Source organism: Rhyacophila brunnea, unplaced genomic scaffold, assembly GCF_057557595.1.
Source record: "Rhyacophila brunnea isolate RB1 unplaced genomic scaffold, BYU_Rbru_1.0 scaffold_24, whole genome shotgun sequence".
Taxonomy (NCBI): Eukaryota; Metazoa; Arthropoda; class Insecta; order Trichoptera; family Rhyacophilidae; genus Rhyacophila; species Rhyacophila brunnea.
The window spans coordinates 333351-477529 of NW_028232904.1; the positions used below are offsets into that span (position 1 = coordinate 333351).

General features: G+C 32.5%; 1 protein-coding gene across 4 annotated transcripts; it reads right to left on the minus strand.

Moving 5' to 3' along the window:
• Positions 1-285: 285 nt before the first annotated feature.
• On the minus strand, positions 286-59846 carry LOC147068855 (glutamate receptor ionotropic, kainate 2-like). Of its 4 annotated transcripts, none has more exons than XM_085951381.1 (15): positions 59771-59846; positions 52719-52897; positions 34160-34309; positions 33393-33659; positions 31506-31714; positions 29311-29499; positions 26599-26763; positions 25336-25767; positions 24175-24398; positions 19769-19906; positions 16809-17007; positions 16168-16399; positions 4746-4861; positions 2020-2175; positions 286-1555 (listed from the first exon to the last, which is right to left on the minus strand). In XM_085951381.1, the coding sequence occupies exons 2-15, from the start codon at positions 52822-52824 to the stop codon at positions 1349-1351; spliced, it is 2790 nt and encodes a 929-aa protein (XP_085807507.1). In that variant the 5' UTR covers positions 52825-52897; positions 59771-59846; the 3' UTR covers positions 286-1348. The 4 variants fall into 4 exon arrangements, with proteins under 4 accessions (XP_085807507.1, XP_085807504.1, XP_085807505.1 ...); XM_085951378.1 differs by lacking the exon at positions 19769-19906 and adding an exon at positions 20764-20901 and having other exon boundaries at positions 59642-59846; XM_085951379.1 differs by lacking the exon at positions 19769-19906 and adding an exon at positions 20764-20901 and having other exon boundaries at positions 52719-52895; positions 59771-59791.
• Positions 59847-144179: the final 84333 nt, after the last annotated feature.

The window sequence follows — 144179 nt, forward strand, 5'->3', positions numbered from 1 at the left end:
GCAGTGCTCGAAATTGAAAATTTTAAAACTTGGAACGCTAGATATATTTTCTAAAATATCAAATAGTATTATATTTTTGTTATTTATCTACCTTGTGTTTCGTATTTAGATAGAACGCAATTTATATTATTCCACAAAGCCTCGAGAATTTTACGAACAGAAGTTGTGTTCCGGTTCTGGTCCATTTTGACCCCTGTAATAATGGGTTTTCCCGCAATATAATATCAAATAATATTAAATACTATATGTCTTTACGAATACATTTAGAAAAGTTTAATTATTTTTGTAAGAAGGGCATTACAATTAAATTATAAATGCGACTCGTTTCAAACTGCAACAGATTCTAAAATTTTTGTCGAATCTTCACGCATGTCCTAGATGTTTCATGTGAAATTAGAATAAATTAATATTATAAAGCAAGAAACCCACGGTGGCCGCGCGGCTTAAGCGTTGGACTATAAAGCCGTGGGTTCCAGGTTCGAATCCTGGGTCTGGCAAGTACACATATTGCTTTTCAATTTGTGTGTCAGGGTATGAAGCTAATAGATTGAGCAAGTGGCTGACATCCATTTTCTCGTAAAAACAAAATCTGTCAATACAAACCTCCACTCTGTGGAGGCTCATATGATCATATCAGGATCGGACATGGTCGAAAAAAAAAGCAAGTTGCTCGAGTTTTATGGATATTTATGATCACACGATTATCTATATTTTGACCCCCTCCCACTTTCCAATATCACACTTCGTCACATAACTCTTATACTCTCAAGAACGTCTCATTTTTGAACTCCCCCACCATTTTTTTAAAACCAAGCCGTTAAAAATTATTTATGCCAACATATTATATAATGTCCTCACGAAATAATTTGTTCTTTGAAAAAAATGTTTATTGGTTTTGTGACGGCACATTTTCTACAACTTCTCGTACTCATTCATCAAATCGTCACATTATATGAGCTCCCCTTAGACGTGAATGCACTAGAAGACAATAATTAATAATCATTCTGTTATTATAGATACTTTTCTTTTCAATAGATGGCCACAAGATGAATGACATATTATGATTTAAAAGAAGTAATAAACATCGACAGGTTTAATCTCAATGACACAAAAAGTATAATTATGTCTCATTTATTTTGATGTCTTTTAATCTCTTAGCGTTTAGACGTAGCACTAACTACCAACCTTATTTAGTACAAATTATCATACGTCTACAATACATATTTTTTCCCCATAAGTAACAATATATCCTGAAATGAAATCTGCATATTAAAATCACGGTAATTCTTTTTATAACATGGTGGAAATCACACAGATTGCAAACGTTTTTTTTTAATCTTGTATCGTATTAAAATATTTTATCGAGTCTCATGAAGGAAGTGGCTGCCTGTAGGACGTTCGATGGAGTGTGTCTCTCTCCAGATTTGGACTTGGATTTTGAGTGCGATGAGTGGGAAGAAGAAGATTCCGAGAGCTTATTGTGGACTGGTTTTGTGGTCAGCTTAAAGTTGAAGACGAACTTTAGCTCCGCCCAGAAGGCTTCGTTTACTGTGATCTGGGAAATAGGAAGAAAAACATTTCAATCAGGTATAATCTTTTTATGTCTAAAGATTTAAAAACATCTAATTTCAATGGTATTTTTTAATAACATGCTATGCATACTATTATGAAATATTTTTTTTTAAATGTTTCCACAATATAGTAACTAAGAAAATAGTTTTAAAAATACAAGATATATTCTGAAATTGGTAAAAAATATATTTTCATAGGCGCAACTACGACATATGTTGTAAATAGATATTTTTAAAGTCCTGAATGTGCCGAAAGGCAAAACCTGGGTCGCAAAAACCGACTCAAATAGAATACATACTTAGTACAAAACATAAATCAATTAAAATTCAAATTTATAGCTTGTTTAATTTCTGCAGTTTATTTTAGGGATATTTTGATATGTTTAATTTTAGGCTATAAAGCTATTGTTATAATATTTGATTGTAATAAATTATTGTTAAACTATACCTGTTCTTCAATAGCGACTTGTCGCACATTCCACACAAACTCCATAATGGCGATGAAAACGGCTATAGTAACGCCACTGCCCAATACCACGAAAACACCACCGACGTTTTCTATTCCCAACTCTTTGGCATCACTAGACGCTCCTCCTTCTTCATCCTAGAATTAAGAAAAAATCATCATAGGGGAACTCATGACGTGATTCACATAAACTAGCCGAGGCGATAGTAGATCGGTACTATCCCTCTCAGATACACCCCTCTGTACTGGGCAGCATGGAATGTTTGTGACAGTATAAGCCCATTGGAATGTTTATTTATTCGTTCAACCAGATTCTTTTTTACGTATTTTCTGGTTTCTTAAGATTTTATCCCTCTTGCAAATTATGTGGACCAATATCCGGAGAGTGTATCACATGCGAATCGATCAGAGCCTAATTCCTATGTCGCTGATGGATTACTCATTTGTTTTTGTGACTGTCTACAATCCTCTCAACATCCTTATATAGAACTACATTTCAAATCCGTATAATCTTTGTTTTCAACTGCCCTGCTCTGATGTCTGGCGATGGAGGTTGGCGTTCCTCGTGATACTGTGCGTAAGGCACTAGGGATTCACTTGGGGACTCCGGGTTCGATTCTTGAGCTCAATATATTTATGTAGTTTTTTTTTTCAATCCTGTATTTGTGTGATCATTTCGCTTCTACTAGTGTTTGTCTCCACTACTGTCATTGGGCCTCATGGTCTGTTGTAGTGTTCAAAAGAATCAATATATATTTAAAATAAAAAATAGCCAGAATATCACCGTCTTCAGCTCTCGGATGAAGTATAAATCTAGGTAAATAAATGGTTTTGGTACTTTTTTCATTATTTATTAGTGTCCTTTATTTTAATGTTTGACTCATCCAACAAAACCGAAGAATTCGAACGTTCCTCCGTTTCCGAAAATAGCCGAGGTGGAACAACAAAACTCTACATGCCTAGAGGATCGAGCAGGACTAATATACACTCACACAATTTTTCATCGATGTATACGAAATATTTATTACCTATAATATTATGTCAATGGTTTTTATATGATACAACAAAATAGTAATATTATGAAGGTACTGCTACCACAAGTTGATCCTGCTACTTAGAAAAGAGAAAGCGTAGTTATTTAAGATTTAAATTAAAGTATGTTTTAATATTTTAATATATGTACATACTAGTTACTTAAATTGTTTGTAAGTTAGTATACACATTAAAATGATTTTGTATAATATTAATGTTGAAATGCTTTGATTAAATTAATAGAAGTGTATATTTCGGAAAACCGATGAGTCCACAAATTATGATCAAACTCTAAAGTACGTAGGTACGTGTCTGATTTTTTGGTTCGCCATCTCCATTCGTTATGTATATCATCTGTATCCCTATACTGATTATCAAGATTTGAATTCGATTTGATCAACCCAATTAACCTGCTCTCCGTACGACGCTGCAAATTTATCAAATGCCTCAAAGTGGCGTCGGTTGATATCAAGTCTGCGTGGCAAATTGGGTCCGTGTGTCGGACCCTAGCAAACAGCTCTGCCTGCTCAGAATTCATCAACGGACAATCCCAAATTATGTGTTAAACATCTCGGTGTTCATACCCGCAGGTTGAATCCGGCCCATCATCTATGAAGTTTGGAGCCCGTGGAGTTTAGCGGAGAAATTGTCATGGCTGGTAAAGCGCGACCCAAATTGAGGTGCATGTTGCGGACTATTATGTGACGTCATAGTAAGCTGCCGCTACGAGAAAAAAATGTGTAATATCGATTTTCTTAGTGTTTAAAATGTTATCAGATTGATCTCCTCCATCCCAGACTCCCATCCTGTAGCACATTTGAACTTTTAAATTAACATTGTCAGTTGGCAAAATCTGCCGAAATCACTACAACAACAATGAGGTCACCTCACGTTGAACTGCACTGCATTGACACCTGCATGACGTTTTGAACGTTTTTATAATATTCCACATGCCCACACTTTTAGAATGTTTTGTCAAAATCACGTTCCTTTGATTTTAGCGGTTGGCACTATGTATTTTCGATTATAATGTTGTCTATTATCTATGGTCTGCATGTTGGGTTCTGTTCAAAATATTATCTATGGATACCATGCCGCAAGTATTTTAACGTATGTACACGTAGAAACTGTCAAATTAATTGAAATTAGCATGAATAATTAATAATAATTCAAATTACTAATATATTATAGTAGGCATCTTCATCAGTGTCATTCTTTAGTGAATTTACACAGATGGTGATGGTTCAAAATAATCTGCAAAATGATGAAACCATGGATTAAATTTGTCACCGCGACAGCGTGACAGTAGGCGACATTCACCTCAATTTGGTTCGCGCTTTAGAAGCTGGATAGTCCAGGGTGTGGGCCGAAGTAGCTTTAACTTAACACACACTAAAAACACATCATTTACCACAAATAAATATTGAATTTTGGACTTATCAGTATTTGTAAACAGACTTGTCAAATTAATATGGCTTTAATTTATTTTGTTTTTTTTTTAATATATTTGAAATAAAATATATACTTATTTCAAGTTCATGAAAGTAAATAGTTTGATATTATTAACAATGCACGTTGTTTTTTTCACAACCTTATACTTTATGGAGCACCATATGGTACGAATTGAAGTGAATATGGTGATTTACATTTGTTTTGACTTTAGGTTATTTGCTTACATCACAAGGAGGACCACCGTACATTTCTTCCCACCACTTTGTTTTGAGTAATTGCATTTTACCCTCCTCTTGCATTTTTAGAACCGCTCCACTGATTGCCGTTCGATATGGTGAATCTTAAAACATAAAATAAATTTAAAAAAAATACTGATTTTGAGATTTACATATAAAAATTTGTTGCCTGTTGTAGAAATTATGAGCTATGATGTATTATTGATTTAATTTAATAAAACGCATTTTTTTAGTACTTGTTCCACTTTTAGTAAATAAATCTTCTATGCTGAAAAGTATTTTAATCACAATATAATGAGATTGCCGGTGTGGACACGGCATTACGCTGCACTGGTATTGGCAACAGTGGAATATTATTATAATATGGCCGATTAGTGTATTGTTTTTATTTACAAAAATTAAGACAATCAAAAAATGGTTTTAAAAAATTGATTGAAGAAAAAATAGCGCATAATCATTAAAAAAAAAATATTATACCTAATAATTAAATAATTTTTTTCATTCAAAATTGTTTTCATATTTTTCATCTTTTCATATTTTCGTTTAAGAAGTACGTACAAACTACGAAGGTTTAACTTTATTGAAAATATTCGTTGACAATAATTCATTTAGATGTCGGAATGAGAGGTTATATTTTTTGATTTGGAATAATATAGACATGCTTTTGTTTGCTGATGTTTTTTCTAGTTGAATTTATAATACACGCCTTTATAAACATATATGAATACAATTCCAATGTATTTAAGCTAGGTACTTTTTGGCAAAAAAAGTGACATTTTATAGAGAACAATAATCTCACGTCTATTTGAAGCGGATCGACCCCTGATAATGATGAAGAAATCCAGCAAAAGATATGGGGTATTTAAAAAAAACTAACCTTTTCTTAGGTCGATAATTATTATAAAACAATCATAATTCGTAGGATATTTTATTACATTTGAATGGGCACATAGCTTATAATCAGTATCTTTAGAATTTTCTTATATAATTATCCTAGAGCGTCAATGGCATTGAGCTACTTTACACGCTGCTTGTAGGCGAATTTACAATCTGCTCGTAAACTCGCCCAGTGTCATCATCGAACAAGCTAACAAGCAGATTATAAACAATCTACCGAGAAAAGTTGACAGCCGGTCAATTTTACACGCTTACACGCTGGCGTGTGGGCCTACTGCGTCTGCGCAGTAGAGCGATGGTAGCGACCTCCCGGTAAAAAAACGAATTACTCATTTTTATATTTACCTTTTTGACGTTTTAAATTGGAAACATTATTCGGCAAGCATTTTACGTTCATTTACGTTCCACTTCATAGCGCTAGAGCCCGATAAAAGTAAAAAACAACACAATATTATGATTTCAACTCGCTAGCATGTGTATATTATCTATGCTTTTTGACGTATATCACCTATTGTCTATGATCTACAATTACGTTCTGTCAAAATAGTCGCTGGCTTGTGGCTTCTCAGCGAATGGAAAGTTTTGTGTGTCATCATCAAAATCGCAGTAGCTGAATCGGCCGCTTTTAAATTCGCCAACAAACAGCTTGTAAAGTAGCTCAATGTTATTGACGCTTAAGACATTTTGGAAAACGCACCAATTTCTTATTTAAATACCATTTTGTTGATTCTTAAACGATTTCACTTCAATTTTTAGAGTCCCAAACTTACTTCGATTTAAATCCAGCACAATATGATAAAACTCGACATAATCACAGAAAATATCACTTTTTACACAAAAACGCGTTTTCTATCCGTCACCATACTTTTTAGTATCTTGCCGTCCATCGAACACAAATTAATTATAATGTCGCTTAATACTTTCTATGTAATCGATATAATATATCGATTAAACCACAATTATTATTCTACGAAACTATAAATCTATTCTATATATCTTAACTCGCCGCTTCGATAAGAAAAGATTATCAAGAACACTTCTTTTTTATTTATCTGTCAAACTAAAATTAATAAGAGACTGTCAATTGTTTTCTTTCGCGAATTGATTATAACCAGAATATTTTCAAATTTAGAATTTGCGGAAATTCGAGAAAATATCGAACAATGATGTTACGTTCTATTAGCATAGATAATCTCCTATATATTATTATCCTAAGAGATTTTGGAAAATTCACTAACGGCTCATTTAAGCGACATTTTATTGTTATGTTTACATCATCACTTCGAAATGTGCGCTACCGATTCATCTACCGTTTGAATTGACCACATTTCAGAAATTTTCAATGATTTTACAGGTACGTGACGTTTATATTCGATATTTTCTTACATACCGTATACGATTCGCCATATTTCATTTAACGTACAGCAGAATGACGTCTTCGTCGCTTAAGACCTTCTCATCCTTTAATTGACAAACGGAATCGATTATTTTTATTCAAATATCGTAATGTAGGCATTGGCGCACTTTTTTCCGGTGAAAAAACCATAATATTGGTACAATTCACTGTCCGCAATTTCATAGATAACATGATATTCCAAATTTGATTTTTTTAAATACTTCTTTGTGGCTGTTATGCACTATTTTTTTTATTGAATAATTACCTAGGCCCATAGATCACAATATAGTCATATTAAACTAACAAAGTTGCCATTGCAAACAATGAAAGAAATTGATACGAATTGTTATAGTTATCAAAATGAGTCATATTATGTATAATATCTACCTATTTTTATCGTCCCTATCATCATCAATCTTGACCTATCCACTGCTGGATGAAGGCCTCCTTATCCTTATTCGATTCCTTACTTACACATGAATTGTTATATTTATCAAAATCAGTGATATTATATTATTATCTACCTATCTATATATAATGCCATTATTATCACGAGCCTCAATAAATCCACTGCTGGATGAAGGCCTCTCTACGTTGATTGTATTCTTGACAGTATTGAATTTCTAATGTTATTTATCTACATATTCATATCGTCATCATAATCATCATCATCATCAACCAGGATCAATCCACTGCTGGATGAAGATTCCGCAACCTGATTCTACTACTATTAGTTCAACGAATTTGTGATATTATACATATTTCTATCCATCTTATCATCATCGACTTGAACCAATCCACTGTTGGATAATGGCGTCCCTAGCCCGAATCTACTCCTTTCTGTCATATGAATTGCTGTATTTATCAAAATCGGTGATACTATATTTATCTACATATTCATAATGTCATCATCATCATCATCATCACATCGACCTGAACCAATACACTGCTTAATAAAGACCTCCCTAGCCTGATTCTACTCCTTTCTGTCATATTAATTTCTGTATATATCAAAATCGGTGATATTATATTTATCTACATATTCATATCGTCATTATCATTATCATCATCATCGACCTGAACCAATCCACTGCTTAATAAAGACCTCCCTAGCTTGATTCTACTCCTTTCTGTCATATGAATTGCTGTATTTATCAAAATCGGTGATATTATATTTATCTACATATTCATATCATAATCATCATCATCATCAACCAGGATCAATCCACTGCTGGATGAAGATTCCGCAACCTGATTTTACTACTATTAGTTCAACGAATTTGTGATATTATACATATTTCTATTCATCTTACCATCATCGACGTGAACCAATCCACTGCTTAATATAGACCTCGCTAGCCTGATTCTACTCCTTTCTGTCATATGAATTTCTGTATCTATCAAAATCGGTGATATTATATTTATTTTCATATTCATATCGTCATCATCATCATCATCATCGACCTGAACCAATCCACTACTTAAAGACCTTCTTAGCCTGATTCTACTCCTTTCTGTCATATGAATTGCTGTATTTATCAAAATCGGTGATATTATATTTATCTACATATTTATATCGTCATTGTCATTATCATCATCATCATCATCGATCTGAACCAATCCACTGCTTAATAAAGACCTCTCTAGCCTGATTCTACTCCTTTCTGTCATATAAATTGCTGTATTTATTTATGAAAATCGGTGATATTATATTTATCTACATATTCATATCGTCATTATCATTATCATCATCATCGACCTGAACCAATCCACTGCTTAATAAAGACCTCCGTAGCTTGATTCTACTCCTTTCTGTCATATAAATTGCTGTATTTATTTATGAAAATCGGTGATATTATATTTATCTACATATTCATATCGTCATCATCATCAACCAGGATCAATTTACTGCTGGATGAAGAGTTCCGCAACCTGATTCTACTACTATATTATACCTATTTCTATCGTCCTTATAATCACTGACCTGAACCCATCTACTGCTGGATAAAGGCATCCCATGCCTGATTCTACTCATTTCTGTCATTTGAATTGCTGTATTTATCAAAATCGGTGATATAAAATTATATCTATTTATATTTCCATTATCATTATGAGCCTGAATCAATCCACCGGTGGATGAAGGCCTCTCTAAGTTGTTTGAATTTCTGTCGGTCATATGAATTGCTATATTTATCAAAATTGCTGATATTATATTTACCCATTCATAATATCGTCATTATCATCATCAACCAAGATTAATCCACTGCTGGATGAAGGTTATCCCAACCTAATTCTACTCTTCTTGGTCATATAAACTGCAATATTTTTTTAAATTTGTGATTTTATATACCTACCCATTTATATCGTCATTATCGTCATCAACCTGTATCAATCCACTGCTGGATGAAGGCCTTTTTAAGCTGATTCCACATCTTTAGGTCTTATAAATTCCTATTCTTATCATATATAATATGTATTGCTTCATTATTTATCAACATTTGTCTCGATATGAATGTCCCGCGTCGGGAAACTATATTGTTTAAGGTTAATTTTTAAAACAAAATATGATTTTTAAAATATTATTCTATGGCTCCAAGCATATTTTATTTTTTATAGACAATGAAACAAAATAATGTTTAAATTTATTTTTTATGCTGCTTAGCTAAGCTGAATTTTTCTATTATGTAAATGGGACCCGAAAGAGATTAATATTCGCGTTATATTGGATCGCTATTCATGATAATCACGATTGAGATGTATAATTTTTTTAACATATTTAAATGCACATACCTACACATATATTGTATTAAAATTAAAATGTCAGTGGTAGCAATAGGCGATTGCCAGCTGTTCTTCTAGGCCTAGCAGCCTGAAATGGTGTCAGACGATATTAAGAAGACCAGACTTCAGAATAGACTACGCACATGACTCCAAATTTGTATTGGCAGTGACGACATGCAAATCGTAAAACTGACAAATCAGCTAAATTTTTAACTGTCTGACGTGAATGAAAATCCATCCCGAAGGGAAAACTATGGCGCCGTCTGTAGACACTTTACAATTATTATATTAAAATCTAACACCAAGTCATTATGACGAAAAGCTGTCTGTCTGCAAGACCTAGCGAGACAGACTGGCGAGAGCCAGCTGGCTCAGCTAGTCAATTAATTAATTCTTCTTGTTTTATATCGAAAGTAACTATTATTAATTAATACTCAATGTTTATATTTATTGATAACTAGCGAGGACCCGGCATGTGTTGCAATGCCACTCAAAGAAAGAAAGTGTATGTGTTTTAATTCTGTTTATTGAAGTGCTTTTGCATACACAATATTTTTTGTTTTTCCATGTGGTGCGTACACAAATAAATCAGTTTTTCCAACGCGTGAGCAGGCCACATACAGCTGTCCATGAGCATGAGAAGCATGGATTTTCCAAATTTGGTATAGGAACTCACCAAAGTTTCATTGCAATCGGATGAATGGTAAAGGAGAATGATGGTTATACTAATTCAGAAACCTTTGCGAGTGTGTGCACAACAACTTTACTGACGAAAGTTTCATTGCAATCGGATGAATGCTATATAAGCCATACGAATAAAAAAAGATAGAATGAAGAGGAAGAAGAAGAAGAAGAAGTCGGTTCTACTAATTCAGAACCCTTCGCGGGTGTGCGCACAACAACTGACGAAAGTTTAATCGCAATCAGATGAATGGTATAGGAACCATACGATTAAAAGAAGATAGAATGACAAAGAAGAAGATGGTTTTTCTAATTCAGAAACCTTCTCGGGTATGCACACAACTCACTAAAGTTTCATCGCAATCGGATGAACGGTATAGGATCGCATTCGCATACTAACATACAAACATATATGTATATAGATAATTAAATTTCAATAATGTTTCTTCTTATTAAATTTAATATTGTAAATAATGACATTACGCATGTTGATTGCTATTTTATCACCTGTAAGTGAAATATATACTAATAGTCAAATATAATACTAAGTCAATTATGACCACTGTATGCCATAATTTGGTACTATTTTTTTTTCGTGTGGTCATATACTATAGAATATTATTATAACACCGTAATAATCCATAGTACGTGCCGAAGTCAATTCAGTTTTACACTTATGATGAGAATGTTATTTTTCACATTTTTTATATGTAATAAAATTGTATTTCCTCAACCAGACAATTTGTTCAATAATAAATTAAGCCTGTTGGACTTTATTAGTATATAGACATTAGTATATTAAGTACTTACTAATTTAAAAATAAAATAAAATTTTTGCTCCTAAGCAAAGCATATGGACCCACCCCTTCAGGATGATAATAATTATCTTTACGAGATATTTAAGTTTTAGTATTTTTTTTACCTAATGGGATCTTCCTCCATTGAAAGCGTAATATTCGTATTGCTATTTATAATCTAAATGTACGAAAAATAAAACTATCATGTCAATTGCATCGTGTCAAATTAAGCATTGTAATGACAAATCTATGACTATCCAAATTACCTACTACGTAAAGTAATCAGCGTGCCAATTCAGTGGGTTTAATTATGATAAGACTATTTTTCATCATTTTATTAAAATCCAAGGCTTATTTCTATTAGATTAGGACGCCAAGCAACCTGCAAGATTACACGAAACACGCACGTTAACATCATTTTACTCACTACTTTAATTATAGTTTGTCAATTTATGGCTACGATCGTATGTTGTAGGATTGCTAAAAGAAATGGCATATTTAAAAAAAAAACACTACCTTATTATTAGGTCAATAATTATTATAAAGCAATCATTATTCGTAGGATGTTTATCACACTTGAATGGTCAAAAACATAGCTTATAATAAGTATCTTTAGAATTATCTTCAAATGTGTTAATCTTGCCCATTTTTTGAATAGTAAAATGCCTAATTCTTGTCAAATTTGGGATCACAGAGATTATCAATATATTTTTTTATTGTAAATACTTCACTATAATAGTGTCGACATAAATGATACTAATGGTTTTATAAATGCGTTTAAAAATTAATAAATGTAAAAAATCTTAACACCACTGCACATACATGTACTGAAATATGACTTTATTCTAAAACATTAGAACGAGAGGTTTAAAAGAATACTATTTTATGTAATAAAAATATTTTATGCAGTCATTAAATGTTTAAAATACATATAAAAGATAATAAGGCTTCAAAATTATATAAATAAATTATCTACAACGTTTAAGGAATGTCCAGGATCATGCTTTGAAAATGCATTTAAAGCTCCATTTTGACCTACGCTGAGCATGTCCGCCCTTAAGTTGTATTCTTTGCACACAGCTATAGTTTGTAAACATTCTAAACAGTGTGGCTTACCTTTGTTAAGAAAAGATAGATTATCAATCTCCCACCGTTCTTAAAATTCTCGATTTTCAACTCCAATCTTTCCTTTATTAGTAGTACTCGTACTTAGGGAATGTTTAAATAAACGAATAAATATGAAATTCAATGGTGTTATATCACACTTCACTGATGGAAAATAACCCACGATAAATTTTAACACAGCCGTGCAAACACAATTTTATATTTTCTTTCACCGGACATTAATTCACGTCAAATATTAATTTTGACAAAGTTTTTCTCCCCAATGTTTTAACTCGCGGGCCGCAAAATAAATTTGGCGGGCAGCATGTGGCCCGCGGGCTTCCAGTTGGACAGCGCTGCTCTAAACCATTAGATCGAGAGGTTCAAAGAATATTATCGAACTAATGTAATAAAAATACTTTATGCAGTCATCAAATGTTTAATATAAATATAAAGAAATAAAAAGGTTCCAAAATTATATATTATCTCCTATATATTATTATCTCCTATAAGTATATTATTATCCTAAGAGATTTTGGAAAATGCACTAAAAGCTCATTTAAGCGACATTTTATTGTTATTTTTACATCTTCACTTCGAAATGTGCGCTACCGATTCATCTACCGATTGAATTGAACACATTTCAGAAATTTTCCATGATTTTACATGTACGTGACGTTTATATCCGATATTTTCTTACACTCGCCATATTTACTGTTTACGCCTCACAGAATGACGTCTTCGTCGCTTAAGACCTTCTAATCCTTTATTCGACAAACGGATTCGATTATTTTTATTCAAATATCGCAATGTAGGCATTCGTGCACTTTTTTCCGGTGAAAAAACCATAATCTTGGTACAATTCACTACGTATAATATCTTTTGACAGCGGGGTACGCCACTGTCCGCCATTTCATAGATAACGTGATATTCCAAATTTGATTTTTTTTAAATACTTTGTGGCTGTTCACTCAATCTTTTTTTATTGAACAATTACCTAGGCTACTAAGGGTTCCGCAACGTGATCCTACTACTATCGGTTGAAAGAATTTGTGATATTATACCTATTTCTATCATCCTTATCATTATCGACCTGAACCAATCCGCTGCTGGACAAAGACTTCCCTAGCCTGATTCTATTCCTTTCTGCCATTTGAATTGCTGTGTTCATAAAAATCTGTGATATTATATTTATCTACATATGTATATAGTCATCATCACCAACCAGGACCAATCCACTGCTGGATGAAGGGTTTCACAACCTGATTCTACTACTAGCGGTTAAACAAATTTGTGATATTATACCTATTTCTATTATCCTCATCATCATCGACCTGAACAATTCCACTGCTGGATAAAGGCCTCCCTAGCTTGATTCTATTCCTTTCTGTCATTTGATTTGCTGTATTTATAAAAATCTGTGATATTATATTTAGTTACATATTCATATAGTCATCATCATCAACCAAGATCAATCTACTGCTGGATGAAGGGTTCCACAACCTGATTCTACTACTAGCGGTTAAACAAATTTGTGATATTATACCTATTTCTATTATCCTCATCATCATCGACCTGAACAATTCCACTGCTAGATAAAGGCCTCCCTAGCTTGATTCTATTCCTTTCTGTCATTTGATTTGCTGTATTTATAAAAATCTGTGATATTATATTTAGTTACATATTCATATAGTCATCATCATCAACCAAGATCAATCTACTACTGGATGAAGGGTTCCACAACCTGATTCTACTACTAGCGGTTAAACAAATTTGTGATATTATACCTATTTCTATTATCCTCATCATCATCGACCTGAACAATTCCACTGCTGGATAAAGGCCTCCCTAGCTTGATTCTATTCCTTTCTGTCATTTGAATTGCTGTATTTATCAAAATCTGTGATATTATAATTATCAACATATTTATATAGTCATCATCATCAACCATGATCAATCCACTGCTGGATGAAGGGTTCCACAACCTGATTCTACTACTAGCGGTTAAACAAATTTGTGATATTATACCTATTTCTATCATTCTCATCATCATTGAACTGAACCAATCCACTGCTGGATAAAGGCCTCCCTAGCTTGATTCTATTCCTTTCTGTCATTTGAATTGCTGTATTTATCAAAATCTGTGATATTATATTTATCTACATATTTATATAGTCATCATCATCAACCAGGATCAATCCGCTGCTGGATGAAGGGATTCACAACCTGATTCTACTACTAGCGGTTAAACAAATTTGTGATATTATACCTATTTCTATTATCCTCATCATCATCGACCTGAACAATTCCACTGCTGGATAAAGGCCTCCCTAGCTTGATTCTATTCCTTTCTGTCATTTGAATTGCTGTATTTATCAAAATCTGTGATATTATATTTATCTACATATTTATATAGTCATCATCGTCAACCAGGATCAATCCACTACTGGATGAAGGGTTCCACAACCTGATTCTACTACTAGCGGTTAAACAAATTTGTGATATTATACCTATTTCTATCATTCTCATCATCATCGACCTGAACCAATCCACTGCTGGATAAAGGCCTCCCTAGCCTGATTCTACTCTACTTGGTCATATAAATTGCTATATTTTTTTTATTTGTGATTTTATATACCTACCTATTTATAATATCCAAAATAAATTTTGTTTCAATATGAATGTCCCGCACCGGAAGACTATGTTATTTAAGGTTAAATTTTAATTCAAAATTTGATTTTTTAAATATTATTCAACGGCTGTAAGCATTTATTATTTATATAGTGCTAACCTTTTATTATCTAAATGGGTCCCGTGGCAGATTAATATTCATGTGATATTGGATCACCAATTATAATAATCACATACATTGCTTTATATTCGAATTTATGAGATGTATCATTATGTATCATTATTAAATGCACGTGTTTTAACGAAACATTTATATAACTACACATATTTTATTCTATTAAAATGTCAGTGGTCGCAATCGGCGATTGCAAGCTGTTCTATTTGGCCTATCAGCTTGAGGTGGTGTCGGACGATATTGTGAAGGCCAGACTCCAGAATAGATTACGCATATGACCCCAAATTTATATTGACAGTGACGACTTGAAAATCGTAAAACTGACAAATCAGCAAAATGTCAAACTGTATTAAGGTGAATGAAAATCAATTCCGAAGGGAAAACTCTATGCATACTTCACAATTATATTAAAATACAACACCGCCAAGCTGGCGAGAGCCAGCTGGCTCAGCTAGTATATATAGATTTTCTACAACGTTTAAGGAATATCCAGGCTTATGCTCTGAAAATATCATAATATCTATATTTTGACTGGAACAATTTGAAATAATTTCTTCATTGCAAGCCACGTAGTGCGTAAGGCGCTGGCATTTCATCATTGGCAAGTCATAATATATTTACATACTACATCAAAGCCTAGGTGTTTGATTGTTTCACTTATATACTATTTACATATCTATGTCTTTACTTGCTAGCTTGTTAAAAAAGAATATATATGTATATTCATATAATTAATTTTCCCCTAGGGATCTCGATATCACAAGAAATAGGTACTGACAATAAAAGCATATTTAAAGAGTGCTGTTATGGCATTCAAAGATCTAAAGAAGAAGCGGAATAATCACACGAACTCCCCGGGTGAGAGCCCAATGTTACCAAATACAGTCTATACTTAGAACAAGAATCTAATTTTTTAATATTGACAGTGAATATTATACAGATACTCACTGACTGGCATAGCTATACCATATCCCTTGGTGTCCAGCTGACCTCCCACCTGCATCAGATCACAGTTTCTCTCCACCATGTACTGGATGGAGGTGGATTCCATCAAGAAAGCATACAATCTCTTCCCCTTGAGTACTCTGTCCATTCCTTCTTCATTGTCTTTGACGAATACAGAGGGACGAGTCGATTCCATCGATGTCCACATGCGCTGGTATATGGAGAAGTTCGAATCCTAGGCAAGAATTAAATATAGTAAGTACTATTACGAGCCAATAGCGTATCTTATATTTTGTCAAAGTTCTCCAATAACTGCAGAATCATGTACAATCCGACGCAAATGTAGGAATGTAAGATTTTATGTTAATTTTGTGCTAGAATAATCATTTATCGTAATAATTTATTTTTTGAGCGCAAGTATTCAGTTTTTCAAACAAATAAACGAATAAATTTGGAGTATATATATGTGCTATCACTTTGGCGGATTTGCTCTGATTGCGTAATTACGCCATCATTTTTGCAATGGTAAGAATATTGCACTAATATTAAAATGGGCTGCCTAAATAAATTGTAAAATATTATATTAAAAAGTTTCAATGCAAAATATTATTATATTAAAAAATGCTAACGCGAAAAAGGGTTACCTTAAAGAAGTTACCAGTGGAGCCACCCAGGACGGCACCGTATTTAACCTTGGACTGCTTGGAGAGATCTTCCGCACTGGAGACGGAGTCATCCTTCCTGTCGTTTGTGAGGAAAGCAGCCAAGTTGGCAGTGTATGAGGATATCATGATGAGGGTGAAGAACCACCACATTCCGGCCACCATCCGCGTCGACACGGCCCTAATCAGTCGACAGTCGTTAGCGGTCGGGCCCATAATTAATTTATTCCTCCACTAAATGATATCAGACCCTCTTTACCCTTTACGAACAGGGGTAAATTAATGTTTCAGCCACTCAGAATAACTCTTCAACTATTTATAGATTCCGAAATATTGCTATCTTTAGCCGTAGGCTTACAGTATTGATTTAATACTATGTTGTAGTTATTATTATATTTTAAATTAACATTATGAGAAATACTCCTATTTTAAAATAAATCATAATTTATATTACGTCATTTAAAGATAAGATAATTTTAGATGTTTAAAAATTTGCTGATAATTCGATTTAAAAAATGTAAAATATATTTTAACGTTTTTAAAAAACGGCAATAATTCTTCTACTGCTAATATCATATTAAATTTATTAAAAAAAATACTATTGAACACAACTTAATAATGATTAGGACCATTTTAATCCACGGAAAACCTTAAGCACGCGACAGAATTTTAGAAATTGTGACAAAAATTGTGAAAAAAAAAGTGACCAAGTGGTTTGACAATGAGATTCTTGGATTTAGAGTTTGGCGTATCACCCATTATTACATTTTCTGCACTTTTTTACAACCATCATAAAAATTAATATAGGTATAATATGCCATTCCATATTTCGTAAATCGTCAGTTATATCCACGTATCTATTACAATTTGTATAATAATAATATGTTTTGGTTTTGAAACAAACTTATTCTTGATAATTTTACTTTAATTGTGTGATTTACGTTGACAGCTGTTTCGGTACATAAACCCATCTTCGGATCGGTCAACTATAATAACCGAAGTTAAAGATTCGGGTAACCTGTTATGATAGAGCGAGAGGGCATAATATTTCAATATCTTAAGGCTATACCTCAGTTGAGGCATGGTATAAAAATGGCTAGGCGATGCGCGGATTGCGGGTGCAAATGACGTATGCCGAATGAAATATAATTTGTCATATAAATTCAACATGCCTCCATTTAATGTTCTGTTTATTGTTCTATTAGTAACAATAATAATATATTCATTGACATGTTTTCTTTTTAAAGTAAATGGGTAACGTTTTTAGTAATCTGTACACGATTTAAGAATTAATACCCCGGTCCTCATCATTAAACAAATTGACGTATTCACACGTCGACGTTTGCTCTCCGAGTGCCAGCGAGTCCAAAATTTCGTCGCGCCTATAGTTGAAAATTATTTGCCGTTTCACTGAAGTATCGCCGTAATATCTCTTTTGTTTGTGACAAATGAATTTTTGGTAACTGTTGACAATGGCTTCTAACTAAACAAAATCGGTCCCTATCGTTAAAAATTATGTGGATTAATTTCTATAATGATATAAAATAAATATTATTGTTCCGGTTAGCCCTAACATGACGTATCTTTACAAACAAATTAAATTTAAAAATAATAACAATAATAATAGTATTATAAGTGTAAATAAACGTTTAATGTTCATTTTGATAGTAAAAAAACATTTAATTCTATTGTATAATAGCCATAATTTCAATAATGATTATATATTATGCAAAAATAATAAAAAAATGGAATCACTTACCACGATTATTTTACTAGATATTATAAAACATTATCAAACAAGATCATACAAATCTAAAAAGAAAGCAAACATAATTAATTATTATGCATTTTAAAAATCAGTCCACTGCCACCAGCGAATTTAAAGAAAAATAAAAAAACATTTTGAATTTTCATAATATAAGTATATGCCTAATAGATTCAATATAATATGCACATATATCTTCAAAATATTATAATGCATATGGTAGAAGGTAGGCATAATATGATTGGAATTCAATTTGAATGCATTTGTATACGTATTTGTATACGACTTTGGATGGATTGATTTTAATCATCATTCACATACAAACCACCCGATTTGGTTCATTTGTCTATATTCTTTTAGTAACATCGTAGGTGGAACTTTCTGATTTTTAAAACACTCTTTATACATGCATCCATATTATTTAAGTACGTACTTCCAAATAATAAGCAAAACATGACAAATAATGCAATATGTTCAGTAAAGTTGTTAGAAAATTATATTTTTTCACCGTGAAAACTAATTTATAGTTTTAATCGTTCAAAACCTACACTATAAGCTCACTAATTATGTCATCTAAAATGCCAGATAAGCCCATTCACAAATAAAAATAAATGCATCTATCGAAAAGCAACCAAAATACTGTAGATTATTGGTATCTATAATAATAATAAATAAATAAAAAGAATATAATAATACGTGTGATATTTGATTTTCTGAGCAGGAATATGTATTTATGTATTGACAGTAATTTTAAAATAGCTTTGCAGTCTATTAGCACTAATTAAGATTTAGAGTATTTTAAAGATTGCCATGTAACCAATTTATATATTAATTAATATAAAACACAATATCCAATACTTTTATATGAAAAAATATACTTAATTATAACTTGTATTATATATGTTAATTGATACAATGTCTTTCCACAATTGACACCATTAAACTATCATTTATTGTTTAAATAGATTTACAAGAAAGCTGTTGATTTTTTAGTGGTGATAAAAGACATTTTGATCCTAGCTGTGTTACTGTTTAAACTTCTATAACGATTATTGATCCACGTAACGTTCTGTTCGAGTCCGAAAATCAAATATTCCCGCCAATAAATTCTTTTTATTTCTAATGCAATTTAGAAAAGAGTAAATTACGAAATGGGTTGCAAAAGTATATGCCTTACTTAGGCATGATATCTGATCCTTGCTGAAGTAAACTTCCCATCACAATCCACATACAGTTGATGAGAGTGAGGGAATTCTCCAGTTCAATGCAGTCCTGGTCGCAAGGGTGCGGTTTGCACCACTCTTTGGGAGACAGTCTGAGAAAACGGGTATTTTTAATTACAATATGATGCGTTGTAATTGAAATGCAGGACTAATAACATCTTGAATTCTTGGAGCTGCTATATTACCTATTTGGAGATATTCAACGCGATGGATATTAAATAATAATACCAACAATCGACATCGAAAACTGATATGGAATTTATATTTTGGATACTATAGTCCATAATGCACAGCCTGAAATAGAAATACAAATTTGATTTGATTTTGTATGTTACAATATTTACAATATTAGACGTGTAATCACTGTTAATTAAATTCTAGTATGTAAGCATGCAACATAAATAATTCATATTATTTTAGATGTAAATATTTTTTTGTTTCTTACGATAGCGTATTATTACGAAACATTTAAAGCTTTGTCAGCAGTTTACATCAAGTTACTAGAAAATAAAATCACGTTTACGTATTAAACGAATGGAAAATGTATCCCAGGATTGAGCTATAAAACGCATTAAACATAAATATTTATTAGAGGTAATAGTACTGACATCACATTTTCTATTTTCCAAAATAATAATGATTAATACAATCAGTCAGTCAACACAATGAAGCGAATAGAAAATATGTGAATACAGTTTTGATGAAGAGCATTCATATTTATTATTGTAGGTATGACTGAAAAACAAATACATTAATTAATTATTTATGCAAATGTTTTCTTATACCGAGAAATCTTACAAGACGTCTTTGAAATATATATCTATTAATATGTTAAATAATACGTTGACATGAATTGTTATAAACGCTTCAGAAATGGACCAATTTTTTAATAATATTGGGTTATGATTTGAAGATATGATGATGAGGTCGTTCTTCACGGCAGCCTTACTTTGGCAGTAAGTCGCAACCCTGTGCCATCAAAGACCCAAGTACCAGCCAAATGCAGTTGAGAAAATTCCAGGTGTTCTCCAGTTCGTCAGGATCCTTGTTGCATGGATGAGGATTCAACCATTCCTCAGTGGCCATTCTTGTTCATGATAAAACAAAGTATAAAATTGAATACACCATATAATTAATTCTATTAATTAAAAAAACGTAGTTCCATCAGTAACATAACTATGTTTGTAGGTAATAGGTAGCTTATCATGATAACATTTGATGGTAATAAAAAATATATCCATAAATGTTTTATCAAATCGTTACAATTATTATTATAATATTCCATCATGATCCCCACATCCTGAAGCGGACCTATTTACCTATCGCTAAAGTTAAGGGCAGTGTGACGCTCTACGGCAGTATTTGTTCCGCGAGGTAAAATAAAATTAACGGTATTCTTATGTAATGTTTTGAATTTTAAATACATCCACTTGAATTATTGAGTTGTCGAGTATCAACATAATAATCATAAGCTGCATCGCACAGCCACATATTTAACATCTTAATATTCTTGAATTAAAATAACACCGCATGCGATTTTTTTTGCTTCGGATGTTGATACAATGTGTTTACTTGCAATATTACTGCCACAAGAGAATAGATTTAATTATCTCGAAAACTGGTGTAGGAACCGTACCACTGGGGCTCTGAAAAGGGCCCCAGGCTCGCTGAAAAGGGACTTAGGTGCGCAGGCGTCGTCATCAGCGCCAGTTGTACAGAGCCAAAGGCCTGTATATTCGCCCCACCTTGGCGTGCTGTCGCTCTCACATCTGTCGACTGAATTGGTCGCGTGTGCAGATATCATCTTACCCAGAGGAGGCAGCGTAATCGTTATTTCCACCTATTTCAGTTTTAAGACTACAAAGGAACACGTGGTATCGCTGCTTGACGGCATCCTCCACGCAGTTGCTGACAGGAATGTCATCATCTGTGAGGACGCCAACTCGCAGTCCCCCCTCTGGGCACCCGTGGATCTCCCCTTGTGCGACGCGGACGTCATCGAGGATCCGGTGCACCAGCACAACCTGGTCGTCCTCAACGACCCAAACAGCATGCCGACTTTCACGTTGCATGCAAACTCCGGAAGCACTCACATCGACATCACCCTGACCACTGAGTCCGTCGCGAGACGTATCAGTGACTGGAGAGTCCATGCGAGCGAGTCGGGTGATAGGCGAGTGATCACCTGTTGATCACTTTTGAGCTGGTCGTTGACTCCTTGCACGATGGCGTCTCTAACGTATCCCCTCTCCCACCCAGGTGTTTCAGAATGCCTGGCGGGAACTGGGAAAAACTCGAAAAGGCGCTCTCCAAAAAGCTTCATAAGAATTCGAGATCCCGTTTTCCGGACCTGCACTCGGGCACTTCATGACTGACTGCAGACATCACTGCAGCAGCCGCTGCAAGTCCACGTCACCCAGCCGTTACCGTAGTGGACGCAGCAAGTTTCGAACCTGCGCGACTTTTTCAGGAAAGCACGCAAGGTCCATCAACGTGCGCGCCGAATCAAGCAACCACCTGCCTTTATTGATCTTGCATCCATGGCTAAGTCCGCCCGATACGAATACAAGAAAGGAATTACTCAAGCCACGAATGACTACTGGAGGAACTTCGTCACCATCGAGGCGTGTTCGGACCCTTGGAGTCCTCCATACCGTGCATTAAAGCGGGATCTCAGACCGACGAGCCTCCTGTGCAGTATCGAGACACCGGGTGGTGGATACACCAGTACTGAGTCTGAAACGGCTGCGGTCCTTCTCGAGGCACTCATCCCCCAGGGACGATGCCACCACGAGTATGGCCCGCTTCAAGGCTTATCTTCCTATCGACACGGACCATTAATCGTTGCCTTCCGAACAGGAGATCAATCGCATCATTAGATCGTTGATTGTTGGCAAGGCTCCAGGCCCGGAATGCATTGAAAATATATACTTGTCAAACGTCAATGTGCCACCGCCGTGCCAGAAATTACAAAACTTTTCAGTGACTGCATCAAGAGCGGCACGTTCCCCGACTGCTGGAAGCGGGGCTTCCTGAAGGTAATCCCCAAAGCCGCTGGTCGAGAACCGTCAAGCCTCAAAGCTTACCACCCTCTAACACTCATGCCGGTTCTCGGTAAGATACTGGAGAAGCTTCTGTGCTACAGTATTGAAGCCTATCTGAAAGAGCATGCGCCACTTTCTGATAAGCAATTGGATTCAGAAGAGGCAAATCAACCACAAACGCCATTAGGAACATGATTTCCATCGCTGAAAATTCTCATGTATGTCTCAATATGCTTGCAATATGCAATACGCTTGACGCGGCGTGGAAGACCTGGCAGCGACGGTGGGATGAATCAACCAAGGGCCGGAAAACATATATGCTTTTTCAAATATGGCGATTGGAGGTAACCTAAATATCTGAATCCTGACCATCACATCAGTCAATTCGTTACTGGACACAGTCGGTTCGCTGGCAAGCTTTTTGAGGTTGTACTTGTAAGCCGTCCGACATGTCCATGTGGAATTCAGGATGCCAACCACATCCTCTGGGAATGTGTTCCGAACAAAAGGAGATGCTCAGGTCGGTCCAACCAGCTGTTGGGCCCATCAGGCCGTCCGACTTAGTTGCTACTAAGGCCAATTATTTTGAAAAAATTGCGGCGTCTTACTGCGGGCGTGAAGAGAGATCACATAATTTTTGCTGTCCATGATGATTAGCTTCATTATTCTTGTTATATATATACTAGAATCATTTTTATTTTTATAAGTTCCTTGCGCTCTTCTCTCTCCGGCACTGTGCATTAGAAAGTAACTTCTTTAAACTCAGTCAGAGCTTACTTTGAGCGTAGCAACCTTAGTCCTAGGTATCTTCTCCTAGGGCATTCCCGGCCTGAAACTGAGCTAGATGCTTCACATCGCCAATGTAGGGCCACGTGATACGCTCGATTAAGACCGAGTGTAGTGCATGGCGGGTTTTGGTTTGGAGGGATTATCTTCAATGTATCTCGAAAAGTAGATCGATGGTATATATTTTTACCATTCTCTCTGAGAGTCAACAATCCACGAAAAATCTGCCGGTGAAGATTTGCTAATCGTATTGATCAATACGACCCATTCGAATAGAATATTATTATTTCACAGAACCTTGCGTGGCGATAAAATGTACCGAAGGCATTTAATCCTGACGAGTTCCACTTATTAGTTAACATTATTACATTATGGACACTTTCCTATACACGTTATCAAACAATGGTCACGAGATAGTATTCGTTGCATGAGAAATGGGAGTAAGTGATCTCGTTCGTAAAACTGAATATGGGCTTTTCGCCGACCTTCATATAATATAAAGTTGCAAGACAGAATAAGTAGCATCTCACCTGGCAAGAACAAAAAGCAAAATGGATACACCTAGATAAGCGGTGCCCATGTAAATCCATACATCCAAGGATAGAGGTTTCAGGAAAGAAAAAAGATCCGCTGACTCTTTCTTAGGTTTGCTGTACAAGATGCTGACACCCAAATTCATAAAAGGCATCGTAAAGTCAACTGCAGTTTTGCGCTCGTAAGTGATCGTCAAGTCACAAATCGCAAGGTCAGCTTTCTGTTTAAAGTGAAACATTATTACATCATTAATGGAAGCATAGGGCAACAAATAGATGAAGATTAAATAATTTATGAAGAAAACAATATACCGGTTTTACATAAATATCAGAAAATCCATGCGCCGTAAAAGTAAAAGTTAATAATGCACATTATTACAGTGAAAACTTACTACTCGTATTTAAGAAGTATTAAAATACAAAGAAAATTAATGGTTTAAGAAACCAATAAAACTTTTTCGGTATTTTCTTAGTAGTGATTAAATCCCCTTTATTTAGCCTTTTATATGAATGTGAAGAAACTCAAGCAGTTCGGCATGTTTGAGACTTGCATCTTGTATGACTCTCTGCCATTTACTAAGATGATGAAAATGCGCTGGCATGGATAAAGGTTTTACTGGTGCCCCTATAGTTTCGTTGTCTTGACAGTGTTATTTTGTAATACAGTGGTTGTGCGTTTGTTAAAATATGTCTATGCTGTCACCCAAACCCTGCCGCCATACGAGTGAATTAATGAATACAAAAAATGTTTTGTGTTTTTTCAGGACTACGGAATTATATTATTTTCACATCGAATAAAGATTTACACACTCTATATAAGCTTTTTGTGTTCATTAATTGAAATTTGTCTTGATTTTTGTTACGTTCGTTTATTAGCAAGTCGAAGACTTCTTGGCATATCGTGCTGCTCCGATACTTGAAAATATTTTTTGACGAATTTTGGTCTCATACATATTCTTTTCATAAATTTCATAGTATATATTATATATATTTATTTTATAGTATTCAAATTAAAGTAAGTACTCGTATGTAGTCAAAGACTGGCGGAGATTAATAAATCAGTTTTGAGTTGTATCGATTGGCAAACTAAAATATTAAAATTAGCCAAACAAAAAAAAATTAGGGTTCAAAAAATATATTAAAATAATAACTTCTCACCAAATCAAGAAGCTGTTTTACTAGTCCGTCCCATTTCTTGGTGACTTTATTGTAGCTACCATACTTTTTATCAGGAACAAGCTCAAATCTGTACGAAATGTTCAAAATCTTTGCTATTCCATCAATCAAATCCATTGAATATCCCTCATATCTATCGTTTCCGACCAGCACCTGTCCAGGTTCTGGCGTTCTATCCATCAGATATGGCTTTCCTAATCTTGATGATACAATGAAAGTCTTATTCTGCCACTTCTCTGTTAATATTTTGTCCACGTCTCCCTGAGTCCTGGTGTAATTGATTCCATGGGCTAAGTCCCAGAATCCAATCTTTTTGAAACCTGATTTGGATAGTTCTACTATATCTACAAGAAATTGAGTGCGTCTACCGTTGCTATCAAATGATATCTCCCCAGTGAGACCTGTTGATGTTTTCTGGAAGAAAAAAAATAATACATTTATTTAAACTGGAGTTATAAATTATTATGCATTACAAACCAAATTATTTAATTCAAGAATTCAATGAAATAATTGATAAAGCAGAAGGTGATTCATACATAATTTTGAAAAACACTTTCTGAGACAATATATTATAACCAATAGAAAAAATATTTTTTTTGTTGAAAAAAGTAAGCCACCTCGGCGGGGAATCGAACCCTGCATCTCCCGGGTTTACGCCCTATCCGTGCATTACCACTATGCTACGCAGTGACATTTTAATACCTACTCATCAGTGCTCTTCCAAATCAAGCTACGAGTACTTTGGCAATCGATTTTTGTTTCTTAAATCAAAGTAGATACCTATTTCTTCGATTACTAACCGACATCGTGGATTTCTCCAATATTTTTTTATGATGTAACTTACTTGAACTTGCTAATAATTTATAATTAACTATTTTTTTTATTCAACGAATAATTCACAAGATTTACGAATGTATCATTCTAATTATTGAACATACATAATTTTGAAAAACACTTTCTTTTCTTTTTTTTTCTATTGGTTATAATATATTCTCTCAGAAAGTATGTATGTTCAATAATTAGAATGATACATTCTTAAATCTTGTGAATTATTCGTTGAATAAAAGAAATAGTTAATTAGAAGGTAATTCATTTTTGTGTTGGCCATTAATACGTTCCGATACGAAGATTTGCCGCCCCCAAAAAGGGATTCCTCAAAAAACTGTTTCTAAGTGAATACATAATCAATATCTGAGTAAGTTAGTTAATTGTTAGTTGATTGTTAATATTACACGTAGTACTTACAATTTTCATCTGCTGAATTAGTCTTAGACCATGTTCCCACATCATCACTCCATCTTCTTGGTCACAAGAAAGTGATCTGGTCTGCAAACCCTCTTCGGAGTTGATAAGGTCTTCAAGGGCTAATCCAAAATGATTAACGGCATCTTGAGTCAGTGCAGTGGATAACTAAAAACGACAAAATGCATATACATACTATATTGATAATATCTTTAATAAATATAGTTAATAATGTTATCGATAATGGTTTGGTTGCTATATTACACTATACAGTACACTATACTTGTCATTTTCACTATACTTGTCACAACACTATTATATTAACATTATTTCATTTGCATAATTTTTCTTGAGGCCCACGATGGCCGATCAGCTTATGAGTCTTCTCATAATCCCAGCTTTTTGAATCCTGAGTCTGGTAATTATTACACATATTGATTTTCAATTTGTGTTTGGAATCAGAGTATGTACTGATTGATACTCAATGGGCTGGAACTTGAAGTTCTGATAGTCGGGAGTCATTCATTTTTGGGGGTTTAGTGTAGGAGACGCACAGGTGAATTAACATTATGTTAAGTACCTATATTACAATATGAAATTAAAAAACACAGAGATTAGCGTGAAAAGCAGTCCGCGGAGACTAATTTTATACATATAAATATACAATTACATAGGAGAGGTAAACTTATAGTTCAATTTAGATTACGGGGATAAAAAGTTATTATAGTGTAGAAGGGACAACATTATAGCTCGGGAGACGTCCGATTGTCGAGAGACGCATGTCACAAGGAAGTTAATTAACTTTGAATATATTATTAGTTTGCACTGATTACTATTTTTATTGTTTCATTCTCGCGTCGTAAGGGTTGTACAATTATTAATTATATAGCAGGGTTGTCAACTAATTTTTACATAATATCTACTTTGGAGAAGAAAAATCCATAAATTTTAATATTAATACTATCGACCGATGATAATTGATGGAATTTGAATTTAAATTCTAATGGATTTAAGTTGTGTACTATTCTATTTGAGTCGTTTTTGGCGACCCGAGTTTCTTCAGGTACTGTGTATACTCACCAAAAGGCAAATGAGCACTGACCCCGAATACTATTAACTCTAACTTATATAACTAATATAACTAAGCAATACAATAAAAAGGGTAAAAACTCCATTACCTACGTATCAAGTCAAGGGCCACAATAAAAAATAACAAACAAATTATGAATAATTGAAGGTTTAGTAAAAAAACTCCTGTCTATTTAATAATACTACCTATACTCAATAAGCAAATTAAAATAAATCATCAAAACCATAATAGTCTCGCATGTAAACCATCTTTGCTATATCCTATATGATTGATATACATGCGAGACTATATTATGGTCAATGGTATTGATATACAACATTTAAGTATATATATATGTATGAAGATGTGTGGATGTGGATTTAGGTATTTATTTGATTTAGGCGTTTTGTTTGACAGTTTGTAGTGATATTATCTTCTTAGAAACCACTCCAACGAAATGAGTCACTGCCCTAAGTAATGATAATAATATTAAATATAAAAACATAATATGGCGGTAATGATATATTTTTGGTAGCATTACTGCCATCTGTTTTATGCTGTTAGAATTTTATAATTAAAAATTTTGGATAATAGAAATATGCATAATAAATAAAATACTTTCAAATTACATAAATAAAATATTTTTGGCGATCGACCAAAAATCTTTTTTTATTTATCGATTTTATTGACAACCCTGTTATATGGGGTAATTCTGAATTTTCGGGGAAAGTAAATGTTCTAGACGGCGTGAACCTGCATTTAGGGGGTGAATAAAAATATTTAGGTTTTAGATGACGAATTAGGGCATATTTGTATGAGCTATACATAGGGCAGGGTAGATTTGGTGTTAATACCTAATAGATTGAGAAAGTAACTGACACATATTTCTCGTAAAAAAATGTTAATACAAACTTCTACTCCGTAGAGGCCCATATGATCATATTAGGATCGGAAAATATTTTCCATAATAGCATAATATAACATAATTTATTATGTGTACGATTTCTTACATAATAATAAAATGTTATAAAAAGGCGGGACTGTAACGGTTTATACTTGACCATTTTACGATATGAGAGTGCAATATATTACGATATAGGATTATAATATCGTCACCTTACTATTAAAACTTCGTCTTCTAAGTCTGTTTGAGAGGAATGTTGAGGGGAAGGAAAAAACGTAATATAAACAATATTTTAAACACCTCTCTAATCGATGAATCTGCTAATACTGATTGTGAAATACGAGGTTTTAATTCCATGTTTGAAACCACGAGACTTACGAGTTTCTAAAATTTGTCGATTGAATGATTTAAAATGTTTTTTAGTTTAAATTTTGTCGAACATACTTAATTTTTCCATAATATCGAACATACGAGGTCTTAATAGTAATGTGACGATATATTATATTATAGTGTCGATAGATTATAAGAGTTTTATATTTAATTTGTCATTATTGCGTAGATTATATTATATGTACCTATGTCTTCAAATATTAAGCCAAGAATACCGCGACATATTGAGTAGACGCTTGAGTTTTACTATGCGCAACAATAATTCGCGACAAACTTCCTAATCCCTCTCGGCACACCAGTTGGGAAGTTCTGATGTTTGCTATCTGTTGTATGAATGTAATGCTTATCTTACTAAAACTGATTCTGGGCTAATGTCAGCCGCCCGATGGTTTCTCATTTCGCCTTGCTGCCAGTCGTTGACAGCACTCCGAAGCTCATAGCTGGTAGGATCCACCATTCTAAGCGATGTCACATTCGCTAAACTATGCTTTAACTCCACAAAGTCAATGGTATGATGGTCGAACCCAGTTAGAATATAGACCTGTAAACCAAAAAAAAATAAACAATACAACAACTATTTAATAAACTAATCTGAACATAATATTAAAATAATTACAAGATAAAAAGAACTTTTTATATATTTTATATTTTGCAATAAACAAACAAAAATAGAATACTGAAATGTCATTTTGATTTCCATAGTAACGCACGTATATATTAATAATTCAGATGCTAGGACCACCTCCTTAGCAACCAATAATAGTGGATTGGATTACGGATTTCTTCCAAAATAACTTTTCATACAAAACAGAATTAACTGAAAATGAATTCAATTTTACTTAAAGATGGCAAACGCATTAAAAGAATGCATTGGCATCGTGTTCATATTATAAAAGTTTCAAATGTCTAGCTAGTCGGGATGTTAGTTAAAAATCGATTGCAAGATTTGTATTAGACAAACAACAACCGAACAAACACGAATACGATCTAAGAAAAACGTGGTAATTACGATTGTGGTACCTTTTTTAAAACTTAAAAAAATCGGTTGGTATCCTACCACTAATACATCGCTGATCAAGTTAATACTACCAAATTTATACAACTTATAAGAGATCTATATTTGGCTGCGTCCTTTTTCTGACTTTCTCTTCTTGGTCGTACACTCATGGCTGATTATCATGCCCACTTTTTAATTTTTCCATCCTTTGAGCGACTACGACTTTCCATCTTTCTTAATCTTCCGCTTCTCTCAGGGCAGAATGAATGGTGCCCCAGTCTGCTACTTTACTTGGTCGCTCCACCGCGTAAACGCTTTTTCTCTGCTTCGCCTTCCCTGGAGGTCACCCAAAACCACCAGTCTCTCCAGGTTGTCCGATCCGCGCCGGACAATATGTCAAAAAACTGAAGAATTCGTCACAGACATATTGTCGAGAGCCATTCCTTTATCTGCAGTCTCTGGATGATTGACTGGTTCGTCCTGTACCCTGTCCAAGAAATATGAAACATTCGGCGCCAACACCACATCTCAAAGGCATCAATTGCCTTCCGCTCCTTTGCCTTCAGGGTCTGTGGTCAAGTCCGACTTATTTGGGGTGTTAATGCGAACTCAGCCATTTTTGGCAGTGTTGACCTAGGTGTTCCAGATAATTATCTTAGAAATCAGGAACATAAGTTATTTGTTATACCAATGTGCTGAACTAACTTGCTATCGATAATTACAATTGGGCGGACTTAAACAATGTTTAACCAAATCGATTTGGATATTAATATAGTCCACATATGTGAGGATAAGTTTAGGTGTGCGTTGTTTTATAATTATTTCTTGAAATTTGATCTACTTAGCTAATTCGGCATACTTGCGTGTACTTTAAAATATATTATTGTACAATTTTTGATTATTATTTAAGATTGCGTAAATTTATAATATGAAATGCGATGGCCAAGTGGTAAAGTGCTGGCTTACAATATCGTAAGCTCAAATTCTAGGTCTGGAAAATAGTTTTTCAATATGTGCTTGTGCCCAGAGGAAGGATCTAATAGGTTGAGCAAGTGGTGTACATTCATTTCTCGTAAAAAAACACAAATCTGTTAATACAACCTCCACTCCATGTTGGTCCACTTGATCGTCTTAGGATTAAATATGCTGATGTACTGTGTAATGTTAATTTATAATATTATGAAAAAAACATAGGTACATAATATCTTGTATACCTACTCATACGGTTTTTATCTGAAATTTTGTTTGTTAATATAATGTTATTGTAAGATTGCAGAAAGTGATAATATAAGATATAACTTACTGTTTATTCTTAATTTTTAAAGTTGAGTTATTCCATCCTACCAAGGAAAATATGAAATTTTGGAAAATCTTTGTACTTTGATATACATACTACATTTTATGTTAATAATTATGTGTAATATTCACCAAAAGACATATTTGCCAGAAACTTTCAAAGAATCTCTAAATAAAACAGCTTTCTTGCATAGTTACCAAAAGGTACACAAGTTTTGCCATCTGACCACTGAAATAATTTTTGATAGTCATACCTGATATTCCTCCATGAGTTTAATATCATTGGCCTGTTGCAGGTATTGGAAGACTCTTTCCTTCGCGCAGTCAATGATGATATGTGTCTCACCAGCTTGCTTCAACTCCTTAAAGAGTGGTCTATTATCATCGTTCGGCTTTAACTGTTTTACGGTTATTGGGTCACTGTGGCTTGGACGCTTCAGAACGTTTTGAAGACGGGCTAGTCCTAAACATACAATACATCATTATTACGAATTTAAGTAATTTGAGTTACGAATATAATAAATAATAATACATCATTTTAGTCTTCTTGTCCTATATTAGAGGAGTACAGACTTTGACACATAAACACGTAAAAAAACAAAAGCACAGACAGTGACGTTCTGTGGTGGTAGGCATGTCATGCTTCAGCACATTATAAACGGCGGCGAATCAAGGAACATAATTATTGTTGTATTGTAATACATATTGTTATGGCGTCTTATCGCTCAAGCAAAAATCTCCTAGAGGTGCCTCCAAACCTGTCGGTTTTAGTTTAGTTGTATGTTTAAGATAAATAACAAAATAGTTAAGTAGATACCTAACGATTTTGCGGACAATTTGAAACAAGCAATGAAGGGGGTGTTATTAATCTGCTTAAGGGTAGGACTATGCCTAAGAATATCACTGACCTTAGATAGCAATATACACGATATTTCTGGCTCTTCTTACATTATTATAACTCAAAATTCAATAAAAAAAATAATAAATATTAATATGATAAGTCGTATTCAGGCAGTTGACCGTGTTAACCGCGACCTATCAAATGTCGTTGGGTAGTATTGCACCATATTTTTTAAGACATCTTACTTGATTCCAAATGCATCCTATTAAAATCTCTAATTGGAAAAACTAATCGTGTGTAGAGTTGGGTTTCCGGAATTTCCCGACGGGAATTCTCGAGAAATTTTCGAGATTTTCCATCCCGAATCTCGAGAAATGAAATTTTTAACATTTCGGGAAATCCCGAATCTCGAGAATCTTTTTTCGGGATTCGGGATTTATTTATTATCAAATATTATTTGAAAAAAAAACGATTTTCTGTATGAAAAAAGTGGTCAGGAAACACAAAACGTTCAAAGACTCGTCGGGGCATTTAACACAATTAAGCCAACGTCAGCTCAAAATGAGCGCAATTTTTGCAACATCGGGGAATTTTGTGTCTCAAAAGCGTACGCGATTGACAGTCTGTGTTTTTTGAAATTCTATTTTAATAAGTATCGTTTTGAATTATTTTTGTTTTCCTACATTTATTTTGTTTGTCTTCTCACATAAATAAAAAAAAATATGTTTTTTGGAATTTGTCTGTTTTTACACTGATTTTAGGATTTTTTTAAATTCCCGAAATCTCGAGAATTCTCGAGAATTCAAAATTTCATCATTTCGGGAAATCCCGAATCTCGAGATTGAGATTGTCTCGGGAAGTACCCAACTCTAATCGTGTGTTACCAATTATTGTACATAGCCGCCAAGTACATTTACGGAATTGCCCCGAGTATTATCCGTGTTATTTTGGATCAAGAAAAATAACGGAAACCTGTTACCATGTTAGCTAGTTAGAATAGCCAAGTTGATGGGGTTTTTACATTGTCAATTATTATTGTAAATTTGTTGCTACAAAAAAAGGTTTTTTTTATTAATATTGTTTGCAATATTCTTGCCTAAGCCGGGAGATTTGAGTAGGTATATTCGGTTCCATTATTGTCACAAATTCAACCATTTTTTAAATTCCTCGCTACACCGGACACGGTTTTTGATTATTCATTAAGTAGTGTTCTTTGAAGTAATATAGGATGTATCAATTGTAGAAGCACTTTTATTAATACGTATTTAGATTTAGGGATGATACAGGAGAAAGATATTACCATCATAATCTTCATAAAGCACTGAGAATCCCTTCCAGTTATAATCCTCAACCAAGTCAGCCAAGGATTGGGCGGCTGTGTCCTGCTCGGGGTGAAAGTTTAGTGTCATCCTCGGCGTCATGAAGTCAGTTCGAGGGTGGTCTGTTGACCAATATGTCTGAATATTGGGGATCTCCAAGGCTTGGCAGGTAGATTCGACAACTCCTCGCGTTTCCATAGAACCTGGACCGAATATCGCAGCAACTCCTTCAGAAGCTAGATTGCAAGCTGAAAAATATCATGTTTTGTTCAATTAAATGATTGTTTTAATTCTTGCCAGTTTTTAAACTACACAACCTTATTTTAATTATTTGAAGCTTGTTTTGGTCCACGAGTAGCTGAAATTTTAGTAAACAGTCGATTTACAAAAATAACAAAAAATCCTATTCCTTAATAATGTCGGAATCATGTCGGAAATAACTGGCAGCGAATATCCAAGTACCGAGATGAAATTTTCATCTAGCAGTGAATCGATTCAAGCTGATGATGGAGAAAATCTCTAGAATTCTCAGTTTTGTGCATTATATTTCTACTTAAACCTTTTCTGTGTTGTTGATCCTGGTCTACATATTGGACGTCTTGTACCTCTTGGGTATAACTGGATTTTTAGATTTATCCAGCGATTATTTTTTCTATAAAAAATGCATCCTGGTAATGTCCAATAAATCATAAAATATTACCCTATTGTTAGAATTATCGGTAATATTATATACTATAAGTTTTCTCACCTATTTTTCCGGCCTTAAAACTATCCTTGCTGGAAACTGTGTGAATACTGGGTTCAAGTTGAATTTTCTGTGCGCTGTACATGTTGAACCTTTGGATGGCATACGTGAACGCTACTTCTGCTGGATAGTCATCTTCGTGGAAAATTGCTCCTGGAAAATAAAGAAATAAATTATTTGTAGTCAATATTGCATTAAGTACCATTATTCAGAGTAATTAATACATGAATAATTATTGTAAGCGATGGTATCTAAAATCTCTAAAAAAAATAACCGAAAACACAGAAATCCATTTAATTACAAACGTCTTGAACTAATAATTCTTTATCTTTAATAAATCACCGATTATTTCTAAAGGTTTTCGGTTTTATAAAAAATATTTATTTACTATCTTTAAACTGTATATATTTTTGGTGGTAGATCGTAACTTCACGTTATCACGTCGGGGTCACCACTTTGAAGGTATGATGAGGTTTGTGGTAGATAACGAGTAGGCAGTGGATTGGTTGTTGAGATGTGGGTTTATTGGTTGACACAAGAATACACTGAATGCAATAATAAGGATGATGATGTGAGATTAATGGGATCGATATGATCAAGATATTTATTATTATAAGACTATCAAGACTTGATCTAAGTGGAATAACAGATGTACTATATCGAATGAAGAACTCGTGACAATAGCAGCACGTCTCGTGATGGACTCGATTAGTTGAGTATAGATGCATAGATTTTTATTCTTATTTTTATATTAATGCAGTACATAATAATATATCGAGGGCATCCGTTGTTCGTTCTCCCAAGGTGCAGAACAAGCCTGCCATTAGTAATGCCAATTGGGAGGGCAATAACCATGTTTAATGAAATCGTTTCGGATATTGATATATTCCACTTACGTGAGAGTGAATTTAGGTGGACGTTGTTTTATAGGTTTTTAAGATAGGGTCTATCAAAGTTCACTCTGTGTGCTTCCATCTACTTTTATTTTTGTTACTTTATTTTATTTCTTTTCTTATTTTATTTCTTATTTTATTACTTATTGCATTATTAACTCACATTTCTCTGTATTTTTATTTTTTTAAATTATTAACACGTATTTTATGTCATGTCAAGAATATTATGAATACTTAAGTGGAAAGTAAAAAAATATTATAAATTGAAATTTAATCGAGTATTATTATGTTATAGTGAGTTTTGTTCGAATCATCAATTTATTTTCCAAGGTTTACAAAGCTCATTTGAAATAAATACATCACAGTAGTGCATGTTTTGTAGTTATAATGAGTATAATATTTATTAAAACATGGATAATTATTTCAATTAAACAATGTTTCAAACAAATCCACAAACCTTAATTGGTTGCATTATATAATTATTTAAATTATATGATTCTGGTAAGCCAACATCTAACTAAATAACACAAAACACGTTGGCATCAACTATTCATAATTTAATTATTGGTGAAAAAACTTTATATATTAGTTACTAAAAAAATACGTAGTAATCCAAATAGTTTGATAACGAAAAAAATTAAATTTTAATTTAAAAAACTATAGTCTTGGTTTTTATTATACGAGCATTGTATATCAATACTTATAAATACATAAAACGAAACGAATACAATTATTATTATTATTATTATTATTACTACCTACTGCATCCTGATACGTTCCAGCATCGGAGCATAGTGAAAGCAAAATGTCTCTCCACTTCCCTTGCTTCATCGCTATGTCTTAAGTCTCTTGCCATATGACACCTTCACCGTGTAGTTTATAGCACCGCTGTGAGGTAAGGGAGGGTCGGTTATTGCGACAGAATCCTTGAAGGTGTGCCACAAAGGTACGAAGTCACGTGAAGCGTCTTTGCATGATTTTGTCAATCACTGAGAGTTGACGTGTCAACTCACAAGCTCGAAGGTTTGCAACGCGGTCGTACCAGTTTACCAAAGAGAAAACAAAAGTCGAGGCCCTTGGATTCTTGTAATAGCCCAAATAGCACAGCTTTACCTCAATACATAAATATGATAAACCACCCGCAATAGTCGCCGATACCCGCCTTGTGTATAGAATAGACCCACATAATAATAATATGTTCGTCGTCTGGAATCGTTCAAGATAAACTTTATGACTCATAATATTAGAATAAAACACGTGGTAAATATAACACCTACTAAATATTTCACAATTTTTGGTACAGCTAGCACACACACATTGAACAAACGCCATCAAGTCTTCACGTAAAGCAACTCTCAAAGTTGCTTACTGAAGAAAAATCATTTAAATGCCTCAAAGGCTTAAACTTAAAGGCTTTAAAAAATATGATACAGGTGAGCAACTTGAGCTATACATAGATTTGTATTTATATAGTTTTTGGCAAATAGTTTTTAATAGTATTTATAATAATTCTATTATCTCAAGAAAATTGACACAGGGTGAAAAACAATTAGCCCATTCAATACATACAGGAGTCAATAATTTGAATATCTACAAAGTGATTCCCAAAACATGCTATATTTTATACGGAACGTAAAATACTATATTTTCAGCTATTTTAAATAGAGAGGAAACGTAGTCAATGACAGAAATAATGATTAAAAATACTTTAAGCTTGCTATGTATTAGTTAAAAAGACAAAGTTACTTATATATCGATGTGATGTCAAGGGTGAAAGGGTTAAAACATTAAGAAAGTCGACATCGAGTATATGCAGGATCCCGATGCATGTCAACTTCTAAGGGTGAGACACTGTCAGAAAAAGAAACGTAGTGGGTTAAGACTGGTTTGAGTTTGAGTACTCCTTATTTATTTATAGCAGCCTCTACCAATGAAAATATGCCCAAAATGAAATCGGAAATAGTCACTGAGGTCCGATAATGGAAATGGCACAGAAAGAAAGAGAATTATTCCTACTCACTTCTACTCATTCAATCCTTAGTAAATGGAGCTAAAACTATCCTCATAAAATACTTAGATACGACGTATATTAAAAAAATGATTGTTTATTATATGGGAAAACTTTTTTTCATTATGACATATGATTATAATATGTATCTACATACATAGTTGGGCAGTAAACTCAGATATGATATTATTACACCTACCTATAAAATTCATGAAATATACCGACATATATTCACGAAATATTAAATTAAAATATTTCCATAGTTCCAGTTCAGTCGGGCAATAGTTTTGCTTCAGGTTATATATGTCTCCGGCCTCAGTTAAACTTCTAGAGCACTGCGCGGGTCCACATCCACAAAATATAATAATATTATTTTTTATGCGACAGTAAAATTTTAGCGCTTTTGGCTCGGCAGGCTTTCTTTGTTCTTGTCTCTTTTATGCCTCTCTGTACTTGAAGGCGAGCGTCTTGTCCGAACGGCATGATGTCCGGATCGGACACAACGCACGTGCGATTGCCACAATCAGATTACTGGGTTTTTTGCCTAACGGTTTAGTTTGTGATAATTTATTAAAACCTTTTCGATTAAAATCAAATACCGCAAGGTCAATCTAGCATTATGATGGTACTGTTTCACGGTTGTCATTTCACGACACTTTAATATGGACTACTGAGCTTCAAAAATAGATACTTGTAGTGGCTACCAGGTGTGCGGACTTAAACCAGAAGTGGCACTCGACCATCACGTTCTATGTATGTCATAAGTGTATTATACATTAGCCGTGCCATTTCTTCAATGCAACCGAAATCCAGCGTCCTGAAATTCCGCTAAATATTATCCACATCGTGTGTACGATACAGCTGGAGCATAGGATGCTGGCATGATAGACCTTGTGATTTCATTAATAATAATTATCGAGAAATCGCCATTATTACGAAATTACCTATTTTACATTTTTTAGGTCTTCCGGACAAATTTAACTAATTCCTGAATATACATTATTTTAAAAACACTTAACTAACCAATAGAAAAAATCTTTTTGAAAAAAGTAGGAATCGAATCTGCATCTCTCGGGTATCGCGCCTATGCACATAGTATAAACTATGCTAAAGGAGTCATACTTAATTACGATAAATTTTATTTATTGGCCTTTTAATACTCACTGAAGCGCTTCCCAAAGAAGTGTTTTCAAAATTATGTATGTTCAATAATTAGAATGTTACATTTTTAAATCTTGTGAATTATTCGTTGAATAAAAAAAATAGTTAATTAACTAATCCCATTCAGAATCAAAGTCGAAAGCTTTTTTTACGATTTATCAAGAAATCGTTTTTCAAAATTTCGGAAAATGAAGCTCTCGAGATTGGCATTTTCTGATTATTTCTCGACAATTTTTGAAAAACGATTTCTCGATCACAACCTCTAGGCATCAGTTGGGAAGATTCAAAAAGACTGGGAAGTGACAAGGGTTCATGGAGAGGCTACATGGTATCCATACGCTCTAGTTTATTAATTATTTAAAATAAATCAGTGTGTTTTGAAGAAAATCAATGAGTATGCTATTGAATTGTTATTGTTTTGAAGAAATAATTCATGTGGTAGTATTGAAAAGAATATTTTTTTTATTTGAGGTACCCACGTGACATATTGTTAATTGGAAAATGTCCGATCCGAAAGTTATTGTGAGAATTTTCTGCAAAAAATACGCCATTTTTGTGGTTTAAAAATATGGTGTCATATTTCACGAGAAGTATTAACTGAACTAAAAAATATTACGATGTTTAAGGGTAAAAAATAGTTTCAGCTGAATAATAATAATGTTGCAGAAAATATTGTTAGAAAAACTCTGGAATAAAATTCAGTATGTCTTGAATATAATAATTCTTTCATAAATTAACGTAGGTACTAGTAGTAAAATCAGTAATAATATGAAAAGGCTAAAACTGTATTTTTTATAATGGTTATTTTAACGATAATACCTGTTAATTAGTAGTGAATATAAATTATATTAGTTCTACCTAACAGTATTGAATAAAAGTCAGGTGCAGTCTTTTTACATTTAGATTCTCATTCTCACTATAATTAATATTGATAAAAATAAAATCAATGTACATGATTAATTTTATTATCATAATCATCAGTAGGTAGTTACAAATCCCAGGGCAGGTTTAAGCTTGTTCCAAAATCTTTCTCTATCCTGGGCCAGTACCCTTCAGGTGTCTATGTTGGTCGCTTTAGCACCCTTATTGACATCGTCCAACAACTAAAGTTAAAGCCTCCGACCATCCAGTTTACTGTCTAGTATGCTCATCGGTTGTTAGGTACGGTCTATTCTTGCTATATGGTCCGCCTACCAAGTATAGCATATGTGATATGCATGATACGAGTATGTTCTTCTTGTAAGAGTAATAATAACGATTACAAAAAATATTACTTGGGTTCTGTTAATGTATTTTGTGAGGATAGGTATAGGTAAATCATTCACGAGTGATATATGGATACTTACGTTGATTCACCAGCACACGATGTTTATAAACTACTGATTGAGTGGTTAAATATATGATAATATTGACCATGTCGATGGACGAGATATTGAAGTGAGAGAATGATCGATTAGCATATAGGTAGTCCAGTTCCTCATAGTCCAGTACATAAAGTTCTCGTCTCTTATCCAGGGCTTGATTCCCGATGAGGTCACAATATATTTAAATGATTATCTCAAAGCCTGGGTGTTTTTAATTGCTTAAATTATATTACTAACTATACTGTTACTTCTCTACACTAATGTCATTACGTATAAATACGTCCATGTCCGATCCTAAGAAGATCATAGTCCTTCTCAGGGTGAAGGTTGTATTAACAGATTTTTATTGTTATGAGAAACGAATATGTATTAAATACTTGCTCATCATACTAGGCTTGCACACTGAGTCTAAACACACATTGAAAAACAACATGAAAGTGTTCCAGACCGGGACTCCAGGGAGCCTGCGTTTATCCGTGTCCTAAAATTTGTACGTATGCAGTTCGCCGTATCACACTTCACCGTGAAATGTATCGGAAATATATGGTCGTATATTACTGAGATAAAATTCATGTCCAAATAAAACACTGTTCTTGTTTGTTTACAGGAAGCCACGGCAAACAAATTTTGAAAATAGCCGATATACTGGATTATTAAATTTGTTAGGTTAGGTTTTCATTCTTGAATTATTCATGAATTTTGCCAAAATCAGAGTCGACGGTACAGTATATATGGTCATCTCTTTCCGATAAAAAGGCTCACGACAAACTGTGCTACGGTGAAATGTAATACGTACAATTTACATATAACCGTGTTTATCGACATTATAAGCCTGTCACGTAATCGCTCGGCTATTGTGGACCTTCATCTAGATTTTTGATATCTAAAAAAAAATTTCACAAAATAATACACTTGTAATAATATGGGGTGAAGAATTAAAAATATTAAAATTAAATCATTATACTTCTTCATTGTGTCTACTTGTCTACACGTTCTTTCTGTAGTTGACGCGAACGACGTCGTGGGCGTTCGTTAGTGTATAATATAATATATTATGTGGAATGATTGCGTCGGTAGAAATTACTCTAAGTAAGTTTTTAGTAATATAATTGTACTGAATACATGTAATATTGTACAAGCCATTATATATTATATGTACGTAAATAGCATTAAAGATGTCTGAAACGCCATTAGGAAAAGCCCGCAATAACAATTAATTGAAAGAATTAAAAAGTTTGTGATTGTTTCGTTTCGGTAGAGAGCAGAGCGATGGACCAAACTCCAGGGAAATAAGCGGCATAAAAATATATTTAGAAATATATTGGCCGAGCAGAAGTATGCAACCAACGAAAATGTAAATTACTATCAAACAGGAAGAGTAAATAAATACTTTGTTTCTAAAATAATTAAATAGACGACTAAAATACGGAAATAAGATGTTACACATACGGAAACGGTATTTGGGTTCTCTATTATCCTTCTTATCTTCCATATAATGTGAAGTTATAAACTCTTTTATACAGAATCTTTCATTATTATTATCCTAAGAGATTTTGGAAAATTCACTAACGTCTCATTTAAGCGACATTTTATTGTTATATTTACATCTTCACTTCGAAATGTGCGCTACCGATTCATCTACCGTTTGAATTGACCACATTTCACAAATTTTCAATGATTTCACAGGTACTTGACGTTTATATCCGATATTTTCTTACATACCGTATACGATACGCCATATTTCATTTAACGTACAGCAGAATGACGTCTTCGTCGCTTAAGACCTTCTAATCCTTTATTTGACAAACAAATTCGATTATTTTTATTCAAATATCGTAATGTAGGCATTGGCGCACTTTTTTCCGGTGAAAAAACCATAATCTTGCTACAATTCACTGCGTAAATAAAAATCTGACAGGTGTGTCCGCCACTGTCCGTCATATCATAGATAACGTGATATTCCAAATTTGATTTTTTTAAATACTTCTTTGTGGCTGTTCACCCACTATTTTTGTTATTGAATAATTACCTAGGCTACTAATTTCCATACTAAAAAAGTTGCCATTGCAAACAATGAAAGAAATTAATACGAATTGTTATAGTTATCAAATTGTGTGATATTGTATAATATCTACCTATTTTTTTCGTCCCTATCATCATCAATCTTGACCTATACACTGCTGGATGAAGGCCTCCTCAGCCTTATTCTACTCCTTACTTACACATGAATTATTATATTTATCAAAATCAGTGATATAATATTATTATCTACCTATCTATATATAATGCCATTATTATCACGAGCCTCAATAAATCCACTGCTGGCTGAAGGCCTCTCTACGTTGATTGTATTCTTGACAGTATTGAATTTCTAATGTTATTTATCTACATATTCATATCGTCATCATAATCATCATCATCATCATCAACTAGGATCAATCCACTACTGGATGAAGGGTTCCGCAACCTGATTCTACTACTATCGGTTTAACGAATTTGTGATATTATACCTATTTCTATCATTCTTATATCATCGACCTGAACCAATCCACTGCTGGATAATGGCCTCCCTAGCCCGGTTCTACTCCTTTCTGTCATATGAATTGCTGTATTTATCAAAATCGGTGATATTATATTTATCTACATATTGTCATCATCATCATCAACAACCAGGATCAATCCTTTGCTTAATAAAGACCTCCATAGACTGATTCTACTCTTTTTTGTCATATGAATTTCTGTATTTATCAAAATCTACACATCGACCTGAACCAAGACACTGCTTAATAAAGACCTCCCTAGCCTGATTTTACTCCGTTATGTCATATGAATCCCTGTATTTATAAAAATCGGTGATATTATAAATTTTATCTGCATATTCATATCATCATCATCATCATCATCATCAACCAGGATTAATCCACTGCTTAATAAAGACCTCCCTAGCCTGATTCTACTCCTTTCTGTCATATGAATGTCTGTATTTATCAAAATTGGTGATATTATATTTATCTACATATTCATATTGTCATTATCATCATCATCATCATCGACCTGAACCAATCCACTGCTTATTAAAGACCTCCCTAGCCTGATTCTACTCCTTTCTGTCATATGAATTGCTATATTTATCAAAATCGGTGATATTATATTTATTTACATATTCATATCGTCATCATCATCATCGACCTGAACCAATCCACTGCTTAAAGACCTCCTTAGCCTGATTCTACTCCTTTCTGTGATATGAATTTCTGTATTTATCAAAATCGGTGATATTACATTTTATCTACATATTCATATCGTCATCATCATCAACCAGGATCAATCCACTGCTGGATGAAGGGTTCCGCAACCTGATTCTACTACTATAGTATACCCATTTCTATCGTCCTTATCATCATTGACCTGAACCCATCTACTGCTGGATAATGGCCTCCCAAGCCTGATTCTACTCCTTTCTGTCATTTGAATTGCTGTATTTATCAAAATCGGTGATATTATATTATATCTATTTATATTTCCATTATCATTCTGAGCCTGAATCAATCCACCGGTGGATGAAGGCCTCTCTAAGTTGTTTGAATTTCTGTCGGTCATATGAATTGCTATATTTATCAAAATTGCTGATATTATATTTACCCATTCGTAATATCATCATCATCATCATCAACCAAGATTAATCCACTGCTGGATGAAGGTTATCCCAACCTAATTCTACTCTTCTTGGTCATATAAACTGCAATATTTTTTTTAAATTTGTGATTTTATATACCTACCTATTTATATCGTCATTATCGTCATCAACCTGTATCAATCCACTGCTGGATGAAGGCCTCTTTAAGCTGATTCCACATCTTTAGGTCTTATAAATTCCTATTTTTATCAGATATAATATGTATTGCTTCATTATTTATCAACATATTTTGTCTCGATATGAATGTCCCGCACCGGGAAACTATATTGTTTAAGATTAATTTTTAAATCAAAATATGATTTTTAAAATATTATTCTATGGCTCCGAGCATTTATTCTTTATAGACAATGAAACAAAATAATGTTTAAATTTATTTTTTATGCTGCTAACCTTTTTCTATTATGTAAATGGGACCCGAAAGAGATTAATATTCGCGTTATATTGGATCGCTATTTATGATAATCACGATTGAGATGTATAATTATTTATCATATTTAAATGCACATACCTACACATATATTGTATTAAAATTAAAATGACAGTGGTAGCAATCGGCGATTGCCAGCTATTCTGCTAGGCCTAGCAGCCTGAAATGGTGTCAGACGATATTGAGATGGCCAGACTCCAGAATAGACTACGCAAATGACTCCAAATTTGTATTGGCAGTGACGACATGCAGATCGTAAAACTGACAAATCAGCTAAATTTTCAACTGTCTGACGTAAATGAAAATCCATCCCGAAGGGAAAACTATGGCGCCGTCTATACACGCTTTACAATTATTATATTAAAATCCAACACCAAGTCGCTATGACGAAAAGCTGTCTGCAAGATCTAGCGAGACAGACTGGCGAGAGCCAGCTGGCTCAGCTAGTCTCCTATATATTATTATCCTAAGAGATTTTGGAAAATACGTCAACTTTTTTATTTAAATACCGTTTTGTTGATTATTAAAGGAATTCACTTCAATTTTTAGAGTCCCGAATCTACTTCCATTTGAATCGGGCACAAATTTGATATAACTCGATATAATCACAGATAATATCGTTTTTAAATCGCGTTTTACATCCGTCACCATACATTTTTGCATTTTGCTAGCCATCTACGGCAGATTGATTATATTGTCACTTAATACTTTTTATATAATCGATATTTCACAAATCAGAATTAATATTCCTTCAAACTATTCAAATCTGTAAGTAGCACATTGGCGTGCTACAAGAAATAAATACATCTTTCCTCACTAATTACTACGAAAATATAATCTAAAACCATGTCACTGCTTTTTATCTGTCAAACTAATAGACTTAGATTGTCATTTGTTTTCTTTCGCAAAACAAGTTCATTTGACGTGTCAGAATTCAAATTTAGAATTTTCAGAATTAATCGAAAAAATGTGACATTTCTATTAGCATGTTAAATAATCAATTTCAATTAAGACATTTTTATTGTACGATGAGTTTTCTATTAATTAATAAAAAATTTGTTTTTTTTTTAAATACTTCTTTGTGGCTGTTTACGCACTATTTTTTTATTGAATAATTACTTAGGCTACTAATTTCCATAGATATAGTCATATTAAGTTGCCATTGCAAACAATGAAATAAATTAATACGAATTGTTATAATTAACAAAATGTGTGATATTGTATAATATCTACCTATTTTTACCATCTTTATCATCATTAATCTGGACCTATCCACTGCTGGATGAAGGCCTCCTCAGCTTTATTCTACTCCTTACTTACACATGGAAATCAGTGATATTATACTATCTATATTTATAATGCCATTTTTATCGTATCACGAGCCTTAATAAATCCACTGATGGATGACGGCCTCTCTACGTTGATTGTATTCTTGATAGTCTTGAATTTCATCATCATCATCAATCCACTGCTGGATGAAGGGTTCCGTAACGTGATTCTACGACTATCGGTTTAACGAATTTGTGATATTATACCTATTTCTATCATTCTTATCATCATCGACCTGAACCTATCCACTGCTGGATAAAGGCCTCCCATAGCCTGATTATACTCCTTTCTGTCATATGAATTGCTGTATTTATCAAAATCGGTGATGTTATATTTATCTACATACTCATATCGTCATCATCATCAACCACGATCAATCCACTGCTGGATGAAGGGTTCCGCAATCTGACTCTACTACTATATAGGTTTACCGAATTTGTGATATTATACCTATTTCTATCGTCCTTATCATCATCGACCTGAACTAATCCACTGCTGGATAAAGGCCACCCATGCCTGATTCTACTCCTTTATATCATTTGAATTGCTGTATTTATCAAAATTGGTGATATTATATCTATTTAAATTGCCATTACCATCATGAGCCTGAATCAATCCACTGGTGGATGAAGGTCTTTCTAAGTTGTTTGTATTTCTGTCGATCATATGAATTGCTATATTTATCAAAATTGCTGATACTATATTTACCCATTCATAATATCGTCATTATCATCATCAACTATGATCAATCCACTGCTGGATGTAGGTTATGCCAACCTAATTATACTCTTCTTAGTCATATAAACTGCTATATTTTTTTTAAATTTGTGATTTTATATACCAACCTATTTATATCGTCATTATCGTCATCAATCCACTGCTGGATGAAGGCCTCTTTAAGCTGATTCCACATTTTTAGGTTTTATAAATTCCTATTATTATCAAAATTGGTCTATTCCTCTCAGATATAATATGTATTACTTTCTTATTTATCAACATTTGTCTCGATATAAATGTCCCGCACAGGGAAACTATATTGGTTAAGGTTAATTTTGAATTCAAAATTTGATTTTTAAATATTATTCTATGGCTGCAAGCATTTATTTTTTATAGACAATGAAACAAAACAATGTTTAAATTTGTTTTTAATGCTACTTATCTTTTTCTATTATGTAAATGGGACCCGAAAGAGATTAATATTGGGATATATTGGATCGCTTTTAATGATAATCAATATTGCTGTATATTCGAATGAATGAGATGTATAATTATTTATCATATTTAAATGCACACACCTACACATGTAATGTAATAAAATTAAAATGTCAATGGTAGCAATCGTTGATTGCCAGCTGTTCTGCTAGGCCTAGCAGCCTGTAGTGGTGTCAGGTAATATTGTGAAGGCCTGACTCCAGAATAGACTACGCATATGACTCCAAATTTGTATTGGCAGTGACGACATGCAAATCGCAAAACTAACAAGCGAAATGTCAAAATGTCTGACGTAAAACTATAAGGGAAAACTATGGCGCCGTCTATACATACTTTACAATTATATTAAAATCCAACACCATGTCATTATGACGAAAAGCTGTCTGCAAGACCTAGCGAGACAGACTGGCGAGAGCCAGCTGGCTCAGCTAGTATAATAAATAATACAATATAAAGGCTTTCAAGATATCAGTTAACCGACAAATCCTTAGGCGTAAAACTCATAGGAAATGCCACATTCACACATTTAGTATTTGTAGTAGCCGATTTCGAGGTATAAATGTAAAAAAAAATGCTGCCGATTTACTTTTAGAGATAAGGAAAGCCAAAAAATTACTATAATGGGTAGTATGGGAATGTTCTAATTTATGTGTATGTTGAACAATTCCTCGTAGACTCCTCGCAAATTTCACACCACCTTACCTCTCCACCTCCTGTAGGGTTTCTGGCTTAGGATATTATGGGCACATATAATACGTAATGATGGAATACTCCAAAGGCAAGTTCTAAAAATACAGGCATATTATTCACTACCTATGAGAAAACTAAAAACTGGATTTTTTAACAACAAATATGTACTGCTTCAATAATTATAAACCCACCAGTAGATTAAAGGCAAATATGCTCAGCTTGGATGCTCACATTTTTAGTAATCATCTTTAAGACCCTCAATGAATATGGTGGAGATAAAAAAATATAAGATATTATTTTCGATTAAAAGACGGCACACAGAGTAACAGTCGAATCGAGATGAAAAGAGGAATTAAACTATATTTCAAACTATCAATGATTATTCGTTTAAATTTTATTTTTATATAAACAATATATTGTAATTGTTATGTAGTGTTATGAATTCCTGGCATAAGCTATGGGTACACTGAAATATAGAACGACTTGTCGCTTTGGCCAATATCCAATATTTTTACATACAACATTTTATTATCAAAGTTGTTTTTGTTATACTAACCATACATAAAATAGGTATATATACACATTCATGGAAAATAAACAATGCTTAAAAAATATGCTAAGTAGGGAAGTACGTACTGTAATATTATGTACCTATACAATATGATGTATATATATGCGTATGATTATTATTACAATTCGTACAATGAATATATTATAATAACCAATCATAGAAAAACATGTTATTAATTAGTTTTCCGACTACACTCTACAAGTCTAAACTATGGTATGGATCTTGGCGGACTTGTTAGTAATTTACGATACCACTGGTTCGATGTCCTGGATTTTACCTATAAAACATGAAAAAACAAATTGTACATATTTACAGGCATAGAACTTGAAACTGCGACCAATCATTGGCTCTACAATCTGGTGTGGTTCTTGGCTGCCTTACGGAGAGGTATCGTAACATTTTTTGTACTAGAAATGGATGTCAGTTTTTTGCTCAACCTATTAAGTCCATACTATGGGTTCAAATACACATTGAAAAACACATTATTTTTGACAGACTCGGGATTCGCACCCGAGACTCTCGACTTACCAAGCGGATACGTTAACATCTGAGCTATCGTGGACGATTACCAATATTAAATAACTACAACTTCTAAAATGGCTACAAAGCGTTGCATTATACTACTGCAGCGCGGTGTAAAAATTTACAGATTCAACCCGCAGCATGAAAGTGTGAATTTCGATCGTAGTGCTAGTTATCGCTAGTCCTTCGAATACAATATTGCAAACTGTTTTGTTGTAAAATGGTAAGTGGTAAATGATAAGCTAATTAATGTGAATGAAATATGTAATCGAAAATCTTCATTTGGTGTTAACAGGTTATCACATACCATTCGAGGTTAAGCAGTAACTAGCAATACCATCGGAACTCGTCATTTAGTGTCATTACCTGAATATCGTTGGCTTTGGTAGAATACGAACAATAGTTACACATTTTTTGGTTTGCCTCCTGGCTAGTATAAATACTCAAAAGATTTATTTTAATTTTATTTGTTTATATGTTGATAAAACTGTGACACCACTGCATTACGATTTTTCGAAAAAGGTTTTGCCAATAAACGTATTCAACTTTCAGTTTTAGTAATATTTCCATTACTATAGTACCTACGTTAACCTGTATGGCGCTTCCGTTTTAAGGTCTTTTTAAAATTAACCATTAACCTTCTCCGCACGAAGATAAATTATTAGGTAACACAATAAGTAAGAAAAATAACTTGGAAGTTCCATACAAATAGGCCATTTATTTTCATTACATTAACGTTTTTCACAATGAGAAGTTTACACAAAGCCTACCCTTCATAATATGATTAACCATAACCTACTTATATCCCTAACATACTAATCTAATTCGAAAGAATCTCTATTAGAGAACATTGCAATAGTGTACTATAAACTTTATATTTGAAACAATACATATTTTTTTGGTTTCGCATGTAAATGAAATTTTTATCACAAAACTATACGAGTTGTAATATTAATTTATTTATATTAAATATATTAATTATATATTTAAAAAAAATAGTCTTTAAGTACGTATAAATAGCTTATAAAGATAAAATATGTAAATAACTGGTATCGCGATTGGTGCATCCAGAGTACCGATTATGGATTATACCTTAGCATTGTTTATTTATTATTAATATGTACGTATATTTAGTGATTTTTTTCTCTCATTAACTAACTTTATTAAATTTTTAAAAAATTACCTAGTTCCATTTTGATGAGTAATGACAAAGCTCTTACTGAATATATTAATAATGAGTATCTAAGTATCTACTACGAGTTTTTAGAAACACATAAGATATTAAAAAAATGTTTATATACTTAATCCTTTACTTAGTAGGAAATAAGGTTTTTACCTTCTTTTATTGTATTATTTTATTATATAGGCGAGAATTAAATGTATCCGCTATCAGTGAGCATTCGGAGTGAATTAACCATTGCTGAGTGTGCCTGCGCATAGTGCCTAAATATGCTGAAAGGCAAAACAAAGGTGGTAAAAAACGACTCAAATAGAATAATACAAATCAAAAATCAATTAGAATTCAAATTCAATCAAGTACCCTCGGTTGGTAGTATTTATTTCCTTTAATATGTACTTAAAATATGTAACTAAAATACAAACAAATAATCTATAATACGATAAATAATTACAATCGAATAGCAAAGCGAAAGCAATATTTAAGTTTCCTGAATTGACTGAATTTTATACTCGGATTGTGATCTTATTAATTGAATGCCGTTTACGTGATACAATTTTATTGCAATAGTTTTAACACGAAGTTTTGTCCTAAATTCTATTATAATTGATTTACGTTATATTGACATGTATTTTGGGCTAAACCTATCCTCAGAACGACACTAAAATAGCTTCGTTACGTCTTAAGTTCGAAATAAATTCAAGTATCGTAGAATTACCAAAAATTTTGTTTCAAAACCATTTTTTGATTTGGTTTCTGACAAAGCGACTAGCTTTATAGAAATCTAATGATTAAAAACTTGTCACCACTACCACGAGTGCATACACTACGCGAAGCATTAATCTTTTCGATACAATATAAGATCTTAAGTGGTACAATAAAAAGTACGATTATTTATATTGCCGGAGCCTTTGAAAACAGCTAATAAAACTGAGTAAAAAAATAGTATAGTAGAGCAACTTATTCATGCCACGCCTCTTACACTATGTATAATCGTATCTATGTTATAATTGCTTTCCATTTAAAACTGAGTTACCTTCCCTTTGTGTGGGTTCTTTGGCCGTTCTTTAATGGGGTTTCCATGTTTTGTGTTTAACTTTTAGCCCCGAGACATTACCGACTACCGGCTGTTGAGTTCAGAACATAAGGTATATTACTATCGTCATATTACACCGTAGACCCGGCTTCGTAGATCAAGTGGATGAAAATTACGTCTTTTAACATTATTTGTTCATATTGGTAATGAGGTACAAGCCTCATATTACCTATTATACACCTCACAGTAATTTAAGTAACAGTTTTTCACAGTAATGATAAATGAAATAATATCATAATATTATTATTATTATGAACATAACCTACATTTTTTTTGGTGCGTTGTGAAAAAAAAAAATATTCAGTATATAAATAAATAGAACTCTACTTGGTAGGTACTACGATATAAAGATTTCTTGAACCAAAGGTTATGATTATGATTTCTTATCGCGAGATTTTTTCTTGAGAAATACTGAGAAAAGTTGATGGCATTTCTGAAGATTTTTTTCAGAAATTTATCGAGAAATCAACAATGAAAATCTCAAGAATTTTGTTATTTAAGCAATGAGTTTGGACGGAATTTTCGGACCTTCGATGAGCACCTATGGCAAAAAAGCTCACAATTTTATTTCTAAAAAAATATAAAATTTTGTTTGCACAATACCTACCTTAAATATATTGTTAATTGACTCTTAAAACCTCGAAAAATTGACTATGTGGAATCGGGTCATTCAAACGATATGACTAATTAGCTATGAGCTATTTGGATGATAATAATTGACAGTAATAATTATAGAACGTTGTTAGTGGGATCGTAAGCTGTAGAGAAATGACGGAAACATGTGGTTCATTGCATATAAACTAATTTTAGGCTCACTGAAGTCCTGGAATATAAATTTCAGTGCACAAGTTGATGTTTGTTACAAATTAATCGACAATGCGAAATTATTTGCAGCTAATTTAATCATTAGTCATGCAAGGATTATTATCAAGACAACAGAAATGAACGATTTGTCTACAGTTAAACCTTATAGAAATATAGATTTTGATCTAAATCGTACAAATTATGGTCACAAATTCGTATTAACTTTGCAAGAATACTTAAAATTATTTAATTTTAACGGCTACTTTGACTAAGTGGACTTAATAACAATACATAATAAGAAACTGATACCTAAACAACATTAAAGTTTTTAAATATGCTTATATTCCAAAATCAATACGGATTTAACATTCTTTACAATTGGATGTCTTGAAAAATATTTGAAATTAGAGTTAATATTTTTGACCATCGGATAGCTGATCCAAAATTATGTCGTTTAATACAAAAAAGTGCAGTTCAGTTCAGTTCCGTTCTAGGGTAGATACTGATACGGGATCATTTCTCTTCTTCGCCCTAAAGGCTATTCAAGAATTATGTTATGATTAAGTTGCTTGCCTAGTATGGTTTTAATTGAATAGTTTATAATATTAATACTATCGACTAAAGGTATTTGATGGAATTTGAATTCAAATTCTAATTTCCATTTAAGTCGTTTTTTGCGACCCGGGTTTCGCCTTTCGGCATCTTCAGGCGCCATGTACACTAAACAAAGGTAAACACACAATAATTTATATTATCATTTTGTAAAGAAGTTTCACTTTTTCCATATGTAGTAACTACGAACAAATTTTTAGTCAACATTTTTCGTATATAATATAGTGTAATACGGTCGTTTTATACGTACACATTTTTAAAGCGTACTTCTTTATGAGTTCGCGTCAGGAAGACTTCAAATTAAATGTTATTTTATTGTAGGCTTCCGGGAGGCCTCTTCCGGCAAATTTATCTTATTATAAACTCAATTATGAAGAGAAACAGATTCTAGATTAACGCCGTGAAGCACTTTCGGGGGAGATTGAAACTTTTGCTCGGTTTGCTTTTAATTTGGCAGTTAACGCATTTAAATAGGGTCGCGCCTATTGCTCATTTTGCTGGTGTCTCGAATTAAGGGCGAATCAGCCTTTTTTGCGTCAACTGCATATTAATGAGAAATTAAAAATACAAATGCAAGCATGTTGTCAAGAAATTTGTCAAGTAAATCCTTTATAAAGAGGGATCGGCACGAGGAACTCAATACATCATCATAATTTATTAAATTCATCATTATTAACTTGCAACGTTGAAATTAATATTTATAATCATTTTATGCAGTTTAAGTAACTAAATACCATTTAAATAATAAATATTTTTTGAAAAGTTAGGTAAATTTAATTGATTTACTTGTAATATAATGACGGAGAATTTTTTAGAATTTCATTAAATTATTTTTCCAAATCTTCAATAATTCCCATTGAAGCGGACAAACCTGGACTATAATAAAACTAAGTAGACTAACTATTATATATTGTTTCATTTAAATTAGATAATATAGTGTATTTCCTCCAAGAATTGGTTGTTAACACTATTAAAGATATTTAAAAGTAAGATTCTTACCAATTTTGATGTGGTGCACACCGTCGGCATGCCATATCATGAAGAAGAGGCTGAAGATGACCAGACTCCTCACTTGCGTCGAGAATAAAATTCGTAACCACTTCATTTTATGTTATTTTAGATTATTTTAATTCATTTACTTATCATGATTTATTTATTCATAAATAATAATTATAACTCTATAAAATAATATTTGAAATTTAAACACAAGCGAAATTGGGAAACCAAAATAATCAAAACGAGTCTGAGTGTTTTTATTTGACAATATCATTTTGATGTGTGTGAAGTATTATTTTACTAATTGACTGTTAATTAAACGTTTACCGTAAAGCGCACGAGCTCGAATTTTATTCTGCAAGTAAAATTGACTAAGTTAATTAAGTTTTTTCATGTAAATTATGGACTGATGGGTTTAACGATTTTTCAATATAATAAATAAATAATTAAGTATTCAATTTTATCAAGGCACTTTCAAACTGTGAATATTTATATGCCTGGTCAGTGAAAATAAGTTCCATTTGACTATTATATAACATTTTGTTAAGTTTTGCCAGATTTTTAATTGAAACCTCTTTCAATTAAACTTAACTAAAAAAAATATATTATAAATTTTTGAATAAAAGCCGTTTTGTTTACTATTTATTTATATATTTCAAATTCAAACCTAAGTTTGAAAAAGGATTTACCTAGTCTTTTACTAACTATTATTTAAAATAAATTCACATAATATATTAATTATTACGAACTAGTGTTTGGTCAACACATTATAATATTAAGTATATTAATTCACGTTGATGTGAAATTTTTAACATATTTTCTTTTGAGAAAAAAATACACAGAAAAATAATGAAAAATCTCTCTTTTAGAGATTCGCATAATTTCCGAGTGATGGATCCGAAAAAGTATTTTATCCATTGCCAACCGTCCGGTGTGACAGATATTATGAATGAATCCGAATGCAATGCGGACTTTATAGTAACCTGTTTACATTCATGACTCCTGGGAATACTTACAAGTGTATTTAATTTTCTTTCGATAATATTATGTGGATGCAAAGTTGGTAGTAAGATGACTTTGGTAAAAATCAAACATTTTCAGCTCAGCCAAAAAATGTAACTTTGTTATTCCTAGAATTCATCTAACGTTAATTGATAATCAATATTGGTACCAACTTCATTTGTAACTATATAATAAGATGTATTTCAAATAAGATATCATAGTTTTTTTTTGCTTTATGTCGAGAAATAATTAATTTACCTGTCTATGTGCCTCAGATATCATTTTAAATTAAATATAACACAACATAGATTTTAATAAAGATCACGAACGATTTTATACGTTGAACATTATTAAATGGTACACAAATACATTGTACAGCTATTTTTACTAATAGTTTGTTGATTTTCATAATGATCATTTATTGAAGACATGGAAAATAATTAAATACGATATATTAATATTTCTTTGGCTAACGGTAACGGCAAAAATAATAACTATCATTTAAATTAATTATATTCATGCACATTAATAAATTCATTTGCCATTTGATGCTCTCTTAAGAATAGAAAAATGATCCTTCTTAAATTAGGCACCTACATCAGTGTGGATTGTTTTCTATATATTTTGTATTATTTAATTTATTAAAACAAATAATTAACAAGAATTTATGACAGTCAACTAACTTACTAAATCGACTATCTAATTGAAAAGCTATCGATAGTGTTACGAACTAATTTGTATTAATCTATCAACATTTTTTTTTTTAAATTACAGGTATAATTAATATAAGATGAGCCATGGCACGTCTACATCACTTATTATATTTTGAATCAAAGCAAATACGTCGTCTTAATACAAGCTACATTAGCTTACTAAACAGTTTTGGGTAAAGTGAATATTAAATTTCATACAAATATAATCGAAGCTCGTTTTATTGTAACTTAGCACTTGCTATTTATTACTTAGCGAAAACTTAAGAGGATAGTAAAGTTGATACTGAAGCAGATTTGAGGTGTTTCGTATATATTTGAGGCAGGAATACTCACGTCTATAAATTGATTATATACTGAGGCACAGTACATTCTCTAAAAGGTTATTAACTAAAATTTTACCTACTGGTATGGTTTCTAAATTTATGATAATTTCATTTATAAAATGTATTAATTAACACCTGTATAGAACATACTAACTGTATCACACTATATTTTCGTCAATATTACATAGTGCATATTATTAGAAGTTTTAATCAATTTTAAAAACATATTATTATTATATGAAACCCCTTTATATAAATAAACGTGACATAATTACACATTGGTCAAAAATAAGGTTGCATTTACGTTAAACTAAATACTGTTACTAGCATAATAAGTTTAGGTTTTTTCTAATGATTTTCCGTTAAAATATGACATTCTATAATAACGTAGTTTCATTATTACTATTATTAAATGCACCCATTTTAAAAGGTAGTATAAAGTTGTCCTGCCTTCGTTTCCGGCAGCAAGAAAGTTTTTCTTAGCTCACATGTCACTTATTTTGGTATTTATTCATGGAACTCTGAGCGGTCAAGTGTTTGAATTGTAATTATATTTAAAAATGTCAATCTATAAAATATCTTACGTTATTTCTTAATTGAATTCTCGAATAACATAGTTAGAATCCCACTTAGGTTTCCCAGCTTAAAAGACAACCAGAGAAAGACGAAGCATTCAATACCTTCCTACTCAATTTACTATTTAACAATATTACTACTGGTGACGCCAAAATTTACCTTGCCTGTTGACCTATTCATACCTGTTAGACTTTATTCACGTAATATTGTACATACGCTGTTTATACTCATTATCTTCAAATAATTACCATTTTCTACTACAACTCCTAATAATTATTGGTACCCGATCTACTAGAGCTTCCTGACCAAGGATACTTAAAACCCGTCCAAGCCTAATATATATATATATAAATATTATATAGATAATATGTTTATATTAAATTATAGTACATGCTTTATATTATTAATCGACGATTGTTTTAAAAAAGATATAATAATTACTAGAGTTAGAGTTAGATTTTTTTTAAAGTTAAACTAAGAATGTGTAAACCACATAATTTAATGCAAAAAAGTTAGCACCAATAAAGGGGGTTTTTGATAATTTCCAAATAAGACCACCTGTAAAGCGGAATAAAATCTGAAATATTATTATTGTTTGCGGGTTAGTAGGGATGGTGTAACTGGAAAAGTTTCAGACTTAGTTACGAGTTTAACTTTAGCGGCAAACTCCACCAAACCGAGCCGGGATCGTTCCGAAACATCAAACCACGGTAAACGTTACAATGACCCCAACTGTGTATGAGAAATTTAGAAAAAAGAGAATGCAGTAAATTTTCATTTTTTGTTGTTTGTTCAGAAAAGGTTTGGTGAAAATAGAAGGCGGAAACGGAAGTCGTGAAACGGTTATTCCACAGTCCAAGTTTTGTCACAGTCCACAATGGAAATACACAATCTTGATAAAATTGATTCGGTAACTGTTAGCATATCGTTTACTTAATATGATTGTTAATAATGGAAATACAATATGCGGCTCTCGTAGTGCAGTGCGTAAGGCGCTGGCCTTCCACCCGAGAGTTCTGGGTTCGATCCCGGTGAGGACACAAAATTTATGTGTTTTTCTCAAAGGCTGGGTGATAGTGATTGTTCAAAATTACTAAAAACCACCTTGTACGAAAAAGCAAGGACATGGTTATTAACAATTAAAAAAAATGGAAATACTGACAATTGACTACGTTATGTTTTTTTTTTCTATAAGACTAGGTTCATAATATACAAAAATTACAGAACAAACGCAATACCAGTACCTTCACAGATATTTTTAATAAAAAAAATCAATAACTAAATCAATCAACTAAATTATATTGACAAATTAATTAAAATAATATACAATTTGTCGTAGGTACTAACTTCACTTAGTTGTATGTAATTTAATTAGTACATATAATTGTAAACCACGTATTGACAGTTAACACGATTAAAGATAATATTATTGACAAAGTTGACAAACTGTAGTTGGTTGAGTTAGTATAAATACAAATACCCCTAATCATTATCATCGTCAGCGAGGGCCAATCCAGTGCTAGATGAAGGCCTCCCCTAATTATCTCTTTTTTTTTTAAATTGATGAGTTCGTCTATCCAGCGGGTTTTACGGCGTCTCTGTTGGCATTTAGTGCACCTTGGTTACCACTTGGGTATTCTCAATATTTTTATATGGAGTCGAGTCATGGACCCTGAAGGCAATGGAGTGGAAGGCAATTGATGCCTTCGAGAAGTGATGTTGGCACCAAATGCTTTTTATTTCTTGGACAGAACACAGGACGACCAGTCAATCATCAGAGCAGAGACTGCAGATAAAGGAACGGCTCTGCAGTTTTTTGGACATATTGTCCGGCGTGGACCGAAAAACCTGGAGAGACTGGTAGTTTAGGTGGCCTCCAGGGTAGGTGCAGCAGAGGAAATGCGTCGGCGCGTTGGAGCGACCAAGTGAAAGAACTGACTGGAGGCACCATTCATTCTGTCGTGAGACAAGCGGAAGACTGAGAGGGATGGAAAGTCTTGGTCACTCAAAGGATGGCAAAATTCAAAGATGATCACGATCCTCAGCCACGAGGGTACGAATAAAAAGCGAAGAGAGGGTACTACTATATGACGGAATTTGTACAGCAGTTGTCTATTCGTCGGACGACATGTCCAGCTTATTGCTATTTCGTCTACTTAGCGACGTCTATCATATCGTCTCTTGTCTGCTTCCTTATCCGTTGTTTTGCGCTAATCGTAATATCTTACATAAAGAGTCCATGTTTCACACGCACACACAAGCGTTGTTGGCATAAATTTACTCGCTCTACGTTTAAGATACAATGCGTGGTCACCTATGAAGATACTTTCAGTTAATTAATTCAATATGCAACGAATTACAACAAAACGCTCTGATGCACTCATGACACCACAACCATGTAACTTGATAATAATATACTCCCAGATGTTAACCACGATTTGCATTGGATTAATATTAAAGGCAACATATTGTACAAAATATATTTTATTTTAATGTCTGAATTAAATGTGGTTTATTAAATAAGTATAAAAATTAATTTTATTCCCATTTCATTAATTCGTAAACACAATCTTTGTAGCACTTTCATAATAATATTGTTACTTATTTGTATATTTCCGTTTCACGAATTATTCTTGTTTTAAAATTAGCCTGTCGGTCGACTCAGCTGTCGCTTGTTACGAAAATTCCACATCGTCGACACCATTTTTACGCCAATTTTTATTTTTAGAACTACTATGCGATGTGATAATAATATTTAAATAAATAAATTATTATATTATAATTATTATAATAATTTATACATCAGTTTATAATTTATCCATCTGTTAATATTTTGTTTAAAAAAATATTATTATCTTAATCAAACTGTTAAAAACAACAGTATTTTTTTATGTATGCACATAAAAAATCCCTTACAAAATATTATTGATTATATATTTAATTTATAATACACATTATCAATTATGTTGTTAACTATCAATAATTGGTAGAAAATAATTACATCTATCTACCATTAATAATACAATTATTTAACTAAGTACTTTTTTATTCAACGAACAATTCTCAAGATTTAAGAATGTAACATTCTAATTATTGAACATACACGATGTTTAAAAACATTTCTGAGGAAAACCTGCTGGGTATCTTACTTTTTTCAAAAAAAATAAATTTTCTACTGGTTTTAATATATTTTATCATAAGTGATTTCAAAAATTATGTATGTTTAATACTATATAATAAAATATAATATTTGTCTGTTCGTTTGTTAAATTACAACTCAAAAATTGCTCAACCAATATTGAGACAACATTATTGTACAGTTTTTGTCGAGCTTAATATTTTAATATAACATAGGGTTCCGTAGTTATGATAAAACTTCTCGAAAATAATGCGCTTGCAACAATTAGTCACGGGTAGGTATAATGGTTAGATAGCATTGGTAGAATGGTGAGGTGATGTGTGTAAGTAACAATGGATAGCAGTAGTGGAGTGGTGTGGTTGTGTGTGGGTAGAGGGGCGCGATCCGAACGATCACGATCGAAACGGTTTTTTTTATTTATTATGTATTTCACGTAGACTAAGTCATGGACTATCACTGATATGTATTAAAATAAAAATATAATGTGTAGAAGATACATCATCTACAGAATTATATTTGGCTTCAACAGCTTTGCGTATATTATCTACATATTATTATGTATGTTCAATATATGTGTAGGATATGACCAAGTGATATTGCCAGAGATTATTTTTTTTGCAGAGTTTTTATTCAGGAAAATATGGAGTAATTATTTTATAAGATATGAATATTTTAATATTTTATTTGTATAGACCTTTTGATACTTCTACTAATATAAACGTGTGCGTTTTATTTACCATAATATAATATATGTATAGATTTTACTTGTGTTGATAACTTAACTAGGTGATTTTGAAATAATCTTGTTCTTATGAATTCTAATTACATTTTATATACTATAATGATTATAAAATTGCTAGAAAGATCAGTACAAAATATTGTAGAATAAATATAATTATAACTTCAATAAAGTTTATATTAATCTGACTTCTTTCAGGTCTAAGTCCACTTTTATTTCTACATTTACGTTTACTCTAATGCAAAAATTTGATTTGTAAGTGAGATTAGCTGTATCAAGTCCAAAATATAATTAATTTTAATATATATATGAGTAAGCTTTCTCATTCAGAATTTATTAATTAATATATATACTATAGATATATCAGTACCAAGAGTAAAGATTTAAAGATATATTATTATAATATATTGTTATTATTAACTAAAATGGTTTACTTGAAACACGTGTGTAACATAATGACTTAAGAAATAAAGATTGCTTTTTTTACAAATATTTAAATCATTAGTTATCTAACACACACTTCACAATCATTTAAATTGTTTTAATTTATTATAAATAAATACTTTTGTGAGACATTCAATTCAAAATTGAAAATGTATGTTAAACGCGATGTGTTTTCATCGTGAAAAATGACAAACTAAAATTTTTCACCGGCGAATATTTTAGTATGCAAGAATTTTTTTATAAATACTTTCGCTTGGACTTGATTTAGTTTCAAAAATTGCCGTCTGATTTCCGACATTAGTGGAATGAGTCGGCAGCGGGAAATTAGAAAATAGAATTTAGAATCCACTACTTATAATCTGCACATAATACGTCATTGCTGCACATTGACAAGAACCTGTATATGGTGAGTTTACCAATAATAAATGATTGTAAATTAAATTAGGTATAAAGTTTTTTCAGTTTTAAGATTTTTGGTGAAAGTTTAGAGTTTGAATTGCTTTCGAGACACATTGGCCACTAAAAACGCAATAGAATTATATATATTATAATAAGCGCTAGTAATATTTTATAAAAACACTGATTATTTTGTAGTTTATTTGTTCCCGCATTTTATTTTGAAAATATGGAAACATTGATCCGGATGAGAAATGGTTTCAACAGGACGACCATAACCATCGACTTATTGGAATCGAAATTTGGTGATAAACCGATTTGACAGCCCTCGATTATTTCCTATGGGGTTACATAATAAAACAATAACACTTATTGACGTCTTGGAAGCCAACACTGTTCGTATTAGAGATAGAAGATAAGACCAGCAGTGCTTAAAAAAAGTGACCCAAAATTGGACGTCCAGAATGCGCTTCGTCAAAAACAGCAGCGGTGTTCATATGCCCGAAATCATTTTCAAATGTTATAACCACGAGAGGAAAAAACTACAGCATACAAGGAAAGATGAACTGTAAACGTAGCAGAGTACGACGCCGCATTTCGTGGCTTAAGAACCTCCGTGATTGGTACGAGTGCAGCTCCACTGAACTGTTCCGGTTAGCAGATGATAAGGCTGAGATTGCCTTGATGGTGAATGACCTTTGCTAGGGGATGGCACTATAAGAATATGAATGCAATGTACTTATCTTTCGAATAAAAAAGACTAAAATATATATTTTTTGTGTTATTTTTTACAATTTCAAATAGGTTGGGCCAAATGCTAGCCCTCGTTCTTCCTTTCCACCTACTTCAAAATCCCTTATTTATTATTGTCACAAGACCAAACGACTAGCAGTTATGGGTCATCAGGCGACCGTGATTGAATAACATTGAGTTAGCTCAAATTATCCAGAAAGCGGACGTGGGCAAGTTTTTTATAACTTTACCGTCGCTACCTACAGCGTGACTCATACAAAACGTATCTGTTCGACCTTCGTTGCTCTAAATCTGTTACGGTTTGGGTGAGTGTCGCGTCTATATTATACATCCTGAACTTATCATCATTAACCTCACAATATATAATCCATCCAAAGTGTACCATCCGTTTACCAGTGCGTGAGTGCGTGAAAACCGAACCGGCCCCAGCGCGCGCCAGCCCTCTCAACATAAAGGTCAGTGTCTGGCATGATCCGGGGGGTCCCCCTAGATCCGTAATCCACCAATCCACCATCAAATTACAGTCTACTGCTAAAAGCGCCACCACAAATTATATCGTTTAAAACACGTCATAATATTATTATATATTTACAGAAAATTAGTTCAACTAATTTTTAATGAAAAACTCTCAAGGTCACCTATTTAAAGTGAATTAACATGGAATTGCGATAAATAAAACGATATCTAAACGAGATAAGAAGCGCATAAGAGGTTGTGGCGTGCAATATCTGTCCGGGACGTGGAACTTTTAAAATGAAATACGTGTGAAAGGAAAGGAGAGGTATAAAAATGCTATCAAGTACTGTAAAACCTATTACACCTACCCATCTATTATTTTGTTGCCAACTATCAACACATAACCTTCTGCGTGGATGTTGAAAGCACTATTATAATAATATTTACAGTATTCTTATGCAAATAATACAAATAGCAAAAATGTTGAAGAAAGAGCTTATTCCATAGAGATCGGGTACGGTCATAACAAGCGTATTATCCTTCTTATTGTGCCATTCACACGCATCCGGAAATTGAAAGGCGTGAGTTCGAGTCTCACTCAGTAATACAAAATTATTTATAATATGTTAAACAACTCTAAAACGTTAAAGTTTTTTTTTTACATATATTATTATTATTTTTAATTAATTATTTTTTTATTCAACGAATAATTTACAAGATTTAAGAATGTACGATTCTAATTATAGAACATACATAATTTTGAAAACACTTCTGGGAAAATATATTATTATAAACAATTGAAAAAATCTTTTTGAAAAACGTAAGTTAAGTAAAAAGTTCCTTGGAGTGTTTGGATCGTTTCAGACGCTATTCTCAAGACATCACAACGAGCCTAAAACGGCGAATAAAATAGAAAAAAGAAATAAAGAATACACCCTTAGAACCCAACACTAAATAAAAAATAACCAATTGTGCAACAAGTGATACAACAGTGAATACAATTTCTAGCATACATAATCTACAATATTGAAATAATGCAACGAAATACCAACGGTATTGTATACTATCTCAATCAATAATAATTTATTTACCTTGGTTTCAAATAATATTTAGACTCTAATGGATTTAAGTTTTGTACTATTCCATTTGAGTCGTTTTTGCGACCCGGGTTTCGCCTTTCGCATCTTCAGGCACTGTGTACACTCACCAAAAAAATACACACTGACGACGTATACTATTCACTCTAACTTATAGTCGCTGTAGGATTGGTTTGTCGAATAAACCAAATGTTCAGGAGACGAAAAACAAATTTCATAATCCTATATTTAAATACATGGATATTTAAATTGTTATTTTTACTATATGTATTTTATTCATTACCATTACAAAGTAATTTACAGAAAAGGATGGTTTTAGTTCATTTAGATACAAAAAAACATTCTGCATTGAAATTTCGACAAAAACGGATATTCGACAAACCAATCCTATAGCGACGATATAAAACAAACCAATACAATAAAGTGGGTAAAAACTCTATCCCCTACCTATTAAGTCAAAGATCACAATATATTATCTTTAATACAACTCAATACAACCACAAATTTTGACACGCAACGCGAAATTTTAAAAGTATCTTACTTTATTTATAATTCAGGCAATCTTGCCGTACCAGCAATATTTATACTGAAATGGAATCAATAGTAGAAAACTTAAATCCATTAGAATTTAAATTCAAATTTCATGCAGTACCTTTGGTCGATTATAATATTTAGACGTTATAACGTTGAGTGAAATAAATTAATAATAAAGATACCTTGTTAATTTTATAAGTAAATGCCTGGCTATAAAACAACAAGAAAATTCGTTCAGATAGTGCATATTTAGTTTGTAGTTGCATCATAGGGCATGCAGTTCCAAAGCTCCTACTGTTTGTGTGTTTATTTCTTATTCTCAACGTTAATGTATAAAGCATGGTGTTATAGTTCCAAGAAACTTTTCCTTTGTAATAATAAAGAGATTTAATTTTATTCGAAAAGAACTGTCATTACTTATTCACTTTGAAAGTTAATAATATAGGTACCTACTCATTCTGGTATTAGTGCCATCTGATGGCTTAACGTTAACCTACATAAAGGGTTATCAAATATAATATTATATAAAATACTGAACATTTCTTGCAATAAGTTGATTGTGTCACGAGGTGAATGGCATGTTGCACCAACTTGTTGTAACCACATATCGACGGCCCCAGGAAAAACCATGATAAGTCTAAAATCATAAATGTTCAGGAGAGCAAAAAAACTAAAATATTTACGCTATTAAATTCATCATATAAAATGAGTAAGTTTTTTCTTATCTTATTTAAGTAAATCAGATAGACCATTTTATGGTCTATATTCATATCAAAATTTAATGGTGATTCATTAATTAACAGCTGAGATAATGTCCAAAAATCGTTTTTATTTGGAATAATATTACGCACTTTATATTTTGACTCGATTCAACATGCTTTTGCGCGGACGAAATAGATTACTGACTCCGCATAACACATTCATATTCTGAGATAGAAACCTTATTTTACGTCGCATTTTTCTTACTCCATACGATTTTATTAATTACAACTATAGTTATAACGCTCTTTTACGGAAAAATTGACATTGCGCAATATTTAACTCGAAATAGTACAGCGTGTCTATAAAATCTTAAGGGGGGACATGCTCGTCGAAGGTCAAAATTGAGTTTTTATTGTATATTCAAACCATGATCCTGGACACTCCTTAAACGTTGTAGATGATCTATTTATATACTTTTGAAGCCTTATTATCCTTTATAGTTATTTTAAACATTTGATGACTGCATGAAGTATTTTTGTTACATAAAATAGTATTCTTTTAAACCTCTCGCTCTAATGTTTTAGAATATAGTCATATTTCGGTACATAACTGTGCAGTGGTGTTAAGATTTTTTACATTTATTAATTTTTAAACGCATTTATAAAACCATTAGCATAATTTATTACGAGATAATTTTTGTAAAATATTCACGATAAAAAATTATATTGATAATCTCTGTGATCCCAAATTTGACAAGAATTAGGCATTTTATTATTCAAAAAATCGGCAAGATTAACACATTTCAAGATGATTCTAAAGATATTTATTATAAGCTATGTCTTTGACCATTCAAGTGTGATAAACATCTTATGAATAATGATTGCTTTATAATAATTATTGACCTAAGAATAAGGTAGTGTTTTTTTGAAATACGTCATTTCTTTTGTCATTCCCCAGTGGTTAAGCTACAACATACGGCCGTAGCCATAAATTGACAAACTATAATTGAAGTAAAGAGTAAAATGATATTGACGCGCGTGTTTGAACATGTACCGTTTAAAAAAAAATAAAAAAAAATTCGGTTAGGTACATGTTCAAACACGCGCGTTAACATAATTTTACTCCCTACTTTAATTATAGTTTGTCATTTTATGGCTACGGCCGTATGTTGTAGCTTAACTACTAGGGAATGACAAAAGAAATGGCGTATTTCAAAAAAACACTACCTTATTCTTAGGTCAATAATTATTATAAAGCAATCATTCTTCATAAGATTTTTATCACACTTGAATGATCAAAGACATAGCTTATAATAAATATCTTTAGAATCATCTTCAAATGTGTTAATCTTGCCGATTTTTTGAATAATAAAATGCCTAATTCTTGTCAAATTTGGGATCACAGAGATTATCAAAATGATTTTTTATCGTGAATATTTTACAAAAATTATCTCGTAATAAATTATACTAATGGTTTTATAAATGCGTTTAAAAATTAATAAATGTAAAAAATCTTAACACCACTGCACAGTTCTGTACCGAAATATGACTATATTCTAAAACATTAGAGCGAGAGGTTTAAAAGAATACTATTTTATGTAACAAAAATACTTCATGCAGTCATCAAATGTTTAAAATAACTATAAAGGATAATAAGGCTTCAAAATTATATAAATAGATTATCTACAATGTTTAAGGAGTGTCCAGGATCATGGTTTGAAAATACAATAAAAACTCAATTTTGACCTTCGACGAGCATGTCCCCCCTTAACAAGGGATATAGGGACATATTGATATATATATATTTTTATACGGAGTTTTTATAATTTAAATGTATTTAAGTATGACTTTTTATGTTTTTTTGCAAATTATTATTGATATTTTTATATATAATCAGAATATGTACATTACGAAATAATAAACATTCAGGAAAAATGTTTATAATGGAATAATAAAGAAGTTATGAGGAAATTAGTACATAACACTACTTACTACACCATCAATAAAATATCTATTTTTTATACCTACTTCGTAACAAATTTTTCATTAAAAATATAGAATAGATAGAAAAAAACAATGTAATGTTAATGGTCATGTATATCGCTAGAACAATTTTAATTTAATTAATATTCAGTACAATTATCGAAACCAGAGAGATAATATATTTCATTAAATAAATCATTATAAGTTCGTTAATGGTTTACATAAAGGATATACTGAGTGAATTAAATTAGAAATTATCACTTTAGAACACACATAATTATTATTGTTCAATACAAAAATACAAAAATATTAAATAACTAGTGGAATATAATATTATACATAACAATTTGGCACAAATGTACCTACCAAAGCATCGAAATGTTGGAAAAAATATATTTAAGTAGGTAGGTTTATTAGTTTCAAAAATTTTAATACTAATTAACCTAAGGAAAGTGTTATTTATAACCTAATAATTATTATTTAAAGACAGCTGAATTCACTTTCGTTATCAAATGAGATCGCATTATTAAAATTTTCATCAGCAGAAGTTAAATTCATATAAAATGTATACTAGGCTTGTATTACATACACATTCTATAATCACGATTCGGTAATTACCTATCTAAAATAACATTGATACAACATTATGTAGTTCTGCTGTAGCAAGAGTGATAACCTTTTCAGTACCTACCTTCTATTCACTTTTTTCAATTCAATTTTTGCAACATAATATCTTTCTGTAATTGATCTTGTAAAATTGTAATTAAAAGCTTATAAATACTGATACAGTGATCATATTAACTTTCGTTTTGTTTTTCTAATGTATATTGTTGATATGAGTTTAATTATCGATTAGTAAACATAGTTGAATTATATTTAATTGTCAACATAAATCATGAAACATCAGTATAAGTACGTCTTAATTGAACTCAGTTATGTTAATTAATACGAGGTGTCATGATTGCAATAATTTATTTGGAAAGATAAAATAAATATGTACCTCCCCAACATTGTAATATTTAGTTTAAAATTTAAATAATCGTGGTACGAATCTGCATTTTTCTAAACGGTTGGCTTTTAACTAGTATTTTCTTTAAATGATACATTATATTGTTATCTAATCTAATCAATTACGTAGAGTTTTATTAAATACTTTCTCAAAAAAACATAGTTTAATATCAATTATCATTCATAGCACTTTATTTAACTTACTATTTTGATCGATCTATATAACTCCGACCGATTTAACTTAGATAAAAAATAGTAATTACTATTTAAGCTAGTTTTCATATTTTAAAACAATCATATTCAATAAATTAATACGAGGTAAGTATATATGAGAGTAGGTACTAGATTTTTCAAAACCAATTGATATTTTGTTTGATATTATACCTACCGGGGATACCACAATATGTTAATCCCATCTCATACATATTATTTACCTAGATTCTAGACAACAATAAATGATTCATAAACTGACTATTATACACGTTTTTCGGTAAAATTCTATTGAAAATAATAGATAAAATAAGTTTTCAAAAAACCCGGCTAATCTTTTCTTTTAGGTGACCGACATGTAATAATAATTTATTATCCACAGAGCTCGTTTTCGAGAAACATTCAATGTACAAAGTAATAATAATATATACCCTTTTATATTATTGCAAACATAAAATTAACACGTCGGACGTATTTAAGTTTTACAATGAGCTTAAGTTGGTCCCAATGTGTACAAATCAATTAGTAAGCCTTTCGGAAATTCTCACCATTTGAAAGAGTAATAAAAATGATTTTTTTCACTTTCTTAAGTCATAAATATTATTCCGTAATTAGTAACAATTTTACTAAGAGAATAATAAAATAAACTCTCTTGTATTTGCTAGCTAGATAAGTCCTTCCTTTTAAATAATAAAATATTATGTAATTTAAACATGAAAATACTGCCTAGTTGTTATTATCGATGTACAAGACTAATTTAATCAAAATGTGTCATACTGTACCGAAAATAAAATAATTTTTTGAAGTTAAAACATAATATTATAGGTATAAGCATCGGCCTATAACATCGTGGGTTCCGAGTTTGAATCATGGGTCTGAAAAATAGATACAAATTGTTTTTCAATTTGTGGTCGGAGTCAGAGTACGTACCTAATAGGTTGAGCAAGTGGCTGACATCCATTTCTCGTAAAAACAAAACCTGTTCTCCAATCTGTGGGGGGCCTCATTATGATTGGACATGATCGGATATTTTAGGTGGGTACATTTTTAATTGCAAAACAATTTGTTTTCAAGTGATAGGTGATAATATTTAATTAAAATATGTCGTTTTCTGCTGGGTATTTATTTAAATTAAGTTTATTTATAATTACATACTTTTTTTACTCATCTAAATAATTGAAACAGTGAATTATTATAATGATATATCCATATCGTTTTCTATTGGATATTTGTTTAATATCAAATAATATAACAATTTCAAACTTAAACATTACCTACAACATTGTTTTTTGGGTATCTAAGTAGAAGAGTAATTAACCGAAAATAGTCGAAGAAAGCTTGTAGAGGTCTTTATTTTGCGGTGGATTGAAATTGGCTGATGAATCAATATAATGAATAATCAATATTTAAACATTATTACTGTGTTCTAGTATAGTAAAAGTACCTACCTATATTAGTACAAAATAATTCTTTTCTATTTTCTTTGTTTTATATTCAATAATATAATATTTTGATAATAAAACACTAGTACTAGTGACTAGTGAGTAGCTTTTTAACTAAAACTGCATTTACCTACTGCAAATTCCAATATTTTCCGAAGATAAACCAATATATTTTTCAAAACTAATGTGATACGTCAATATAAACCATGCCGTATATTAGGATCTCCGTTAAAGACTGTTATTGCAAGTATAATAACCTTCTTACTCGTAAAATAAAACGCAGTACACTTTTTTTATTGATATATGACTGTACTCCTCGGATATTTATGTGAACACAAATTTGGTCGATGCGATATGTAGATATAGAGCACCATTGTAGAAAACCTAACTTTGTCAATTTTTATGCTAGAGACCTGAAATTTTTACAGGACATGCACAAAAAATATGATATTATAAAAAGCTAATAAAACTTAAAACGCTATTTTCAGACTTATCATGGTTTTTCTAGGGCACGTCGATATTATTCTCCAGATCAAAATCAGTTAATTCATGCCAGAATAAATCGGCAATCATGTTTCTGTAGCATTTTCCATTGACAGTAACTGCATTGCTGTTTTCGTAATATTGTCCAATAATTAGGCAGATCATAAACCACACCAAACTATTAATTTTTTGTGGATGTACATAATATGTTTCAAGAATATAATTGAGGTTTTGTTACTCCAATGCGACAATTGTGTTTATTTACGAAGCCACTTAATAAAATATGGGCTTTATCACTGAAATTTGCTGTCTGAATTCAATACAGCCTGTTTATTACTGTATTATATCGAATAATTGGAGTTAAGTGATATCTCTTCTTAATAGCTCTTCAGGTAGAAAAAAAGAGCCAAAAATGTGACCTCCTTAATAAATCTCAATATTTTTAATTTTTCGTCTACAAGGTGCATAATATCGCTATTTACAGCATCTTTTAAAAGTTTTGAAATATGATACAAAAATTTACCAGTAAATATTCTTATAAGATAAGCGATTCTGAAGTCAAGTTCTCAGCGAAACTTTTCGGTATTTGAATTTAAAAGTTTCATGCAAATACCTTTAAAAAACAACTTTTCTTGTTAAAATATTTCCCGCTTGCAGCGAGTAATAAAGGCTTCGAGTCTAAACCCATTACGAGATATTAAATAACTTATGCAGAGCCTTCTAAGCAAACACTCTTCTATGTCAACACATTCAAGACTATTCATATTTAACCACTCTTTTATTCCAGAAACTAGGTACTACTGTCAGTTTTCTTATGTATTATATTTTACTTCTTTGTAATGTAGTAACAGGACACGGTAAATATTTGATGCTTCAAGCAGGATGCTCCTTTCAGCTCCGTCTCCCACTCTCATTCTACAGTTATTGACTCTCAGCGATTACAAGTATTTCTGGATTCCATTAAGCTACTATAATGGTGATGGTACTCGTACTACCGTTGTCACAAGCGGAAATTATGCTGACAGGTGAAAGATATTTATATACTTGACATCGTCCTGGAAAACAAGTTCTCGTATTGGATCCCAGTTTAACATCAACCAGTGCGCGAAACGTCCTGGAATTTTTAAGGGAACCGAGGATAAGTATCATGAGGGAAAAGTATGAAATATTTGAAAAGTGACCTGGAAAAGGAAAAAAAATAAAATTACAAAAATGCTAGGAGAAAAAAGAAAATATGTATATAACTAAAATCTGACGGTACGTAAAAATTTAAGTATGTATTTTAAAAGAAAAGCTATTAAAATATATATATATATATATATAATATGCAACGGGAAAATCTTATAGGAATGAAAGCTGAAAAAGCTTTCGGTTCTACATGCAAATCGACATGGCCAGGTCTTCGTTCACCTTCCAGCGTCCCGAAAATCAATTTATTTTTCATATATACCTCGTCCATACTGTGTAAATGATCGAGTCATCGAAGGTGTCCATATTTGATATTATAAATATGATATTATACTAAGATGTGTGCACAAACCATATATATGTGCAAAGCCGTATAGTTCCGATCTGAGTGTGTAGGTTTGAACTTACCATGCAGCACGAATGATTAAATTAATAATATTTACAGAATTTAACAATCTGCAAGCTATCTCGCAATGCAGATTAATTGTAACAAATTGTAGGCTATTTCAATTAGCCCAGTATGTCAAAAACCGCAAAAATTTCAACATTTTCAATACAATAATTATAAAACCAGCCAATTCCATAAATTTTTACATGTTTTGATGAAAATTTATCTAAAATTGCATACGCCGTACATACATGTTAAGTAACACAAATATACTAGATTTATTTACTAGGGATGCACTGAGATTCAACCACTTTATATTGGTGTTAAAAATGTAAAATTAGTATCTAATGCAACGAATCGTCATTTATAAACAATCACAAAACATCGCTAACACAGTATGAGATAATATATAGATTATAGTTTTAAACATCTAATTATACAATGCGCCATCTTACATCATTTATGAATTGTCTATTGCTACTAATTCGACAATATTAAAAACGTCATCGAATAATAATTATTGTAATACAAAAAACTCCCTCGGGTTTTAGTCTATGTATTTTGTTAGTGAAAAATTATTTCTATATTTATGTACATAATATATTAGATAATATTATATGAATTATTTATTGTTTCATAATTTTAAATTTCGTGAATGGATTCAGGCTTTGAGTGTTAACTACGCTGTGTTAGAAATCCATTCTTATATTATGAAGATAACTGGAAAACTTTTATCAAGAAAACTAACTTAGTATGTACGCTGTATGTTGAAAGTAGACGATTATGTCAAACAAGGGTGCTTACTGCTTACATCGAATCTTGATAAATCTATGGAATAAAATTATTGAGAACAACTTTCAAGGAGATATACATACCGATTATTATATAATACATTATTGATCGTGTACAACTGTATTATTTACCACATGTCTACGATTACATCAACGGATTCCCTGAATCAATATGTCACTGGTGTCGGTTTTGTTTTTTTTTTACCGAGAATTATTGTTGTTAGCCATCCTCCTATCGATTTTCTCATATTTGGAGAGCATGATTCAAATTATAATAAGGGTCGTATGCATGAGATTCCCAAAAACCTTATTGGCTATATACTGCACGTTTGTATGCATGAGTACAAGCGTACTTCGTTGTTTAATGTGACGTCATCATGTGTCAGTGTATCCGTATAATGGCAATCTTATAAAATTTCATTCCCCGATCAATAATTCAAAATTTTGAAATTGTAAATGTGTCTGAAAGTGTGCGACCGGTACCATATAAATTTAATAATTATAAATGAATATTTATTATGAACTTTAAATAATTTATAAGTTATTTCATCACATTTATTTTATAATTCTACTGTACAAAAGGATAAAGTATTGCCAGTAAATATTTCCATTTGGTGGCAATACTGAATACATATATATTATTATGACTAACTTTACTTCAATTATGAGATGTCAAAACAGAATAAGAATAAATGACAGAAATGCAAATGTATTTAGATAATAATATGTAATGATCTCTGTATAATATTATCATGTATACCAATCACCGTATGACACTAATGATGTATCCAGTGTATTTGAGAGTTGTGCCTTGTTTATTACAGTTATCTTACAATAATTAACTAGGTAGGTAGGTACCATAATATTTTGAAGAATGCAGAATGCTTCCAATTGTATATTTTAATGCCAGATACAACAGTAGGTACCTATTTTTACGGTCGTTTAGCGGAGATATTTTATCGTACATAATCTTACGTAAATCCATCTTATCTCCCCATGAGAAATATTGCGCTTTGACATTTGGCATTTGAAAGTGACAGATGAAACAGCCATTTTGAATGGCGTGTGACGTCAAATTGCTTACGTCACAAACAGTGCTATACGCTATATGATGGAAAATCGATTAAATAGCTTATAAAGAATTGGAAATCTCATACATACGGCCCTAAGTATATAATGCTAATACATGTTTCATTTATAAACCATCTCGTCCACGGTAAAATCTCTTATCAGAATTATATATTAAAGAGATTTAAAAAAAAATGTAATAATAATTTTACCATTAAATCCATTAGAATTTAAATTCAAATTCTATCAAGTACCTTTGGTCAATAGTATTAATATTTATTATTAAAGATTTACAACCTTCATTTCATGGTTCCTTTCTTTTTTCCTGGTTTTATAACATGACCTATATTGGGTTTCAGTGGTTAGCCTTCTCCACCTTCTGTCTCTGTAAAGATTTTTCTAAAAGCTTCTTATCTTCGGTTTAAAAAGTTATTTAAATTTAACTATGCACTATCCATCCATGTTGTATGTAGTCTGACAGCTCGTCATTTGATTACATTTAAAAACATTTTTTTTTTACTGAAAACTCTTGATTAGAAGTTTTACCGTAGGTGCGATGAAATGTGACCAAGTCTATATTTGAAAAAAAAGCTAGGTATAATCGGTAACAACAACAAGCACACTAAAAATAATAACTTCAATAAATGTTATAATAATATAGTTATCTTCGTCATCCGAATACAGTAGGTCTAAAAACTAGAAGTTTAAAATTCTATGAAACAAATAAAAATGTTAACCGCAGTGCTACATTAAATTACAATTATTTAAATGTGAGTTTGATTATGATTTTAATTATGATCACCCTTTATATAATAATAATTGTGCAAATTATTTCCAAACTCCCATAAAAATCCTTCCAAATGTATGTATCTCCTAGGCGTATTTAATTTAATGCCGGATCGACAGCAAAACCAGCAACAATCAAATCAAATCAATCAACGACCAAATCATAAGTTGAATTACAAACCAATAAACACAGACATGGAAGTCGCCTGTACAGACACTACAACCCACAGCCAAGAATGATGTTGTGACAGTGTGTACGAGAATAACTTGGGATTCAAGAGTGCAGGACTGCCGGCTCACCATCAACTAAAGGTTAGTGCCCGGAGTTTTCGAGCTCACCCTACACATCCGTGTAGCCACTATAACTAACTGTCCATTTAAATTATCGTCATTTTCGGAACACAGATTTTTAGGATGGGTCACAATCACTGCTAACCTTTTAATTACCAGATTTAAATAACACGTTAATTATATCTAATGGCCAACGACTCCAAACGGGGTCTAGGACGATTTGGCACCGCGAACTGGCCTCCGCCGATTGGCCTCCGGTAATTGGCCGCCGGTACAATCGGACACCGTCCCAATTGGACGCCGACCCAATTCGGCGCCGACCCAATTGGCCTCCGGGAGGATTGGACGCCGCACAGTTGAATTAAATGCGCAAAGGAATAGACGTACGTTACGATTTGTTGAGTAAATAAGCAAGTCAGTTTAATATGCTTCTATCTTCTCAGTAGTCGCACCTTATACATTTCGCGCTTGACACATTTTTAATATAGATTGAGAATAATTATTATGCCTTATGATGTTTATTAAAAGAAAATAATTCTTCCCTCGTTAAAACTTAAAGATGTGCATAATCAATTAATTTATTGTCTATACATGGGTACTTCAGGCCGAAATCCCGAATGCTGAAATCCCGAATGACCGAAATCCCGAAAAATAAAAAAATACAAACATCAATAATTGCGCAATCGCGAGCGCAATTTTTGTAAGAGAGACAAATCCCATTTTTGCGGAAAATGGGTTTTTCCGATTGCGCATTTTTTTTAGGAGAGACTATTTTGTAGAACGAATGGATTTTGTTCACGCTTTTTCACGGATTTTGTTCGCTCACGATTGCGCAATTATTGATGTTTGTATTTTTTTATTTTTCGGGATTTCGGTCATTCGGGATTTCAGCATTCGGGATTTCGGCCTGAAATACCCATGTATAGACAATAAATTAATTGATTATGCACATCTTTAAGTTTTAACGAGGGAAGAATTATTTTCTTTTAATAAACATCATAAGGCATAATAATTATTCTCAATCTATATTAAAAATGTGTCAAGCGCGAAATGTATAAGGTACGACTACTGAGAAGATAGAAGCATATTAAACTGACTTGCTTATTTACTCCAACAAATCGTAACGTACGTCTATTCCTTTGCGCATTTAATTCAACTGTGCGGCGTCTAATCCTCCCGGAGGCCAATTGGGTTGGCGTCGAATTGGGTCGGCGTCCAATTGGGTCGGCGTCCGATTGTACCGGCGGCCAATTACCGGAGGCCAATCGGCGGAGGCCAGTTCGCGGTGCCAAATCGTCCCATTCCCCTCCAAACGCGCCAGTCGCGGTGTTAGCACTAAATGAGTATTTAGTGCTGACAACGCGACTGGCGCGTTTGCATTAGTCGGTATTAGATATTAATATGATATTTAAATGTGGTAATTAATTAGTAATCACCTGTTCAGCAGTAAATGTGTTAACACTCGTAATTATTGCAGTATATGGGCTTCCATAAAGTGAAAGTTATTTTAAGGTAACCTTTTATGAAGCACAGTTTCTAAATAATCGCCCAACTAACCGGATCATAAAAAATCAAGTATTTATTTCCAGACGCAATATGTTAATGGATATACATGGCTTCTGCCATTTAAATCAGTTATTATGACAGAGTGCGTGAAAAAAAATAGTTAAAATAATAATATACCAAACAAACTGACGCTCAGTAGAAACCTATGGACAAAAAAACATCATATTAAATTTTCGATTCGAGTCAAAAAGATGCGAACGTGTAACACCTGATATACAATTTTACACCTTTTGAAGAAAATAATATTTTATTTTTACTAAGAAAATGTAAACTTTACAGTAAGTATTTTTAAAAAATGGTCTATCTTTTGAAGAATTTCAGTCAAAGCAAAAATGAAAAAATAGAAATATTTTTTTGCCAAGAAAAATGAGTTATTAAATTTGTATTTTTTCTCCCGTGGCTGATGAGACACGTGCCTAGAAAGAACAAAATTGAATTGAATTATGTCGTTTTAAATTTATAAGAGAAGCTGTTTTTTAATCCTTCTGAATATAAGACAATGGCCAATAAAATATAATTATTTCAAAAGTCACCAGTACAATGCACCAAGTACATAACTATCTAATGTCAAGCTTTTTAACACAATCACTGCTAACCTTTTAATTACCACATTTAAATAACATGTTAATTATATATAATGGCCAATTACTCCAAACGCGCCAGTCGCGGTGTTAGCATAGCACCAAATGAGAAGAGTTACACTAATAATTGTGATTTGAATTTATGTTCATATTTACTATGAATTCATTTAATAACAAAGGTATTTTAATAATGAAAGCAAAGATTGTTCTGAATTAGGGTAAAACGAAATTTTAAAAACAAAATAATATTTTATTTTTTATACAACACATCACTAAATATGTTAATGTCTCTATGCAGCGCATTAACTTATTTTGAAGCTCTAGAGCCTGATACGAACCATTAAATCAATTTTGATCCAAACAACGTCATTGCTATGGTGACATAGGTCATTTTTAGGTATGTACAAATTCATAGATTTCAAAACATCAGGGTTGCCAGGAGTACTTATGTCATTTCTACGTTCTGCCTATTCTTCAGATTCAATTTGTTAGTTCAAAAATTGCGTTGTCGAGCAATGCGGATCATTCGATATAAATCTAATTACCGCAATCAACATTTCAAAGTAGATGATTATTTATTAACCATTTCTGTGAAGAAATTTCCATTATTAGATCCTGATGGATGTTTTAGATTAACAGTTTCTTTAGGATGTTATGATCAATGAACGATGTAATTCATTTTAATGTGCGTAGATTTGTTTGTATGTATGTTAAATTTGTGATCTATATAAAAGTATGTACCATATATTTATATAGTATATAATATATAACACTTCGCTTCCAAAAAACATTCTGGAGTAATAATAAAAAAATAAAATACATCATGCGGTTTGGTCGAGTACAGGAGCATTTTCACGCTGTAAATATATATATATATATAATTATAGTGGTTGCACACCTGTGTTTGTTGTATATTTATATTATAATAAAACAAAAACATTTTTTTATTATTTTTGGAAATATACGATCATAATAGGATCACGTAGGCCTCCATAAAGTGAAGGTTATATTGATAGATTTGTTTTTACCAGAAATGGTAAAATGTGAATATAAGCCACTTGCTCAAACTATTAGGTTCATACTTTGGGTCCAAACGCACATTGAAAAATAACATGTGAAATTTCCATTCCCGGGATCCGAACTCGGGACTTTCGACATTATAAGTCAATACGTTACCGCTCAGCTATCGTGAGCTTAACCTAATAAGTGTTGTAATGATTTATCAATATTAGGTGAAGTATTAAATTAATAACTCGGCAGTGCCTACCATCATCATTACAACTTGTAATTATATTGTAAGTACACCGTTACACTTTGGTTCCTTTCCAGTAAAATATAGAAACCATATATTTATATTTACACATAACGATATGACTTCTAATTGGATTCTCTAATATAGATATATATTAAACCAACTAACTGTATAGTACACACTTCTCTATAGAATTTAATATCTGTAAGTTATGCACATAATAATATAACCCCGTTTCCACTACTGGCCAGCCCCACATACTTTTTCATATATTTTAATTAAATTTATTATAAAATTCCAACATAAAATAATATTTTAATATAGCTACGATTTCTGTGAAAAATAAAAAAAATGGTATTTTAAAATAGAAAGCAGTACGCAGATGTTCACATTTATCTAGATAAATGAATCCCAATGATTTGGCGTAGCATATTCCACCGAGAGGTCTGCGCTGGCCTACATTTAAAATACTTGCGGCCCGAGCTTAAAAAGCTTATTTAACGTTTTTCTGTAAATAAAGACTAGTCTTACGTAAGCTTGACTTTTCTCATAATTTTTCAACTAAGTATATATACTTAGAATTAAACCATAATTTAAAAAAAAACTATTTTTAATAGACTAAAAGCTCTAAGTGGTGCTTGTAAACGGCATGGACTTTTTTATACCTACAAAAACTTTTAACATTATTATAAAAAAAAATAGAGGAAGAATATTTTGTAGGTATTCATTATTAAAAACTCTGACATTATTTGCGTTGTAATCTTGGTTCTTTTTTGTTTTAAGCTACTTTTCATTAATTATGAGTAAATTGAGATTAAAGATAGAAACATAATATTATAAGTCAATGTTGGTACATAAATATACGACGGAGTAGACTTTTTAGTATTAAGCTGATTTATCAAACTGACATATTATTATTGTATTACATTTGAAACATGAGGTTCTGAGTTGGCGCCTGTTTATTATGAGGATTCGATATAGGGCGGGTTTAGAAATTATTCAACGGATAACGGTGTTTATTGAAAATAAATTCAGTACAAGATAAATGAGTTTACAAAATTAAAATGGTCTAGTAGAGAGAAAGCGTTAACATCCAATCGTAATCGACAAAATTTGTACGGCATTCACAACAACGCAGCATGTATTAGTAACTTACCACGTCCTGCTTTCTTGGAACTTAGCCAGCAATATTTTATAAGCAGTTAATCCGTTAAAAATCTTAAAGCTAATTTTGACATGAAACACACAAAAAACTCAAATTTTAATCTTACTAAATAATTTTTTTCCTTATTATGAAATCTCCAGAAGCGGTTTTCGTCTAATCCCTAAATTATTAAGTGAACTTTTGTCCAACTTAGAGTTACGTACTTAAGTTTTAATTTATTTTAAATATTCCATTGATAGCCTAAAATAAAGCTAGAATTTAATTTATTCATTGAACTGGCGATTAAAACATTAAGTTTCATTATCATAATGTATTGAGTTTTTAAATGTTGACAGTTGTTTCGGAATAATAATAACCTCTTATTCAAAAAGACCTAAAGATAATGCAAGTTAAATGTTTTAATAACATTTATTTTCAATTTTACTCATCATGAATTCGAACATGCTATTTTTACAGGTTGAAATGTTGATATTATAAATATTTGTTATGACATTATACATAATATAAGTATTATGTGTATATAATGAATATGTATTATATCATAATTATTTCAATTTGCACGGTGGAGTAGTTACAGAGCAGCTGACACCGTCGCAGTGGGTGTTGATTCGAAATCCATATTGAAAAAAAGAACTCCTTTGTTGTGAGCTGTTTTTGTTGTTTTTTAATATGTGTCTGATCCAGACTAAAAACGCAATAGATCACACTTAGAGTACACTTAGAATATCTCTGCTTAAGAACGAAAAAAGTAAATGACAATTATTTATCAACTTACTATAAAGCGTTTTGAAAATTGATCAACAAAAAAAACTGACTTGAATTCGCCCCCCGGATAAGGACAGTGTTAGGCTTATAGTTCACCCCCGTGAAATGTCAATCAAACTTATTTACATTATTATCCATCTTTTAAAAATAACTTAACTGACATTCTAATCTGTATGGAATGGTATTTTGAATCCGGTTTGAATCTGGCCCGCGGGCCAGGGAAGAACTAGTTCTGAGCAGCTCTCCAATCGGATGCGATGCAATAATTCCAACAAAATGCGGTCGGTTGGTGCGCCCCTACAGAATGCCGCACTGCATTGCATTTTCATCTCCAATAATATGAAAACCGCAAAGCAATTCGTTCGAAATTGGCTTGCCCCAATCAGCCTGGCTGTAACGGAAACTGCGATGAATTTTTATGCAAGTGAAAGAAGCACCAAATTAGCGAGCGCAACTATTCTATGGCAGAATCTGTTGTCGGAATTTTAAATAGTTGTCAGTAATATTTTATGTTAAACGTACAAATCTTCTGTAAGTATTTTGATATTCATACTGTAGCTTAGTATAAATATAACTATGAATATTATAACTATGTATGTAATCCAAAAATCCTCTCTTGTGGCTGCGTAGGTACTTAATTTTAAAAGACAAAAAACCACATACCACTAGGGAAACAACTTACTGTTCTCCCTGCTATGTACTCCAATATAGTAAGTACAGCAACCATTCCATTCCTACCGTTTAGTTCTACGTCATTGTATTTAGTAGTATTTTCTTTTTAAACCCGTGTTTCCCAACCTTATTTCTGCCAAGCCCCACTTCAACGCTTCAGAAATCTCCATGCCCCCCCTATCAAAATTTAATAGTTACCTAACTAATTCTGAAAAAAATGAAATGCTTCAAATAAAAAATGCACATAGGCAATACTAAAATATAATTTAACTTTCGTAAGTAAATATTTATATAACGTTACATTTACAACTCGGAAGAAAATAAGTGCGATCCTTGTACTATGCTTCGACCTTTTTGCACTCCAAAACATTCAAATCACCCCCCGGTGGGGCTTACGCAAACCAATTATCGGTATATATTATATATATTAACCAAATAAATTTGCAACCAGACCTTCCTATTACAGAATAAAATGGAGTAATCAATAGTTATTGTTGATATTAAATTGTTATATGAAAAATAGATTACTGACGATGATGATCAGTTAATTTTAAAGTGTTGCCAATAATCTTCTTCCATCTGTGGCGATCATGCGCTGATCCTGTTGCTTCCGTTATTGTTGATTCAGTCGCTTTCTTTCTTGTGTCACTGTATCTGTGACTCTCATTAATCTACTCTCCAGGCTGCTCGGGCGCAGGAATTGAAGAACGCGTCTCTTGTAGTTAATCCTAGACGTAGTTCCAGTTCTTCCAAGATCAAGATCATTGTGTCAATAGATTTTTGATTGCTACTATAGTTTCACAGGAAAACAAATCTGAAAAATTATAATCCAAAATCAAAGCTGTCAAAGCTTCGTTGCAGAATTAAATTAATATAAATTTATGGACTGTATTGTCAGTGAGATTGCCAAACGAAATAATTAACTGCATGCGCCGCAAAAATAAATTATATTACTAAACAATCGTTTACTAAAAACTCCAAAATCGGTTGTCGAAGTGAAGTGATTCATCATTTTACTGCGTGGATGCACTATCAAAATTACACCAAAAATAATTAATAAAAACCAGTGGTCTCCAATATTTTTTCCATAGTTACCCCCTTTAATAATACAATAATTGTGTCGAGACCCTTTATGCACATCATTACAAATATTAATTATGATATAATATTTTGAGAAACACATTTTAAAAATCCAGTAGGTTTTATTCTAGGACTACTAGTCATCTAAAATTATGACGTGATATCAAAAGAGATAAAGAGTTTTAAATATAATGTGATGATTTGGGTCGAAAGGCTTAAGGGATTGTAGAAAATGTGATGTCACAAAACGGCTAAAATATAAACTTATATTTTTCTGTAACAATTTTATTTTATAATAAAATATCACATAAGAACATTATACCGAGTTAAAAAATGTAACGTTTAAAGTGACCATGAAAGGGAGGTGGGAATCTCAAAAATCGTGTTACATCAGTTATGGACGATCCCTAGTAGGTATTGTATTACTCGTATTATAAAAATTAAAACATATGCTTTATTATTAAAAAAATAATAAAGCATATGTTTTGAATAGATGCATATCGTCACCTTAATACTACAACTAGATAACTTGATTTTCACTGTTTTTGAGTTAACTATTGAATAATATTATTCTACATTTCCTTCTATACAATATAATAAAACTAAGTATGTCAGAAGTTAATGGGAACTGTATTAATTTTGTGTTTGAAAATATTAGATAAATTTAAAACCATAAATGCATTAAATAATATTTTTTCATACTATTGAAGAATATTTAATTGCTTCTAATTAGACGAGCACAATTTTTCATTTATATTTTTAATAATAATTTTAGTCCAGATTTATGTTAATCAAGTAAAGTTTAAATTTCATTTTCCCAACAATGACCAAATCAGAATTATCTAGTTGTAGTAGGTATTGAGGTGACGATATAAAAAGCGAAGAAGACGAAAATGTCAAAATTAGCCAATAAAATACCGATACCCATTTACAACACCCTATTTAAATGAATTAAGTTGTTTGTATTATATTTAATTAGCTTTAAAATAAAACAAGAAATTTATTCTCTCTTGATAATGATTAATACTATTGAACGTATCTTTTATCTCACGTTGATTTAATTTACTGTTGACAAATAATCTCATATATCCCTTAAATGTGATATTATTTGTTTCTCTTCTTCTTCTTCTTCTTCATCTTGGTCGTGCACTCTTGGATGAGGATCGTGACCACTTTTAAATTTCGCCATCCTTTGAGCGACCAAGACTTCCCATCCTTCTCAATCTTCCGCTTCTCTCGGGGCAGAATGGATGGTGCCCCCAGTCAGCTCTTTTACTTGGTCGCTCCATCGCGCAGACGCTCTTCCTCTGCTTCGCCTACCCTGGAGGCTACCCAAAACTACCAGTCTCTCCAGGTTGTCCGGTCCGCGCCTGACAATATGTCCTAAAACTGTAGAAGTCTTCTCAGACATATCGTTGAGAGCCGTTCTTTTATCTTCAGTCTCTGGATGATTGACTGGTTCATCCTGTGCTCCGTCCAAGAAATGCGAAATATTTGGCGCCAACACCACATCTCAAAGGCATCAATTGCCTTGCGTTCCCTTGCCTTCAGGGTCCACGACTCGACTCCGTATAGAAATATCGAGAACACTAATGTTTGCACAAGCATCATTTTTGTGGCAATCGAAATTCCCCGATCCTTCCATATATGTAGTGGTAAGGCGTGTCATCGCATTTTTTGCAATCTGTGTGCGCCTTCTTATTTCCGCTTCGCATCCGCTCTTTCCACTGATGGTCGATCCCGAATATACAAACTCATCGACTGTTTCGAGGTTTTGAGTGTACTTGGTGTTGGTAGAAGGTTGGCCCGATCAACAACCATTAACTTGGTCTTATTCCTACTAATAAGGAGGCCGTATTTGCGACTCTCTTCCTCTACACGGTGTAGCAGCTCTGTGAGTTCTCTTTCATCAGCAGCGATTAATGCGGTATCATCTGCGAATCTTAAGTTGTTTATTTGTTTATATTTGATTAATTTGTTTATCTCGGGTCGGTACCTACTTACAAATGGAAATAAAAATGACGATAAAATAAATCGCTGAATCAAATTCCCCGATTAGAGTTATTTTGCCCTCGAAAAGTAATACATTTAAATAATGAAGCCTATCAAAAGGTATATAGGTATATATATATATATATATAGGTAATTAGTTTTAAGTTTTAACATACTTATAAATGTATTAAAAAATTTAAACCCGTCAAATAGTATGAATGATAGATGGATACATTTGAGAGGAGAGTTTTGAGAAGCCGTCAACTACAATACATTCAAAGAAGTTATTTATTTATAGTGTGTAGATATAATAATATGTACTTACTTATCATGTATAAATCTTATAAGACATATTTGTGATAATTTTATTTAAAGAAAAAAGCGACTCCCGGCATGACTCTGGAAACCTTCCTAAGGGTTGCGATCGGCAGTTGGGAACCACATATTGAATTGTACATAATGCACGTCATATATCATGAAAGTTTCGCGCTTTTGCTGAATGAATAATCACTGAATTATAACGTATATCATTTTCACAATGATTAATGATCACACATTATAATTTTACTAATTATTTTCGGAATAATATTATTAGATATATTTATGTGAGGCTATTTCTTGGTTGTTTATGTTGGATGTTGCACAAATGCGTTCAACCAACCCACAGAGAGGTTGTAACAATATTCTGTTAGGATTAAATACCGATGAATCTACGCGTGCGTGCTACCTGTTATCATGTACGACACGTGGAATCTGGTGAGTTTCGACTTTTGAGTTTCTTGATCGACAAGTGGATCGATGTATGCGCTGAATCTTAGTCTGGTTTCACATACAAATTCGTCTCCACTACAATACGTAACATTTTTCGATGCATTGTAATGCCGCACATAGCACTGGCGCTACAATAATTTTAGTAGACTGATTGTCACAATTAACAAATTTCACTTGACTTGAGCCGCAGGTAAAATAGTAAAATAATATTATATAGGCGCATGTCCAGATGCTGTCTTTTTATTCAAATTGGTTAGGCACGCGACGTAACTATCCCAGCATAGTATTGCCTGTGCGCACGGAAAATTGCTTCAACATTACCAGCGGTTTTGATTTATGGTCATGTCCCAGTCAAGACGATTTTGTGTTTTCGACCGGGCTAAAAGGTAATACTGGCGATACTATGGGAGATTTCATGAAACAGAGCTGTCCTCAGGTGCTCTATCGTCAATTTCAAGCCCTGTAAGCACGACAAAACATGTTGCATTCTGGAGGGCTGCAACAAGGCGCTATTTTGTGCGGCTCTATGTCCTGACGTAAGTAATTTATTTTACCTGTATAGGTCTACAATATATGTATAGGTACACTTTTTACTACACTGATACGCCTCTTTGCCTGATTACCTCGCGTAAAATTAGAATGAACGATATTGACTAAGTGAACTAAGTGAAGTTTTGTATTAATATAACGTAAGTAGCAATAAATAAATAATATAGTATGTAAAATATATTTTTAGAATATATTACTTCATTGTCATCCTAGAGTGCAAAGTTATGAAGTGGCAACTCTGCCTAATTTAGGGATTACACTATAACACGAATAAGTTTTTTTTTTTCAATTAATCACCGAAATATATAGGTACCATGGTAACAAAAATACAATTCAAAGTACACAGTGAATATGTAACAAGACCATTTGAAAACTTTCATTATTATATGTAAATTGATTATTTCCCAAAATATCTTCTTTTATAGTGAAATTAGTGTGAAAATATAAATCATTAGTTTAACGGTTGAAATAGGTTTACAATTTAATTTCAAATCGATACCTATTTATAAAAGATATATATTATATTTTCCATATATTTAATATATAAATTGAAGATGCCATCTCTAACTTGAATGCCAATTTAATTTAGTTGCACGTAAAATAAGACAGGTTATCGTTTTTTGCAGGCATTGAATCGTTCAAAATAGAAAGCTCCATCATAAAAGCTCTGAAATAACTTCTTTCAGTGGAAGCACTTAATCCGTTACAATGGCAGGTTGGCATAACAGCTTCCTTTCTGCGGAACCGACAGCAGGAATTCCACAAAGAAAGAGTTGATTTCATTTAATTCATTTCGTCTATTCTCTTTCTCATTTTTCCACAAATTGTTCGTTCAGCTCACGTTCCACGGCGATACGCATCAAACGGATGTGCAATTTTGTGGAATTTTCTTTCTGGATTCCACTGATGAAGGTACCGCTAAACTAAACTGTTACCTTTTTACGAGGCCGCGTGGGATTCTCCTCTATAAACACACCTTCCTTTTTCTCCTGTCTTCCAATTAATAAAACTGACACTTTATTCTGTATGCCCGTGACACATTTTGCAACTGACAACATGTTGAAACGTTGTGGTTACAAAGAAAAACGTTTTTAGTGTTTATTATATTATTTTTTGACTACCATTATTTTCAAATGAAAAAAAAACTAAAAGTACTTATACAATTTATTGATAGTTTTATTAAAAATATGGCATATGGCATATCGCAATTAATTTCTTTCAATATTAGAAAAATGAGTATCCATACCCATTTTAAAACTTAAGTTCTTGTAGGTAAGTGCCTCTATATTATCATCTTAGACATTAATAAATTAACGTTAATTTTGACTCTCACATTGCAATAGTATGTGCTTATTAAAACTTATCTTATTTTTGCACCCACCCTCAAATCCACAAATTGAGCGTTAAAATCCATAAGTTATTTTCCAATACTTATTTGTATCACAAGCTTTATATATATTCATCTGTGAGGATAGCTAACAATCCTCCCTGATAGTAAAGTCGATCAAAATTACATATATTTTGGTAATAGTGGTAATTTACCTACCAATATTTTAGGATTTTTGCTATAAATTAATTGATTGCAAATATTTGTTTTCTTTTTAAAACTACAACAGGGTATGAGGTCGAATGACAGTGGTATAGTCAAGTAGTAGCGTAATTAGTAATATAAGTGAAAGAATACAAAACACCCAGGATTTGAGAAAATCACGTACTTAAATAATTTGTGACATCATCAAGATCGAACCCGGAGCACCAAGATGAAAAGATTTTATGTTTTATTGGGTTGTATTATAAGTTTATTTCAAGCTTGTAATGGTAATGCATAGCGTTTTTATCTCAATACACAAATACAGTTTTAGCATAAATCTCAGAGCACATGTGTGATATTTGTTACAAATTAATGAATTTCAACATTCAATCTACCTAAAAAACGGGTTTCTCCAACATATTTAGGTATCTAATATAATCTTCATAATTATATCCCAATGCCTTAAGACCATAGTCTAAATTTTATCGAAGACTACCCAAAACCACCTTAATATCCAGATTTTCCGAATGAATATCCTTCTTAAAAAGTAATATCTCGACTCTGCACGTGCCCTCCTGCTTAGCGGTAAAAATTGTGATTTTTCTTTTTTAACTTGCTAGGTACTCAGTACCAAATAAAATATTACCAGTTATTTCCATCTAATTTGACATTTTTTTTGTGAAAACTGAAAAGCTGGAAAATGGAAAATTTGAGGCACGTTTTCACGAAAGCCTCCGCGCATGCAGCATAAACGTTTCGGAGATATCAAAATCACATGGCTCCCCATAAACTTTGCACTATGCATTTTTATAACCATATACACTATCAGTGCAGTGATGCTAGAATACGGCAAATTGGATAACGTTCAATAATGTTAGAAGGTTTATCATGATTTATTTTTACCAGTGTGACCCAATAATAATATTTAGGGACATTGGTCAATGAGACCTTCTTTGCCCATATCCGCCCCTTAACTGGAGCATATGGACACCACGCAGCGCCTCCAAGAATCCCTGACGCTCGCCAGTCTTCTTGCTTCGTTCCAGGTCAAGCCAGCATCCCGTAGCTCCGCCATATACACTCTGTAGATTGTATTTATTGATTGATTGCCAATATTAATTATTTATATATATATGTTATATAATATAATTAATGATTGATTGCCTTCCAAGACGCCGGAATCCGGTCGGCTTGAAGAACAGGCAAGCCATGTTAAAGTTCTCTTCTGGCATCCGCAGCACGTGGCCGAGCCAGGTCCAACGTCGCCTCTTCACTTTCAGCGTGATGAGAGGCTGCTTGGTACGTTCTCTTATCTTTTCGTTGCTCCTAAAGTCATACCACAGCACACCCAGTATTCGTCGCAAACATCTGTTTTCGAAGCTCAGTATACGGTTGCTCTGAGCCTTCGTAAGGTGCCATGATTCGATACCGTAAAGCAGCACCGTCAGAATGCAAGCGTCTTATAGGCGGCATTTGGTTTTGACCGAGTACAATCGTGAGTCCCAGACATTTCGCATCGAGTTGAATGTTGCTCCAGCCACTCCCATTCGGATAGCGAGCTCTTTCTGCAAAATGCCATCTCCCGTGATGTATACCCCCAGGTACTTGAAGCTGTCGATGCTCTCGATGCTTTGTCCATCGCTAATCAGAGGGAAATCTGGATCAGGACAGGTACTATTGCACAAGACGTTGGTTTTCTTTGCGTTGATTTTCAAACCAACTTAATAACTTCAACTCATTCAACATACTCTACACAGTATAGAGGTATCACTTTTGGATAAAATGTCTCTTTTCATTTTCCTCAGGATAATAATAATTAATATTTTGTTAATATATAAAATGTAACAGAATATTAAATTTTATACCTATATTAGGAATACGTATCCTTCATTAATAATGATGCAAATTTTACTAAATTTTGTTATTATAAGAGAGACAGCCAGTTAAATTTTGAAAATAATATTTGTTGACAAAGATTGTCAGTTCATTTAATTTCAATTAGAGCTTGTGTCAATCTTTTATAGAAAGGTTTTGGAACAATGTAAAGTGATATGAGGGTATGCCCTGTACGCTCGTCGCATGAGGAATATAATTTTTGGCTTCCCGCCAAAAAGTTTCCGATTTTTGGCGGTTGTTTTTCCGCTAAGTGGGATTCCAAGGCGAGCTTGAATTATTTATGCTCCATGCCTTCTCCATGGAAGACCTGCTTTGATGTTCCGATTCACATAAATATTACATTTTATTTGTATTTCCCCTGCATGCAATCATATGAAATTTGATTCCTTCGTATTCCGTAAATATTTATTTATCTACATGCTGCTACCACTCTGAGGTTGCATCTAGAAAACGTCTACTACACTACCATTTTTCCGCGTAAGCTGGCCACACATGCTAGGAATGGCGCCATATATGTAAATAATATGTATATGGTGGTAAACAACTCAATCCATGTCAGCATATTGATCGGTGATATTACATATATTACCGGAATTACAAATTCTCTAATAATATCAATTTCCCGAAGTGTCTAATTATTGTAAACTCAGTAAATAGCTTATTGCAGATTGTTTCCGCGATATCCATCTTTCCACATAGTCTATATCCGATGACGCAAACTCCATTTATAGTAGCTGACTCAATTACAATAATTATTTCCTAAAATATTATTTTCAAGATATTATTTTGATTGTGAGAACATCAATAAATAACGGATCATAATTCATTGGAAATGTCACTCAAATATAAGTTCCCGGTCTGTTAGAATCTCCATCTCTATATCGATCCTCACAACATCTCATTCTGCCGAGATTCAGACCTCGGAACAGTACCATAAGTTATGTAACATAACTACTGTAACATACTCTACTTGTACCCACTGTTTACGCTGCAAATAAACTCACTCCTCCATCCATCGGAGCAACCACCAAATCTCGACTTCTCATAAGCTCTCCTTCTGACGAACTATTCATCCACTACACCATCACCCCCACAGTGATGATACCCACATGTACAGTAAACACATCTTAAAGTTAATACGTAAGCGGTTTTCCATAAATAACGCCTCCTGATTTTGGTTTCCATTTTGAATCCCTCCCTTCATCCGGCCATTGTTACATTTTATCACAAAATATTTTGGCTCCTGTCTAAATTACGTAATATTTTAGACTCCTCTTCATTCGTTAAAAAAATATTGATTTTGGTTGGTTTGTGACGTAATATTTTCTACAAACCCCCTATCCCCTCTAATCCCCCCCCATCACGTCTTACCTTTTTAAGGTGTGACGTCATATATGGATGAGCCATAACAGAAAATATTAATGGCGATGGGGTTGATTTCTTAACAAAACAATGAATTACATATTATTAATACCGTCGTTTACAAAGTTAGATATTCATATAGATACTTAAGCAATGAAAATTACCGTATTCGTTCTTAAGTGGAGTATTATGGGCCTGCACGAGGTGGATGTTAATACAAACTATTTATTACAAATAATGGTTATAAACCATTCTAATATCCCATTGTGTCTTTGCACTGGATCAAACACAAATAAAACAATAGTATGCCTTCTTTTTACCTGGCCGTAGTTTCAAACCGGCGATCTATTGCCTCAAAGACGGCGGCTCTACGAAACGGGCTACTATCTGTGATTTTGACTATCATAATATACAAGAAATGAAAATATAATTAATATTAAATTCTACAGGTTTTTTAAAAAGGTTTGTCGATAGCTATTTCGGTTGTAACACCATTATCAAGACTACATAGTCTTATAATGGATAGACATAGATAGTCTTGATAATGGTGTTACAACCGAAATAGCTATCGACAAACCTTTTTAAAAAACCTGTAGAATTTAATATTAATTATATTTTCATTTCTTGTAAAATGGAATTCTACCAAGTAAATGCTAACTCAATTAATATCATAATATACTATATAATATGTCATTCAAATGTACGCAATCTACTTAGTAAACCAATAGTTAAACAGATACAAATTTATACTTAATTGATATATTATTATGTATGTATACGACACACCATTCCGTACAATATCTGAACACAAAATGGGTAGTGATTATAAATTATATTTCTCTGAGGTATGAGTGTGTATACTATAATACATACTCGTGCCTCAGAGAAATATAATATAATCACTAGAAAAAATCTTTTTTGATAAAATACGACAAACATGCGGGATTCAAACCCACGCCCATATACTCTTCCAACAAGGTTTTGTGTGTCCTATCTAATTGAGATGAAATTGAACAGCTTTAAAATAATTCTCTATGAAGCGCTTTCTATTATACGGTCGGTTTTTGTATTTTAAATCAAACTATTAATAATCACCTTAATTACTAATGGGCATCAGGATCTCTCCATATTTTTGTTATAACGTACTTTTAGGCACTAATACTTTAGTAAACTTTTCTTTGTTCAACAAATAATTCAAAAGATTTAAGAATGTAACAAAATTGGGTATTTTTCCAGAAAAGGTTATGCGGAGACATTTGAAAAAAATCTGAAATAATCGTGTTCATTGCAACGTAGGGAACGATCAGTTTAAAGTAGGTACATACAATATGTATTAATACAATTAACATCTAGCGTTGAGATGTTAATACAGGATAATATGTTGGAGTGAAAAAAAAATAATGACCCTTGTAGGTACATAGTTCCCATTTCAATCATTTTTATTTGTTTATTGCGAAACAATAAAATTTATAAGAGGATTCTGGCAGACCAAATTGTATGCGACTTGGTGTAAGTTTATTTTTTCAAATAATGTTTCCATTTAATTTTATAACATCAATAATTTGCATACTATGGGTGAAATGTCAAAAGTCCAGAGCATTAAGCTTCGAAGGTCAATCTTGAAAAGGATCCTATATTTACCTGTCAGTCGAAGTACACTATTATGGTAGTGTTATATTGACGATCATGTAAGTACATTGTTCTTTTGCTGATTTGGTTCGGGAATTTACCGTAGTACGACGGTATAGTAGGTAGTAAGTACTTGGGGTTGACAATTCAAACAAGCTTTTACGAAGAAAGCTCTTACCACCATCTTAATGCGTAGGTTGCAGAACAATAGCTATCGATATAACTCTGCAGATATATATCGTGGAAAAGGTCAAAATTCACCCCCCGATGTCGTACTAAGAAAAATCTGTGTAGATGCTTTATTGTAATATATTACAATATAGGTACATATTTTAAAAACCTCAAATATTAATTTGTATATGTTCGATCCCAAGAAGATCAAAATATGTATTAACAGTTTTTTTTTTGCAAAAACAAATGGCTTTTAACCAATTACTCAACCTATTAGGTCCATACTCTGGGTCCAAACACACATTGAAAAATAACATGTGAATTTTCCAGATCCGAGATTCGAACCTGGACCTCACGACAAGTCTGACACGTTACTGCTTAGCCATCGTTGGCATAGGGCCCATTAAATAATTCTAAAACAAAGGTTAGTCCGAGTGTGGGATTCAAATTCACATCTTTCATTATGTTTTCACTTACTTGCAAAATATTTCTGATAACAAAACCATCTGAGGCTTAAAATTACATCATAGATGGTATAATAGCTCAAATGATAAGACCATTCACGCAGAAAAGGAAAAACGTTAGCGTGAATTCCACATTTTCTATTATTTTTTACAGAATTATGTTTTTCAGTAAATAAAAATCTACTATGTATATATTATTGAATAAAAAAATAATAGTTAGTACAAACTTATTTACTAGCGATCAACAGAGAAAATCATGACACGGTGAAATGAAAATGTAAACAGGTAAGTTTCATGTCATTTATTTACTTAGGTATTATCATTATTTTTTTATATTATTGATATGGACAAAAGTTGGATATTTATACAGTGTGCACGCTTCTCTATTCAATCGTTCCATTTCTATAGATATTTAGTTAAAGCCTGTAGATATGTAGTTACGTCAGCTTGTGGTGAATAATTATTATTATACGTGCTTTATTTTCGAAAAATTTTGTCTTTTGAGAAATCAAGATGAAACTCTACTAATTGTCTGCCAATAATAATTTAATTTATAAGCACTCAAGCAATACCCGCAATGACCTAGGCCCTAGCGGTAATGTGTCGGCTTGTAATTTCGTAGATCCGGCAAATTCACATATTATTTTTCAATACATGTTTGAACCCAGAGTATCAAACTAATAAATTGAGCAAAGTGTAATCATCCATTTATCGTAAAAACAAAATCTGTTACTAACTTAAAACAATAATTGATCCTTCTACGATCAAACATGGTGAAGTAAGTAAATAAGTATAAGCGATTTCATCCATTATAGTTGAGTTGTTTTTGAGTTATTAATTATGGAACAAAAGTTTAAAAGAACGTTATAAAAAACTATGTTTTGTACTTATGGTGTTATGGAAATAGTCAAAACGCTGATCCGTGAGTATATATTTCTAAATCATATACAAGCTTTTCAAAATTATTTTAGCATGATATTATAGCTATTAAAAGATTTATTTAAAAAAAGAGTATTGCGGCATTATAGCGATTGGCCAATGCGCCATAATACATAATAAATACAAAATTATAAAAATATCTTAATTACAAATAACAACTAATATAACAAGATGTAGAAAAGACAGCATGTGTTTATGTAAATATTAAAGAAACATAATTTTATTATATACAATTATAAATTCAACCTATTTAACACGTCCGCAAACATTATATAGTTAATAAAAAATAAATCAACCTTTATGGTGCCATCAAATAAATTAATCGCACGATACACAGCATCATGAAACATAACATCTGTCCTGCAACGAGGTATCTTGAAGACCGTAGAGTTACGAGTGATATTGGTGGGAACATGAAAATTAATATTTGCCAGTATACGAGTATATTTGATAAGATAGAATTTTATCAGTTATAACACCAATATCAAGACTATAATAACGGAGAGACAATTTGCCTACATTTATAAATGAATTATTTAGTACTATCTATAATTACGATAGGTGCATGTGATACATTTGCTGTCAGTAAAACAGAAGTTCAGAAACTAGAATAGTACAACGGTATATTATGAATAAATAAATAATTTGAATTTAAAGTGGTGTATGCTGGCCGTAAAGCGTAGAAACAACAGCAAATACGATGAATTAATAAGAAAACAATCAAGGATATTATAATAATACGATTTTTTTTTAATAAATGGGCAGAACACAATATTATAATATTTTGAAGGAGAGAAAACCTTTGGACAAATCTAGTCATATAATAGTGATACCCAGAAGGTAGAAACTATCCCAAAAAGTTTACCTAGATGTCAGTGGATCGATTAACAAGTTATGTTATGAGGAAGTACATGGGAATGCACCGTATATGACATAAAGGAATGGAGCTTGGAGAGGCTTTTACCCAGTAGTGGATTGTTCATTTTTCACCAGGTATACTATTTATTTTCTGTTCTTAGATATGTATTTTTTACGCAAATAATTTTACTTTACCCAAAAAAATATAGATTTAACATACGCTTGGGAAAGGAAATTGGCTCACAATAAAGTTTACACTGCTTTTAAAGCACTCAAACTGTAAAGGGCGCTCTAAGTGGTGCGCCATTCAGAATTGACGGGGAGGGGCGCCGCGTATAAATATTTTCACCCTTCCTTAAATGTAACTTAGTTTTTTGTCATAAGCACACGCGTGAAGTTTTTCAATTTTATCTCACAAAGTATGTAATGCGATTATGGAAAATTATTTCCCCCTAAAGCTGACTTTTACGTGGCCAACAAAAGTATGCGTGAGCTTCTCGCTCACAAATATTGCATGCAATATTAACAAAATCTAGTAGATGCTACTGATTTCCATCTGCCACTTATAGCTTCTTGTCGCATTAACCGTAGACCACCCCCATCTTTTAGGAATATCTAACTGGTTTACATTTATGACTAAAGGTATCTATGAGTTTGAGCAATAGCATCCACAAATGGTCACTGAATGCGCGTAGCCTAACGGGTTTTAATTATTATTAGGGTCGTAAGTGTCCGCTTGTATCATCCACACTATTTCGTATTTTAGAAATGCATCAGAATATCTATGCAAACATTAGATGTTCGAGATGGTTGCACCGATTCGTCTAGTTGTCAAAGGCATTACGTGTCGTAGAATGCCGAGAGGAGTGAAGCCAACCAGTTGAAAAGGCTATTCGACAGCCGAATCATCCGAGTCACGATTCTCATTCATGAGGTCCTGACGAAGAAGAACGAGTAATATTTTATTTACCTAAATAATTAATTGTATTTTTCCGTTCCTGGGAGGATAATGACACGAAACCCCCCTCCCCTCGTGTGGGTGGTTCTTTCACTTGTTGGATTGGTTGCATATAAAATTATAGAAGAGATAATTAATTTAAATCAGGTAATATTATTATTGATATGCGAATTAAGTTTTATTTAAAGCTATTTACGACAACCGCGAGTTTTAAGTAATTATGTGTTAGTTTGAATAATGTATTTTAATTTAGAAATTATCTTAGAGGTTTTAAAAAGAGATCTGTATCTATTCATTCTTTTAGAACGTATGCTTTAGTATAATTGATATAGGTAATAGACGATATTTTTTTTACCGTTGATAATAATATTTTTGTATACTTTGTTCATAATTTTATTTAATATTACTCACCTACCATTTTTTTTATTTTCTCTTAGTCTATAATAATATTATAATTGATACGGTGAGATCACTTCATTATTATGTGGTTTTCTTAAAGCATAGGCGTTTATGTGATCATTTCACTTCTACTATTACACTACTGTCTTTGAGTATAATTTATCCAGAACAGTGGCCAACAATTGTAATATGCCACAATACTCTACTTATCAAATAAAATAAATACTTAGTATATTCTATTTGTGTGAGTAAGTACCTAATTTAAATAAAAGTAATTACAAGATAAAAAGAAATTTTTGTATACAACGTTTTTAAATTCTGTTGAACCATATAAACTTGACTTGACTAGCTTAAACTATCAAAAAAAAATGTAATTGACATGTCATATTGATTTCCATAGTAACGCACGTATATATTAATAATTTAGTTGCTAGGACCCCAAACCCTAGCAATCGATAATGGTGTCGAAATAACTTTTCATACAAAATAGAATTAACAGAAAATGAATTTAATTCTACTTAAAGATGGCTAAAATGGTATTAAAAAAATGCATTGGAATCGTGTTCTGATATATTCTAAAAGTTTCAAATGTCTAGCTAGTCGGGAAGTTAGTTAAAAATCGATTGCAAGATTTGTACCGGACAAAGAACCACCGGACAAATAAGAATACGAGCTAAGAAAAACATTGTAAAATGTATTTGTTCGTTTTATGCATGGTTAGTCAGATAGAATTTATGATGCACAAAATAATATAAGTTTAAAAAAAAGAATATTACCAGAAAATATTTGACCGTGTAGGTAGGTTGAACCAGTAATATAATGTGGTTTTGTAATGGAAAACATAGTATGACACGACTAAAAATAATGTTGATAATATCGTGTAAACTGCTGTGTGCGAGCCCACTTATCGGCCACTTGCATGTGAGTCTCAAAAAAACTTTTCTTTTACGGGCTTACCTTTTTTAAATTGTATTCCTTCTATTTTCCCGCTCGTTTCAAAAAGGACCTTTTTGGATCACGTCTCCAAGGTAACTGCGTGAGCAAAGTGTTCGACAAACTGTTTATAATATTTATATCACTAAAATTAAATCTATTCATAGCGGTTGTCATGTTGGTAGTAGTTTTTCTAATAACCAATCTGACACGCAAATGCCGGCTGAAGGTTATCCTCTAGATTATCTCGGTTCCTAATTGTTCGTCGTACATCCACCGAACTTGACGTATTAGTCAATCCAGCTGATTTTAGTTTGAAGCTTTGGTCGTTCACTTGCTGAGCATAATTCCGGTCAATTACCATATTAACATAACCTTGGTGACCCTGCGTACTCATGTCTGCCTCCGTATCATTAAATTTGTATTATTATATTGGTCTTTCTGCATTAAGTCCAATATGCACTATTTATTAATTGTGGACTATTTTATTATATAGTTTCCTATTCACTTGAATATTTTTTTTAATTCGGTGCTAGGTATATCTAGATTATTAGTTGACAAATGTTTAGAGCTTCTGGTTTCAACGGTAAAATAAAAACACGAAAAAAGCTAACAGGAACCCAAAAGTTTTAATTGAAAAAAAATAGTCTTTTCTGTGTGATGTGATTTTATTTACGTAAGGCTTGATGGGTAATTTTATTTACTCTACGCTTAAGGATGAGTGAAGTGCTGACGGGGATATCTAGTAAGGGGATTCGATACAAGCGATTCAATACAATTCACTAAAATGACATATATTATAATTGTGTGTAGTAAAAGTTATTTCACAACATGACTTCACATTTACAGAATGTTGAATAGTTACGTATGTGGAATTTAATATAGTATATTATTTAAATTTGATATCGATTTAATTAGCGTGGTCACTTGTGCGCGTATATTATTTTGTTCCTCAGCTTTCGACTAATTATTGTATTCTTAAAACATTCAACAGTGAATTAATGATGTTTCACAACCAAGCGTAGGGCCTCATGAAACGCTCGATTAAGACCTAGTACTTAGACTATAGATACATCTAGATGCCAACCATTGCATTGCTAAATGAAGCTGCGTACCGTGCGTTTGGTTTGTGGGCGAGCGAACGCATTCGTATACAAATGTTCGAGACCATAGACCATTTCGCTAGTGCTCGCCCAAAGTGCTCGCACTAGACGCTCAGAATTAAAATATAATTTTCTAGTTTTTTACGTTATATAGTATTTTTAAGCGGTCAAAATGCAACCATTAGGTAAAAATATCCATAATTTAAGTAGTTTTAAAGAAACCCTAGGTCATTGATATTAAAATATATAATAATATACAAATAAATTATCACGCACATGTATCAACTTACCAGTGACGTCCCTAGACAAAAGGCCGCCCCTAGGCAGCGTCAAAATGCCGCCCCATTTTTTTATATCTAAGAAATGTGTTGTATCGATGCATTAATAACAAAATATATACCACTAAAACATACAAAATTAAATTTAGATATTAAAAGCGAATAAACATAATATTAGTTAGACACTTACCCAAATCACCAGAGTCTGAGATTCTATTTGTTGATATGTCTGACAAATTACCATTTAGTAATAATACGCAGATGTATTATTTTCACACTATTTTTCTATGCTATTATTGTACAACAAAATGTGTAAACAAAATCATTTTCCATATCATTCATTTAATATGAATATACTTTTAATCACAAATACACTATTAATTAATTGTCTCAACACCAACAACCGATACAATAAACAAACTTTCCTGGCCTTTTTTGTAGCAAAGTCCGTAACTATGTCATCCAAATCTAATTTATATGCCATTTCTGCTTCAATAGACAATATTGCAAGTCCATTTAGCCTTTTTTCGGTCATCCTAGATCGGAGATAATTTTTAATAATTTTCAGTTTTGAAAAACTCCTCTCTGCGCTAGCCACCGTTATTGGCATTGTCAATATTATCCTAATTGAAGTGACCGTATTTGGATAGATTTCTTACAAATTATTATCATAAATAAATTTTAATACGTCATGTGGCGAAGACTTTTCAGTCACAAGTCTACACAGTAATTTTAACTCCTCACAAAGCTCCACTGCATCGACATCAGATGTGCCGTTTGCAGTGAGTTTAATTTCTAAATTTGACAATCTTCCAATAAATTTTCAGGAGTCATGTTTCTTAAGAGGCTAATATTATACATAAATTTGAAAAATCTTCCATGATATTTTAATTCCTCAAATCGATCTTCAATTGAATTTATAGCCTTATCTACTACCTGACTGAAAAACTCGAGTTCAAATTTTTTTTCAGGGTTATGTAGAGGCGTTTCATCACAACTCTCATACTCGAAATGTTTCGGTACTCTTCGTCTTCTGCAATCTGTTTCTTTGGGAAATTCTGCAGGTATTTCGAGGGCTTCTGCTAATTGGTGTGCGATTATTTTCATTTGTACTAAGCCATTTTTTCTATAATTACGCAAAAAATTTAAAAGAGCTTCAATGGAATCAAGCGCGCTGGTTATATTAAATTCTATCATTTGCAACTGTTTACTGACTGGATTTATAGAACTCAAAATATCATACCGAACTATGAGACAATTTATAAATTTAAAGTTGCATATATTTTTTGATAATGCGATGGCATCATTTTTGGTCTGCAAACTATTTTCAGTGTGTGAATTGGCATGTTTCTCTTCAATATATAATAAGGCATCATAAATTTCTACCAATTGGTATCCAATAGACCTGATTGCTTCGATTCGGGACTCCCATCGCGTATCAGAAACTGCCTATAATGGTAATGATGGTAAAAATTTTAAAAGTATATTCCATCTATCAGTAGATGCCAAGAAAAAAACATAAATCTTTTGGATTAACCCAAAAAATGATATCGCATCTAAGTTGCATTTTGCAGCATCATTTACCACTAAATTTAGCGTAGGTATGTGAGTTACAAGGTACATAAAATGCACGAGGATTTATGTCTCTAATATGCTTTTGGACACCATTCTTTTTTCCCCGCATATTCGCACCATTATCATAACTTTGACCTCTCATGTTATGTATATTTATGTTTAAATTTTCTAGTTCTTCAACAATGCGTTTTGCTAATCCTGCTCCAGTTTTATCGTCAATTTCTATAAAACCTAAAAAATGCTCACGTACTTCCTCTGAGTGTTTTCAAACAAATCGTACTATAATCGACATCTGTTCTATATGTCCTATGTCAGGTGTACAATCTAATATAAGAGAAAAAATATTTTACCTCATTTAACATTATTAATAATTTCTGATTTGATTTTTTGCGACATTATGGCAATTAATTCATTTTGAATTCTTGGTCCAAGATAATGAGTAGTGCGGGGCTTACAGCTTATGGTTTTCAAATGTTCCTTAATAACATTATCAAACAGTCCAAAACATTCAATTAATTTTAAGAAATTTCCATTGTGCAGTGTGTTGATTGTGGACTTAGGTCCGCGTAAAGCCATATTCTGCACCGCCATGACTCGCAAAACTGCACATAATCGAGTTAAAATTGACCGCCACCGTATAATTTCTTCATTGAAAAGTTTTTGTTGACAACAATCAATTGTTTAATTTAGCTTTAATCTGATTAGAATATCTTGCCAGATTGAAAAGTTTTCGTGGTGATTTTTTGACTTTTCGTGGGTTTGTATAGTTTGCGACAAGTTTTTCCAATTATCATAGCCAACTGATGATCCCATTCCAGTCTCACATTTTTTTTTATTAAATATTATACAGCAAAAGCAATGCGCAGAATCATTTTTTACAGAATACACTAACCAAGTTCTTTCGCTCTGGTTATAATGTAACTAAGATTAGGTACCTAGCTATTTCTATATAATACCAAATGATCCTCCTCGGTTTGCCGCCCTTCAAGTATCTGCCGCCCCCAAGCGACGCTCAATCTGCCTACCCCCACGGGACGTCACTGCAACTTACCTATGAAACGTAATACCATCTTCTTGCTTATCAGTACGGCTACCATATTTTAATACAACACACAGAACCATCTTTTCTACTTAATTAACTAAAAATATTTACCACTGACTATGTTTAACACAAAAAATAGCAATTTTAGCAACACGGTTATCGACGCTTAGTTAAGCAATAAGGCAAGATTTGGCGGCTACACCGTAGCAAACTATCTTCAACATCTGTAAACCTTTTATCTTACTCTAGCGCGTGTTGCAGAGATTATAAGGGTGCCGAATACTTTCTCACTCGCACTTATGTATCGTTTTTGTTCAGACCTTGACCTAGTATGAGCAGGGCGGATAGGTTTAAAGAGTCTTTTTTATGTAATTAGTTACGTGGAATGTCTGTATGACATAATAGAATTGTTATCGAGTAGCTGTATATTAATTACATGATAGTATGTAGAATTGATGATTTTAAAATAAATTTGTGAATATTAAAAAAAGCCTATTACATCAGTAGAAGACATGACAGGTGACAAAGAAATATCCTAGAATAGAGGCTTTGAACGTGATATTGAAGTATTGGAAACTCTTTACTAGATATATTATAGATGGCATCTGAGTTGGATGCAAATAAGAACTACATAACCAGATACAGCAGAGGGATATGGAGGACATCCATTTCCACCAGTGGACATCTACTAACAGGTTGAAGTAAAGGCAGGTAAGTCGACGTAATCTTTGCTGTTTGTTATAAAATATTTATAAATTGTCAATAAACTCATTTTAATTGGATAAAACATTTATTGTATTGAAAATGTTGAATTATTCAAATCCAATTAGTTCAAAGACTAGACTTTATTTAGATACGAATATTTGTGTGTTGGTACGCAAACAATCATGGAACCATTTTTTTCCCTTTGAAAACATGTTTTTTGGTTTAACGAAATCAAATATTCCTTAATTGCATAAATTGCATAAGACATCACAAAATATTTTTTAAAAAACATAATGATAAATAATAAGAGTGTGAAATATCTCAATAATCATATTATCAGACATACTAGAACAACTATCATTATTTGATTTTTGAGTAGTCGTCATGTCTTCTTCCCTCGACGTTTCGAGTTTGTTGCAGTGGCCATTTCCAAGAGATGATAGTTTCTATTACATATGGGTATTATATAAGATACCAAGGCCAAAGTGACCCTCTAGTTCACGGCACTCAGAAGTAGAAAACGAAGAAATATACCAATTCAAATCAATGAGCTAGACCAGTGTTTCTCAACTTTTTTACATATGCGGACAGGTAAAACTGGGAGAAATATGCTTTATTTATATTTTTATATATTATATTATATTAATTTTAAAATTTTATATTGTAACAAATTGGCATAATAGACTTAGGTAGGTGCAACAGTCTGAATCCGAATTAAAAAATATCTATTGTTAATTGAAATAATCAGAACCCAATAAGTAAATAAATTCTTAATATAATAAAATTATTAAAAAAAATACTATGATATCTGCAGCTGAATATTTGGTAGAATACTTATTGATAGCCACCGTTGCTTCAATATTGTTTTGAAGAGACATAGTGCTGCATTGGCACCTATTTAGATTCTCTGTTTTGTTTTTATTACTGACTAAATAATAACAAATGTATAGGTAGGTATTTAATTTTTTTGACTAAACGTTTTCTTGAAATTTTTCTTATATGCATTTTTAAATGAGCGATAATTATTTTCAGATCGGTAGAAAATTTCTGCGGACCAATATTGATCCGCGGACCGGCGGTTGGGAGACACTAAACTAGATAACGGGTACTATATGACTACTGGTAAAGTTGGTACAGGCCAAAATAAATTAAATAAAGTATTTTATTATAAAGATTTAAGAATGCAACATACGAAATTTGAAAAACCTCAGAGAACATGGTAGCTGATATAGTCAGCCAACCATATTATTGTCTAATATTATAATACTTCTCATTCATTACTCTGAGTTACAGTCCAAAGGCAAACATGATTTCAAGTGCGATACTATCGGACATACGAAGCGAATCCGAAATGAAGGATTGCCAGAATCAATGCATATAATAGCAAGGAACTGTGTATATTGCATAATAGAGGTCATACAGCAGAGTGCAGCGTTGTTAGCAGGAAGTATACGATTTCATCGAAAATGTATTTTGAATAGAGGCCGTAGTTTATGAATGAGGGTAAATAACGGAAGTAGATTGTAACGTGATGGCCATGGTAACATGAAAAGTCGCCAGTATTATGAACGCTTAAGCCTATCATGTATTTATATTATATGAAGCAATATTTATGTGTATCATTCAAGTTTTGTCTTTATAGAAATGTGTACCTATTCAATCTGTATAGTTTGTGTGGGGTTTTCCTATAACTTACTATTTAGTACATTTGCAAAAACATACTTTATACCATCAATTATGTTTATATTATAATTATATTGGATGTAATAAAGACGTTTTAAAATAATACAGTATTTTCTATCAGCATGTCGCACCGTGAATGTAAAACCATAATAATATTATTGTTAACTATGACGTAATATTATCATATAATATGTAATTGGTTGCGCTTTTGCAGTGGACTGTAATTTGAGACAGTGGGTGGATTACAGATCTAGGTAGGGGGTTTTAAACAGGATGCCAAACACTGACCTTTTATGTTGAGAGGGCTGGCACGCGCTGGAGATGGTTCGATGTTCACGCACTCACGCACTGGTAGACGGACGGTTCAGAATATCACTCTCACAGTTTCACTTAGGTTTTGGGATAAATGATGAAAAGTTCAGGATGGGTATAAACGCGACGTTCACTCAAACCGTATCAGATTTAGCCCAACGAAGGTCGAACAGATGCATTGTAGATGAGTCACTATGTGGTTAATGACGGCTTAGCTTTAACAAGCCTAGGCGCGTCTGCTGTCTTGAAGCTGAAGCGAACTGCGAAGGCGAACTTTCATCACGGGTGATTATGACCCGTGACTGGTGGTCACCTGGTATTGTGACAATAATTGTAGATTCGAGGTTGGTGGGGAAAAAAGGATGAATGCGACCATAAATGACCCAACCATAGTAACTTCTAAATTAAATACGTTATCAATAATTTAACAAAATAATAACAGGTAACATATGGCTTAATTATAAAACTATATTGTTACTTAATATTATTTGTTTGAATAATTATATAATCAGATTGTTGTATATTTAAATATAGAATAAGAAAGCTTAAAACGTTCTCCGGAAAAGTTGCTTCTCGTGTTAAGTTATCTACTTGTTCAAAGTTGCTACAGAATTATAGAACACACTGTGAAGATTACATAAGAGATTAATAAGATAGTAATGTGAAAGCCATCGCACATGGACTAAGGGTTGAAGCAGAGTACTTTATGACGATCATGCTATAAAACCAAAGTAGAAGAAAGCGCAACGACTTGCCTGACATATTGAATACGCGTTGCATTTTTGTGATAAAAAATACATATTATTATGATGCAGATGTAACTATTGAAAATATATTATTTTTAATGTACAGGCCAGTTGTCGTAACCCTCACATTTCACCGAAGTGACATTTTGATGGTAATGGACTTTTTGCATACTCTTACACGAACTGGCCAAGTATCATAAATCCCAAAAAAATATTTCATAACAAAATAATTCAAAACTATATTTTTTAAACCATTTGTAAGATTAATATGCTCAATCTCATATTAACTCTTCGATGTTATTAATTATGTCCAGTTATAAATACACTTGATACATTTAAGTGAGTCGCCCTATTTAACTAAACTAAATTGTTCTCTGTGAATAGTATTGAATTCAAGTAGCTTTCCAGACTCGACTTTGGTCTTAACTAACGGCTCGCGTATTCGCCCGAGGGTGCTCCAGCTACGCCGCCCAGCACTAATGATGCCTCTAAATTGAATACAATTTTGTTATAACAGCAAACTTTATGAAACTTGTTTTATTAAAAATATGCAAAATTATTCCATTTTTAGACTCACTAGATGAATTTATCTGTATGGAAACTTTTTAATAATAGCATATTGGATTTTTTCATGTTATTCTATATTGAAGCCTACAGTTTCGTTTACAAAGACTACGATTATAAGTGAATCGGTAGGTATAGTGACAAGAGTAAATCTTCTTATTCCTAATCCATATTTCCTCTTTAAGTGAAAAATAAATCGATACTTGCTTAAATCTTCATTCTCGTATTCTTACAGATACATGATTAGTTGAGCTTTTGTGGACGGTGATTTTGAAGGATGCTTGTGGATTCCGGATCTGACGGGAGGGGGCAATTTACAAGAGGATAACAGGCACATGTTGAGAAGGCTGGGCACGCGCTGGAACTGGTCCCGGGTCATGCACTCACGCACTAATAGGCAAATAGTTTTGGAGTGTCACTCTCACTGTTACATTTAGGTTATTATGAATGATTATGACATTTGTACGTTTGACACCCTGTCCCGGTAACACGGCTTAAATAGATGTTCTGATATACTGAGCTCGTACGGAGACTCGTATTGAATTTATTGTGTATTGAAGTATTATTGAAAATATACTATATACTTCCATCGATAAAGTGGTGAAACAATAAAATTATTATTTAATATGACGTCTGTAATAGCGTATTGATAGTGTACGTGACTTGTAATATCTACGATCAAGGGTTGAATCTGCAAGATGCCTAAAGTGCTTTTATATCGTTTGAAACTCTACCCTTCATATTATTATATATGAAAAATATTCAAAAATATAGTGCACAAAAATGACGTATTGGTAGTGTAAGCGACTGGTAATAATATAGGTATACAATAAATGCCGCTATGTGCTACAGATAGACACATTCTACGTTAAAAAATAGTTTATCTAAGAAATAGGTTTACATCACATTATGCTGGTATATAATTTATAAAGGTCCACCGTAATACTAAGTGTTAAAGCGCGAAAGTTGGCATGCGGTTAATTTTGAACGGCGCCTTTGGGCACAGAGAGGACAGTAAAGGGGCAGTCGGCCAGTAGAGAGACAGTAGACGGGGCAGCAGAGAGGTCCAAACTTCTGGCACTTGTTGTGTAACGATCTCCGGAGGGACTTTTCCGAGGCAACTCGTGAACCGTACCATGGTATTTATTTATACAGTCATCTATAAAGTCTGGTACCAAATTTTATATTTAAACAACATATATAAGACATTTTAAGCAAATCGAATAAAGTCGTTTTCAAAAAGAAAATAAATGAATAACATCCATTCCATGGGTGAATATATCCGCACACTTATTAGATGCGTATTTTTTAGAACTATATTTCAAAAATTAAAAAAATTAAAAATCCCATCATAAGCAAGGAAAGCATGTTGCATAGCATGTGAAAGAAATAATATTTTTTAATAGATATAATTAATTATTAAAGTGGCGAATATTCTGCTACTTTGATAAAAATCATATTCAAATTTTCAATGTTAATGATTAACGTATGCTTTTTTTTCACATTGCTTTCACAAAGGTGAAACAAATTGGTATAGTGGTAATAGGGATTGCAATACCGAACGAAAATGTCAATACCGGTTTTTCGGTATTTCTTATTGAATACCGGTATTTCTTAAACATTAAAAAAAACTGAAGTAGGTGCTTATCAATATATATTATAAATATAGCTATTAAAATCTTTTTAAAATGTTATTTAATAGCAAAAACCTTCATACCTACATTTATTATGTTGACATTTAAAAATATGTATTGATCATAATTGTAGAACTAGTAATTTTTACAAATAATTTGAATATATTGATAATTAATTTTAACTTAAGCTCTCAAAAGTTCATCAAGTGAAAATAAGTCCGGCTGCAGAAAAAGCTTCTTAAATTCAATGCTTGTACGGTCATCAAAAATTATAGAATAATTGAACATTTTTGTCACGGATGTTTTCGGATGTTTGAAATATATTTGATGAAATTTGTTTTATTATTTTTTCACCTCTGTTGGATTCACTGAATATATTTTCATGTTATCAACACATAACTTATAATTCATTTTCAAAAACGTAAACGAGTGTGCTTTCTTAATACCGAAAATTCCGATATTTTGCATTTTTAAAACCGGTATTTCGGTATTGATAAATACTGGAATACCAGTTTTGAAATACCGGTATTGAAATCCCTAGGTGGTAATATTTAATTTTAATATTGATAATTAATTTGTAAATATATAAATAACGTTCACATTACCCACTCCAAACGCAAGCTTGTTAGGTAAGCAATTATTAGATGTATTACCTACCTATTCCACTTTACAAATTCTGAGAGTACTCAAGTTATTTTGCTGAAACAAAAATACCATCATATGCCTGCAGGTAAATCCGATCACTTCGATGAAATTGGGCTCCCGAGATCTTACCTAGGCGTGCGACTTTTTGCTCTAACTTAACATCTCCAGCTGTCACCTTCGTTTTTGTTGAGCAGCTTTAGTTAGCTGTTGTTGAGGTGGTGTTAGAATTGGTTTACTGGTCACTAAATCAGTTTCGCTGACAAGTAGCAGCAGTAAAAAAACATTGTACGCATGAAAAATAACTTTGAGTTTAGGAAAATGTAGTTCATTTTTCTTTTTCAGTGTCTTAGGTTTTAAAATTCATATCAGTCAATAATCAAACATATGTTTTAATAATGACACTATCTGATATTTTGGTTTGAATGTTTTTCATTGAGAATAATAATTGTCATATAAACGTAGATCGTATGCAAAATATCAAAACATATAATATACATATACTCGCAAATGAACTTACGACATAAGCTGTAGTTATGTGAAGAAGTATTGTACGCCAGCATCTTGTGTCGGCTTGTTTACAGGAGCATGCATTTATTATAACTTCCCTCAGTAAATATCTACATACAATATGTGGACACGCGAGTCGGGAAATCGTGGAACGCGTGCGTCCTCATATGAATTCATATGTTAATCAGCCAGCATGCTTTGAAGTAGCAGTGAGCTCGCTTTGAAGAAGAAGAAGATACTAGAATATTTCCAACCTTCAAGGTTGTTTTATGCATTTTTAATATTTCTCATGTGAATCTTTCCGTTTTCTCAGATATTTAAAAACATATTATTTCGCATATAAGTATATCTCAGTAGTAACAGTATATTACATATAATATTTTTTATACATTACAACCTATGTAACTAATAAAATATTGGATTTTAATTTACCTAGAAGACTGATTCCTAATCCATTGAAACGTAACAAATTTGACCTCATGAATATTTAACTCATAACATTCTACAAACAAACTGACCCACGAATGTCACGGATATTTAAAATTTAGTTTTGGTCACTGGGGTCCTACTTATTTAGGGCCCTCGCTCTTCTTTTTTTAAATCCAGCCTTGATATTAGAAAGTGAAAATCCTACAAAATACGACTGTGATAATGAGAAAAACGGAATAATAAGTAGTTGAGTGACAAATATTATCTCATTCGATAGAAGAAGAGGATGACATACATAAAGTAAATTATTTTAACATATTAAGTGTTGATAATATAAAATCCAACTGGTCTGCCATTTCTATTTTGCAGTACATATTATTTAATATGTTGACATTGTATTATACATACACTATACAGCAATATAGTGGAGAGTGGTGCATTAACAAACCTCAAATAGGCGCTTAATAGAGTTAGGCATTATGCTCCAGTAATTATTACTACCCCAGTGTTAATATGACGAAACTTTACAAATGTTAACCAACAATTTAACCGAAGGTTTATCTTTAGATAGGTATTTGAATAGACGTAAATACGATAGCTATATAAAACTTATGGAAAAAAAATAGTAATTATTATTTAGGTAGTGGCGACGAATTCTTGTTGGAGGGAGGTACACTATGGGAAACCGCGATTACCCATGGCTTTGTAGGCGGAATAGCATAATATATTATAACCAAACAATACACAAACATGGTAGACCGCCGTCCGTAGATTGATTTTATCATACCATATCGCTATTTTCAAATAAGGCGTTTTATTTCCGAGTATGCTGTTAAGCTTGACAAAAATTGCCTACTTCACCTATATAGTTTTGAATATTATTTATGATGTCATTAGCGAGTTTGCGTAGTATTTGTGCTGTTGTAATCGTAAGGATTCTATAATTTCGAGAGATATAACTACTTAATTTAAATACACACACACAAGAAAATATTAATGCAGCCATTTGCGATTGAGGACGCCACTAAAATCCAGGAAGAGTTCGACAATCTCATAAAAAATGGGAAAGACTATCTATTTATTTATGATTGAATCATCATAAAATATCATACTTATCGAAAAAGTTATTACTGAGTTTTTCCTCTTCCATAATGAAACATTAAGAAAATCACATGATCCAAATGTCAATACGTAATAATGTTCACCCAAAATCTTTCACAATGGATGAAAATGACTCTCTTTTCAATTGAAACGTGTGTCAATAATTTTGTTCTTCATAACCTATTTAATCCGACCATGGTGACACAATGAAAATAAAAGCAGAAAACGCTGGGCTGCAAATAAACCAGTCAAAAACTAAGTATATGGTCAGCATACGCAATCAGGTACCGCTGCAGAATATAGACATAGGACAGCATGCATATGAAGGGGTGGACAACTTCACGTATCTCGGATCCAGCCTAAATACCCAAAATAAGACAGCAGAGGAGATAAAAATCCGCCTTATCTCTGGGAATAAATGCTGGTATACCTGCAAGCGACTGGTGGGGTCAAAAATTCTAGGCCGAAGAAGTTAACTTCTAATTTATAAAACAATTATAAGACCAGTGGTCACTTATGGCTGTGAGACTTGGTGCTTAACTCAAAACGAGGAAAAAAAATTAGCTGTCTTCGAGCGCAAAATACTCCGCAAAATCTTTGGACCCACGTTGGAAAATGGGAACTACAGAATAAAAATGAACTACGAGTTGGAAGAGCTGATTGAACAGCAAACAATCATACGATACTGTAATCCCCAAAGACTACGATGGGCGGGACATGTGGAGAGAATGCATAAAGTTAGAGCGCCAAGGATCGTGACGAAGTGGCTACCCCAACGGAAGAGACCCAGAGGCCGTCCAAGAAGGAGATGGGCTGACGCCGTAGAAGTGAACTGGCTTCATATAGGAAGACCCGGTAACTGGAGAAGTGTGGCGAGAGACTGGAGTGAGTGGAAAGCGATTGTGGAGGAGGCCAAATCCCATCCCGGGATGTAGCGCCGTGGAAGAAGAAGAAGAACCTATTTAATCTAATTATTTATCTAAGTATTTTTTTGTCTACAAATCAAGATACATGCTTAATAACCATTCAATATCAAGTCTTTGCTACTATTATATTATATTTGCCTGTAAACACATTTATTTTTTGCTGATCATACTAATAAGCTAGAATGGTTTGTAAGCTTCTCTTTAAAAATATCGAAAGTTCAAAGCTCTGCATCTGACGCCGTTGTCTAACGTCATCAAGTTACACAAAACTTTACTTGTTTACTGTATTCTAGATTCTAGAATACTCTTTATATTATAAAATTATGATTTATATATATTAACTAGAGAAGCACTATTAAGAAAATTAAAATACACCCTAGAGCGGTCATTTTATCTACAAAATCTGTCGTTTTGATACAAATATATAAATAAATATACATACATAATTTTTAAAACACCTCTGGGAAAATATATTATAACCAATAGAAAAAATCTTTTTGAAAAAAATGTGTCTTACTTTACAATACTTAATTAGAATGTTCCATTCTTAAATCTTGTGAATTATTCGTTGAATAAAAAAATAAAAAATATATAATATACATTATGATTTTAAGCACTACAACTTACAGGCCATGAGGTATAATGATAGTAGTGTAGTGAAACGTCTTAAATTAATAATTTGTAATGTTCACTTTATGTAAAAATAAATAAAATTTGAAAACAGAAATGCTATTGCAAGTGAAACAAAACACAAACATCCTGGCTTTGAGAAAACCACGTTTAGATATTGTGATCTGGCCAGGAATTGAACCGAGAACATTTAGGTGTTTCATATTATTTGATATGTTGGAACAATTTAGCAGAAATTTATGTCGCTATATAAAATTAAATGTGCAATTTAAAAATATTATATGAAGTTTTACACGTATAAAATGCACATTCATGCATCTGGTGGAGGTAAAATGGTCGGTGCTCTCAGTATGAAAGCAGTAAATAAATTCAATCATTTGATTATGGGCGCGTAAAAATGGCAAGGCGGACTGAAGCACCGCACTAAAATTCGTCACAAATCGTTTGTGCGTTTACGTCAGGGGTACAAAAATTTTAATCATCATGATAAAATTTAGTTGAATATTTTTCATTATTTATCATATTATAAATGTTATTAAAAAGAAACTTGTGACCGTGGTAGGAACGGGTATGCTAAAAGATTATAGCAAATTACAAAATCTCAAAACCTCGAAAAAGTGCTTGATTACTTAGGCAGATGCGAGAAATAAATAAAACGTAGAGCGATAATTATTATTGCCAAATATGCTATGATGCAAATGACATTAAAGTTAATGATCCAACCAAACCATACCCGCCCCACACCACACCCGGTCTCAATCAGGTGTATCAAAAAACCCTACGTTTGGGTGAAGCATAATTTTTTTATGACTGGGAATGTACCGTGCCATGCACTCAAATGTGCTTTCACTGAATTTACATGACTTTACATTAAGAATACCCATGGGAGAGAGGTGCAGGTAGAGGCAAATGTAAAAATGTGGTACTATGTAACAAAAGCTAATACAAAACTGATGAACAATCTACGACCTAAGTGAACAAATCTTCACGTTGGAAATATGATACCGCAAATTTTCTACAATGCAACAAAATTGATCTGTCAATCTTACTGACATCTATATGGAGAAAGTGTCTTGAACGGAACAAATAACTAATACTTCGATACAGTATGATCTGCGCTTCATAGAAAGACTGCCCGCGGTATTTCTGGGTATTCTTCGGAGGATGGATGATAGAGACGTGACGTTTGCTCAAACCGTAACAGATTTAGTGCAACGAAGGTCGAACAGATACGTTTTGTATGAGTCACGCTGTAAGGCGAAGATAAAGCTATACAAGCTTGCCCACGTCCGCTTTTTGGATATCACTTGAGCTAACTGTCTGTTATTAAATCACGGTCGCTCGATGACCCGTAATTGCTCGTTGTCTGGTCTTGTGACAAGTTATTTTTATTCTTGATAGTTTTCGGAACGCATAGTACCTACCTACCACTAGTTTTCTGTTAAGATTCGTTTCAGTAAATTGTGTGTAGGTAAACCATACAGTATTCAATAAAAATAGATACTGCATTAAGTTTGTAATTTATTCCGCGGTTTCGAATCCACAATCTCATTGGTGAGATACTAGCTTCATCTAAATTCATTCTAAATTCTTCATCTAAAAACATTCATGAGGCAACTTAACGGGTCGCAATAATTTTTGTAACGTATGCTTTGAAACATCTGACACGATTTTAGGGTAAACTGCAACATTTTTATTTCATACATTTAGTACCTACTTTCAGATTCGTAGTTTTATTAACAATTTTCATATGACGAACGATTTTCCTCTCCATAAAACGATTCACTACATTTACACAAGGAAATAATTTTTTATTACATTCATACTCATTCGAGACACAGAGATATTTGTTTTGTTTATTGCAAAACATTTATTGGTAATATCGTTTGTAATATTTAAACAATATTTTTATAACATCTATTTTGATATGGATTTAGTTATACATACTCATAAAATTTGCTTTTCTAGTCATATTAGTACATTAGTCCCCTGAGTTTACCCTTTGCTTGGGTTACGTTACGGCGGTTTGGCAGTCGTATTTATGAACTGCATTCTTAACGGCCCACGTGCTCAGCGTACGTCAAAATGGAGCTTTTATGCTATTTTCAAAGCATGATCCTCGACATTCCTTAAACGTTGTAGATAATCTATTTACATATTTTTTAAGCCTCATTATCCTTTATATTTATTTTAAACATTTGATGACTGCATAAAGTATTTTTATTACATAAAATAGTATTCTTTTAAACCTCTCGGTCTAATGTTTTAGAATATAGTCATATTTCAGTACATTTTTCATTTCATTCATGTGAAGTGGTGTTAAGATTTTTTATATTTATTAATTTTTAAAAGCATTTATAAAACCATTAGTAAAATTTATGTCGGCATTATTATAGTGAAATATTTACAATAAAAAATTATATTGATAAAGATGTGATCCCAAATTTGACAAGAATTAGGCATTTTATTATTCAAAAATGGGCAAGATTTACACATTTAAAGATACTTTTAAAGATACTGATTATAAGCTATGTCTTTGACCATTCAAATGTGATAAACATTCTATGAATAATGTTTGCTTTATAATAATTATTGACCTAAGAATAAGGTAGCATTTTTTTTTAAATACGCCATTTCTATTGGCATTTCCCAGTGGCTAAGCTACAACATATGGCCGTAGCCATAAATTGATAAACGATAAAAAAGTAGGGAGTAAGATCATAGTAACGCGCGTGTTTGAACATGTACCGTTTTAAAAAAACGGTTAGGTAAAAACCCCCTTAAAGGTGAGGACAAGAGAAACGATTAATTTTCACCCTTAACTGAGAAGAAACTAAGGATTTGTCTTAAAGTTATTTATAAGCAAAGTGAATTATTACTATTGAAAGTTATTATTATAAAATTAAGGAATACATAATAATATTACAGTCATATAAGTATTATTGAAATCTGTAAAGTAAAGGTGTCCTAAAATCTTCACAATTCTTTCTATTTAATAAAATTTACTATTATCGTTTATACATATAAATACTTAATCATGTTTTTAAATTCACTTAGTCATCATGATCATAAGCTTGAATCTATTCACTGCTCTCCACTGCCTCTCTAAGCTGAATTCACTTCTCTCGGTTCTGTGCGTTGCGTTGCCATGTACTTCTGCAGGACTTATTAAACTAATCGATCCAGTGGTCTCTAGGCTTATCTTGCAGACGTTTTGCATCGCTGTATGACTAGATTTGTCCAACGATTGTCCCTTCTTCGAGCTATGTGTTCAGCCTATTTCCATTTGAATTCACTCATTTGGAGGGCCATTTAATCTTCTTAGGATCGGACATGGTAAAAAACTCATGTTTCTATACAAAATAAAAGAAAACGTTCAAATGCATGAATTTATTGGGAAAATTAATATTCAATTATTCAAGATCACTCAGTAAGTCGTACCTCTATGTTACTTAATGCTCCACTGATTTTTTTTTTAGAATTATTAATAACCATGTCCTTGCTTTTTCGTATAAGGTGGTTTTTAGTAATTTTGAACAATCACAAACACCCAGGCTTTGAGAAAAAAACATAAATATGTATGTCCTGACCAGGAATCGAACCCTAGGAACTCTCGGGTGGAGGCCAAGCGCATTACGCACTGCACCACGAGAGCCGCCACTCAGTGCGTCGTACCTCTATGTTACTAAATGCTTCACTGATTATAAGGTAGTAAGACGATAAAAATTGAAGAGATTCTATGAAATTGCTACGATTTTTGGACGATTGTCCTAAATAATCAATGGCTCAACAGGAAATGTCAGTTAAGACATATTGGTTTTAGTTTATCTTGGATATTAATGCGTTACATATATAATATGTAAATATTAAAGATATGTATATTATATTATGTAGATATTGAAACCGAGCTGAACTCAATTTCGACAAAAATGCACTTGGGTCAAGTTGGTTCTGAGGTACAAAGAAAATTCCTGCTTTCCCAAAATGAGTGCGATATAAAATATTACTTCTTTCGTTATGAAAATATTTTGATCAATAAATGTTGTACATTGTATCGTAAGTCGTGCTTCATTCAGACTAAGTTTTTGAAGTAGGCAACGTTGGGGAAAAGTAGGCTGTATGAATTCCTCACACGTGCGAAGGCATACTCTCCCCTCAGGCCCACTCTCGTTTCTAGTTGATTCCGAACTTCGATATCTCTTTTTACCAGAACAGGTAAATAAATAACACACGGCAATGATTTGTGCCACGTGGAGCATACCTGTCATAGGATTTTTTTATTTGGCAATAGAAAAGATGGTTTCGAATGCAAAAAAATATTATTATCCAGGCGGAGTAAAATTTCAGCCTGTTTTATTTTTCAATACTTTTCAACAGTATAATATTTTCATATTTTTATCTACTTATACCTTAACATATAGGTACCAAACACTTATTTACAATAGAGAATCGCGATGAGTAAAGCCACGTACATGTGAAAAAATGCTGCAAATTAAAATTTTACTAAAAAAAAATCGGTGTGTGTACTTATGTACGCGCGTTAGAAGTTATACTTCTTTGGCCTAACAAAGCAAAAAATTACAAAACAAAAAAAAATCTCAAAACCTGTGTTTAACAAACCGCTATTTCGACCATCTTTGCTTAAACAGATGACTGTACAACTATTTTCGTGAACAATAAAAAAATATTACAAATCAAAAGTGAAACATAGCCTATTTAATGGTTTAACTGAAACATAATAATTATTATTGTCTTCAATTATTATAAACCGCTATTAAATAAATTGACATGGGATATACGACAAATATTATCCTAAACTGTAAAAATATGTATTTTTGTGTATGAAGTGTCTAAATATTGTAAATTTACAACATACCATTGTTTGAATTATTTACCAACTCAACATTCACAAAATTTATTTATTTATTGATATATAATTTTACTCATAAATTTAATAATTAATACTTACATAACTATAGCCTCAAATCTTGATACACAAACCTTTACAATGAAAAATAAATATTATACACTCCAATATAAATAAAGTTTTATGAATATAAATTAACAGTGTAGAATGTTAGTCTCCAGAAATTTGTTTATAAACATATATATTTTTATGGCACAATATTGGTTATGTTTACAACACGTGCTGTTTACTTGCTTGTATTGAACGACTATGCGCATACGCATGTACGCTTGAGACCGAAATGAAAAATGATAATTATAATAAAAGTTGCAACATTCAGTTACCCAACCGGCCCAAGCCACAGCCCCTAATATTACAGCTGAAAATTACAAGCCTCCAGCATATAGAACACCCGAACGTCGCCGCGCAAAATAAATTATGTTGCATCTGCAGGCAAAACTTCCGTACCATGCCAAATTAATGCGTTACATTTGCGCGCGCAACTTCGTCACACTCCAAAATACACTCTCATTTCCAAACGCGCCTAAAGAAGTATAACTTCAAAAAGTCTTACTTTTTATTTTGTAACGTTTATTATTCATCAAATTACCACTTCCCTATATCATAAAATGTGAATTTAAATATTACGTACAATGTAATTATTATCTTTAAGTCTCTATATTGACTTTACATTTACTTTTGTAGGCATACTTGTCGATTAGAACTTATTTCGTGTTACTAGGTATGAACGATGTATCAAGGCCTGAATAAAAACGATGCATAAATACGAGTGAAAAAGTATTCGGTACCCTATAATCTCTGCGACACGCGCTAGAGTAAGATAAAAGGTTTACAGATCTGGGAGATGGTTTGCTACGATGTAGCCGGCAAATCTTAGCTTATTGCATAACTAAACGTCGATAACCGTGTTGCTAAAATTGCTATTTTTTGTGTTAAACATAAAGTCAGTGGTAAATATTTTTAGTTAATTAAGTAGAAAAGATGGTTCTGTGTGTTGTATTAAAATATGGTAGCCGTACTGATAAGCAAGAAGATGGTATTACGTTTACGTTTCATAGGTAAGTTGATACATGTTCGTGATAATTTATTTGTATATTATTATATATATATTTTAATATCTATGACCTAGTGTTTCTTTAAAATTACTAAAATTATGGATATATTTACCTAATGGTTGCATTTTGACCGCTTAAAAATACTATATAACGTAAAAAAATAGAAAATTATATTTTAATTCTGAGCGTCTAGTGCGACCACTTTGGGCGAGCACTAGCGAAATGGTCTATGGTCTCAAACATTTGCAGACGAATGCGTTCACTCGCTCACAAACCAAACTCACGGCACGCGGCTTCATTTAGCAATGCAGCGGGTGGCGTCTAGATGTATCTATAGTCTATGGCAGGGGTTCCCAACCTTTTTGTACTCTAGAGCACATTCTAAAATATCGGTAGGGTGGCGGGCACCACCTATTTTTAATCGACAAACTCCTTCCATAACTTCTCATTTTCCCATAATTTATTTTCTTATATTCATAATTTATTAATAAATAATAAACAAAAATGTTTCAAAATTATAAAACGATTATTCAAATTGCATACACACAGAGAAATGTATTTACAAAACGTAAACAAAGTAAACAAAAAACACAAATACAAAGAAAACATTTTATAAAAAAATTGAATATCAATATGTCAATGTGATCTTTGGCATTGCATATCATTAGCCAGTGCCTCATAATTAGGAGAGTATGACGATAATCCTGTTAGCAAACAATCATAAAGATGCTCATCGGTGAGTCGAGATCTATATCTTGATTTTATTAAGTTCATGTTTGAAAACAATGATTCGCATAAATATGTCGAACCGAAAAATGATTCAATTTTATATGCCACTTTTTTCAAAAAATGGGAACTTTTCTCTGTCCACTGTATTCCAAAAGTCCTCTGATATTAAGGATTTAAGCAAAATATCATTCTTAAGCTCCAAAATTTCTAACTCTAGTTCTTCTGTCTTACCTTGAACAAAATCTGCAATACATGCGGCCATTTCCATTACATTTATTTGGCAAGTAAAAGGATTGATACAGAAGGAAACAATTGGCTCGATATCTGTAAACTGCAAAAATCTCTCTTCAGATTGTTTTTTTAACACTTGAAGATGCTTAATAAATAATGACCCGTTTAATTCATTGTTACCTAGCATTTTATTCATATGTGGGAAATGCACGAGAGAATTTATCTGCAGATGTGATATCAACAAATCCAATTTAGCTTTAAATGACTCTACAGAGCTTATCATTTCTTCTATTTATTATTATTTTTGTCTTTCCCCTGCAACTCCAAATTTAAAGAATTCAATTTTTCCATGATGTCTGTGAGAAATCCCAAATCAATCAGCCAGCGAGAGTCAGCTAGTTCATCATAATTTTCCTTTTTATCGTTTATAAATGTTTTTATTTCTTCAATTAAACTCACAAATCTTGTAAGAACCTTTCCTTTACTGAGCCAACGTACTTCAGTATGCAGAATAAGATCATGTTTTTTATCTTCAGTATCTTCTAACAGGGCCTTGAAAAGTCAGTGTTGCAAAGGAGCTGCTTGAGTAGAATTGATTATTTTTGTAACTATTTTCATAACGTGTTCAAATGGCAATATTTTACAACTCAGAGCTTCCTGGTGGATAATACAGTGGTAGGACATAAAATTTGAAAATGATGATGCAGAGGACAATAAATCCTTTGTTTTTACCTACCATTGCTGGTGCCCCATCGGTGGTTATCGCAGACAGCTTGCGCAAAGGCATATTTATTGACTTGGCGTATGTTCTGAATGTATTATAAATATCCTCACCCCTTGTCTGTCCTTTCATAGGTAATATTTGCAACATATCCTCTTTTACTGTGAAGTTACTAAATACCATTCTTACCATAACTGCTAACTGTGCGGTGTCTGATATATCTGTTGATTCGTCAAATTGTAGCGAGAACCAGTCACATATTTCCAAGGCAGTCTTTAACTGAGTTTGTATATCATGTGACGGTGTTATTTGACAACTGTAAGTCTTGTATTGTTGAGACAATCTCACGTTTGTTAGAAAATCCATTAAACAAACAATCGGCACCAGTCAAAAATAGTTTTTTAAACAAATCACCATCAAATCAAGGTTTCTTCATTTTTGCGAGCATGTGAGAAATTTTGAAAGAAGCAATGGTGGCCTTTTTAGAATTTTCCACATGTCTAGTGAAAACAGTCTGTTGTGCAGTTAGACTTGATTTTAGTTGACATATTTTTTTCTTTCTTACTTCAGATTTAAGTGGATAATTCTCATCAAAAGTGGCATGAATTGTCTGAAAGTGTCGTTCAACATTATGTATTTCGGCACTGCAATACTACTACCACACAACAAACAGACGCATTTATTTTTCACATTAAAGAAACAATATGATTTATCCCAGTTAGTGTTAAAATTATAGGTTTGTTGTCTTTTACTCGGTCCACTCATTTTAGAACTATATAGAAGGAATATCAAAACTCTTAATTTGTGTTTCGTCAGACGAAGATGTCTCCTAGCTAACTGTCGCGACCCGAACGGGGCAGCAATCGCAATCACAATGACAACAACGCGGTTCCAGGCGGGGAATGCTATTTGCACATCACTCCTTGTACACGCCAAAAACCCGAACTGAGCCGATGATCGCCGAAGCAATCGGGACGGTACGAGCACGTGACTACTGTCACGTGCTTCGGCGTTCATCGGCTCAGTTCTTGGCGTACGTTCACATCGGGTTTTCTGCGTGTATCAGGCTAGCGTGAAAATTCTGTCTCTGTCGAATAGTGGCGGGCACATACGAATCGTTCCGTGGGCGCCATGGTGCCCGTGGGCACGGGGTTGGGAACCCCTGGTCTATGGTATGAACAAACTACTCACGAAGACCGCTAAATCAAGAAACGGCTGGTGCAGACAACATACACACGCCCTCCAAACCACACCCGCCACGCACCACATTCGGTCTTAATCGAACGTATCATGAGGCACTACATTTGATGTGAAGCATCTGTATAGTTGTTTACGCCTGGTAATGTCTCAAGAGCAGATACCCAGGAAACGTTGGTTTTTAATAACCTCGAAAAGTCCATTAACGGCACACTGAAAAAACAATTGGGGATTTTTTTTAGATTGATATGACCAATAATAAAAGAGATGGGTACCTAAGTGGCGTGAGGGAAGTCTGTCGTTTAGCAGTAGGTACCCCTAGCGCCGTCGACTTGAGTTAACCGCGTGCCTCTTCCAGACCCGTCAGAATTAATAGATTCTGTAATAACATCAAAATATTCTGGTCAGCTTTACTGGTCGCGCCACCCGCAAGAGTTTTCGCCCTTGCACCTTATATGTACTGTGTGCTTATTTAATTAAATGCGATGATTTACAATACATAACAAAGATTTATATCGCTCCAGTCTTGTATCACAGGAAGAGCTTAATATATTGTGTCCTCACCGGGTATCGTACCCAGAGTTCCTTGACGGACGGCTAGCTCCTTACGCATTGTACCACGGGAGCTGGCTATTATAGTGTGTTATGTAAACTTAAATAATGATTAAATGCATTAGATTTTAATAAACTCAGGTTCTCACTCTCAGGTCACTCGAAGGCGATGGATCTGGGTTCAAGCCTAGCTCGATAGAATTTTTATTAAAAAAATATATTTAAATATTTAAAATATTATCTAAATAAAGATATTATCTGAAAAAATAACAATACAATTTACCGTACGTTTCTGAATACCGTATTAAAAAAAGTGTAACGTATTACACAATACACTTGTTTTAATTAATTTTATAATGGTTCCATTGTCATATCCAATTAGAATTTGCTTGTTTGACCTGCTATCAATTAGGTGGTATTGGTAACTCTGAATAAGGTTGCATTGAAAGCCTGCATATAATGTATGACAAGGTTATATAATATGATATACGATTATATCAACTGTTTACTCACATCGAAAACGATGAGCTACCTAGCTAAAAATGGAGTTTTCAATATATTTATATTTAAATAAATGAATTTTAATATTGATTTTGTTATGAAATACGAAGGTTGTTCAATTACCTGTTTAATATTTAACGGTCGTTGGCATTGTATTCTAATTTTAAATGAAAACAATGGACATGTAGTTTAGTTAAATCCACGGAAATAAATATTATAGTCAACCATTTTTTAAAAACCAGTATTCACTTTTGATAGTATATTGATGTATTCTTGTATAATATATTTGGGGCGGCAAAGTGCACTTCTTAAAATAATATATTATAATAAGATGAAAATGATAATATTGTTTTAATTATAATAATTAAAAGAATATTATCATATATGATTATTATATACTATTAGTTTGCAATTAGTATCGACTGTCAACAAAGAAATGTCATGGAATGTTGAGTATTTTGACATATAGATGTATCCTCAAATTTCTTGGAAGTCCTTGCCTTGTCAGTTTCTGTTTACGTTATTACTAAATGTTATTTAGCGTGTATATTATTTATTACTAAAATATTTGGCGAGAGCCGGGCGTCGGTTAGTAATTAAGGTAATTAATACACAGAAACCGATAGTCAATAATAACGCAATTTGATAAGCATTTCATGTAGAACCTACTAGTTTAAATTGTCGTAATTAGATAGGAGGCTTGTAGCATAATTATTTAATGTACAGTTGGTGCGATACTACTGGTTATACGGGTTTAAATCCCGTCAAGCATCGTATTTTTTTTCAAATATATTTTTTAGTGGGTATATATTATCTGAGGTGTTTCCAAGTTATTTATGTTCATTATATGTGTTGTAATATTATCTTTAGTATTCCATTATTTGCATGATGTAGTCGATGAATATATTTTAATACTTAAATATCCAATCTGACAGATTACGTACGAAATTATAATGTTGTGTATACGGTTATGACATTATATGTAATTTATATCAGCATCGTATTTTTTTGAAATATATTTTTTTCTAGTGGGTATATATCTGAGGTTTTTCAAGTTATGTATGTTCAATATAATATGGAATGTTACATTCTCAAAATCTTGTGAATTATTCGTTGAATAAAAGAAATGGTTTATTAAATATTGTTCGTTTAATAAAATATAATACATTTTTAAGAAGTTAATCCATAAGAAGTTATTCTCAAATTTACTATCAATATTGATTCTTTGTTTCAGGTACAAACAGTGAACCCACGGTGCCGGTGTTTGCCTTCAAACCTCACAAAGCTATCCCGTCGATCTTCAGCGATGCATAATTCCCCCTGCCTACAGTCACTTGCCTTCCCTGTGCTAATTAGATCTTAACGCCCAAAGGTTTTACGTTTAATGCAAACAAATAAAGAGGCCTGGGTAGTAGGGTAAAAGCTCCCGAGAAGAAGCTTTTGCCATTTACATTTTTGAAAGCTCGCCACCATGTAGATTAGTTGGCATACTATAGAACATGAAACAGGATAATGCAAATGGAATAGATCTTAATTAAAAAATACATCCTTACTGTTTTCTATAGTTATTTATACAACAAAAAACTTTTTGAACCAAAATATATATTCGTTTTGTGTCAGATAAATTTAATAATATTGGAATAATTTGGGTAAAATAAAAACCAATAGCTCTACCGATAAAATTGTAGAGATATTTTCTTTAGACGTTGTTAATACCGTTGACTTGGTATGTATAGTCTATATGAAATATTATAGTATATTGATGATTTTCAATAAGTTGTATGTTAACCGATATTATTTAAAGCTGTATGGGTTTACCAGTTAAAGACAATTAAATAGCGCCCGAGGTTTTTCACACAAAAGCTTGCAAAGATCACCTTCGCCGGAATTAAGTTAGCGAAAAAAGCTTTCTAGGGGACGCTTTTCGTCGTCGTTACAGTGAGCTTTTGAAGGGGCCCGTAAATGCAGGACGTGAAACGGTTTGTCGTAGATTGGCCGCACTTTGAACCCGTCGCGGAGGCTTAATTGCTACACCCCCGCCTCAATAATGTAAATCCTGCGAAGACTTTCTTCTTTTTCTTATCCAACTTTGGTGATCGTCTGTTTGTAATTTGCAGGAATGGAGAGCAAAAGGAAATGCGATGTCTAACGAAATAGCGCCGGATGTGCAACAGTTGACTTAACATAATTATATTGTGTAGATTAATATAAGGATTGTCATAATGCGTTCAGATTTTGAATAAAACATAAATAAAATAAAAAAAGAAATTCATACGCATGTTTATTTTTGAATTTATTATATTTAATTTACTTAGTTATTTAAAGTATTCTTCAATGACGATAATTGAGCTGTGTAATGTAACAGACTCCCACGCCATTTTTTGTAAGAGGTATATTATTGCATTAGTCAAATCATCACAAGAATTGAGATAGCAAGGAGTGCCTCTCTTAAAATGAGACAATTCCTCCCAATTATTTTCTATGGCATGTAAATATAAACGCTGAACCAGGAGATGTCGCAAAGAGTTGGGCCTTTCGAAATGTGGGTGTATGGACGCATTTTTAAAATATCTTAGACTGATAAGTTTGGAGCGAAAAGTTCTGTGTAGTATCAAAACCAATAAAAGAAGGATTGTAAATAAATCCATGGAGAAGTGGAAAGACATATTAATATTATCTGTTAATGTCATGTTGACAGCTGCAAAAAATGCTGCGGACTTGCTCCTGATCATTTATTTGATAAAAATTTGATAGTTATCTGGTTGAGCCAATTATGTTGGCCATCATTCCTTATTTTCCCACCTACATCAAATCTTTATTTATTATTGTCGCAAAACCAAGGCAACCAGCAGTTACGAGTCATGATTAGATCGTGATTGCAAGATACAGTTAGTTACTTCAAGACAGCCGACGTGCCTAGGCTTGTTAAAGCTATCGCGCTCTATCTGATACGATACGAACGAGGCCACGTTAACTACAGAGTGATTCATGCAAAACGCATATTTTCGGCCTTTATTGCACTAAATCTGATACGGATTGAGCGAACGTCGCGTCTATCATCCATCCTGAACTTGTCAACATCATTTTTATCCTAAAACGAAGTGAAACCGTGAGTGGGACAATCCGAACCGTTCGTTTACCAGTGCGTGATTGCGCGGACATCGAACCGGCTCCAGCGGGCGCCAGCCCTCTCAACATAAAAGGTCAGTATCTGGCATCCTGTTAAACCTCCTCACCTAGATCCGTAATCCACAAGCATCCCAAAATTACAGCCTACTGCGAAAAGCGCAACTTTTATTTTGTTTCTAACTTTGGATATCGCCATGTTAACCACTTCTTTCTTTTTCGGTGAGTTATGCTCACTGTCAGAAAGGGACGAGATCAAAGTACAAAAAATACTATAATATATTGTCTTATTTAATTTAATTATTTGTCATTGCCATTGGTTGAGTGCAGGTGTTAGTCAAACAATTGTTAAATATTTTAAATGGAAATCGTTTTCTTTTTAGGCGCTCTCTTCAATGAAATTCTGTAATACGATTATATTTGTATTTACTTAAAACGGTCATCACACCATTGTAGCATATGATAACAATTATTAGGAAATCATTCAAATTCACACGAGAATTTTTAGTCATTAATAAAACTATTTTATATACTATGTATAGTAACTAACAGTAAAATCAAGACAATGTTAAATGTATAACTGCATTATTTGAAAGTTTTTTGTAGAGTTATTCAAACTGTGGACTTTGCAGCACAATGCAATGGTCTATGTGGATAGGAAAGTGAGACTTAGAATAAAGCTGATTCGTTTTGCCGGGCACAGATGGCATTAACTGAGTTAGGCAGAGTTGGCTTATAAAAAATGCATTGCTGTGTTCTGCTTGAATACGAAATATACTTTCTGAGAACTTTTCCGAATGCACAAAACATTGATCGAAAGAATACAAAACCATAATGAATGTTACATATTATATTATTGTTAACATATTTTGTGGTAATTTGTTTCTGAGTCTTATTAAGGGGGGACATGCTCGTCGAAGGTCAAAATTGAGTTTTTATTGTATTTTCAAACCATGATCCTGGACACTCCTTAAACGTTGTAGATAAGCTATTTATATAATTTTGAAGCCTTATTATCCTTTATAGTTATTTTAAACATTTGATGACTGCATAAAGTATTTTTGTTACATACAATAGTATTCTTTTAAACCTCTCGCTCTAATGTTTTAGAATATAGTCATATTTCGGTACATAACTGTGCAGTGGTGTTAAGATTTTTTACATTTATTAATTTTTAAACGCATTTATAAAACTATTAGTATAATTTATTACGAGATAATTTTTGTAAAATATTCACGATAAAAATTATATTGATAATCTCTGTGATCCCAAATTTGACAAGAATTAGGCATTTTATTATTTAAAAAATCGGCAAGATTAAGACATTTAAAGATGATTCTAAAGATATTTATTATAAGCTATGTATCATCTTCAAATGTGTTAATCTTGCCGATTTTTTTTATAATAAAATGCCTAATTCTTGTCAAATTTGGGATCACAGAGATTATCAATATAATTTTTTATCGTGAATATTTTACAAAAAATATCTCGTAATAAATTATACTAATGGTTTTATAAATGCGTTTAAAAATTAATAAATGTAAAAAATCCTAACACCACTGCACAGTTATGTACCGTAATATGACTATATTCTAAAACATTAGAGCGAGAGGTTTAAAAGAATACTATTTTATGTAACAAAAATACTTTATGCAGTCATAAAATGTTAAAAATAACTATAAAGGATAATAAGGCTTCAAAATTATATAAATAGCTTATCTACAACGTTTAAGGAGTGTCCAGGATCATGGTTTGAAAATACGATAAAAACTCAATTTTGACCTACCCGAATACATTATCATCACATTATGTGCTGTTACGTATTTTCACAGTAAGTTGCCGCTACGGAAAAAAATGGGTAACCGCATTTTCTTGGTATTTAAAATATTATTAGACTGATGTTCCCATTCCGTAGCACATTTTGAGCCTTTAAACGAACATCGTCAGTTAGGAAAATCTGCCGAAATGGCCAGAACAATAATGAGGTCATATATTGTTTGAGGCTTTCACGGTTGTTTTTTTATCGTAGTATATTCTTGGGTTTCCACCGTGTCTCCTTCTTCCTTCTTTACTCTACGTTTCGGGCTCGTTACAGAGGCCATTATCAAGAGATGATATGTTTTATGATGAAAATGTAGTGTAGGTATGTGAATGTAAACGTTGCTCAGAATAATCTGTCAATCATTACGACCAGGGATACCGGCTCGAATATTAGATTTTGCTGATAGTGCCGGAAGCCATGACGTTTTTAACCGTAATCCATCATCCCTATTAATATTTTCAGGGTTTTTCCCGCAATTTTTGATATTTCCATTAGGGATCTAAAAGAACCCGACATTAGTGTTTCGAAATTTTTGTGTTGAAAGAGGGTGCTGGAGAATTTCAAATCATTTTTTGCCGTGTTTTTATTTGTCTAATCTATTGGCTTTCAATTTTAATGTTTTTGGGGGGGGCCAAGGCCTCTTGGCCCCCCCTGGGTGCGCCACTGTATATGTGAATCCACAAACGGTCGTGTAAATTCCCCATCAATAAATGTGTCCGCCAAGGGGATACCATTTCACCTAAACTATTCACCGCTACTCTTGAGGACTTATTCAGGAAACTTGATTGGGAGGAAAAGGGTGTTCCAATTAATGGGGAGCACCTCACTCACCTGCGCTTTGCAGATGATATTGTTATATTCTCACAAGACCCGACGCTCGACCTAACGAGCTACGTCTATCTCGGACAGCAGGTGCCCATAGACGGAAGCATGCACGATGATATTCCTCGCAGAATAAAGCTGGGAAGGAGTGTTATGTTCAAAATGAACATAACTAACATTCATACCTCTGGCAACGAATATCTATGGTCACGTCGATGGAGCGTACGCGATTTGAGAGATGTCGCTGATAGAATTTCCGGCCGCAACGGACGTCGCGAGGTGTGAAACAAGCAACAGGGCTTTTTGATTTTGACTGTCGTCTAAAATAGTCGTGCTCCGCTTGTGTTTTACCCAACATTTATAATGGACGTCACTTAACGGAGCACAATTGCAGCCGCAGTGCTTGAAGCCTCTTGTCTTACCGGTTTGGTATTTTAAATCTATTATTTGAGTCACTACTCTTCCAATGTTTCTTTTCTAACTTAGCTGCTCGTATTCCTTTTAGTATTTCCGAATTTCAATATCGAGCCGCTTAATAACCTTTTAATGTAATTCGAATCTCTTGCTTTGACGATAATATAGTTTCTGTTAAGTATATAAATTGCTCTTTTATTTATTGTCCCCACTTTATTCCACACTGTTAAATAATTATAATCTTTCACGGTCTCACGATCGTGTGGCGCCCAGGACTTTATTATATACATCTTTAACCATAGATTGCACGCGCCTTCAGCCGTGTAATCCCTTGTTTTCTAATTAAATTTTACAGTTGTCAGTTGCGAGGTTGCGGAAGTAATTATTGTTCAGCTTGAAAAGATCAGGTAATCCATGGCCCTTGCTTATGTCTCATACTCTCTTTAACTTTATACTCTACTCTATTCCCTCCTGGCTAGAAACGTCTTTTATTTTGTAGTTGTGACGATAATGATCACAACTACAAAATTCTAATATATCAGGAGTAATTTCGGATATCTAAATAGTATCTTCAAGAATGACCTACCATTATGTCTTAAGCGTAGGGTGTTCAACCAATGCTTGCTCACGTATGGCTGCGAGACATGGACCCTCAACACGAGAGATGTCGAAAGGCTAAGAGTCGCACAGCGAGGCATGGAGAGGTGTATGTTGGGCATCACGCGAGTGGACCGTATGAGAAACGAATGGGTTAGGAAGCAGACAGGAGTACGTGATGTAATAGACGTTGCCAAACAGCTGGCATGGAGATGGGCGGGGCACATTGCTCGTCAAAAAGACGGCCGCTGGATAAATGCCATGGTATGCCAATCCAATGGTACCCAAGGGGCACGAAACGGCCACAGGGTCGCCCTAAAAGCCGCTGGTTTGACGAACTGATAAAGTTCGGCAGTAATACGTTGCAGTAAGAGGCAGGAGAGTTGGAGGAAACTTTGAGAGGCCTTCATCCAGCAGTAGATTGACTCCGGCTGTAATATGGCATGTAACAGTGCAACCACGAATAATTATGTGCACTTTATGGTGATTATTCTATGGTCTATTGACATGTTAGAGTAGGGAAACACCAGGCTAGCGATGTCTTAAGAATCGGAGACGTCCGACCACCCAAGAAACTCCTAGCAGTTGCACTATGTAGAAAAATGGATTGATTCCCCCAGACGTGAAGGAGACATTTTCCGAGTGGCAAAGACCCACATTGCCTAATGCCAATGATAATAATATATAATATTATATGATAAGATATTCATAGCCTAATAAATGGACGTCAATCAAGTTGATTTATCGATTGATGGCAATACAATAGTTAAACATGATAAATTTGTTAATAGAATTGAAATAGCTGAAAATTTAACCAGTATTTTGTACATTACATAATTGTACCATAACTACATAATAAGCCAAGTCGTTTTAAGGCGTATGGGTTTATTCGCAAGAATCAAATTTGACGTAAGCGCCATAAAAAACAACAATACTCGAAGCACATATCAAAGTAAAAAAACAAAAATCGCTTCGCTCGGCGTCTCGCGTAGTAGATACGAAATCAGAGGTTTTAAAAGTGTTGACACAACAAATTTTATAAACATTTTTGTAGTCGGTAGAATAAATTATAAGAATAAAAATAGTAGACCTCTAAATAAGAACCTCATATTATTGATATGCTGAATTTGTGAAGTGACACCTTTTAGGTAGGTGACATATTGTAGGTTCAAATTCAGTGCAAATATTTTTCAAAAAAAAATCTAATACTAAAAAACACGAAAGTGTAAACAAATATAATTTTATTCATTTTCATAAGCTAACATTACAAATTATAAGTTTAAAACATTCACAAGATGGCATGAAAGATTTCTGTTATTATTGCGTTTTTATTAAATTATAAAAAAATGACTCATAAAAGAAAGCAATTCAATGAATATTTGTCGAGGAACGTTTTTTTTTTAAATTTAGTACACAACAATTATTATGATTTAAGAAACAATTATTTTAATAGCGTGTATTTGACGGCAGTACGTTTTGGTCGCCGCGGAGGATTTCGGAACATTAGTGTATAGAAAATTAATAATTGGTTCCTTAATTAGTGTATAGGTTTAACGGTATGCAATGTATTAGAATAACTATTATAAATTGTTTTTTTTATAATTTTATTTTCTTTTCTATTGATAGCTATTAATTGATAATTGATATTATTATATTGATAGATATTAATTGTTAACTTGATAATTATTATATTGAGGGTTTCTTATATCCATCGACCGTGTTAGTCTAGGATCAACGAGTTCAGGCAATACACAATTCATATAAATCTTGTCACTTGTGATGTGAAGAGTAATATTGTTTTTATTATTCAATGAAATAGGTTCTTACCTCAATATATGTTTTACTTGAGTTAAATAATTACTAATAAATGCCTAAGGTGATTCCATTCAATTCAACTCGGCATTAAATATATTAAATTCTAAAAGTTTTGTACTATTTCATTTGAGTCGTTTTATGCGATCCTGGTTTCACATTTCGACATCGTCAGGATGCGCACTCATCAAATATACACTGACAACGAAAGCAGCTAATTCTCACTTAACAATAAATTAATACAATAAAGTAAGGTAAAAACTTTATCACCTACCTATTAAGTCAAAGTGCACAATGAAAAATTTAACAAACAATTAATTATGAATAGTTGAATTGTGGCAGTATGAAAAAAAAAGATTTTACCACAAACCATCTGAAAAATACATACATCATAAAACATAATAATATACGTGATTTTGTGCCCCAAAACACTTATTTTATTACTATTTTGACGATTAGGAAAATTATGACACATGTTTCAGTGGCCATTACTATGACAGCATTCGAAAACGTATTTTACTTTAAATTTTCTACAAATTTACTATTTGTGACATAAACCACTTAAGATCGATAATAAATAGACCTTGAAAAATAATATTATTTTGTTTCTATTGATAATGCCAATAAACATACTCCTGGATACGTCCCTTTGAAAATAACAAAACATGGCCACCCAGGTACATAAAAACTGTATTAAGTACATGCAAAGTTTTTCAAATCGCTTAAAGCCCAACCAAGTAGGTATTTATCAAAATAATTAAAGTCCACCTATATTTTATCTAAACTGCTCAAGTCCAACATATTTTTTTTTATAAATGTTGCACCGAACGAATACCTTTAGGACTTCTTTGTAGCCATCGTGGTTATAAGATTCAATTATCTTACAATATCTCACATGCTGCAACCATTTGTATTACAAGATAATAAATAATATAATATAACTACATTTTTCTCAGTTTGAGATTCAGTGGTATTTTATGATGTTTGATTTGTCAACACAAATTATAACACCTGGTCTACGTCATGTGGTCTTGTCAATTTGATTGTTACTGCAATACGAGTAAAGGTCATTTTTCTATGAGTTAAAATACTGTTCGCGACGGATACAATTTTGGAAAAAAAGACGTCATCACCCGTTGAAATTCAGAAGCCTACTAAGGTTAGAAATGAGAAATTAGAAAAACTATATCGATTAATCGATCAAATGGTCTCTTTTTGTTAATTTTGCAAAATAATTATATTTATAAATTGTCTGAAAATATGATAAATACATGAAAACGTACGACGTGTTTTGGTAATATAGCGTCACTAATTGTACCGAATTTATAGGATTTTATTTATTTTTTCATTGTTAATTATTATTTATAGTATTACTTGAATGTTATATTATAATAAAAAAATATTTTTATTGTGCAGTATATATTATTTTGTGAGAAAAAATCATTCAAAATTGGCTGATGTATACTCAAACTAAAATGGCTTTAAAATATTTATTTTTCTGATATTAACAAAAGTACGTGGGTTAATCAATCAAATGTATTATTTTACCCATTTCTTTCATACAATATATACCTGCAAAACTATTATTAAGTTCAAAAATTCACCGTGGCGTGACAGTCGTTTTGGCCTATTTCGAAAACAGGACCGACTATTTGTCATTTATTTTAAAAAGTAAAGCGAATCAGAAAATTTTAATGACACAAAAGTTTTATTGGAATATTATTTATTAGATTTTAAATAAATAAAGTGTTTATTATGTGTCAATTCGTGTTAAACGTCCTTGCCATTTTCACGATTCTGAGAAGACAGGAAAAAACGGGTCCAATGGCCTTAAATTTTATAAACGAATTATTAATCAAATGTATTGTGTTATTAAAATTGATTAATCATAAATTTTTGTTCGGTAATTTAATGTTCTATTGTAAGTGTTTATTGCTTTATATTTTATTTTATGTTAATAATTTAGAATATTAAATTTGTTTTATTGTCGTTAATGAGTTATTATGAAATATTAATATCAATTTTCATTAATTTAAAGTTAATTGATATTGACAAAATATTATTAGATGGATAATTCAATGTAATGGTAGATTATTTGTGTCACCTTTGAATTTGTTTTGATGCCTGTTGTATAAAGATTATTTAGTTGAAAATATCCCTTTGAAGCGGACAGAACCGGTCCAGATCTAATTAATAAAAGTGAAATGGAAAAATTACTATAAAATTATATTAATAATAACAGATTGTAGGTATATGGGTTGTACCTACGGGCAGTACCACCAAGACTTTGAACACGCTTATGAAACCGGAACGAACGGATCTGTTTCCCAGAGTCCGTCCTCACACGAGTCCAATTGGGCACGCAGATCTGATAGCAATCGATGCACACTTTGCGGCATTAGAGAAATTTACAGCGTCGTATGGGGAGCGGGATAGTCCCGACCCCTGTGTAGACTCACCCATTTCAACTCGTGACACTCAGTATGCGGATATACAGGGCGCTTAACGTCAGCGGACAGCGGAGCGAGTCCAATTTTCTTTTTTTTTCTTTCGTAACTTCCATTTTTTAGCACCACGGTAGATGGTTACAGCATCATTCCCATACGGCTCCGTCTCGGGATCGAATGAGCACTTAAAATCACTTCTTTTAGACACGTTTATAGTGTCATGGAAGGCGGCTGTACATATATGACGGGTGGTGGTGGGAACCTAGGTAAGAAGGTATAGATTTTAACATAATTTATGAATAACTGAATAAATAAAACCGAATGTTGTTTTTTTTTCAATGTATATTTGATTCAGCGTACTGAAAAAATAGGTAAAACAAATATATAACAACTATTCCTACTAAATATAATATGTTAATATAATCAAGTAAATATAGATCTTTTCGGTTCTTTTTATTTAAGGAAAATACTTAAATAATGACATGTTTTTTGGTTATGTAGTCCTGAATATTGACATTTAACATACAAAGGTATCCATCACATAATAATATTATGATATACTGTTTAAACCGAAGCTAAGTTAACCTAACCAAACTTAACCCCTTACCTTGTACGACCTGCACTGACCTTCATTCTACTTGTCATAGCATACCACCTGCAATTAATTATTGCTCACTAACCCAATAATATCAACGTGAATATCGTATGGAGACAATTGAATACCCTTAGTTGGGTAATACGTTGTAAACAGGTATGAGATTACTTAATATAATATACCAATAATGTAATTAAAGCATTTGAAAAGCAGATAGTGGTGTAAGATCATATTAGAAATAGTATGTACTAAAACTAATATTAATTATTGATGTTGCATGGTTTTCATTATAAAAGTTCGTATCCCATAGTTAAGAAATTAACTCACAATATAACTTTACATTATGACTAGAGTTGGGTATTTCCCGAGAAAATCTCAATCTCGAGATTTGGGATTTCCAGAAAAGAATTCTCGGGAATTCTCGAGATAAAACAGTGTAAAAACAGACACATTTCAAAAATATATGATTTTTTATTTATATAAGAAGACAAACAAAATAGAAATAGGAAAACAAAAATAATTAAAATTATTACTTATTAAAATGGAATTTCAAAAAACACAGACTGTCAATCACTGCGTCTAACGATTGCGTACGTTTTTGAGATACAAAATTCCCTGATGTTGGAAAAATTGCGCTCATTTTGGGTCGACGTTGGCTTAATTGTGTTAAATGCGCCGATCAGTCTTTGAACGTTTTGTGTTTTCTGTCCAGTTTTTTCATATAGAAAATCGTTTTTATTCAATTAATATTTGATAATAAAGAAATCCTGAATCCTGAGAAAAGATTCTCGAGATCCGGGATTTTCCGAAATGTTAAAAATTTCAATTCTCGAGATTCGGGATGGAAAATCTCGAAAATTTCTCGAGAATTCCCGTCGGAAAATTCCCGAAAACCAACTCTAATTATGACATCTCTTTAATTTTTGCTTTTAATTCTACTTGAAGCAAAGAAAAAGAATCCAAGCAGACGAAACGGATATTATTTGTCAAATAATAAATGGGGTACATGAAAAGAGTATTAAAATTCAACAAAATTAATTATTCCCATATTTTATTACACATAAAAAATACGTTAGAGATTTATAAACATTATTAATGTGAACATAAACTTTAAGAAAGTACAGACTGTTCACAAACAATGTTGCATTCAGGGAGAGAAAAAAACTTTAAGCAGTTTTTTAAAAGACTGAACTAAAAACTTCCCTCTGCCCTCGCAATGCGAATTCTATTGAAAAACTTATACAACATATAGGAAAAAGTTTGTTTACTTTTCAGGAAGTGCCCATGCATTTAAGAATATTTTCTTAAGAAATATTCTTCCCTATCATAGTAACATTATGTACGTCAATATACCTACATAGAATAACAACATCTATCATCATAAAATAGAACTGACGTTCTCAGACGATAATTAAGTAGGTACTCGCCACTCGAACTTATCATATTACATTGTATTAGATTTATAATGTTTAGTTGATATCAAATCATTAAAATAATCTCTTTTTTGTAACCTATTTGATCTTGTATGGAGTACTAACCTGAGTTGAAATGTTATGAAATCTAATATATAAAAATTAATATTTGTTTGTTTGTTGGTTCGTATTTTATGCGCTGCCATACCGTTCATCCGATTACGATAAAACTTTTTAAACTTATTGCTTGCACTTTATACTAATATATAAAAATGAATGTCTGTCTGTCTGTATGTCTGTCTGTCTGTGTGTCTGTCCCATATGCCTTCCTATACCATTCATCCGATTGCGATGAAATTTTGGTAAGTGGTTGTACGCACACCCATGAAGGTTTCTGAATTAGAAAAATCATCATCTTCTTCTTCTTCTTCATTCTATTTTCTTTTATTCGTATGGTTCCTATACCATTCATCCGATTGCAATGAAATTTTGGTGAGTGGTTTCATGCGCACCCATGAAGGTTTCTAAATTAGAAAAATCATTATTTTCTTCTTCTTCTTCATTCTATCTTCTTTTATTCGTATTGTTCCTATACCATTAATTCGATTGCGATGAAACTTTCATCGGTTGTTGTGGTAACACCCGTAAAGGTTTCTGAATTAGTACAACCATCTTCTTCTTCTTCTTCTTCTTCATTATATCTTCTTTTATTCGTATGGTCCCTATATCATTCATCCGATTCCGATCGTCAGTGGTTGTGCCAACACCCGCGAAGGTTTCTGAATTTGTACAACCATCTTCTTCTTCTTCTTTATTATATATGTATTCTTTTATTCGTATGGTTCCTATACCATTCATCCGATTGCGATGAAATTTTGGTAAGTGGTTGTATGCACACCCATGAAGGTTTTTAAATTAGAAAAATCATTATTTTCTTCTTCTTCTTCATTCTATCTTCTTTTATTCATATGGTTCCTATATCATTAATCCGATTGCTATGAAACCTTCATAAGTTGTTGTGGTAACACCCGTAAAGGTTTCTGAATTAGTACAACCATCTTCTTCTTCTTCTTCTTCTTCATTATATCTTCTTTTATTCGTATGGTCCCTATATCATTCATCCGATTCCGATCGTCAGTGGTTGTGCCAACACCCGCGAAGGTTTCTGAATTTGTACAACCATCTTCTTCTTCTTCTTTATTATATATGTATTCTTTTATTCGTATGGTTCCTATATCATTCATCCGATTGCGATGAAACCTTCATCAGTTTTTGTGGTAACACCCGTAAAGGTTTCTGAATTAGTACAACCATCTTCTTCTTCTTCTTCTTCATTATTTCTTCTTTTATTCGTATGGTCCCTATATCATTCATCCGATTGCGATGAAACTTTCGTCAGTGGTTGTGCCAACACCCGCAAAGGTTTATGAATTTGTACAAACATTTTCTTCGTTTTCTTCATTATATCTTCTTTTATTCGTATGGTTCCTATACCATTCATCCGATTGCGATGAAACCTTCGTCAGTTGTTGTGATAACACCCGCAAAGGTTTCTGAATTAGTACGACCATCTTCTTCTTCTATTCTATATTCTTCTATTTGTATGAGTTCCTATTCCATTCATCCGATTGCGATGAAACCTTTATCAGTTTTTGTGGTAACACCCGTAAAGGTTTCTGAATTAGTACAACCGTCTTCTTCTTCTTCTTCATTATTTCTTCTTTTATTCGTATGGTCCCTATATCATTCATCCGATTCCGATGAAACTTTCGTCAGTGGTTGTGCCAACACCCGCAAAAGTTTATGAATTTGTACAAACATTTTCTTCGTCTTCTTCATTATATCTTCTTTTATTCGTATGGTTCCTATACCATTCATCCGATTGCGATGAAACCTTCGTCAGTTGTCGTGGTAACACCCGCAAAGGTTTCTGAATTTGTAAAACCATCTTCTTCTATTCTATCTTCTTTTATTCTATCTTATTCTCTTCGTATGCGTTCCTATACCATTCATCCGATTGCAATGAAATTTTGATCAAGTGTTTTGCTCACGCCCTTAAAGGTTTCTGAATTGATACAACTATATTCCTCTTCTTTTGCTTCTATTATATCTTCTTCTATTCGTATGCGTTCTTATACCATTCATCCGATTGCAATTAAATTTTGATCAAGTGTTGTTCTCACGCCGCAAAGGTTTGTGAATTGATACAACCAATTTCTTCTTCTTTTTCTTCTATTCCATCTTCTTCTATTCGTATGCGTTCTTATACCATTCATCCGATTGCGATGAATTTTTGACCAGTTGTTGTGCGCACGCCGCAAAGGTTTCTGAATTAGTATAACCATATTTTTCTTCTCCTTCTATTCGTATGCGTTCTTATACCATTCATCCAATTGCAATGAAATTTTCATCAAGTGTTGTTCTCACGCCCACAAAGGTTTGTGAATTGATACAACCAAATTATTTTTCTTTTTCTTCTATTCGTATGCATTCTTATACCATTCATCCGATTGCTATGAAATTTTACAAAATGATAATATAAATCATATTAAATTCTACAGGATGTTTTTAAGTCGATAGCTATTTCAGTTGTAACACCATTATCAAAAGTAGAAATATAAACGAAGTGTCTACGTTCAAGTCTAAAACTAACAGAATGAGATGAAATGATCACTCTCTTTCCCACGTTAGGTACATTAAAATTAACAAATGGGATCACTTGATTATATACTTTTTAGTATATCTACAACACGTCGCTATAGGATTTGTTTCCCGAATATCCATTTTTGTCGAAATCGACATTTTAATGCAGTTCAATTTCTTTTATCGAACTCTACCGAAATCATTTATAAAAACAATATATTTTTATCTAGGAACAGAGATATTTTTTTGAAAAACCCGAATACGCCATGATAAGTTGCAATTACTCCGTGTTGTTCTCCCGAATGTCCAACTATTCGTACCTGAATATCCAAGTTAATTTCGGTCGAAATAAATCTCGGCTGAGTTTTTATTTCCCGAATATGACTTTTAGCCAATCAAACCGCGCTGACGCCGTGCATCTCGCTCCCACATTCACGCTGTCCAGCTCTAAAACAATCACGCCCACTTTCATATTTTTCGGCCGTCCGGAGTGCTCTTTCAAATTTCGTCTTATTGATATTGTTTTTAAAGTTACTATTGTTTTAATAGTGAATTCATCAAATTTGAAGAGATCATTTATAGCTGATACATCACCAGTTCGCACTGAACTTATAGTAAAGTTTTTGAAGTGAGTATTTTAACCTAAATAACTGCATTTTGTTTTGATAAATGACACAAAATCCCAACGGTTATATGAATTCTACAGTATGACCCGGCAACTACTATGACGTAAAAAATAATTATTATTACAAATTATTATTAATCAAACATTGTTTGTCTTTATTTTACTTTTAATCTAGGCATTTCTATGAAAATAAAGGCGATGCTATTATTTATTTTTGAATGCGCTGATAGTTAATTTAATTTAATATGTATGTTAGTAACTATTTATTTGGTGAATATTATATACTTAGGATATTGGTACCTACCTAATATTAGCAGCCAATGGTAATTAATTTATAGATGCTATTATTTTGTGTTGTCATTCCACTAGTAAATATATAATATTTATTTGGTGGTTTGTAATAAGTTTAATTGTTAATTATATAAATATATAGATATAATAATATACAGATATATATACATAGATTTTTTTTTTTTTGGAAAAAGTATTAATATAAAATTGTTAGCAAGTACGAGTAAGTACCATCATAAAATATTGGAGAAATCCGTGACGTCGGTTAGTAATTGAAGTAGTAGATACCTACTTTTATTTAATAAACAAAAACCGATCGCCGATAGTCGCTTGATTTTGAAGAATACTGATGAGCAGGTATTAAAAGGCCAATAGTTAAAGTTTGTCGTCATAAGTATGTCACCTCGTAGCATAGTGGATAATTCGTGGACTGGGTCGTAAACCCAGGAGATGCAGGACGATTCCTGCCGGGTGTCTTACTTTTTTCAAAAAGATTTTTTCTATTGGTTATAATATATTTTCTCAGAAGTGATTTTCAAAATTATGTATGTTCAATAATTAGAGTGGTACATTCTTAAACCTTGTGAATTATTCGTTGAATAAAAAAAAAGATTATTAAAAACTATTTTATTACTTATTACGAAAAAAACCGAAAAAAGCGAATGCCGCATGTTATTATTACCTACGAACTTGGGTTATTACGATCATTAGATATTTAAATAGTAAAAGTAATCATTAACAATTATCGTGTAAATAAATATAACATTTGAGGTGCGTACTTTTTGACCACTCAGTAATCCGTGGGTCGTGCAGCAACACACTACGGTCTTAAGTCCCGAACGTCCATGTTTTGTCCCGAATATCCATTATTCTGAGAGAGCGCTTTCCCGAATATCCACAACGAGTACTTGTAAATAAAACGCATTTTATGTGCATTTACTGATTTATACTAGTATATTATTCTTGGAATCTATTCTTAGATAATGTTGCAATCATACAGTGTAGAAAGAATGATTGATACATCTACTGATATTTCAATATACGACAATGAAATTTGTTTTTCGTCTCCTGAAAAATTGACATTTGGTCTATTCGGGAAACAAATCCTATAGCGACGAACAGTAAAACAGTGTAACTCAAAATAAAATAAAATTAAATCATATTAATTTTAACATAACTATGTTAAAAAAGGTAAGACGTAATTTGTTTTATTAAATTAAATATTTTGTACTTGAATATGATTTGATTAATGTAGGATACTGTAAAATGTAAAATAAAATTTTGTAAATTGACTTTAAATATTTTTTTCGGGTCTTTCATTTAGATCTGATATTAAATGAACACTTCCGTTTAATATGTCACATAAGAGTAGGGTCATATAACTTAATTTTTCTTTAATTTTAGAAAGGCTTAAAAATAAAACATTTTGAAAACGGCGTCACCCTTCTCACGTGCCATTCAGAAGGCTCCGTGAAAAACTTTCAGCAGTTTTCTGAAAACTGTCCATTGAAATACAATGACCTCGCCCTGATAATAAAAAAAACTTTGTTTAATATTTTTAATGAAGCCTCAGAGACGACAAAAAGTGCTTCTATCTGGGAGTAGTAGAGCGTCGCTGAAATTATTTTCGCAAGTTATCTGTTTTAACGAAAGTGATGAAAAGATAATAGTGGTACTAAAAAGATAGTAGATTCTTCACTAAACCTAATTTGTATATATTTTTAATGGAGACGAATGGTTACATAACATATTATGATACTCAGCAATATAATAATATGCTGATGAAGTACAAACGTTCTATAAAAATATATTATTATGTATTAAAATGGGAATTTTTAATTTGTGGTAGTTAGTTAAAATAATGGTTATATATAACACATTACAAAAAATATCTTAATAAAAATACATTGAAAGTAATTTATCAAAAAATATATATATATTATGGTAAGTAGGTACTAAAAACAAACTTGTTTGGTATAACATAATATGAGAGGCTAACATCACAACATGGAGCCACGAGAGATTGTTTTGAGATAATAAATTATTAGTTTGTGGAAAATACTGATAATGTTATTAAATCCGTGGACGTATTCTGTATACAATATTGGTATTTATTTTTATTCTAAAACGATAAAGATACTTAGTTTCACGGCGTTTGAAAATAATATTGCCAGAAAGTCTACAAGGTTTTAAATTTATGCAAATGCATGAAAACTATTCATTCTTTTTTGGTTTGTATGCGCTTAGATAATTGATACTTAATTCAATTTGAAGATATTCGAAACTACTTAATATATTCATTGATTTATGTTTGAAAATGTAATTATTTGATAACATTAGCATAATATACTTCTCCAAACTACTCGCCCCGCACCATACTATCAATTAACATCAGCAATTTCTTAAGCCTGGGAACGTCTCAGGAGCAGATACCCAATACTGAGGTCGCCACAGAGACTTTCTAATAAAAAGTGCACATCGAAGAGAGGCGCACGGTGAAATATGAAAAATAAATGATTTTATTTATTAAATATATAGTACAAAAACAAAGTATACGGATGAATAAAACTATGTGAAATGAACTTCATGCCCGCAGTAAAATTGGCATTTGGGCGACCAGTGGGTCTATTCTATACTTATCGAACACTAAATTGATAAATAGTATCAAACTTAGGGTAGGTTTGTATCAAAATATTAGCACTTATTGTAACAATTACACGAAGCCGGTTTTTATTGTTGCAATAAGTGCGATATTTTAACAGCAGCAAGATAGGTGCTGTTAAAATATAGCACTTATTGCAACAATAAAAACCGGCTTCGTGTAATTGTTACAATAAGTGCTAATATTTTGATACAAACCTACCCTAAGTTTGATAATATTTTTCACTTTATCACTTTAGCGGTCGATAAGCATAGAATAGACCCACTGGTTGTACGGCCTGGTGGTTCCAATAGCTGGTTGGACCGACTTGAGTATCTATTTCCTTTTCGAGCACGTTCTCTGACATTCCCAGTTGAGAGTAATATGTACATAATCTGATTTGCTTAAATAAAATTATTAGGTGGTACTGTTCATTAGGCCATTGGATATAATATTTTTGTTACGCATTAATTATAGTAATTAAAATATTATTTAATATGTTTATTTAATTAATATATAGATATTAATATAAATTATTATATTATATTATTTTATAATATTACTTATATATAATTAGGTTTGTACACAAACGTGAAATACGTATTCAATAATTTTAATTACATTACTAATAATTTGTATTAATTGATTTCTATAACATCATAAAAACGTAATGAAAAATATTTATAATAAAATGATGGATGATTCTTAATGTTATAGGAACATAGAAGAATAATAATTATGTTAGTATTGGTACAATTAAAGCAGCACTAATGCCATCTCGGGGACTTTGGATAAAGTTGCACGGTCGTCCTAATGGCCTAAGATTAGTAAAACGGCTTTTAGTGCCAACTATTTTCCACTTCCATCTGTATACTGACTATGCTCTTTCCAATTGAAGAGATAAGCAAGCATTAAAATCTACTCACAGTCTTTTGTAGTATAAATAATAAAACAAAAACGGTCCAGCATACTACATAATGGCACACGGGCTTCAAACTAAAAGTAGGTATACAGGTAATAAAGCAATAAGGTTGATTATTTTATAAAATTATATAATATGATAAAATTCTTATAAAACACTATTAATATAAATAAAATAACAAGAAATATAATTATTGCATCTGTAGACCTTAATATTTGTCATACACGCGTGTAAGCCCAGTCGCACATTGAAAATCGACTGGGATAATAGTCATTCCTAAATCAAAACTGAGCGTACATGCAACTTTATTATGTGCTTATAGCAAGGCCGTGCGAGGACAGTGACGTCACTCGGCAAGCCAAAATGAATAACGAAGTGCGACATGTCGGTATTATACGCTGCATGTCGAGTGAAAATATGCCTCAAGATATTTTTTTCAAACTAAAATGTTTTATTCTAGCAGTGTGCGAAGGTCCATAAAATAGCGTTTGTTTTGTGAGTCACATCGACGTATTCGACACGTTGCAGACGGACGAGTTTAGATGTGAGAGCCGACTTAAGTCATTCATACATACTCGATATACACAAAATAAGTAAATTCAAATCAATCATACAAAGGAATACCGTAACTTATCTATATTGTAACCAGCAATAGTATTGTGTAACTTTAACGCATAAATTGGCTATATTTTGTGTGTTAAGAGCACAATTAATTATACTACATTGTGAACACTTTGTGTATATACCTAATATAAAATGAACGATAATCATGTGAGTATGATCATATAAACAAGAGCCATGACACGCATACACACTGTACTAATATCAGAAATATATGGCGAAGTGTGTGTTTGAAGGAAGGTAGACTGTTGTAAGTAACTGAAAAAAGTTCAAAAGACAGCCTAATTTATGGGACTCGATTTTTAATTTTGTTTCCTTTTCAGTATTTCACTGACGCAAGACACTGAATATTAAATATAAAATTTTACTAAAAGAAGACAACATGCACTAAAATAGTTTTTTTTTGTACAAAAAAAGAGCTACGGCTTCGTTAGTTGAGCTCCTTGTTCGGTAGGCCATTCGAACATTGTTTACTCTGCGAAAAATTACATAGCCATCACACAATATCAACAAGATATGCAGGCGTTATTTTGTATGCATATAATAAAGTAGACAGTTTAAAGATCTCAAGAATAAACACCATCAAAGTTCATACAAAATAAAAATGAATAATACCAAGCCTTTATTAATTGCATGTGTTAGTAGAAGATTCAATAGACTTTGATACAATTATAAATTTGTATATGAAAACTAAATTCAATACTTACAGACGGACGGCTCTGTTGGTATTTTAAAAATTTGAAATGTATTTAGGTTAGGTACAATTATTGTACATAATTAATTATATTTCATAATATGGTTGGCTTTAAATAATCGCCTAGTATGGAGACTTCGCCACTACCAGAAATAATATTATTATGATCCTATAATGTTCTGGGTCCCTGGTTCGAATCCTGGGTCTGGCAAATACGAATATTGATTTTCAATATTTGTATTTTGAGTCAGAGCACGGACCTGATAATAGGTTAAGCAAGTCGATGACATCCGTTTCTAGTAAAAAAACAAAAATCTGTTAATACAAACCTCCACTTTGTGGAGGCCCATCAATATTCAAAAATCGCATTCGTTTGCCGTAGAACATCTTCTTTTTTTTCTTTTTTTTACATGGCCAAAAGAAAGAAAAGAAAGAAGATGTACTACGGCAAACTAGTGTGATTTTTTAATATTGGACCATTTATAACTTAGGACGGCATCTTTTTTCCACGTAAGCAGCCACGTCCCTTATGTCGGCTCTGGGAACAACTCTGCCGTTTATAAAGTTTTTAACGTTTTGTGTTTGCAATACTCACCTTGTTATAAAAACCATGTTGATAATCTCTAAGCGCCCATAAAATAATATTATTAGTGTACACGTCGTAATAAAAAGCCGATAATGCTTATTAGGTAAGTATTTATTTACATCTAACGAGCAGTAACGGAAATAATTGCCAATTATTTCGTCCCTATTGTAGATGTTACGTAAAATGATTAATAATCACTAAATTAATATTTGTGTAAAAATAACATTAATTTTACTCAAATAGAACCGGTATGAATTATGTACATAAAACAATGCCTACCTATTTAATTATCAAAATATCTTTCACCATACTAGGCTTTGAATCACACGCAATCTGTCGATTCCGAGATCTCTAGATTAGAATGCTTGAATTTCAAGAATAGTTTTAACATGAATATCATCTGAAATAGCTTAAAATTGCTAGATTCTCATTAGTTTGGAATTATATCAAAGTTATTAGTAAATTAAGTCATTTATAATGTAACAATTTTCTCATATTTTTTGGAAAAATAACACTTTAATAATTTCGGTTTAAAATACATAACTTGAAAACACCTCAGATATATAAATACCCTCTAGAAAAAATCATATTTGAAAAGAAAATACGATGCTCGACGAGAATTGACCACTGGTATCGCGCCATTGTGCATTAACCAATTATAGTACGAGCCTCCTATCCATATGCGACAATTCAAAGTAGTAGGTCCTACAAGAAATTCTTATCAAATTGCGTTATTATTGACTATCGATTTCCGTTTATTAAATCAAAATTCTCAAAATCTTGTGAATCACCTATACCTACGTTGAATAAAAAAAATGGTTTATTAAAAATATCGGTTTAGTTTAACAGAAACAGTATTTTTTGCACTATCTTGCTATGATGTCCACAATAACCGAGCGGTAACGATTTGACTTATAATGTCGTAGATACCGAGTTTAAATCCCGAGTCAATCCCGAGAAATAAAATTTATGCGTTGTTTTCTAACGTCTATTTGGAGTACATAAGATATTGAGTAAGTGGATAACATCCATTTCTCGTAAAAACAGAAATCTGTAAATACAATCATCACTTCGTAAAGGCTCATATGATCTTCTTAGGATCAAATTGTAATGTAATATAATATTGCTATGGTTCAATGAAATATTGGAATGTGAATCCACATATTTTATATTCATCTTTCCAATAAAAAATATAAACCTCACTTTATTATAGTTTTTTTAGACTATATCCGATCCTAATAAGATCATATGGGCCTCCACAGAGTAGAGATTTGTATTAACAGATTTTATTTTTACGAGAAATGGATGTCAGCCACTTGCTCAATCTATTAGGTCCATACTCTAACTTGAAAACTAATGTTATATTTAGATACTTTATATAATTAGACTTGCTTGTGGTAATGCATTTTAATTTTATTAATCTATTCTAGTAGCAAATGAAATGTCCCTAGAGCTCTCTGACCGACTGAGAAGTGGAAATGCAGCATACTTCGCGCTGAGTCGTCTGTTCAGGTCCAAAATGCTGTCCATCAAAACGAAATTCCGGGTGTATAACGTGGTCATCAAGCCAATCGTCATGTATGGATGTGAAACGTGGGGTTTAACAGAAAAACAAGAAAAGGCGCTCCAAGTGTTTGAAAACAGAATCCTCCGGAGAATACTTGGACCCGTCAATGAGAACCACGGGTGGCGCATCCGCACAAACGCTGAGCTCTTCGACCGATACCAACCTAGAATCACTAATATTCTGAGGTCAAGAAGGCTCAGATGGGCGGGCCACGTTGTACGATCTGAAAGATCTAGAACTCTCTATAGGATTTACAAAGGCACACCAGCTGGCACTCGACCTCTTGGCCGCCCTCGACGGAGATGGGCGGACAACATTCAAAGGGATGCGGAAAGGCTGGGGATAGTCAACTGGGAAGAGAGAGCGCTGGACAGAGATGCCTGGAGAAACGTTGTGCAGTCGGCCATGGACCTGAACGGCCCCTAGCGCCAGTTTAATAATAATATTCTAGTAGCGCCTAGATGTTCGTCGTCTAGTTGTTCAGTTGGCAAACAAATCCTACTACGGCCTATTAGAGTTACTGAGTAGGAAATCCTAGTTATATCAATGATGGTGATAATAATAACCAATGTACTTTTGAAATTAACATAAACCGCCAAAACATAATTAGGTCGGTACAAGCACGAAACTTTTATACGAGTATGTAGGTACAATAATGTAATGACTTCTCGGTATAGCATGGAATGTAGTACAATTAAAATTGTGCAGATAATAATTAGTACCACTGGCACTTGTGTTTCTAAATTAATAAATTGATGTGAGAGAACAATTCAATATTTCACGACAAGTTGTAATAGAGCCAAAGTATTTGTTCGAAGTTTTAAAAGCTCGAAAATCCCACCTGCCTCGTTATATTTAGGATATTATATTATTGTCATGCAGTATACAAATTAAAGCAAAACTTTTACAAACCGCGAATTGATGTTGTGTTATTCATTAAATTTGTCTTTACCAATAATTTAATGTAAGTATTACGTACATTGAAGTGAATGGCCCCACCAAACTACATCCGCCCCGCATTACACCCGGTATTAATCGAGCGTATCACGAGACCCTACAGTTGGATGTGAAGCAAATTTAAAAAAAAATCAGGTGCAGTTACTTAAAACTGGGGTCACCATACACTCAAGTGTGCTTTAACTGAATTTGTATTATATACACTGATAACGTACTAGTAAGATACTCATGGTAGGTATATTAGAGTACAAGTTAAATGTGTTTTTTAATATCTTTTTGTTGTGTAAATGCTATAAATAAATGTATGATGTATAATACTTTTAACATAATATTTTATTTAGTAACTAGATTCCTACATCGTTATTTTTTCTATCTGCCATAAATTGTTTATAAGTAGATATTAATTTATAAATCTGATTCTGGAAATAAATAATTATTTCAACGTATTAGATTACTTTTATTCAGCTTTCAGTATACAAATTGACTAATTTTAAATAGTCTCTACTCGAAATAATATAAACTTTCACCCTTGTGACTGTGTACTTGAGAAAACAAAAAGCTGTATTTCTCCTATTCATCTATTATGGACTTGGCTGATTTTGAAATCTAGCGATACAATTATGAGTTATATATTATACCATATTATGACACTACGTAGTATTCTTTAGTTAGAGCTACATGTATGTTTATTTATCTAAGAAAACAACATATTGTCGACATAACAAATCTAAATTCAAGACGTTCACAACATGAGATTTACATGATAACAAATATTACCCTCACGAGCGAGAAGAATAGAATAAAATAATAATAATAATAACAATAATAAAAACATAAGTACAATTTTATAATAATAATAACAATAATAAAAAACATAAGTACAATTTTATCCAGAAAAATAAAATTTTGAAAAAAAAACATAATTTATTAATATTTTTAAAATTACGAATACAAAATACACAGTACGTCACCGAAAATGTCTACGTCTTTTTGAAGCGCATTGACTAGTCTTACACCCCTCGCTAATAAATGG

Excerpts from the sequence above, each read along its gene's own strand:
- LOC147068855 (XM_085951381.1), bottom strand. The coding sequence starts at position 52,824 with ATGAAGTGGTTACGAATTTTATTCTCGACGCAAGTGAGGAGTCTGGTC. Across the intron at positions 29,500-31,505 it reads AACTCATGGAGGAATATCAG|GTCTATATTCTAACTGGGTT; the intron begins GTATGACTATCA and ends TTTGGTTTACAG. Across the intron at positions 1,556-2,019 it reads AAGTCGCTATTGAAGAACAG|ATCACAGTAAACGAAGCCTT; the intron begins GTATAGTTTAAC and ends CCTATTTCCCAG.